Raw genomic sequence first — 134,398 nt, 5'->3', positions numbered from 1 at the left:
CACACTACCATACATCAAGAGCATTTCCGAACTGCCAGCCAGACAACTGCGACCACTGGGACTCATAACAGCACACAAACCAACAGCCACTCTCAGACAACAACTCACCAGAACGAAGGTCCTGATACCCAGCAGGAGCAAAACCATTGTAGTGTACAAAATCCCATGCAAGGACTGCACAAAACACTACATTGGACAAACAGGAAGACAGCTAACGATCCGCATCCATGAACAATAACTAGCCATGAAACGACACGACCCTCTATCCTTAGTAGCCACACACGCAGATGACAAGCAACATGAATTCGACTGGGACAACACTACTATTATAGGACAAGCCAAACAGAGAACAGCCAGGCAATTCCTAGAGGCATGGCATTCATCCACAGATTCAATCAATAAGCACATCGACCTGGACCCAATATACCAACCACTGCAACAGACAGCTGGAACTGACAACCGGAAGCGGCAGATTCAAACCACTACAAATGCCGGAGGAAAGATGACCGAAGCGCTTCACAGGATGCTCCCAAGCACTGAGGATGTGACCTGGGCAGGGGACGAAACGTCTGCAACACAAATTCCCAGCTCGGCGAACAGTACCACAACAAGCTGCAACCCTTAATGAAACCTATCTGGTTCTCCTTTGCAGTAGAGAGCAATACTTTCTCCAGCATCAACGGTAATGTTTTAGACAGAATTTTAAAATCCACATTGAGCAGCAAGATGGATCTGTACGAGGTGCAGTCCTCAGATCTTTCCCTCTCTTAAGAATAAGGGAAATAGTAACTTTCCTGAGAAAGGGTGGGAGGCAGTCCTGACTGTATGAACGGTTATACATGCCCAACATTGGCTCAGCCAACATGTTTATAAACCCCTTATAAGACTTGTTCGGGAATCCATCCCTTGCTGCCTCTTGTATCACATGTTGTCAGAGGGACATCCAAAAGGGAGGCCTGCTCCCAAATTTTACCTGGAAAACCCAAGTTCTCAAAAATGGACTCTATCCTTGCCAACCCATCCTCACAGCCCTCCGACCAGTATAACTCTGCATAAAATTTCCTAAATGCTGAGTTGATCTTTTTGGACTCACAAGTGGGAGTACCAGTACCCTCTCCAATAGGCACGATAGATTGAGTGCTCTTCTTCCTGGCCAGATATGCCAAGTATCTACCTGGCTATCACCATGCTCAAATAGTCTTTGCTTTGTGAAGGAGACCTCTCTCTTCACTGCCTGGGTGAGCACGGAGTTCAGAGCAGCCTGGAGAGCTATAATCTGCTGTAACTTAGTCACAGATGGCCTCTCAATATATGCCGTCTCAGCTGCCTTCAACCAGGCCTCAAGTATATGCTGGCGCTCTCGCCTCTGTCTCTTCCAGGTCGCTGAGTACGAGGTAATTATACGCCTTGAAAAAGCCTTGGCAGTCTCCCAGAGCACCAGTGTGTTACTGGCCATATCCGAATTAATATTCCAAAAAATCTTAAACTCACTTGTGAAATACTCAATGAACTTAACGACTTTCAAGAGAAAAGGATCCATGTACCAGTGCCACATATCTGTCCCATTATCCGTGATCTTAAAATCAAAATACACTGCCGCATGGTCCGAAATGGCGATGTTCCCAATCTGACAGATCAGTACCGAATCTAAAAAAGTCAGCGGGGCAAAAAATATATTGATCCTTGTGTGGCACTTGTGCGGGTTGGAGAAGAAAGTAAAATTCCTTCCGTTCGGGTGAAGACATATCCACCAACCCCAACTCCTCACAGAGGTCCACCTCTGTGGTTTGGGTTGTGGAGATATGCCTGAAAGATCCCTTGGCTTCCTATCTACCTTAGGATCCACAAGATGGTTGAAGTCTCCCCCTATAATTGTGTGGGACACTCCAAGGGCCATCAGTCCGGAAAGTGTATCAGTTAAAAATTTGAGGGGTTGTGCTGGGAGGCAGTAGACATTCAAAATGCTGTACTCCTCCCAATGTATTAGGGCTTTGAGGATTATAAATCACTCATTAATTTGGTCTATCAACTGGAATGGTAGATTCTTCTGTATTAGTATAGCCACTCCTCTGCTTTTGGAATTAAAAGATGAGAAGAACACCCAGCCAAACCCTCCCCGCTGTAACTTTGGATGCTTCTTATCATCTAAGTGAGTTTCTTGTAGCACAGCAACATTGATCGACTCCTTTCTGAGACTTGACAGCACTTTCTTTTAACCAGTGAGTGACTCCCCTTTATGATTTTTCCCATTTCTAAGTAGATGTCAAGGTTGTAGATGCTCTGAAACGGCATAACTAAGGAAACAGCTAAATCTGGAGCGCAATTCTTCAATCCCATTGCTGGGCCCAGAGTCTTTGTAATATTCAATATCTTAAGCTGTATCTTGATATCCCATGGGGTAAATTGATTTGGTTGAAGACAAGGATGTGAGATGCAGGGGACATTGGGGAAGAAGCTGAGAGTAATCATCAGTTTGGAACTTCTGGCTGAAGATAATCACAAATGCCTCTGCCTTGTTTTTTGGGGTCTCCCAACATTGAAAATGTGAATATTTGTAACAGCTCATCCTTCTGCTAGTTGTTTGTACACTGTCACTCACTACTGGATTTGGCAGGACTGCAGATTTTATCCATTGGTTGTGCAATTATTTAACTGCACACAACACTCATTGACACCATTCAGGGCAAAGCAAAGGCATCACAAATATTAACTCCCTCCACCAAATGGTGAAAGATTGCAGAAAGTTACAGCACAGGGACTTGGGCGGAGTTCTGTATAAATTGCAGAAAGCTGGCATAAAAGTTTAGCAGGTAATAAGGAAGACAAATTGAATGCTTGCTTTTACTTCAAAGGAAACAGAATATTAAAAAACAGGAAGGTCCTGCAAAAACTATACAAGGCACTGGTCAGACCTAGGCTAGGTTGCTGTTAACAGATTTGGTACCCTTATCTAAGGAAACATACGGGCATTGGAGGCAGACCAGAGAAGGTATGGAGGGACTTCCTTATGAGTAGGTTAGCCCTGTAGCCATTGCAGTTTAGAAGAATGAAGTGACCTTATTGAAACATAGTTTAGATGTGGAGAGGTTGGTTTGTCTTGAGGGAGCATCTAGGATCATGGGGCATAATCTCTAAATAAGAAGTCACCATTTAAGACTGAGATGATGAGAAACTTCTAGGATAGTGCATCTGTGGAATTCATTATTGCAGATGGCTGTAGAGGCTACCTCATTAGATATATTCAAGACAGAGATAGACATTTCTCATCGTAAGTAAATCAAGGACCATTGGAAAAAGGCAAGAAAGTAGTGTTGAGGATTATCAGATCAGCGGTGATCTCATTGAATAGCAGAACAGACTCTGGGCTGAGTGGCGGACGTTTTATGGCCTTATGGTCTAACTTTAGAACATAGAACATTGTAGTGCAGTATAGGCTCTTCGTCCCTCGATGTTACATCAACCTGTGTAACCAATCTGAAGTCTATCTATCCTATACTATTCTATTTTCATCCATATGTTTATCCAATGACCATTTAAATGCCCTTAAAATTGGCGAGTCTACCACTGTTGCAGGCAAGGTGTTCCATGGCCCTACTACTTTCTGAGTAAAGAAACTACCTCTAACACCTGAGTGGTTAGCACTGCTGCCTCACAGCGCCAGAGACCCAGGTTCAATTCCTGCCTCAGGTGACTGTGTGGAGTTTGCACATTCTCCCCGTGTCTGCGTGGGTTTCCTCCAGGTGCTCCGGTTTCCTCCCACAATCCAAAAATGTGCAGGTCAGGTGAATTGGCCATGCTAAATTGCCCGTAGAGTTAGGTGAAGGGGTAAATGTAGGGAAATAGGTCTGGGTGGGTTGTGCTTCGGTGGGTCAGTGGGCCGAAGGGCCTGTAATCTAATCTACCTGTCCTATATCTATCACCCCTCAATTTAAAGCGATGTCCCCTCATGCTAGCCATCACCATCTAAGGAAAAAGGCTGTCACTGTCCACCCTATCTAACCCTCTGATTATCTTGTATGTCTCAGTTAAATCACCTCTCAACCTTCTTATCTCTAACAAAAACAACCTCAAGTCCCTCAGCCTTTCCTCATAAGACCTTCCCTCCATACCAGGCAACATTCTAATAAATTTCTTCTGCACCCTTTCCAAAGCTTCCACATCCTTCTTATAATGCAGTAACCAGAACTATATGCAATACTCCAAGTGCGGCCACACCAGAATTTTGTGCAGCTGCAGCATGATCTTGTAGCTCCGAAACTCAATCCCTTTACCAATAAAAGCTAACACACTGTATGCTTCTGAACAACCCTTTCAACCTGGGTTGCAACTTTCAAAGATCTATGTACATGGACACCAGGATCTGTCTACTCATCCACACTACCAAGAATCTTATCATTAGCCCAGTATCCTTTACTCCTGTTGCTTCTTCCAAAGTGAATCACACTTTTCTGCATTAAACTCCATTTGTCACCTCTCAGCCTCACTCTGCAGCTTATCTATGTCCCTCTGTAACCTGCAACATCTTCAGCACTATTCACAACTCTACCGACCTTAGTGTCATCTGCAAATTTACTGACCCATCCTTTTACGCCCTCATCTAGGTCATGTATAAAAATAAACAGCAGAGGCTCCAAAACAGATCCATGTGATACACCGCTAGTAACTGAACTGCAGGATGAACGTTTCCCATCAGTCACCACCCTCTGTCTTTCAGCTAGCTAACGTCTGATCCAAACTGTTAAATCACCCTCAATCCCATGCCTCTGTATTTTGTACAATAGTGCCTTACTGAAATCCATATACACCACATCAACCACTTTACCCTAATCCACCTGTTCAGTCACCATCTCAAAGAACTCAATAAGGTTTGTGAGGCACAACCTACCCTTCTCAAAACTATGTTGACTATTGCTAATCAACTTATTCCTCTGTAGATGATCATAAATTCGTCTCCAATTCTAATTTCCAACACTTTACCCACAACCAAAGTAAGGTTCACTGGTCTATGATTACCAGGGTTGTCTTTACTCCTCTTCTTGAACAAGGGGACAACGTTTGCTATCCTCAAGTCTTCTAGCAGTATTCCTGTGGACAATGACAACATAAAGATCAAAGCCATAAGCTCTGCAATCTCCTCCCTGGCTTCACAGAGAATCCTAGGATAAATCCCATCCAGCCAAGGGGACTTACTTGTTTTCACACTTTCCAGAATTGCTAATACCTTCTCCTTGTGAACCTCAGTCCCATCTAGTCTAGTAGTCTGCAGCTCAGTATTCTCCTGGAGAACATTGTCTTTTTCCAGTGTGAATACTGATAAAAAATATTCATTTAGTGCTTCCCCTATCTCCTTGGACTCCACGCATAACTTTCCACTACGATCCTGATCGGCCCTAATCTTACTCTAGTCATTCTTTTATTCCTGATACACCTATAGAAAGCTTTAGGGTTTTCCTTCATCCTATCTACCAACAACTTCTCATGTCCCCTCCTGGCTCTTCTTAGCTCTCTCTTTAGGTCCTTCCTGGCTAACTTGTAACTCTCAAGTGCCCTAACTGAGCCTTCATGTCTCATCTTAACATTACCCTTCTTCTTCCTCTTGACAAGAGATTCAATTTCTTTAATAAACCACGGCTCCCTCACTCAACCACTTCCTCCCTGCCTGACAGGTACATACTTTTTAAGGACACACAGTAGCTGTTCCTTGAATAAGCTCCACATTTCAATTGTGCCCATCCCCTGCAGTTTCCTTCCCCATATTATGCATCCTAAATCTTGCCAATTGCATCATCATTATCTTTCTCCCAGCAATAACTCTTGCCCTGTGGTATCCTTTTTCATGGCTGAAGTAAACTTAACCAAATTGTGGTCACTATCACCCAAGTGCTCACCTACATCCAATCTAACACCTGGTCAGGTTCATTACCCAGTACCAAATCCAATGTGGCCTTGCCCCCTTGTTGGCTTGTCTACATATGGTGTCAAGAAACCATCCTGCACGCATTGGACAAAAACTAACCCATCTAAAGTAGTCGAACTATAGTATTTCTAGTCAATATTTGAGTTAAAGTCCCCCATAACAACTACCCTGTTATTCTTGCTCCTATTCAGAATTATCTTTGCTATCCTTTTCTGTACATCTCTGGAACTAATCCAAAACTATAGAAAACTCCCAACAGGGTGAGCACTCCTTTCCTGTTTCTAATTTCAGCCCATACTACCTCAGTAGATGAGTCCTCAAATGTCCTTTCTGCAGCCGTAATATTGTCCCTGAACAATGCCACACCTCTCCTGCTTTTAACATCTCTGTTCTTACTGAAGCATTTAAATCCTGGAACCTGCAACACCCACTCCTGTCCCTGCTTAATCCATGTCTCCAAAATGGCCACAATATCGAAGTCCTAACTTTAACAAGTCAGTCTGAAAATCCAGTGAAATATTTCCCAATTGACCTAAACAGAGTTCTGGCATTAAACTGCATTGAAAACCTGGCGTATATCAGTATACTCTGATTCCATTCTTCCCATTATAATATTTCTACAAAGGTAATGTTGTGAGTCACGTTCCCTCTAATTTTCTTTCCAGCTTTGTGGATCTCTATGGCAGCAGCGACTTCCAGAATTGGACGACAATGCTGCCAGTCGCCACGAACAGAGCCTTGGCATGGCTGTGCGCAGCTTAGAGGGAACATTGGTTGTGAGTCACAAATTGCAGTACGTAAAAACGATGCTACATTTTATTGCTGATATAGTTCCATAGACCTTCATTATTTCTAATTGTTTTTGCACTGAGCTATAATTTTGTGCAAGGTAGCATATCTTCAAAAATTGCTGAAATCTTATAACAATTATTTTGATTAATTTCCATTTAATCACAAACTAAAAGGTATTTTGATATGTGACCATGTACAAATTTTAATAAGCTGGTGACAGGACAAGGAGAAAGTGAGGATTGCAGATGCTGGAGATCAGAATCAAAAAGTGTGGTAGTGGAAAAGCACAGCATCCGAGGAGCAGGAGAGTCGAAGTTTCGGGCATAAGCCCTTCATCAGGAATGTTGGGGAGGAGTCCAAGGGGGCTGAGCCATATATAGGAGAGGGTTCGTGCTGGGGGGGGGAAGGTAGCTAGGAAGGTGATAGGTGGATGCAGGTGGGGGTGTGATGGTGATATGTCAGCGGAGGGCAGATCGGGTTGTGGGAAGGAGGATGGACAGGTGGGAGAAGTCCAAGAGGGCGTTGCCGAATTGGAGGGTTGGATGTGGGGAGAGGGGAGATGACGAAACTGGTGAAATCAACATTGATGTGTGGTTGGAGGGTCCCAAGGAGGAAGATGACGCATTCTTCTTCCAGGCGTCGGGTGGCTAGGATTTGGCAGCAGAGGAGGCCCAGGACTTGCATGTCTTAGTGGAATGGGAGGGGGAGTTGAAATGTTTGGCCACAGAATGATGGGGTTGTTTGGTGTATGTGTCCCGGAGATGTTCTCTGAAACGTTCCACAAGTGGCGTCCTGTCTCCCCAATGTAGAGGAGACCACATTGACAATAACAGACACAGGTTTTTGGATGTGCAGTAAAATCTCTGCCGGATGTGGGAGAATCCTTTGGGGCCTTGAATGGAGGTGAGGGGGGAAGTGTGGGCGCAGGTTTTACACCTCTTGTGGTAGCAAGGGAAAGTGTCGGGAGTGAAGATTGTGTTGGTGGTGGGTGTGGACCTAACTAGGGTGTCGCAGAAGAAATGCTGATAGGGATGGGGAGGGAAATATATCTCTGGTAGTGGGATCTGACTGTAGTTGTTGAAAATGGCGGAGGATGATGCGCTGTATCTGGATAACTTCATAACAATGTCCTGTTGCCAAGTTTGCAGATGACACAAAAATAGGTGGGAGAACAAATCAGAATGACACAGTTTACAAAGGGATATTAGCAGGTTAGGTAAGTGGGCAGATGTGAGAAATGTGAGGTTATGTGATTTGGCAGGAATTGAGGAGCTGAATATTAATTAAATAGGAAAGACTGCAGAAAGCATCCAAATTCAGTCAGTAGTCAGGAAGGGAAATGGAATGTAAAGCACTGGTTTGACCCCACGTGCAATACTGTGGACAGTTTTGGTCCCCTTATTTAAGGAAATATATACTTGCATCAGAGGTAATTCAGAGAAGGTTATCCAGGTTGCTACTGGGTATGGACGGATTTTCATATGAGTAGGCTGGACTTCTATTCATTGGAGTTTAGAAAAATGAGAGAAAACTTTTTAAAATTCATTTACATGATGTGGCTGTCGCTGCCCATCCGTGGTTGCCTGTGAGAAGGTGATGACGAATTGCCTTCTTGAATTGCTCCAGTCCACAATGCATCAGGAAAGGAATTCCAGGATTTCTATCCAGAGACTTTGAAAAATATGACGCCATTTCTCCAAGTCTGGATAGTTAGGGGCTTGGTGAAGAACTTGCAGATGGTGGTGTTGCCATGTGTCTGTTGCCCTCACCCATCTAGACAGTATATCAGTTTGAAAGGTGCTATTTAAGGAATCTCAGCAGTGCTTCTTGTAGATAGTATACCCTGCTGCTTCTGTGTATCGGTGATGGAGGGACTGAATGATTGGAGTGGTACCACTCAGCAGGCTGCTTTTCCTGGATGGTGTCAAGCTTCCTGAGTGTTGTTGAAGCTGCCCTCATTCAGAATTTGTTAGGGTAAATCCCTTTGAGTGAGAGTCTAGGATCAGACAGCATAATCTCAGAATAAAGGGTTGCCCATTTAAGGTAGATATTAGAAGAAGTTTTTTCTTTGTAGTTAATCTGTGGAATTCTTTACTGCAGAGAGCTGTCAAGGGAATCGGGGGATTTTTAGATTAAGCAGGAATGTGGAGTTGTGTATTATGTGATCAACCATGATGGGCCACAGTCTCCAAGATCTTACTGTCTTATCTCGAAATTTGTTTTTGAGTGCACATTCAATTTACATGTGAAATCTGTTTCCACCACCCTTTCACCTATTCCTCATCACTGAACATGCTATTGGTGCAAAACAATTTATTATTTCTCCTTTCACTCTTTTGTAATAACCTAAGGGAAGCTGGCTAAGGCTGGGTACAACGTTAATTTTTTTCCCCCCTCCAGAACATGGTAGTTTTTATAATGCATGTAATGTCTTTGAATGAAGCCACTTTTCCACAGCATCAGATGAGCATCAAGAATCCCATTCCAATATTCAAAAGAGAGCTCTGTCCGCAAACCCTCCTGTCACCTAATATCATCAAATAGATATAACCAGTCAAAAATTATTTTGCTATCTATAGGATCTAGCTATACAAAATGCTTATGAAACAGTATTCTGAAGCAATTCAAAACTTCATGCTTTTATGTAAATATGTATATGGTACAAACACTTAAATACATGTTTTCAAGGATTGATATTTGAAAATGGTAAATGCTGACTCAGAATATTAATTTTATTATTTGTAAACTTGGGTTCTGAAATAGTCAAAACCATGTTTGGCCTTAATTTTGATGTGCATTACATATGGTGTGTGTGTTAAGGGGAGATACGGGGCTTGAAATTTCTGAGGCGCGGTAACTTCAAATAGATTACTAGTCTGCTTTTTTGTGAAAGGAGAGAGCTCTAAGTTTCTATGATGAGATTCTGATCACAGCTCCTTCAGAAATGTGGAGCCATACTTCAATTTTGACAGTTCTTTTGTAACACAGAGGAATTATGAAAAGGCAATCCAAACCCCCTTTACAGTCAGGTATTATATTCTGAAATGCAAAGGCCCAAAGTCACAGTCACTTTGACAGCTGCTATTAAATGGGAAGTACATATGGTAAGTGTGGAGTTAAGGTGCGTGTGGAAGCAAGGGGGCCAGAAAAGTGATTACTTAGAGTAGGTCAGGATGTGTAAGAATAACAGGTCTGGTTGGAAAGGATGAATCTTGGGTCAGAGGTTGCAAGTGCAATGCAGGTGGAGGGGGTCAGGTCCCTAGGGTGGAGGGGGGAAGCAGGTTTGTCCAGAATGGGCAAGGGGCAAAGGCAGATTGTGTCCAGGATAGGGGAGAATGTATGGAGCAGGTGAAGGGGGTTGGGGTTGGATCCAAATTTCAGATTTGCAGAACTCACAGATGTTTGTTTTATTTTGATATTTTTGTAGTTCAGGTGTGTTCATAATGTTTTTTTTAATAAATGTACAAAGTTTGTTTCACACAAAAAGTACATTATTTTCCAGAATAGAACTATTTTACAAAGTCTTATTACAAATATCAGGTCAGGTGGGCCAATGGGCTGATGAGTGGCAAATGGTGTGCAATTTAGACAAATGTGCGGGGCTGCTGTTTGGAAAGGCAAATCAAGGCAAACTTAAACACTTAATTGTAGGGTCCTAAGGGAGTGTTGCTGAACAAAGAGACTTTGGAGTGTAGTTCATAGTGCCTTGAAATGGAGTGACAGGTGGACAGGATAATGAAGATGATTTTTGGTCTGTTTGCCTTTATTGGTCAGTGCATTAAGAATAGGAGTTGGGAGGTCATGTTGCAGCTGTACAGGACTTTTGGGATACTACATGCAATTTTGGTGTCCCTGCTATAGGATGTTGTGAAACTTGAAAAGGTTCAGAGAAGATTTACAAGGATGGTACCAGGGTTGGAGGGTTTGAGCTATAGGGAGAGGCTGAATAGGCTGGGGCTATTTTCCCTGGAGCTTCGGATGTTGAGGGGGAAACCTTATAAATATTTTTTAAATCATTGAGGGGTCATGGACAGAGTGAATAGACAAGGTGTTTTCCATGGGGTGGGGAGCTCAACACTAGAAGGCATAGATTTAAGGATGGTTTGGATCTGGAATGGAGTGGGTTTGGGAAGTGTAGCTGATCTACAGGTATTTTGAGTGGGGGGGTTAAGGATGGGGTCAGTTGAATAGTCACTCGGGAGTTAAGATGATGTAATTTAGTACTTTAACATTGAGTTATTATTTATTAAATTTCACCAGAGATCTCTGAATTTTAACATTTAAATAAAGACTTTCAGAGAGTTCCAAGTACTACGTAATTGCCCCTTGAAATCTTCAATTTTCTTGGCAATTCCTTTGACGTCTGCCAGGATCGGAATCCAGAGCCCATAGCACAACTCCCATCTATGCCGACATATCAACTTTCTGGTCATCAGAAAATCAAGGCCATTCTTTTACTTTTACTTTATATTTGTTCTGTGTGTTACTGGAGGGTCTGAAGTTTGTTGTTACATGATTTTTTAATGAGGGTTCACTATCTTGGAGTAAAGCTTGAAGTGAACAGCTCAGTCCATTAGGGAAAAGCAGTAGAAGAGATTTTTAAAAAAATTATTGCCTACCCACTAAGGTCCAGCAGCACAGAAAGACAGGAAGTCAAGGCAGGCAGTGGGCAGAAGTTCCCTATGAGTGAAAAGGTGCTGCTCGTTTGGCAGTCTTCAAAAAGTCAGAGCTGGAGAAAGAAATTCTGAGTGGCTCAAGAGAAAAAATATCCAGAAGCATGAAACTGTTCAAAGATTAGTGTATGGAAAACATGTGTTTGCTCTGAAACTATTTGCGAGTCACAAGAAAACTCCAGAAGCCAATTAAAACTGAGCCGACTGAAGAAGAAACCTAAGCGGAAACAAGGTGACCCTTCACTAAGTCTAGTTTAGAGTTGGAAAAGCATAGCAGGTCAGGCAGGATCCAAGGAGCAGGAAAATCGGGCAAAATCCCTTCATCAGAAATGAGGCAGGGAGCCTCCAGCGTGGAGAGATAAATGGGAGAGGGTTGGGGCTGGGGAGAAGGTATCCAAGAGTACAATAGGAGGATGGAGGTGGGGACAAGGTGAGAGGATGGAGAGGACGTGGAGCAGATGGGTGGGAAGGAAGATTTGCAGATAGGACAGGTCATGAGGATGGTGCTGAGCTAGCAGGTTGGAACTGGGGTAAAGGTGCAGAGAGGGGAAATGAGGAAACTGATGAAGTCCACATTGATGCCGTGGGGTTGAAGTGTTACAAGGCGGAAGATGAGGCGTTTTTCCTCCAGGTGTCAGGTGGTGAGGGAGTGGCGGTGGAGGAGGCCCAGGACCTGCATGTCCTCGGCAGAGTGGGAGGGGGAGTTGAAGTGTTCAGCTATAGGGTGGTGGGGTTGATTGGTACGGGTGTCCCGGAGATGTTCCCTAAAGTGCTCTGCGAGAAGGAGAAGGACCCTTCGCTAAGGTTGAGCATCTGTCAGTTTCTAGTTGAGGGTAAATATGATAGTGTCATAGTGCTGTACAGCATGGAAACTGACCCTTCACTCCAACCATGCTACCCAGATATCGTAAATAAATCTAGTCTCATTTGGCCCATATCCCTCTAAACCTTTTCTATTCATATACCCATCTAGATGCTTTTTAAAGGTTGTAATTGTATCTACGAGCCTGTACCACTTCCTCTGGCAGCTTTCCATACATGCACCACCCTCTGTGTGAAAAAGTTGCCCCTTAGGACTCTTCTGAATTTTTCACATCTCACCTTAGACCTTTGCCCTCTAGTTTTGAGCTCCCCACCCCATGGAAAACACCTTGTCTATTCACTCTATCCATGACCCCTCAATGATTTTAAAAATATCCATAAGGTTTCCCCCTCAACCTCTGAAGCTCCAGGGAAAACAGCCCCAGCCTATTCAGCCTCTCCCTATAGCTCAAACCCTCCAACCCTGGCACCATCCTTGTAAATCTCCTCTGAACCTTTTCAAGTTTCACAACATCTTATAGCAGGGTCACCAAAATTGCATGTAGTATTCCAAAAGTGCTGTACAGCTGCAACATGACCTCCCAACTCCTATTCTTAATGCATTGACCAATAAAGGCAAACAGACCAAACATCATCTTCATTATCCTGTCTATCTGTGAGTCCATTTTCAAGGCACTATGAACTACACTCCAAAGTCTCTTTGTTCAGCAACACCCCCTAGGACTTTACCATTAAGTGTACAAGTTTGCCTTTCCAAAAAGCAGCACCTCACATTTGTCTGAATTACACACTATCTGCCACTTGTCAGCCCATTGGCCCACCTGATCTGATATTTGTAATAAAACTGTGTTAAATAGTTCTATTGTGTAAATAGTGTACTTTTTGTGTGAAACAAACTTTGTGCATTTAGTAACTATGAACACACCTGAACTGCAAAAATATCAAAATAAAACAAACATCTGTGAGTTCTGCAAATCTTAAATTGCTAAGTAAAACTCAGCAGGTCTGGCAGCATCTGTGGGGACAATGCAATTGTGAATGTTTCAGGTTCAGGGTGTCATTGACTAGGCTGCAAAAATGTAAGTCTAGATTAGAGTGTTGCTGGAAAAGCACAGCAAATCAGGCAGCATCCGAGGAGCAGGAAAGTCGACATTTTGGGCAAAAGCATCAGGAAGATCTATTACTGATGAAGGGCTTTTACCCGAAACGTCGATTTTCCTGCTCCTCGGATGCTGCCTGACCTGCTGTGCTTTTCCAGCAACACTCTAATCTAGAATCTGGTTTCCAGCATCTGCAGTCCTTGTTTTTACCCTGCAAAAATGTAATGCTAAGTTTCACTCTGGGACCTGTCCACTGTCATAATATACATCAAAACCTGTTACTTTACGTCCGATTAACTTCGATAAGCCTTGTATTAACGTGATTTTTATACTGCAATAATTACTCAACAGTTTTCAGGAACGTGAGAAGCTGTCAATCATTATTTCTGGTGTAACCCTCATCCCCTTCTGACAGAATCCAGAAAATCACTGGTCTCGGAAACGTTAGCTCTGATTTATCTCCACAGACGCAGTTGGATCTGCTGAGGTTCTCCAGCAAGTTGAGTACAGGCCTGGAATAGAGGTGAATGGTGGGCCTACTCCAATCAATGACTGACAGATGCCTTAGAGCCGCACACTCTAGTAATTTACCCGCTTTATCTACCAACCACCCCCACCTCAACCACACTTGCTGGCTGCCTGGGCTCTGATTGACGGCTGACTGCACCAATCACCTTCCAGACCCCACCATCAATCAGCACCAAACCCCGCCCCCTTCTTCTTTCCTCCAATCCGTGAACCAGCAAGTTAGATTTTGCCGTTTTACTTTGTGCGTATGTTTTCATTTTAAAAAAAGACTTGTCCTTTTTCTTAATAAAACGCCCGATCTTGACACGCGCCGGCACTGCTTCTCCCTCACACTCAACTTGACGGACTGCTCGGCCGAAGCGAAAAAATATTTTCCTCCATCGCCAGTTTAACCGACGGCCGTAACCTTTCACCTTCGAAATCTCGAACCCGCGCTCGAAGCGCGCACCGGGTGGCGCTGATGGACAGCGGCGCACAGCCAATCGGAGGGCGGCGGCGCCGCGAAAGCGGCCAATGAGCGTGCCGGAGGGGCGGGTGCTTCCGGCAGGCCGTTCGGGGGTTGCGCGGTGGCGGGAGGTGTCGATCGGCCGCCGGTGGGGAGCCGAGCCGCGGAGCACTCCCGCCATTTTTGAACTCTGCCGCTGGAGCCGGGGCGCGAGGATCGCGCCTTCCCCTTCTCTTTGGGCGATCGGAGCGGCGGAGGAGCGCACAGTGCTGAAGGCGTCCATCAGCACCCGGCAGGAGCTCCCTCTTGAGAGCCGAGCCGAGCCGGCCGGCCGGCTGGCTGGCCAGCTGGACCATGGCGCCGCTGCTGGGCAGGAAGCCATTCCCGCTGGTGAAGCCGCTCACAGATCTGTCGGCAGAGGAGACCATCTATGTGATCGAGCACAGCGGAGAAGGGTTCCGGAGCAACGAGTATCCTTTAGAGCCGAGCCAGGGAGCTGAGGCGATCGGAGCCTGTCCTGGGCCCAGAGACAACGTCTCCCAGGGACAGGGGCCTAGGTTGGGGGCAGGAGCCGGCGATTTTCCTGCTGCCGGGAAGGAGATGTTGTGGGAAGAGAGCGCCCTGCTGTCACTATCTGTCAGCGCTGGCCTGATCTGCGGCAATATCCTCCTGAGTGAATTCACTGAACGTATCCAACTCCACAAGTTAGTCATTGTCAGGAGGCCCGATGCTGCCAGGCTGGGCCTACTCTCAGGCAGCTTTACGGTGCAGCCCTGGAGGCGAATGAATAAAGGGGCCGCACGGGAACAAGCTTCTACTCAGCTCACAAATTAAACATACGGCTGGCATGTGGTCCCATGTTTAACTACTTTCACGACAGGACTGATTGCAGCTGTCAAAAGACTGACCCAGCGCTTTCCCAGGTTAATGCTGATGCTTCCGCAGCATCGACCGTTTTCATGAGTGAATGACTTATCTTTACAACTTTGTGCAATTTGTTACTCAAATTGCTCATCGTCACTCTGGATCTGTATTAAATCGATTAGTTTCATGCAGAAATGAAAATTGATTATGTTGAAGACTTGAACAAATAGTTGAAAATGCTAGAAGCACAAAGCAGGCTAGTCAGCATCTGAAAACCCAGAGGGGTGTGATAACGGATTCTGATCTTGAGTGTTAGCGATCTGTACCCTTTGTAAAATGCTGTTCCCTGCGTGCTTTAGTTGTTATCTCGAGCTAAGCATTCTATATATTTCTGATATGGACAGGGCAGTCTTCAGTGGAGCTTTGGGAACATTTTTTTAAAAAAATTGAAGCCTTTTCATATATTAAAATGATTTGAGGAAAGCATGATTCAAGAATACAGTGGAATAATTAAAAAGATGTCAGAGCTTTTTTTTAGAAAAGTTTAGATTTTTTTCTTTGTGTTTGCGTAGTATCCTGAACTTATTTTTACTTCTGATCATTCTACAGGAGTGCTGCTTTTTTTAACGTAAGTTCACGTATTTTGTTTGCTGAAGGCATAGTTCATGCATTTCACTCTAAAGCACATTACAAAATCTTACAAGGTTTTGCATGCAAGTTTTGAGAAATGTAAATGAAAGGAAGTGGAATCCCTGTGAAAGCAGTATGTGTGTAAATTGCAGCAAAAAGCTTCACTGATTTATTTTGTTCCCTTAGCTGTAGCTACCAACTTAACCTTTCTAATAGCTTATATAGACTTGTGTGGAAGGTTTTTAAATTGCACGTAGGCTATCTATGTAGTCTACATGAGCAAAATAACTTGTGTCACTAGCTCAGCTGTTTAAATGTGTTGGTAAGAATTTTTTGAGAAAGGAAATCTTTATTTAAAATAAATGTTAAAACTTTTGAGTTATTGCAGTGTGTGTAAAGTTTCCAGTTTTCTTTTATCTTGGTTTGGGATCTATGAACTTGAGAACACAGTGTGCTTTGATCAATAACATCCTGCTTTCTTTGAGGTCTGTAAGGGCAGTACTGCAGTTCTACTGTCAACTGGATAAAGTTTGTAGCTGTGATTTGCTATGCCTTCCTGGTCATTGAGATGTTTTGGGTACAGCGTTTCATGTTGACAAGCCTTTTTTTTTAATGAAGAAAGAGACTGGTTGCTTTTTAAAAAAAGGTTTTAAAACTGCTACAGGATAGTTATTTTCTTTGGCCAATGCTTGTTTAGAAATGGTACAAGGATATCAGTGTCTTTGAATATATTCTTCAGACTAGGGGTTGGAGATGACTGGAGTGCAGAAACAAAATCAGTGTATGTTCTTGTGGAAGAGCATTTTATTGATGATTGACAAGAACTTAGAACACACCTGGAAGAAGAGCTTTGTTTGATTAGTTGTCATTGCCTGTCTGCAGATATTTACTTGCAGCTCTATAATGCTTCCTGAAGGACTTGAAAAGTGAGAAAAATTTAGTTTGTGTTCCTAAAACAGGGCTGAACTTAATGATTATGATTTCTTGCCATTGAAATTTGACACTGTGACTAAAGAAGTTATTTTTTCCTGAACCTGTGTACAGATGAGATGAGATTTATTATGCCTTTATACAAATATATTTTGTGACATTTTGGAATTAGCCAAATCACAAGAATAAATCCAAACTTTTGAAAGTATTGATCATCTCCCGATATCATTGATAGCTGTGATGCTAGATTAGGTTTTAGGTAGGATTCCCGATTTGTTGCGTATTACTAACTTTAGTATGGGCAGCAGTCTCTGATCGGCAGGGGCAAATAACTTTTCCAATACTAGGTGTGTAAAAAGTGATCTCCAGTGGAAAAGCAAGACTGCATCATGGTGTAACTGGTTGCAGAAATTGATGTTGATTCGCATTATTACTGACAAGTAATGAATGCAAAATTTCAGAATGATGCTTATGAGTGATGAAGTTACCTTGATCCTGTCTTTTCAATGATGGTAAAGGCTAAATGAAGGTAACTAGTGTTTTGAGGAGGTGATTTACTGAGCAGTTTCTGAACGGACACACCCTATGCAATGTTTGATCTTGATGGATAAGCTGCCAGATAGACGAAAGGGTTTCCATAGATCGCTTAGCTTCATCTGGAGGATGTGGCGGAATTGGTAATTGTTTTTTAACTATCCCCCATCCGAAAGTTGCAATATGTTTTCATTGTGACTTTCACTGCCATGTTGTTGACAAATGCAAATTGGTCTCTTGCTTGGACACCTTCTATCTAGGAATAATGCTCGAAGTTTACAAAGATTTCCTTTTTGATAATGATCATCTTGAGGACTGCCTCCTGGTCAAGATACAATGTTGCATTGTTGTCTCAATACCTACATAATACATTAGTACCAGTAGATTGTAGCAAGAATTATATGTAAACAAATGTCTTTGAGTTGTCACTACATGAAACTTTGTTTCATTCTCATCAAACTTTCTTTTCTCCCTTTCCTCATCATTTCTAAAGACAGCAATAATTTGAGCATCATTTGCACTGTTGCACGGCTGTGACCTGGGGGTAATGCAAGAGCATCTGAACATTGTCCAGATGTTTTCATTGGAGTAGCTGCAAAATAATCAGCAACTGGAAATTGATAATGATATCAAAAGAATTCTATTTGATGCAGTAATGTGAGATTGCCATCTTAAGAGTAATGATCTTAATTCATCACTTCTGGCTGGTTGCGTTGCTGAACAGTTTCTTGGTGTCATGCATGCTGTCCTATTAATGAAGTCACATGGGATAGTTTACTGTACCACATTAGGATATTGTATGTAGTCCTGACATCACTGCATAGAGCTATTGCACAATGTAGATCATCTCCATGTAAAAATAGTTCAGCAATATAAAAGGTTTAATTAATTGTTATTGCAGAGTATGCTAATAGAAATTGCAAGCTTTGAGCTACAAGTGGTCTGGCAAGGTACAACATACTAATGGAAACTTATAGGCAGAGTACATTATTATTTTTCTGTGAAATGTTGTGTTTAGCAGTGATAGGAATCCACAGGGAGTATAGTCACACAATAGTTACTGGGCTTAGACCAGTATTTTCAGTATCTGATTTACTACTGACTGTAAGTTGCACTGACATCGGTGCTAAAGAGATGTGTGTCTGTGCTTGCAAACTTTCACAAGCAGCTCTGACAGGCAATGCAAAGATCTGAGATAAGTTGCGCTCCTAAACTTCTTTTCCCAATATTTTTACAAATAGAAACTGCTTAATTTACCAGAGTACTGATTTGTTGTGATAGTTTGTATCCTTGGCTTGAATGGTTCCTCCTGTGAAGGGAGTTCCTTATCTTCTAATTCTGATGCAATGGTCACAGTAAAATCACTAATCTGTAACTTCAAATGGACCCACCTGTCAAAATGCCTGCTTTAAACTCTAGTTTTTTATATTTCTCTATGTCATTAGTTTGTGTGGGTGCCGGGTAAGAACATGATCTAGCACCATTAAATGTTCTGCAGAAGCATACTTGAATGAAAAGCTAGAAGTTGCTTGAGACTACTGCATTCCATAGCAGCTGGTTTCTTCAAACCAGCACGCATTGGGGAAGATTGAAGAAAAATATGAAACAATAGTTTTCATTTTGATTCAGGCATGAAGTGAATTGGAATGGGGGCAAATGGATTCAATGACTTGAGAATAGGGAACAGAAGGTCAAGGGTATGAAAGTGTTTGATGTGACCTTGTGATGTTTTATGTTTCAAACTTTTTTTGTGCAAATTTTGAATTTTATTCTTTATTTTCCTGAGCTGATATTCAGAGAATATGAATCCCGATTGTCTAGATATGCAGAGCGAATCTGGACATGTAAAAGCACAGGCAGCAACCAACTCACACACAAAGAGGCCTGGGAAGAGGAGCAAGAAGTAACTGAACTGTAAGTAAATGACATTGTAAATTGCAAAGTACATTTAATAAGTTGGGAGCAATTTATTGCTAGAGAGAATTCCATAAAACTCAAGAAGTAGAGAGTATCTGATGTAACGTCATCTCAAGAACTGTGTCTTCAAATTAGTGCTGGGAATGTGGCCCATATTGAGCCAAGCAGGTGCGCTGGTTTCAGCTTAGAATCTATATTTGAGGACTATATTCTATTTGTTGAATAATGACAGCATTTTCTGGACTATAAAAATGCATGGTTGTGTATGAAGTAAATTTTGTTCTATCTGTTGAGCAATTAAGCAAGCTTTAAGGCAGAAAGACTGGAGAACTTCAAATGCATCTCCTGATCTATACATTAGAACCTGCAGGATCTAATGAGTCTCATTTGGGGGAGTGATGACAGCGTGGTATATGGAAGCTCATTCTGAGATGCGGCATTAATTAACTTATCTGAGAATAATTGGTTGGAAGTGGTGTTAATTTAAGTTATACCCTGTGTAATACATTTTTAAATACTATTACTTAAGTGATTAAGGAAAGAGCGAAACAAAGGAAAGCTTGCACATGCATACTTTTTTTGTGGTTGGAAGTATATTCTCCACACTTTGCTTAGTATAATTTTTTATTAAAAGTTTGTATATCTTGGACATCTTTGAATGCAGATCATAGTTTATTGAAAACAAGGGATCATGTCCTGTTTCCTTCACCATTAATTCTTATTATAACATTTTCTAGCTTGATATTGAGAGTTGAGGGGAAGGAATGCTATGTAAAACATCGCAGTTATCATTTAAGTACATGGTTCACATGAACTATATCTGTAGGGAATAATATGCCTGTTATTATGAAATCAAAATGCCATTTATTAGTCAATCCTATTATGAAATCTGATCTCAAACTAAAAGGTCAGGAGGGAATAATACTTGTGTTGATAGCAGGCTTATTTAACACGCTGGTATCAATGCTCTAAAGCAATGCAGCTTAATTTGTCAGTCTAATATGTGTGGAATATTTTTTAATCCATCATTCAAACTTGCTTTTGTTGCTGGCATGCAGCTAGTAATCAGTACTTCATCCTATTGTATGACATAAAATACACTTCTCAGATGTATAACCAGTTTAGAAGGGTGATCCCTCTGTAGTTCCTTTTTTTCCTAGTTTGAGTCAACACATTAAGACTTTGAACCTCCTTTCACCATAGCATCCTCACTGCTATTGACTTGCTGAACTGTGCCCTCTCCTCTAGTTTGGTAATCCTAGTTCTCCATAAATCCATTATTTTCTCTCAATTTGGGCATTGCACCTGATATATTCTTCATCTCCACTAGTTTAACAGATCCGAATGGATATGTTATACTGTTGGTTCAGCCGTTCACTGGCAGATGTGACTGGACTACTTAGAATACTAGGGCATAAAAATGTGTTGCTGGAAAAGTGCAGCAGGTCAGGCGGCATCAAAGGAACAGGAGAATCGACGTTTTGGGCATAATCCCTTCTTCAGGAATGAGGAGGGTGTGCCAGGCAGGCTAAGATAAAAGGTAGGGAGGAGGGACTTGGGGGAGGGGTGTTGGGAATACGATAAGTGGAAGGAGGTTAAGGTGAGGGTGATAGGCCGGAGAGGGGGTGGGGGCAGACACCCACACCAAACAACCCAACCGCCCGTGGCTGAACACTTTAACCCTCCCTCCCACTCTGCCAAGGACATGCAGGTTCTTGGCCTCCTCCATCGCCAGACCATAGCAACACGATGCCTGGAGGAAGAGCGCCTCATCTTCTGCCTAGGAACCCTCCAACAACAAGGGATGAATGCAGATTTCTCCAGCCTTCTCATTCCCCCTCCCCCCACCTTTTCTCAGTCCCAACCCTCAGACTCAGCATCGCCTTCTTGACCTGCAATCTTGTTTCTGATCTCTCTGCCCCCACCCCTCCTCCGACCTATCACCCTCACCTTAACCTCCTTCCACCTATCGTATTCCCAACACCCCTCCCCTAAGTCCCTCCTCCCTACCTTTTATCTTAGCCTGCTTGGCACACCCTCCTCATTCCTGAAGAAGGGCTTATCCCCGAAACGTCGATTCTCCTGTTCTTTTGATGCTGCCTGACCTGCTGCGCTTTTCCAGCAACACATTTTTAAGCTCTGATCTCCAGCATCTGCAGTCCTCACTTTCTCCTACTTGGAATACTAGATTCTGTTCTTATCTGTTAAAACTATCTGTCAACCTGAACTACAGAGATATCCTCCAGCTTTTCTTGACTGAAAGCTGTTTTAGACTCCTCTATCCCTGACCCTTCAGTAGCTCACTGCCTGAACACATCCCAGCCTTGTGCAATGGCATAGTAGTAATGTCACTGTACCAGTAACCTTGGTCTCAGGGCTAATATTCTGGGATTCGATACAGGCCACGATAGAAAGTGAAATTTGAATTCACTAGAACCCTGGAATAAAAATCAAGCCTGATGGTGACTATGTAACTGTGGTCAATTGATGTAGAACCTATCTAATTCATTAATATCCTTTAGCGAAGGAAGTGTACCATTCTTACTGGTCTGGCCTATATGTGACTTCGATCACACACAATATAGTTGACTCTTAACTGTCCTCTGGGCATTTAGGAATGAATAATAAAAGCAGACTTATTTAGTGATGTTCACACCCCAGGAACAAATTTAAAAGGAGCCTGCCTAGCCAAATTTAATGCTCCTCTTTGTCCAATCCCTGAAGTTCCATTGTTATCTAATTTCTCTTGATTCATTCCATCTTTTTTTCATGGCATCTTATCTCTTGTTCTCCATACTCTATTTCCACTCTACTAGCTCAATTTTCCTTTCTGAACCCTATGCTAGTTTATATTATAAATGTATCTTTCCTCAAGTGTTATCCCTTACTCCTTTCACCCATTCCTTAAAAATAATCCCTTGAAGCCTTATGGTCTACTGTCCCATTTTTAACATCCTGCTCCTCCAAAACCCTTGAAATGTTTTCCTACTTTTCTTAGAATGTTTGAATTCCTCCCCCCCCCCCCCCCAATTAGTTTACCACCCATGCCAGTACAAAGGAACCTTGATTATCCAAACCACATCACAAAGTCCTGATGCTTGGCTAAACTGTGTTATCCTGCATTTGATTATCTGGCATTCGATTAACCAAATGAAAAATCCCCCTCCTGTGTCCTTCGGATAATCAAAGTTCCTCTGTATACCAAAACAGAGCTTTTATAAATAACATCTTGTGTGATTGACAAAGATAAACGTCCCCTCCTTGACATTGACTGCACCGTCGTCTTCCATTGCTGTTCATTATCATTCAGCAAGACAGATCTGTTTTCACCTGTTTCATCCTCATGTAATTATAGCTATAGAAGCATTTGCCATAGCTTTGCTTCCTATTCCAGCACAACTATTGTAGATGAGCCCAAAAATCAATTCCTGGACCCTTTCAATTTCTCATTTACCTGTTGCCCTTTTACCACATCATCCAAGTTATGCTAATTTTTGCACAGAAGCTAGAGACTACAGGCTCTGCCTTATAACTACTTGCAACTCAACTCCTCCACTGTTGCCCTCCTCCATCCCATCCAATATCGCCCCCCATCCCATCCAACACCGCCCCTGTGCCTGCCCCCAAACCCCATCCAACACTGCACCCACTGGCCCTCCAACACCGCTCCCCAACCCTGTCCAACACTACCCCCCTGCCCTCCATAAACTTGAGATCATCCAAAATCCTCTTGGCAATGTTGCAACAAGCAGCATGTGTCATTTTCCTCTTGTCATTCTACTGACTTGCCAATACTGGATCCTGGTCAAAAATTATAACAATTTTAAACTCGGGCTTGTTTTAAAACCGTCTATTGCCTTGTCCTTCTCTATTGCTGTAATTTCCTCTCGCCCTACCACCCTCTTCAGATATTTATATTCGACTCATTCAGGCCTATTGTATATCCCTAATCATTGCTCCACAGATGTTGGCTCATCTTTAGTTGCCCAGGTCACAAGCTCTGGCATTCACTTCTACGCTTATCTACCTCACTTGACTCCTTTAAGATAGTTTTTAAAACTTTCCTCTTTTACCAACGTTTGATCATCTGACATGATATCCCCTGATGTGGCTATATCTTTAGCTTAGTTTTGTAGTGCTCATTTGCAATATCTTAAGAACTTTCATTACTTTAAAGGTGCTGTATAAATACAAAGATGTCACTACATGTGTCTTCTTTTTCATCTAGCCCATAATTACAACACTGAGTTGGACTGTCACATATTACCATTGTTAATGGTAGTTAACCAGAATCAGGCAATATTTTGATGCTGTCAAATTGTGAAAGTGACTTGGTTAGTAAAAAATAAGAGGGTATGAGTTAAAACACTGCTTATACACTTGATTTCATAGCAGTTTGAAGTTTTGTTGCAGCTGAGAATAATGCAGGATTCAGATGAAATGTGCAATAATACGATAACTACCGAGGCACCAGGACCCTTGAGTTATGTGGAACGTTTCAGTCATGGCTATTGCTCATGATTCTTGCTCATGGTCCACATTTAGAGAGTGTGATTATATGATGGATCAGAATTGATGAGTAAGGATCAGATCAGGCTTTGTTTGGATACCTTTCTTTTATAATCGTATATTTGAGTGGAATTGCTTACAAGCAAATAGATTTCCAGGATGCCAGAGGCCTTGGTTGATTGTCAGTAGGCCTGTGTGCTTTAAAGAAAGGAGAGCGAGTGGGCAAGCAAGGGCTGGTTAATTTTATAAGCGAGACTTTTATGAAAGATATTTTCATTAAGAGTGTAAGATGATTTTACAGGTACTGGAATTTGACACCATCTACTGGTTGAGAATTGAATGGACTTCACAGTCACTGAGCAATCTTGCATAAATAACAAAATGTTAAAGTAGATGGGGGAATGTGAGGATGTTGCGTTTATAAGTTTAGGGAAGAGAGGAATTCTTGTTCTCAAATCTGTTTTGGGAAAAGGAGCTTTAACTTTCCTGTTGCAGCTAGATTAAATAGGGCTTTGCTTTGTGAATCCTTAATGTGTTGTCCATCAGTTGGCTGCTAAGTTTTTATTCAATATTTTTTTTTCCTCATCCTTCCTTCCTTATGAGATAGATCAACCAATATCATATTGAATGATAGGGCAGATTCAGTGGGCCAAATGGCCTAATCCTATTTTGTATTCTTTTATAATTATATAGTCTTTTTATTGTCTTGTTCTGCTTTGCTGTTCCTTGCAGGCTAAAGGAAGAATATCCAGTGTGGTTTGAAAAGCCTGTTTTAGAACTAGTCCATCACAATACATTGTCTTTAGACAAATTAGTTGACAAAACATGGATGGAGATCATGACCAAGTTTGCTATTGGAGAACACTGCGAACTCCAGGTCAGTGTTGGTAGACCATTTGTGTGAACTTAAAAAAATACTTCCGTGAAGGCTTCGTGTCTAACGAAGTTCCCAAATTTCAGCCATAAATTCCAAGTTTAACTATAAAGCTTTGATGGTTTGGCTGATTTCCCAGATGGTCCCTGGGCAAATGAAAGAAAAATTGAGCATAATTTAAGGTCCTGATTACTCTCTGCTTTCTCGTTGAAAATGCCACTTTATTGACACCAGAGGTTGTCACAATTTTGCTGGGCATGTCAGCATTGACTGGATATACCTGTGAAGAACAGACACATTGATATAGTGAAGATGCATCTTACCATGAGTCACTACCTCCTTTACTGTGTGCAGAAGAATACCAGAATTGAGCAAATCAAGCCATGAAATAATGCAAAAATCTTTGGGATAGTGACTAACTAATACTAAATATTTGACAATTTGATGAAAGAAATTATCTGGGTGACAAATGTGTTTTGCTCTTTCATCCCTGAAACTTGGGTTCAAATGCCATTAGATCATCCTATATCTAAAACAAATTAGTTATATTTGCGTTTGACAATGGTTCTGCTGCAATAAAGGAATGTTTCCCTTATAGATGTTTGTAAATATTGTAAATTCAAAAGTTATGCCAAATAAATAAAACATTTCTTTCCTATTAGGTTGGGGAAAATAAAATTCTTCCTGTAGTAGTGTTAAAAGTCCATCCTCTGGAGCCAAAGGAAGAATTACCTTCTCAGAAGAAAACTGATGGATCTTGCGATTCACCTTCCAGTGACAAGGAGAATTCCAGTCAGGTGGCACAAGAGAGCCTTGGTATTGAAGTCTGCAACAAAGTTGAGGACAGCAAGAGGGAAAACAATACAAGTATGTTCTCAGTAGTGTCATGTATATGTTAGAGTGAGACAGACATAGTAGGGGGAGATTTGACAACATATTTCCGTTAGCTTCCAGAATGCCAAGAAGTCTACTTAGCCCTCTTTCCCCAAGCACGCACACCTTTTTTTTTAATATAAATGATCTCTAGCAATTCATAAACTCTACCTTGTTTTGTAAATGTAAATTTTATCTTTGTGAATTTTTGTCAAACTGCAAAATCCACAATGTATAGTTTTCTGTTAATGCAATGGCTTAATCAGTACAACTCTAAGTTTTCCTCCCATTGTCAATTGGAAAAAAAATGTCCCATTGATCAAAATATGGTTACTTCAACTCTGTTGTGAGTCTAATCCTATTAACATTTAGCTACAGTCTCTGTTTAATTTTCAGCTACTTTCTTGGCCTTGCTGTCTCTTTTGATCTCTTGCTGAACTCCCACATTTCTATTCAGAAAGCAGCTGTGAAAAAGTTACTTCATGCCAAGCCTACCATTTTCCTCAACAACCCTGAAGCAATTTCCAGAACTTTGGAGGTGTCACAATCTGTGGAATAAGATGTATTTATAAGGAAAAAAATCTCATGTTTTATAACGATCGGTGTGAAGTATTAAAGCAGAGATAGTGCTGGCCTCTTGCAAATTGTTATTATGTAGTTAAACTGTTGTATCCAGTTTTGATTTCTTTTAGGAAGGATGAAGATGGTGCAAAAGAGATTTGCTGCAATCATTCTGAAAAAGAGGGGCCTTTGCTATGAGGACAGAGTAGAGAAACTACATCGTTTTAAGTTGAGCAAGGAATTTAATTCCAGTTCTAAAACAAACTGGCTTTAATAAAGTAAATTAGGAGAAGTATTATTACGAGCCAAGATTCTGTAACTTGGAAGGCTAAAGTTTGAGATCAAAAGGATTGAAAGAATACTTTATACAGATAGATATTAGGGCTTAAAATACCCTACCAGGTTATGTGGTAGTGAGAATAATCCACAATTGCTTTTAAAAAAGAAGTGGAATAAATGTTTGGACAAGAAATAAAAGAGTGTTGGGAAAGTGCAGAGGATTGGAAAATAGTTCGACAGATCGTTTTGAAACCTAGCAGCGATAGGATTTGCCTTTGGTATTGAAAAATGCAATAAAAGGCATAGGTACAGCATTTGGGGGTTGGGCTGGTTGTGGGATCAGTTGGGCAAATACTGAATTTTTTTGTTTTTCTAATAAAATTGTTACATTCAGATGTTTCAGTGTAGTAGTCCCTGATCTGAGAACCATCGCTATTTGAATACTGTTTTTCAATGTTGTCGGTTTAAGACCTGCAAATAAGACTGGCTGCCTTAGGGAGATGGAACATTTTCCAATTCTACCAAAGTGTGTGCTAAATTTAAACTTAAGACCCAGCTAACAATTGAAAATTGATCTTTTCCAGATTAAGCTAAAATATAAACCTTTTGAGTTGACTTTTAAAGCTTTAAAATTTTGCTGACCTATACTACTTCCTTGTGACACACTTGCTTTACAAAATCTGGAATGTTCACTTTGTAGGTTTAAGCAGCACGCAATAAATTGATAAAATGTATGTGTAAATGAAAATTACCATTCTTATTCCATTCTAGACACATGATGCTGTCATTTATAGGATTCTGTGTGATGCCTTAAGCTATTGGACCTGCTTCCCTTTTATTTCAGTTTGGTTTGGCTCGTTACATACAGTAATGCAAGTGGCTGTGTAATGTCTGGTATCTCAACTGGCAGTGTAACAACTGAATGGACAAGGTTGCACAATAAATAATAGTGGCTATGTTATACTTATTAGGTGACCGAGCTCGTCGATCACCACGGAAGCTGCCTACAAGCCTCAAGAAAGAAGAAAAGAAATGGGTTCATCCAAAATTTCTGCCCTACAAGTATGATGTGAAACTGCAGGAAGAGGACAAAGTGAGAAATGAAATAAACTTCAGTTTTATTTTCTTGATCACAGATCTTTGGTCAATCTATTAAAATTTTATCTATAAATAGGCTGCCTGATTCATAACCAACAGTGTCATTATGGGCAGTTTCAGGAGATAAAGTGGCATCTAGCAGGTAGAATGTTTCCTGACGTGATGCAAAGGGTTTTACAACTGTATGGGATAGGCTAGAAGGACCAGTGGATCTTTTCTTGTCATGATGTTTTCATATCTTATTAAAATCAGTTTATTTTGGTTAATAGCAACTTGTAATCAATATATAGTGACACTCACTTTGAAGGATATCGACATCAATTCTGTAGCTACTCCAAGTGGTTTACTGTTTATGTGTTGGTTTAAATTACAGGGCGTTCTAGTATAACACGATGGTTGCATTCCTCTGCACCCTCATGCTGTAGAAAATAGCGCTTATGGAAAATCACACTGTAGAAGGTTGTTATACCCGTTCAGTAGGAAGTTTGCGTTATCCAAACAGTGTCCACGATTTTTCAATTGATTTAGAGCTAATTTGTGTTGACAAAACGCATATTATTATACCAAAATGACATGTACCTATTTTAGAATGAGTGGTCAGAGAAAATGAGGGGTATGTTATGCTCATCAAGATCTAAGGGGTTTCTTCCACCTCCCCCCCCCCCCTCCCATTTATCTCTCCACTGTTGAGGCTCCTAGCCTCATTCCTGGTGAAGGGCTTTTACCCGAAATGTCGATTTTCGTGCTCCTTGGATGCTGCCTGACCTGCTATGCTTTTCTAGCACCACACTCTTGACTTCATTTACATTGCTGGTTACATTCTATAGGGAGTTGGCTGGACAGCCAGTTAGTGATTCAGATGTTTGCCAGCAGCATGAGTTTAGTTCCCACACTGGCTGAGATTACCGCAAAAAAACTCTGTTTCTCATCCTCTCCCCTCATCTGAGGCATGGTGACGCCCAGATTAAACCACCTGTTGTCTTTCATAAGAGAGCAGCCTGTGGTCCAGTAGGGTTATGGTGATTTTTTTACATTCGATGAGAATGTACCCAGTGACATTTTCTCTGGTCTTAATCTTTCTTTATTGCTGTATCATTAGTGAACCGGCTAAATGTGAAATGCAAAACAACCGTTTAGACAATGTTATAACTAAGTTGGAGGAGGGTATCATTACTTGAGTCCCACTATTCCACAGATGTCAACCTAAACTAAAAATACTGACCAGTTCGATAACCTTGTTTATTTCAGCTTTTCAACCAAAAGTACATATTGACCAAGTTTTTTAATAAACATAATAGTGGGTTTATTGTCCACAAAAAAAGTACAAAATGAAATGCCATATTTGCTTAACATATACAGCTAATAATATAGAAGCAAAAATGCTCCTCTCTAAAGATTCCCAAAGTACACACAAACACAAACTCTTCAGGGATAGAGACAAAAAATGCAGCGATTGATCTTTGAAAAAAAAATCATTGGTCAGTGGATTCTTGAATGTGCAGGATGTTCTGGAGCCCGTTGTTCAGATGTTCTCGCATCTGTAAAGTTACTAATCAGATATGGCTGTCTCTGAAGTATTGTAGACAAAATTTGCACAGGAAAAAGAAATCTTGAGATGTCTGTCTGTTTTCTCTTTTAAAGAAACAAATATGTTTCACCCTGAAGAGTTTTCTTTTCTTTTGAGAAACAGCTGAGCCTTTTTTTTATAACAGGGTTCCCACCAACTCAGATGGTTCTCAAATGGCTTCTCTCCAACTCCACTGGATAAAAGAATAGGTCCAAGCCAGTCACTATTCAATAAAAGCCCAGCCGATTCAACGATAGAGCAAGTCATTAACACTAGTAATGTGATCTCTCAAAAGACTTTATTCTAAAATCAATTTAATCGCCTCTTAAAGAAACCACTCCAGGTCTGTTTACAAAACTTGAAATAAACTGAGAAGAAAAATTTTAAAAGGACCTGAATGGCAACTTTTTCACATAGGGTGGTTCGTATGTGGAATGAACTGCCAGATAAAGTAGTTGATGCAGGTACAGTTAGAACACTTAAAAGAAATTTGAATAGCTACATGGACAGGAAAGGTTTGGAGGGATATGAGTGAAACACAGGCAAATGGGACTAGGTTTAGTTTGGGAAATTTGGTTAGCATGGACGAGTTGGAAGGAAGGGTCTGTTTCTGTGCTGTATGAGTATAAATCAATTTTTCGCAATCCTTCAAATCCCAAGTCCTCCCAGCAATGAGTCTTAGCAACACCGCTCATCAGATTGCTGAAATGAAGCAAAATTTAAATTAACATTATTTTCTCACTGAAAAGCTCAGTGTCATTGTGTGAATTTACACAACGGTCAACAGTCTTCCAAACCTTTTCTACATGACTACTCTGCCAGTGTGAACTAGAAATATTACCAGATCATATGCTAACCATGATCTTGATACCTAAACTAACTTGTTTTCCTTTAAATGAGGAGTCAGTGCATTGCTTTCAGCAGTTGGCCCTGGGGAACTGCTTCAAGCACCACCCCTACTCATTACTACCACTACCTATCAAGGGCTCTCGGTGGTGTTGTATTATTCACATTGCTGGATTAACAGAGATTAGTTTTGGCCTGGCACCAAACTTAATTCTTCTACTTTATAATGTAGTATTGATCATTGCACTGATGTTTTTGCCAGCATCTTATCTTTCACGCTACATCTTCCTTAACTGGAAAACATAAAAAAGTCTAACTTGCACAAAGTTCAGTTCAGCTCTTAACTCAGTGTCTGCTGCCCTACAATGGCTCCATGTCAGTAAAGATTCTGTTTTAAACACTCATCCTTATTTGTTAAAACTTTTCAGAATTATAACTGTCTCCATCTCTACTTCAGCCCTCTGGGATCTTTGGGGTTATCTAATTCTGACATATTGTGGATTCCTGATTTTAGTTGCTTCATCATTAACTGACAGGATCTTGAATTCTGGAATTCCTTAAACTATTTGGCTTCTCTGCTCCATTCTCCTTTTAAAACACTTCTCAGAGTCTTCCATTTTATGTTTTTTTCAGTGCTTTGCCTGGTATCTTCTTGTAAGGAATTATCAAATTTTGCTTGATAAACTCTTGTGAAGTGCCTTAGGTTAGTTTACAGCATTAAAGGTACACTGTAAGTGCACTATTGCACAGGGTAAAAACAATGACTGCAGATGCTGTAAACCAGATTCTGGATTAGTGGTGCTGGAAGAGCACAGCAGTTCAGGCAGCATCCAAGGAGCAGCAAAATCAATGTTTCGGTCAAAAGCCCTCCACCAGGAATAAAGGCAGAGAGCCTGAAGCGTGGAGAGATAAGCTAGAGAAGGGTGGGGGTGGTGAGAAAGTAGCATAGAGTACAATGGGTGAGTGGGGGAGGGGATGAAGGTGATAGGTCAGGGAGGAGAGGGTGGAGTGGATAGGTGGAAAAGGAGATAGGCAGGTATGACAAGACCGGACAAGTCATGGGGACAGTGCTGAGCTGGAAGTTTGGAACTAGGGTGAGGTGGGGGAAGGGGAAATGAGGAAACTGTTGAAGTCCACATTGATGCCCTGGGATTGAAGTGTTCTGAGGCGGAAGATGAGGCGTTCTTCCTCCAGGCGTCTGGTGGTGAGGGGGTGGTGAAGGAGGCCCAGGACCTCCATGTCCTCGGCAGAGTGGGATTGCACAGTTTGGCTGATTCGATTAAGTAACTTGATTTGATTGGTTAGTTCCTTTTAATGATTCCAGTATTGTTTTGATGTGTATACTCTGCAAGATCATCTTGGTGTGGGGTTTGAGGAAAATGTGGACCTTAATTAAATTTTTAATTTTAGTAAAGGGAGTCTTTTTTTCTTGTTACTATAGATAATTAGTAATGTACCAGTTGAAAGTCTCATCCGATCAGAAAGGCCACCAAACAAGGAAATCTTGCGCTATTTCATCAGACACAATTCCATGCGAATGGGGATGGGAGAAAACGCACCCTGGGTGGTGGAAGATGCACTCGTGCAGAAATATTCGCTACCCAGTAAATTCAGTGACTTCCTGCTGTCTCCGTATAAGGTAATTTTATTGTATTTCTTGAAACATTTTCTGCTTGAACGAATGTTATCTTTTGCCTGTGGTACTGAGACTCTGTGTAATGCCGTACCTTTCATTGTGACTAAAAGGAATTCTGCATAGCCTAGGAATCAAAGCAGAAAGATTCTGGTTTGTATGATTTTTATTTAATGCTGGTCAAACCATTTGAATAGCATTTAAGTACTAGCTGGGAGTGGACTGAGTGGACAGGCAGGATGAAAGTTTTTTTTTGTTTGGACTGATGTTTTATAATTTTGCAATCAATAATTTCTCAGACTGATCCCAGTACAGTAGTGGTTGGGATGTTAATGTGAATTTCTTGATAATTAATGCAGCTTCCTAAATGGACTGAAGATGATGAGGTAAGGTGCCTACGTCATCTTGATCTGCATGACTCATTGTGCTATTAGTGATGGCTGTGTGTCTGTTTGGAGTATGGCTGTCCCTTCAAATGTTTACTTGTATTATTTGCTGCTGTCCTGTCATGGGTTTGCAAGGATAAAGATTCTTTAAAGTTTTAATGAAATGTTTCATTGTGAGTTAACATCATTTTTGAACCAGTAGTTCTTGGGGGGCGGGGGGTGGGGGGGGGAAGATGAGGCATTTTAACAAGCTCGCCCACCAATGTTCTGGACTCAAAGAAAGACCATATGTGAGCTTAATGAATTGGTGCATTTGCTTATTCTCTATATTTTCCATCCAAGCATTTATCAATTGAGGTTTTTTTCTGAACTGTTGAGAATCTTTTTTTGTATTCTGCACTCTGTTATTTCCAATAATTGAAGAATGGATTCGTCTAAAAATGGAGTTTAATCCAACCTCCAAAAGCAAGTAAAACTGAAAGTTCTTTTCAAGGCTAACTAATTAATTTTTCCACAGTTTTATAGGGCCTATAGAGTCCAGAGACAGTATATTCCTGTTAGGGTGAAAGGAAAGGCTGGTAGGTATAGGGAATGCTGGATGACTAAAGAAATTGAGGGTTTGGTTAAGAAAAAGAAGGAAATATATGTAAGATATAGACAGGATAGATCGAGTGAATCCTTAGAAGAGTATAAAGGCAGTAGGAGTATACTTAAGAGGGAAATCAGGAGGGCAAAAAGGGGACATGAAATAGCTTTGGCAAATAGAGTTAAGGAGAATCCAAAGAGTTTTTACAAATACGTTAAGGACAAAAGGGTAACTAGGGAGAGAATAGGGCTCCTCAAAGATCGCAAGGTGTCCTTTGTGTGGAGCCGCAGGAGATGGGGGGGGATACTAAACGAGTATTTGCATCAGTGCTTACTGCGGCGAAGGACATGGAAGGTATGGAATGTAGGGAAATAGATGGTGACATCTTGAAAAATGTCCATATTACAGAGGAGGAAGTGCTGGTGTCTTGAAACACATAAAAGTGGGTAAATCCCTAGGATCTGATCAAGTGTACTCTAGAACTCTGTGGGAAGCTAGGGAAATGATTGTTGGGCCTCTTGCTGAGATATTTGTATAATCAATAGTCACAGGTGAGGTGCCAGAAGACTGGAGGATGGCTAACGTGGTGCTACTATTTAAGAAAGGCGGTAAGGACAAGCCAGGCAACTATAGACCAGTGAGCATGACTTCGGTGATGGGCATTTTGTTGGAGGGAGTCCTGAGGGACAGGATGTACATGTATTTGGAAAGGCAAGGAATGATTAGGGATAGTCAACATCTCACAAAATTGATTGAGCTTTTTTGAAGAAGTAACAAAGAAGATTGATGAGGGCAGAGTGGTATACGTGATCTATATGGATTTCAGTAAGGCGTTCCCCTTTGGGAGACAGATTAGCTAGGTTAGATCTCCTGGAATACAGGGAGAACTAGCCATTTGGATACAGAACTAGCTCAGAGGTAGAAGACAGAGGGTGGTGTTGGACGGTTCTTTTTCAGATTGGAAACCTGTGATCAGTGGAGTGCCACAAGGATCTGTGCTGGGTCCACTACTTTTCATCATTTATATAAATGATTTGTATGTGAGCTTAAGAGGTATAGTGAGTAAGTTTGCAGATGACACCAAAATTGGAGGTGTAGTGGACAGCGAAGAATGTTATCTCTGATTACAAAATGGGATCTTGATCAGATGGGTCAGTGGGCTGAGGAGTGGTAGATGGAATTTAATTTGGATAAATGTGAGGGGCTGCATTTTGGGAAAGCTAATCTTAGCAGGACTTATACTCTTAATGGTAAGGTCCTAGGGGGTGATGCTGAACAAAGAGACCATGGAGTGCAGGTTCATAGCTCCTTGAAAGTAGAGTCACAGGTAGATAGGATAGTGAAGGTGGCATTTGGTATGCTTTCTTTTATTGGTCAGAGTATCGAGTACAGGAGTTGGGAGGTCATGTTGCGGCTGTACAGGACATTGGTTAGGCCATTGATGGAATATTGCATGTAATTCTGGTCTCCTATCAGAAAGATGTTGTGAAAGTTGAAAAGGTTCAGAAAATATTTAAAAGGATATTGCCAGTGTTGGAGGATTTGAGCTTTACGGAGAGTTTGAATAGGGTAGGGCTGTTTCCCCTGGAGTGTCGGAGGCTGAGGGGTGACCTTGTGGAGAATTATAAAATCATGAGGGGCATGGATAGGGTAAATAGACAAGCTCTTTTCCCTGGGGTCGGGGAGTCCAGAACTAGAGGGCATAGGTTTAGGGTGAGAGGGGAAAGTTATAAAAGCAACCTAAGGGGCAACCTTTTAATGTAGAGAGTGGTGTGTGTGGAATGAGCTGCCAGAGGAAGTGGTGGAGGCTAGTACAATTGAGGCATCTGAATGGGTATGTGAATAGGAAGAGTTTAGGGGGATATGGGCCAGGTGCTGGCAGATGGGACTGGATTGGGTTGGGATATCTGGTCAACATGGACGAGTTGGACCGAAGGGTCTGTTTCTGTGCTCTACATCTCTGTGACTCTGGTCATGGGTAAATTTGGTTCCGTCAAATATGCTTTGGTCTGGCTATATTTATTTGTTTCTTTCATCCTTCTTCCCTCCTCATTCGTGCATCATCAAAATAAGGAAATAGACTGACATTGCTTTTTGTTGATGGTTTGAAATGTTGGAATTGCTGGCCTATTAGCATTGAAATGGTTCAAGGAGAAGGCCCATTGTCTCTTGAGAGACTTGCCAATTTTCATCTGCCCCATTCAACGACTGTAGGTTATAACTGGCACTTCTGGTCACCACATGATTGGGAGGATGTGCTTGCAGTGGAGGTGGTGTAGAGGAGATGCAGGATGTATTCTGGCTTGGTGCGCTTTACCAGTGAGGACAGGCTGGATAAACTCAGATGGATCTTCAGAGCAGAGAAGGTTGAGGGATGACCTGATAAATTATGAGAGGCATCGACAGGGCGCTGCTGTTCCCTAAGTTTAAGGATCAGTAATACATTTTAAATGTGGAATGTAGGGAGCTCAGAGGGGTTTTGAGGAAATGCACAGTTTGGGAGAGTAGTTGAACTGTGTACCTCACAACCTTTAAGAAGTACTGAGATGTAAACTTGAAATGTCATAACGTTCAAGGTTGTGGCCAACGTTCTGGAAAGTGGGACGACTGTAGAGGATCTCTTTGATACTATATGATTCTTTGCTTCTCTAAAGCTATTTTCATTCTGTACCAGTCGCTTGAATGTTATGCATACACTTCCTTTTTGATCTGGATGTCTAGATATTTTCAGGCCTTTTTAGTTACGTGCATTGTACTTCAACAATTACAAGCATCCTTTCAGAGTAGGTAGGATACAGACTATCTACCACAGAAACGTAGAGAATAAGAACTCCTTCTAGAAATCCTACAATGTTTTGGCCTCCACTACTTTCTGTGGGAGTGAATTCTACAGGAACACAACCTTGTGAAGTAATTTCTCCTCATCTCAGTCTTAAATGATTTACCCCTTATCCTTAAACCATGATCCATGGTTCTGGACTCACTCCATCACTGGAAACTTTCTTCCTTCATCTGCATTGTCTAGTCCTGTTAGAACTTTATAGGCTTCAGTACAATCACCCCTCAGCTGTAGGCCCAACTGATTCATCCTGTCCACATACATCAGTCCTTACATTGCAGGAATTAGTCTGGTAAATCTTCATTGCACTCTCTTTGTACAAAGAATGTCCTTCCTCAGATAAGAAGATCAAAACTGAATGCAATATTCTGGGTGTGGACTCACCAGGGCCCTGTATAATTGAAGCAAGGTGTCCCAACTCTGGTTCTCTAATCTCTTCACTCTGAAGGCCAACATAGCGTTGTTGCCTTGACTGCACTAGTGACTGTTTATGAGGACACCCCAGCCTTGTTACACATTCCCTTCTCTCAATTTATAGCCATTCAGATGATTTCCCTTCCCGTTTTTGCTTTGGGTGGGTAACCTCACATTTATCTATGTTATAATGCATCTGCCTTGCATTTGCCCACTCGCTCAGCATATCCAAATCACATTGAAGCATCCCTGTATCCTTCTCACAGCTCAACCTCCCATCCAGCTTTGTGTATTTGCAAATTTAAAGATATTATATTTCATTCTTTCATATGAATTATTAAAATATATTGTGAATATACTGCCAGTCAGGAAAAAAGTCCTTTATTCTTTATTTTTTATCTGCGAACCAATTTTCTATAGATTTGGTACATTACTCCCAATCCCATGTGCTTTAATTTTATACACTTTAATCTCAGCTTTTTGAAAGTCCAAATAAACCACAAGCATTAGATTCCCCTCATCAACTGTGAGTTATATCCTCAATGAGCACCAGTCAATTTGTCAAACAAGATCTTGTTTCGTAAATCCATGCTGATTCTGACTGCTGCCACTGATTTCCAAATGCTCAGCTTTTAAATCTTCCACAATGGACCCTAGTATTTTCCCCATTACTAAAGTCAGGCTGACTGGTCTATAATTCCCTCTTTTCTCTTTGTTTCCCTTTTAAATAGGGGGATCATTAGCAACCCTCCAATTTGTAGGAACTGTTCCACTATGGCTCTTAGAAGATGACTATTTCAGCAACCACTATATCTATAGCCACTTCCGTATCTACTTTTGTGATATAGATTATCAGGCCCTGGGAATTTATCGGCCTTCAATCCCACTAACTTAACTATTAATACTGATTTCTTTCAGTTTCTCCCTCTCACTAAACCCTGTATTACCCAACATTTCTGATATGTTCTTTATATCTTCATTTGTGTATACAGAATAACTTTGGTTATCCAAACATTAATTATACGAATTTCAGGTTATCTGAACAAGATCTCAAGGTCCTGAAGTTTGAGATCGGAAACCGGACTATGTCACTACCTACAGAAACTCTCTTTCCAAGACACAGTGTCCACCAATAAACTCAGCAAATTCTCTTCCACTCTGCCTCTGTCATTTATTTATTTTCGTTCATTTGTTCTTTCTCATCCAACAAGAATGGTAATGAACTATAAAATCATTTGTTGACATGCATTTATTTAACCAAAGTATTTGCTTTCGAAATTACCCACTACCGGAGCCGCTAAGAAATTGTCCTTGATCTGAAAATAATCTGCTGTACTAAGATTTATTGAAAAGATAACCAAATACTTTCCATTGCGCCGAATGTCATTTTGCAGTAACATTTTTACCGAGTGGTTTTCGTTTCGTAATGCATCAAAATGCTGATAAACTCTGCAGTGTAAATACCCTCTAGCAGGAAAGGATTTCACAAATGGATTGTAGCTCTGCACATTCAGAATTAGTTCTGCTGGTGAAATATTTTCACTTTTTCTTTTTGGGGACACCTAATTTCCGTCGTCGTTGAGCAGTAACACACTTGTTTGTGTTCAAAATGGGAAGCTAATTTCCAACGATGCAGGACAAATTCAATGGAGCATCTCTGTACTGCTTATAAAAAATGTAATTAAAACTCTTTCAGAAAGTTTACTATAACACACATAGAGAACGAATGCTCGTGTTGTAGTACCTCAGACTATGCCTTGGTGTTAAAGGGATGGAGCTGCGTTTGTAAATATTCAAAGTTATCTGGAAAGCTCCGATTCACTTTAACCTTACTTTAAAATGGTTCCATTTAATTCATGGAACAATTCGATCTATTTTAACCATTTTCAAAATTATCTGCCATCATAAATGCCCTTGCTTTGATTTGATCAAGCTGACCGGTGCAACACATGAGTTGGTGCTTCTGGCTGTGACTTTGTGTCACAGGATTCCATTTACACTTGAGAATGCTTCCTTTGTTTACGATCAGATCAGTTATCAGAACAAAATACTCGCCACCCATCTCATTCAGATAATCGCGTTGTTCTGTACAGAGCCAAAGTATGTATTTAATCAGTAAGCCATTTCTTTGTTTCCTCATTTCCCCACAAAATCAGCAACTTATGAAAACCCATAAACTGGTTCATAGAGATGTACAGCATGGAAACAGACCTTTTGGTCCAACCTGTCCATACCAACCCAATCTAGTCCCACCTGCCAGCACCTGGCCCATATCCCTCTAAACTCTTCCTAATCATATACCTATCCAAATGTCTCTTAAATGTTGCAATTGTACCAGCCTCCACCACTTCCTCTGGCAGCTCATTCTCTGCGTACCACCCTCTGTGTGAAAGGGTTGCCCCTTAGGTCTCTTTTATATCTTTCCCCTCTCGCCCTAAACCTATGCCCTTGGTTGAAACCATCCGTGCTGCAGCTTATCACTTCAAAAACAGAATGTAATCAACCTATATGATCATGCTGTGACTACTCCAGAAGAGGTAGGGCTTTAACCTAGATCTTCTGGCCCAGATGAAGGGACATGCCACTGGGTCATGAAACTTTTTACTTACCACTTCATAATCACACGTTCAGTCCACCTACTGTCCGCCCTTCATTTTGGCACCCCAAAGATGATTCAGAGCCATATTCCTCCAGTAGCTTCCATTACATACCTTGTAGCCACCTCTACCTCTGTCATCCCCTCCCCAGTCAGATTTAAAGTTCTCTTTGTGTGCCTTCCATATACTTTTAAGTTGGACTTGTGTTGTCTTTCTTTCTCCATGCGTTTCCTCATTTCTCCAGGCTCCTTCTTAAGCAAAATGAGCATGCTGTCACACCCTTTGCATCATGATATGAAAAGTCTGAGAAGTCTCTAATAAGTTATTTGTGACAAACTCAGAATGTTAAATGAAATCTTTGAACGTCAGGATAAAATATATCAACAAACATAAAACGAAAACAGTTTGGGAAGGATGAATTGCTGATGTTTTAGTGAAATTTATTACTGACAATAATTAACATCTGCTGAGGTTGTTTTCCACCTTCCATTAATTCTCTCTCCCATTCTTTCATTCTTTGCCCTTTGTTCTTTATGTTCAGACTCTTCTCTTTCTCTGTGTGCCTTCCATATACTTTTAAGTTGGACTTGTGTTGTCTTTCTTTCTCCATGCGTTTCCTCATTTCTCCAGGCTCCTTTCAAGATGATTCAGAGCCATATTCCTCCAGTAGCTTCCATTACATACCTTGTAGCCACCTCTACCTCTGTCATCCCCTCCCCAGTCAGATTTGAAGTTCTACCCTCAGGCATTGATACAATTCTGTAGTCCTTTTTGAAACAATTTGACCAACATTTGGTGACCCCCCCACCCAATTAGATCCCAAAATGGATCCCTTGACAGCTGTTAATCCATTTTTGGGTCATTCACTTCATGTATTATCTTGGTAACTTGGGCGATCATTCTCCGTTGTGGAGAGGAACCAAACTCCAGCATTGAAGATTCCTTGACTAAAAGTTCTGAAGAAACTTGGACCAAAGATTTAAAGTCTCAATATGCTAAAGGTAATATAATGCCTCATTTACTCACCACGGGATCTGTCGATGAGAGTGGTTGGAGGCCGGTGTCCAGTGGTGTACAAAATTGATCAGTACTGGGTCCCTTATTGATCATAATTGATATAGATGAGAAAATGGAGGAATGCTAAATAAATTTGTGAATAAAACAAACGTTGGCCAAGTGGTTAACAGTGAGGAGGAAGTTTTAGGTTACAGGAAAATATAAACAGATTGGTCAGACAGGCAGATCAGTAGTAGGACAGTTGGAAGCTCCAAGGAACAAAGGGAACTTGGTTTGTTTGTCTGAAGGCCTGATGCCTGAAGGCTGCAAGATAAATTAATAGGGAGTTAAAAAGGCAAAGGCAGCACTTGCCTTTATCAGTTATGGCACAGATTATAAGAGCAGGGAGGTTATATTGGAGCTGTTCAAAACTTTGGTTAGGCCAAGCTGGGGTACTGTGTGCAGTTCTGCTTAGCTTACCATAGGAAAGATGTGATTGCATTTGGGGGAATGCAGAGAAGATTAGAACACAAAACACAGAACATTACAGTGCAGTACAGGCCTTTCAGCCCTCGATGTTGCGCCGACCTGTGAACCTATTTTGAAGCCCATCTAACCTACACTATTCAGTTTTCTTTCATACGTTTATCCAATGACCATGTAAATGCCCTTTAAAGTTGGTGAGTCTACTACTGTTGCAGGCATTAATCAGAATGTTGCCTGAAATGAAGCATTTCAGCTATGAAGTGAAGCTGGATTGACTCGGGTTGTTTTCTTTAAAGCGGAGAAAACGAGGGAATACCTGATTGAGGTGGATAAGATAAGGTATATAAGAGGCATTGTCTGGACTTAATTTAGAACCAGCAATACAGAAAAGACTTATCCTGTGCAGTAAGCTGTGAAAATTCGAGAGGACAAGAACTTTATTTTTTAATTGAAAAGAAAGTGGCCACTGACATAGTTGATACATTGGTTTTAATTTTCAAATTCCCTTGATTCAGGGATGGTCCTACTAGATTGGAAGATGGCAAATATAATTCTTTTATTCAAAGCGGGAGACAGAAAGCAGGAAAATATGGATAGTTAACTTAACATCTATCAGGAAAAATGTTCAAAGTTTTATTATTAAAGAAGATATAGCTGAATATTTAGACAAGTAGAAGGTAATCAGGTTGAAGTAATGTGGTTTTGTGAAAGGGAAATTATGTTTGAACAATTTATTAGAGTTCTTTGAGGAGGTAGCGTGCTATGAATATTCTGCAGTTAGATTTCCAGAATACATTTGATCAGGTGCCAGGTCAAAGATTGTTGTGAAAAAGCCAAAGGTGTAGGGGTAACATATTGGCATGGATAGGAGATTGGCTGGTAATTAAGCAGCAGAGAATAAATTGATCTGTTCCAGGATGGCAAGATCTATAAAGAATGTGGTATCACAAGAATTGGTTTACAATTGTTAACTGTTTACAATTTGTAAATAACTCAGCTGAAACAATGAAAGGTGTGGTTACAGAATTTACTGATGATAGAAAAATTAGTAGAAAAATAAGTTGTGAAGAAGACAAGGAGACTACAAAAAGTTATAGATATGTTTTGTGAGTGAGCAACCATGTGGTAAGTGACATAAAAGAACATAATCTGTCTGTACAGGTTTCTTAAAATATTTAGGAAATGGTTTCAAGCATATTGTATGTTAATGATTGGTTCTAGATGATTGGAGCAGCTGTAACGTGTTTATTAGACCATAAGGCCATAAAACGGGTAGGTCGTACAGCCCGTTAAGCTCACTCTGCCATTCAGTAGGATCGTGGCTGGTCCAACATTCCCCACCTTTCCTGCCCTTTCCCTGTAATGCTTGATTCCTCAACTGATCAAGAATCTATCTATCTCAGCATTAAATATACACAAGGACTCTACCCCTCGACTCTCTGTGGAAAAGAGTTCCAAAGACACTTAACCCTCTGAGAAAAGAAATGTCTCCTCATTTCAGTCTTAAATTGGCATCCCTCTATTGTGAGACTGTCTTTTAGTCCTAGACTTTCCCAAGAGGGGAAATGTCCTCTCAGTATTAGTCCTGTTAAGCCCACTAAGAATCCTATGAGTTTTAATGCGATGGATCACCTTTCATTCCTTGAAGCACCAATTATGGACCAGACCAGAACCTTCCAAAAGTACATCAAGAAGATAGCTTAGACCCTAACTTTTATACTTATTTAAAGGCAAGTGTAAGGTGCTGTGTTCCAGATGTGATTCAATTTGTCCATCACTAAGCTTTAGGCAAAACACACTTTATTCTTATGTCACAGTTAAAATACAAAAAAAATTGACATAATTTAATTCTATTGAACTCAACAAAATAATGTATTACTTAACCAATTGTTTCAAAATAGGCAGCATCCCATAAACATATCCTTGCCAAGGCAAGTTAGTGAAACAGTTAAGGTTCTCATGTGCTGCCCTTCTCCAGTCCAGCAGAATGAAATACTGAAATAAATAGTCTGCTTCTTTTTCTTTCTAAAAAGAAGCCTCTTGTCCAAGGCTGTAGCATCAGCGAACACAGGCTGTTAGCTTAGCAGCAATGGAACGTTCTCACTAGCTGAAATCAAAGCTAAATTTTTTTTTGGGTCTGTATGAGCCCTAACCTTGGCCACCCATGCTTCTTTTGTCTAAATGAAAAAGCAATACCAGGGAGAATTCACAAGCTGTCTACCAATTAACTGCCCATCTGAAGCAGACTCCCAGTGTTACATTGGCAACACCTCTGTGCAAGAGAATCCGCACAGAACACATCTCGCTTAAAGGCACAATATTGTCACATCAGTGAGTAGAGTCCCAGCCTGTTTAACCTTCGGTCATAAGACAGTCTCCCCTTTCCCCCACGCCTCCCCAAACAATAACTGGGGATCACCTGAATGAACCGTTTCTGAACTGCCTCCAATGAAATACTTACTTTCCTTAGCTTTGAGCAATAGAGTGTGCTGAATAGGCTGGGGCTGTTTTCCCTGGAGTGTTGGAGGCTGAGGAGTGGCATTAAAGAAGTTTATAAAATCGTGAAGGGCGTGGATAGGGTAAATAGACATGGTCTTTTTCCTGGGGTGGGGGAGTCCAGAACTAGAGGGCATAGGTTTAGGATGAGAGGGAGAAAATTTAAAAGGGACCTAAGGGGAAACTTTTTAGCACAGAGGGTCTTGCATGTATGGCATGAGCTACCAGAGGAAGTGGTGGAGGCTGGTTAATTGCAACATTTGAAAGACATCTGAATGAGTAGGTGGATAGGAAGGGTTTAGAAAGATATGGTCCAGTGATTAAGAAAGCGAATGCAATGTTGTCTCTTATCTCAAGAGGGTTGGAATATAAAAGCAGAGATGTACTACTAAGACTTTATAAAGCTCTGGTTAGGCCCCATTTGGAGTACTGTGTCCAGTTTTGGTCCCCACACCTCAGGAAGGACATACTGGCACTGGAACGTGTCCAGCGGAGATTCACACGGATGATCCCTGGAATGACAGGTCTAGCATATGAGGAACGGCTGAGGATACTGGGATTGTATTCGTTGGAGTTTAGAAGATTAAGGGGAGACTTAATAGAGACGTACAAAATAATACATGGCTTGGAAAAAGTGAATGCTAGGAAATTGTTTCCGTTAGACGAGGAGACTAGGACCCGTGGACACAGCCTTAGAATTAGAGGGGGTCATTTCAGAACAGAAATGCGGAGACATTTCTTCAGCCAGAGAGTGGTGGGCCTGTGGAATTCATTGCCACGGAGTGCAGTGGAAGCCGGGATGCTAAATGTCTTCAAGGCCGAGATTGATAGATTCTTGTTGTCTAGAGGAATTAAGGGCTACGGGGAGAACGCTGGTAAGTGGAGCTGAAATGCGCATCAGCCATGATTGAATGGCGGAGTGGACTCGATGGGCCGAATGGCCTTACTTCCACTCCTATGTCTTATGGTCTTATGGTCTAAGTGCTAGCAAATGGGACAAGATTCATTTAGGATATCTGGTCAATATGGATGAGTTGTACCAAAGGGTCTGTTTCCATGCTGTATATCTCTATGACTCTAAATAAAAGGAGCAAAACTGCTCACAATACTCCAGACATGATCTTACCACCACCTTGTAAAATTGCAGTAAGACCTGCCTACTCTTATACTCCAACTCCCTTGAAGTAAGGGCCAGTATTTCATTGGCTTTCCTGAGTACTTGCTGCACCTGTGTGCGTACAATTTGACAGTAATAAAGTAAGTGTAGGCCATTTGGCCCTTTGAGACTACTCTACCATTCATTAAGATCATGGCTGATCTATCCATTGTCTCAGCTCCTACCTGCATTATCCCCATAACCCTTAATTCTCCTACTGTGCAAAATCCAAACCAACTGTGCCTTGAAAATATTTTATGAAGCTGCTTCTATTGCTTCCTCATGCAGAGAATTCCATTGATTCACTACTTTCTGTGAAAATCACTTCCTCCTCATCTCTGTCCTAAATCTATTCCCCCTAAACTTGAGACTATGTACCCTAGTCCTCGTTTCACCCACCAGCAGAAACTTGCCTGCATCTATCTTATCTATCACCTTCGTAATTTTATGTTTGTAGAAGATCTCCCCTCATTCTTCTAAATTGTAGCAAGTGAAACCCCAGGCGACTCAACCTCTCCTCATAGGGTAACCTTCTCATCTCTGTAATCAACCTGGTGAACCTCCTGTGCACTGTCTCCAAAGCCTGTATTATCATTCCTCAAGTAAAGAGGGCATAACTGAGCACGTTACTCCAGTGCAGCCTCACCAACGCCTTTTACAATTTCAGCAGAACCGCCCTGCTCCAAATTCAATCTCTAACAATGAAAGCCAATATTCCGTTTGCCTACTTGATACCTGTTGCACCCGCAAATTAATGTTTAGCGATTCATATATGAGGACTTCTAAATCCCTCTGCACAATAGTTATGCTGTAATCTTTCACCATTTAAATAATATTCTGACCCACTATTTTTACTTCCAAAGTGGATAACCTCACATTTACTAACATTGTACTCCATCTGCCAGACCCTTGCCCACTTAATCTAAATCTCTCTGCATATCCCACATCCTCTGCACTGTTTGCCTTTCCACTCAGTTTAGTGTCATCAACAAGCTTGTAAACGTTGCACTTGGTCTCCTCTTCCAAATCATTTATATAAATCATGAATAGCTATGGGCCCAACACCAACCCCTGCAGCATCCTGCTCACCAGTGATCTCAACCAGAGAAACACCCATTTATGCCAACTCCCTGCTTTCTATTGGTTAACCAGTCCTCTATCCATGCTAGTACATTCCCCATAACTGCATGCATTTTTATCTTCTGGATGAGTGTTTTATGCAGCACCTTATCAAATGCCTTCTGGAAATCCAAATATATAACATCCACCTGTTCCCTCCATCCGCCATGCTTGTTACCTCTTCAAAAAATGCCAGTAAGTTTGTCAAATACAACCTTCCCTTCCTGAGTCCATGCTGTGTTTGCCCAATGGAACTGTTTCCATCCAAATGTATCACTATTTCTTCTTTAATGATAGCCTCCAGCATTTTCTTGAATACAGATGTTAAGCTAACTAGCCTATGGTTAGCTGCCTTTTGCCTACACCCTTTTTTAAACAGTGGCGTGACACTTGCTGTCTTCCAGTCTGCCAGGACCTGCTCGGAGTCCAGTGAAGTTTGGTAAATTGCCACTAACACATCTACTATAACTTCTGCCATTTCTTTCAGCATGTTGGCATGCATTCCATCAGCACCAGGGACTTATCTACCTTTAGACCCTCAAGCTTGCTTTCTCTGCTTCATGTATAAGTGCTTCAAGGAGAAAGTGAGGACTGCAGATGCTGGAGATCAGAGCTGAAAATGTGTTGCTGGAAAAGCGCAGGTCAGGCAGCATCCAAGGAGCAGGAGAATCGACGTTTCGGGCATGAGCCCTTCTTCAGGAAGAAGGAAGAAAAGGACAACTAACTCCCATTCCTAGACGTGATGGTACAGAGAACACCTAACGGACATTTCACCACAAAGGTATACAGGAAAGCCACGCACACAGACCAAGTCCTAAACTACGAAAGCAACCACCCCAACACACACAAAAGAAAGTTGCATCAAGACACTGTTCAAAAGAGCCACAACACACTGCAGTACACCAGAACTGCAAAAAGAGGAAGAAGAACACCTATACAATGTATTCGCCAAAAACGGATACCCCCGCAATTTCATCAACAGATGCCTAAGGGAAAGACAATGGAATGAGGATATGCCACAATCCAAAGGACTAGCCACACTACCATACATCAAGAGCATTTCTGAACTGGTGTTCTTCTTCCTCTTTTTTGCAGTTCTGGTGTACTGCAGTTTGTTGTGGCCCTTTTGAACAGTGTCTTGATGCAACTTCTTTTGTGTGTGTTGGGGTGGTTGCTTTCGTAGTTTAGGACTTGGTCTGTGTGTGTGGCTTTCCTGTATACCTTTGTGGTGAAATCTCCATTAGGTGTTCTCTGTACCATCACTTCTAGGAATGGGAGTTGGTTGTCCTTTTCTTCCTTCTTCCTGAAGAAGGGCTCATGCCCAAGAAGTCGATTCTCCTGCTCCTTGGATGCTGCGCTTTTCCAGCAACACATTTTCAGCTCATATATAAGTACTCCCAAGTCTTTTTGTGTTGCAGCTTTCTGTAGTTTTTTTCTCCATTTTAAATAATAGTGTTCTTTTAGTTTTCCCTTCAAAAATGAACAATGATACTCCATTTGCCAACTATTTGCCCACTTACTGAACCTATCAGTATCCCTGTAAACTTCCTCTTGCAGCTTGCTTCTCCACCTATTTTAGTTTACCTGCAAATTTGGGAAAGGTATTTGCTTTCTTCCCCTAAGTCATTAATGTGTATTGTAAACAGTTGTGGTCCCAGCATCTGATCCCTGTAGAAACCCACTGGTCACAGGTTGTCAACCTGAAAAAGAACTGAAAGGTGAAATGTCCACTTTGATTAGAATTTTTTAAAATCGAAATGGTGAGAAATTGTGGTTCTTTGAGATACAGAGAAATCTGCATATCATTGTGCATGAATGTAAAGTTTGGGAGAAGATTTGTAGCTCGGGTGCTCGTTGTTGTGGTTCTGTTCGCCAAGCTGGAAATTTGTGTTGCAGACATTTCTTCCCCTGTCTAGGTGACATCCTCAGTGCTTGGGAGCCTCCTGTGAAACGCTTCTGTGATCTTTCCTCCGGCATTTGTAGTGGTTTGAATCTGCCGCTTCCGGTTGTCAGTTCCAGCTGTCCACTGCAGTGGCCGGTATATTGGGTCCAGGTCGATGTGCTTATTGATTGAATCTGTGGATGAGTGCCATGCCTCTAGGAATTCCCTGGCTGTTCTCTGTTTGGCTTGTCCTATAATAGTAGTGTTGCCCCAGTCGAACTCATGTTGCTTGTCATCTGAGTGTGTGGCTACTAAGGATAGCTGGTCATGTCGTTTCGTGGCTAGTTGGTGTTCATGGATGCGGATCGTTAGCTGTCTTCCTGTTTGTCCTATGTAGTGTTTTGTGCAGTCCTTACATGGGATTTTGTACACTACATTGGTTTTGCACATGCTAGATATCGGGTCCTTTGTCCTGGTGAGTTGTTGTCTGAGAGTGGCTGTTGGTTTGTGTGCTGTTATGAGTCCTAGTGGTTGCAGTAGTCTGGCTGTCAGTTCAGAAATGTTTTTGATGAATGGTAGTGCGGCTAGTCCTTTGGGTTGTGGCATGTCCTCATTCCGTTGACTTTCCCTTAGGCATCTGTTGATGAAATTGCGGGGGTATCCGTTTTTGGCGAATACATTGTATAGGTGTTCTTCTTCCTCTTTTTGCAGTTCTGGTGTGCTGCAGTGTGTTGTGGCCCTTTTGAACAGTGTCTTGATGCAACTTCTTTTGTGTGTGTTGGGGTGGTTGCTTTCGTAGTTTAGGACTTGGTCTGTGTGCGTGGCTTTCCTGTATACCTTTGTGGTGAATTCTCTGTTAGGTGTTCTCTGTACCATCATGTTTAGGAATGGGAGTTAGTTGTCCTTTTCTTCCTCTCCAGTGAATCGGATTCCTGAGAGTGTGACGTTGATGATCTGGTGTGTGTTTTCTATTTGTGTTTTTAATGATTACAAAGGTGTCATCCACATATCTGACCCAGAGTTTGGGTTGAATTTGCGGTAAGACTATTTGTTCTAACCTTTGCATTACCGCTTCTGCTATGAACCCAGAGATGGGTGAGCCCATGGGTGTGCCGTTGATTTGTTCATTTATTTGGTTGTTGAATGTGAAGTGTGTTGTGAGGCACACTTAGTATTTGCAGTACACCAGAACTGCAAAAAGAGGAAGAAGAACACCTATACAATGTATTTGCCAAAAACGGATACCCCTGCAATTTCATCAACAGATGCCTAAGGGAAAGTCAACGGAATGAGGACATGCCACAACCCAAAGGACTAGCCACACTACCATTCATCAAAAACATTTCTGAACTGACAGCCAGACTACTGCAACCACTAGGACTCATAACAGCACACAAACCAACAGCCACCCTCAGACAACAACTCACCAGGACAAAGGACCCGATACCCAGCATGAGCAAAACCAATGTAGTGTACAAAATCCCATGCAAGAACTGCACAAAACACTACATAGGACAAACAGGAAGACAGCTAACAATCCGCATCCATGAACACCAACTAGCCACGAAACGACATGACCAGCTATCCTTAGTAGCCACACACTCAGATGACAAGCAACATGAGTTCGACTGGGGCAACACTACTATTATAGGACAAGCCAAACAGAGAACAGCCAGGGAATTCCTAGAGGCATGGCACTCATCCACAGATTCAATCAATAAGCACATCGACCTGGACCCAATATACCGGCCACTGCAGTGGACAGCTGGAACTGACAACCGGGAGCGGCAGGTACAAATCACTATAAATGCCGGAGGAAACATCACAGAAGCGCTTCACAAGAGGCTCCCAAGCACTGAGGATGTCACCTAGACAGGGGACGAAATGTCTGCAGCACAAATTTCCAGCTCAGCGAACAGTACCACAACATTGTGCATGAATTGCAAAAGATTAGCATTTATGTACTACAGGTAATTGGGAAAGCGAACAGAATGTCATGATTTATTGCAAAGGGAAGGTAGCGAGGTTTGCTTCAGTTATACAGGGCACTGGTGAGACCACATCTGAATTATTGTGCACAGCAATGGTTACTTTATTTAAGGAAGGATGTCATAGAGTCATACAGCATGGAAACAGGCCCTTTGGCCCAACTCATCCATGCCGACGAGCTTTCTTAAACTGAACTAGTCCCATCTGCCTGCGTTTGGTCCAAATCCTTCTGAACCTTTCCTATTCATCTACCTGTCCAAGTGCCTTTTAAATGTTGTAACTGTACCTGCCTCTACCTCTTCCTCTGGCAGCTTTTCCATACACATAACCCCTCTTTGCATGAAATGTTACCCCTCAGGTCCCTTTTAATTTTTTTTTCCCTGTCATCTTAAACTTATGCTGTTTAGTTTTGGACTCCTCCACCCTGGGGAAGAGAGCTTGGCTATTCACCCTATGATTTTATAAACTTCTATGAGGTCACCCCACAGCCTCCTATGCTCAAGAGAAAAAAAGTCCCAGCCTAACCAGCCTCTCCTTCTAATTCAAACCTTCCAGTCTCAGTAAAAAAGCTTGTAAATCTTTTTGCAATCTTTCCTGTTTAATAACAACATTCCTATAACAGAGTAACCTGAATTGTATACAGTACTCCAAATGTGGCCTTACTAATGTCTTGTTTGGCTGTAACATAACATAACACCTGCACTCCGTGCTCTGACAAGCCAAGTGCCTTCTTCACCACCCTGTCTGCCTGTGACACCATTTTCAAGGAACTATGTACCTGCAGCCCCAGGTCTCTGTTCAATAGCACTCCCCAAGGCCTTACCATTAGCTATGTAAGTCCTGCCCTGGTTTGTCGTACCAAAATGCAACACCCTGCATTTATCTGCATTAAAGTCCATTTGCCATTCCTTGTCCTAAGCAGTTCAGAGGTTTGTTAAACTAATATATGGTAGGGCAAGATAGATATTATCTTATAAAAAAAAACTGGACAGATTAGGTTTTTACCCGCTTGAGAGAATCTAGAACTGGGATCGCAATTTTTAAAATCCGGGGCCATGTATTTAAATCCGAGATGAGGTAATTTTTTTCTCTGTCAGTCATTAGTCTTTGGAACTCTCTTCCTGAAAAGGTGGAGTAAGCAGTGCCCTTGAGTATTTGTAAGGCTGAGATAAATAGATTCTTGTTAGGTAAGAGTATGAAAAGGTCATCAGGAATAGGTGGGAATGTAGATTTAGGTTATGATCAGATCAACCATGATCTTGTTGAATGGTAGGGCAGACTCAAGGGGTTGAATTGTCTACTCTTAATCCTACTGTGTGTATTTGTATATATGGAAGGCATATAAAATTATATAATATGATAGAATATCAGTGTGAAGGGAAATTATGTACATTTATTTTTCTAAAAAGGCTTACCTTATACATTTGCATTTCTGAGAAAGATTCTGATATTCCAACATACCCGAAATAGTTCTCTGTGCAAGCAATGACGTTATCAGTCTGTGATGACATCATTATCATCTGATTGTGGCCGGGACTGTATAACGGACTCCCACACACACATCCTTCCTCCAGTTGCTATCCTGTCAACAAATTCATGGAGTATCCTAGCTTTTCTCCTGTAAACCAATTTCTGACTGTCATAAAGAGAGTGGGGGTAAGGATTTTAAACAAGAGATTTTAATGGAGGATGTCAAAATTATAAGAGATTGGAGTATATGTGCTTAGCTGAGAACAGTCAAGAGTTAATTGAGGCTGGAGATTCTGCTGCTGAAGAGATGTTTGAGAGTGCGTGTTTCTCTACTTAAATGAGGAGAATATTTTGGCCTTGGCTTTGTAGTAGCAATAAAATGTGGCGTCTTTGGTCTGTGGCAGAACTATGCTTTCTAGTGGCGTATGTTGTAGCTGCTTGTTTTTCATATAAATCCCAACATCTGAATTTAGATCACTTGATATTTTAATCTTGTAGAAGTGAGTCTTATAAGCAGGGGAGAATATCATGGTTCTGATTTTCTCTGCAGATCAAATGTTCTGTGTGAGAGGGCTGCATTCATTTATTGGTTACCTACATCCCACCCACACTTTCTTTTACTTATAGGTGGTTGTCATTTTAAGTGAAAATTTATAATTCTTGACTTTTGATTCAACTTCTATTCACGAAGCTTTTTTTGGCCAAGCTTTTGCTTGGCCCTCAACAAATTGTCGTCTAGATAGCTGTTCACATGTGACCAGAGGCAGTGGATTTCAGACAGTTACTGTAGCATAAACAACATTTTAGACAAACTTCACATAACTCTATATCAGATCTTGCATGATGTTATTAGGAGTGAGTGGAATTCATTTCGATGAGCAATTGTGAACAATGACCAAAACCATTACCAGCCTTATACATAATTACACAATATAATACATGCAACTTAATCTTGAAATATTTTTAATCAGCCTGTTCTGATATGTTATGACACTCCTCTGTGGCACATGGGACTTCAACCCAGACCTTCTGGCATTGGGGTAGGGACATTACCACTGCAGTACAAGACCTCTCCTCTTAATTTGGATGCTCACTGATCTACTGATAAAACTTCAAAATATGATTGGTGATCAAATATTCATGTGCATATGTTCTGACAGTGTGGATTAATATGTTTATTCATCAGGAGCGACTAATTCTGTGCTTGTGGACCATGTCTGATATTGCTAATGGAACTTTGTTAATCTGAATACAAATGTGTCTTTGGCTGGAAAATTGGCTTTTAAAAGTGACTGAGTCATTGTAAATCAGTTTTCAGGAAGAGGAATGCTCCTTGTATGAATTCTGTGCATGTTGAAGGGAACTCAGAAAGGCAGGAAGTAAACAGCTAAAGTATTTACAAAGCAACAAAATGCAGTTTAAAAGGAAACAAGTAATTAGGAAGGCAAATGGAATGTTGGCATTTGTTTCAAAGACAATGGAGTACAGAAATAGGGAGGTCTTGCTAAACTATACAAGGTACTTATCAGACCACATCCTAAAATGCTGTGAACCATTTTGGTTCCATTATCTAAGGAAAATTCTACTGGCCTTGGACACAGCGCAGAGAAGATTCACAAGGTAGATTCTGGATATGGAGAGACTGTCTTATAAGAGGAGGTTAAGTAGGTTGGGTTTGTATTCAGAACAATGAGAAGTAACTTTACTGAAACAAATTATTCGGGGGGGCTTGACAGAGCAGGTATAAAGAGATTGCTTTCCCATGTGGAGACTCTACTCCAGAGGGCATAATCTCGAAACAAGAGGTTCTCCATTTAAGATAGAGATGAGGAGGATTTTTCTTCCGGTGTAGTGAATCTGTGGAATTCTTTTCCGAAGAGGGTTATCAAGTCTGGATCACTAATTATGTTCAAGGCTGAAGTAGAGAGATTTCTAATCATTAAGGGAATTGAAGTTTATGGAGTTGGGGTTGATCAATGATTTAATAATCCTCAAATCCAGCAAATGGTATCACTGAATGACAGCAGAATTGATGGATTGACTGGGACTTCTGTTGCCGTGTCTTATGGTTTTATAGTGAAAAAATTAATGGGGTGGTACTGGATGGAGCAGAAAGCATGAAATTTATTTAGAATCATGTTTAAGCAAAATATTTTCACAGATCATCTGCCTAAATGGCTTTTCGTTGCACCCTTCTTTCTCATTAATAAGCCTCATCTTGATGTTGAACAGTTGTAATGCTAGTGATTTGAAAATGCCAAAAAGATGATTTCTCTTCTTGTACTTACTGGCAGTCTAATAGTTAAATTATCTGTTCGTATTGCTAGACAGTTCAGTCTCCATAGTGACTGCTTAGTCACTGCCAGCATTCTTGTTTACTGAGCCTTGGCCTTAAGTTTCTTTGTTTATTGCTATTTCTAAATAAATTTATTAAAAGTATTTAGCTTTTTTTGAATTGCAAAATTAAATTGGGGTCAGTGATTTGATTTTAAAGATTTCAACATTGTTCTATAAATCTACAAAAGTGTTCCTCTGCAAGCACCTGCCTGTCCCCCTAACATTGGGTAATAATAGCAAAAGATTACGTTTGAGATGCCTTTTAATACAAAATAAAATGCTTTAAGTGTTTGATAAAGAGGGGGAAAATAGTATTAAGACAAAGGGGCAACAGCAAGTTGATAGTTTTTAAAGAAGGGACTGCAAGTCTTTCAGGAGGAGAGGGAGAGATGATGGAGCTTGTAGAGCGAAGTATCTGCCATCGGGGAAAGGAATAAGGAAGTTCTATTGACAATGTAGACTTTGCAAAAGAGGAATGTGAATGTTGAAGTGTTTACTGTTAGGAAACCAATGTTCAAAGTTCATGTTTGAGGTCTTGGGGAACTAGGAGACTAATTTACTCTATAAAGATATGGACTGGGTCTATGATTTGCAGCAGAATATGATCTTCCATTTGAGATAATGATGAGGAGAAATTTCTTCTTAGAGGGTCTTTAATCTGTTATTCTATACCACAGACTTCTGTTAAAGTAAGGTCAATGAATTTTTAAGCCTTTGTTAAGTTCTTGAATGATCAGGGAATCAAAGAGTAGACAGGAAAGTGAAGTTGAGATCAGTTCAACCATAATCTAATCTAATGGCGCAATGGCAAGGGATGAAATGTTATGTATACTTCTATGAATTGGAGAGCTTTACATGAGTTGAAGTTTTGAAATTTCATTTATCTGTTATGACTTCAATTGGAGTGGTTCGGTTTAGCCAAATACAACCAATTAAAGGGAATCTTTGACAAGTCTTGTACATGTACTTTTTGTGCAAAGGTGACTACTAACTGAAGACAATTGTGAGTTATACAAAACTAGTTAGATAAAAGTTTGATTGCTGTTAACCAATCCACTATCTACATAATGGTGAAATGATAACAGTTGGAATGTAGTCACCTCACACTTGGTAAAACTGAGCCATATGTCTTTGCATCCTATGGCAACATCACCTATATAGTTCAGGAAGAAGTGGATGAGGCAAGTAGTTATTCACAAAGGTACAATGGCTGAAGAATAGGTGGCTAAGAATATGATCAGTAGATAGTCATTCAGTATGCTTGTAGACCAGACATATTTCACCATGATGGCGAAGTCAACTGTGTCACCGACTGCAGTCAGATCATGAAGGAATATCATTGTGCTCACAGCCTCAAAGGATGTCATTTGTGATTGGTTACTGTTATTTTCGATTTTCAAAGGAAAGACTGAAACAGTTGCGAGAAAAGTGGGCATTGACGTGGAGGTTTTTGAGAGTAATGCAACTTTCAAGATTAATGAATATACAATTTTATGATTTATATGTTAGGAAAAATTGAATTTAAGAATTAAAATTTTAAAATGCAAGTTTAATAAAAACTGCTGGTTTGAGAAGCTAGTAAATAAATCTACAGTAATTGTATTCCAAGGGTCTACTTAAGGTTGGAAGTGGGAAAACACTGACTAAAGGATGACTTCTCTCTGAAGTTCTTGGTAATGAAATGTCTGCACTTGCCTCGGAGGGAGTTAAATTAATAATATTGCTTTTCCAGACAAAAGCAGAGGTTTGAGAATTGCAGATATCCAACTTAAATATCTATCAGGGACATCCAGCTGTGCCATGATTTGTGGGGATAGGGTATCTGTAAATTTGTAAGGGTCTTCTTGTGGCATAATGGTAGTGTCCTTATCCCTGAACCGGGTAGGCCTGGGTTCAAGTCCCACCTGCTCCACAGGTTTGTAGTAACATCTCTGAAAAGGTTGATTAGGAAAATAGATTATTTATCGATTTTGCAGCCTGTTAATGGTGCAGTGGTTATGTCCCTATCTCTGGACTGGGAGGCCCATATTCAAGTGCACCTGCTTCAGGAATGTGTAATAATATTGAACAGGTTGGTTAGAAAAATATGTTAAATATAAAAACATATAGAGGAGGGCTGTTGTTTTTCAGTGGTTGTGTCCTAACCCCCAAATTCAGACACTTGGCTTCACATCCCACCTCCTCCAGAGCTGTGTAATAACATCTGAGCAGGTTGATCAGAAAAACATGTTATCTATAGATTCAGTGCCCTTGTGGCACATTGATGGTTCCTTACCATTAGGGAGACCTGGGTTCAAGTCCCATCTGCTGCAGCAATGTATAATAATGTCTCTGAGTAAGTTGATTTGAACGTATCATTATTTATACATGTCAGGTACTTGTGCAAAGTTGTTCTGACCCTACCACAAAACCAAGAGGCCCAGGTTCAGGTTCCACCTCTCCAGACGAATTAAGGGTTTTTCTGTTTGAACAGGATAGGGATGGCCCAAACAACACACAATGCTGAAGACACTTGCTAGGTCTGACTGCGTCTGTGGAGAGGAAACCCGCATTAACATTTTTAATCCAGTATTACTGCTTCATAACTGAAAGGGGTTGGGAAATGTATTTTTGTATACTTTGCCACAGGCGGAAGAGGGGCGAAGGCACTGCTGGTGTACAGGTTCACTGCAAAAAAAGTGGTGAAAGAGAAAAAAAGGTGTAAAGTGGGTCAGAATTAAAGCGTGAAAGGAAGAGAATACATCCTCTACTAAAAGCCAAGTAAAGAAGACAAGGCTATGTGTGTTGGGAGGGTGGGAAGGAGAGAGCGAATGTAAGAAAAATGGAAAACAGATATCATGGGGTCAGGCTGTAAAGATGTGGAATTCAATATTTAGTCCCCAAGGCTGTAAAATGTCTAAGCAAATGAGATGTGGTTCAAGCTTGTGTGTTGTGCATTATTGGAATATTACAGCAGGCCCACAACATTAATATTAGTATGAAAGCAAGGTGGTTTATTGAAATGGCAAGCAACTGAAGGTTGTGGTCAGTCTGATGGATATTGCAGGTGTGTTCTCAAAGTAGTTGTTCAGACTGCAATTGGTCTTGCCACTAAAGGAAGGTGCATTGTGAGCAGCAATGCAGTAGAGTAGGTTGAAGGAAGTACGAGAAAATATGCTGCTTCACGTTTGGCACCTTTAGACAGTGAGGAGGTGAATGGGCAAATGTTACACCTTCAGCAATTGCATGGCAACGAGCCATGGGGAGTGATGAAGCATAGTGTTTGATAGTGGATGGACCAGGGTGCCACAGAGGAATGGGCCATGAAGAACGCTGCTGGGAGGGGAAGATGCGTTTGATATGGTGATGGTGCTATTTTAAAAGGTGGGTAGACAGTAGACAAAGCCATTTTCAGTTGTAACTAGCCCTAGAACGTGGAAAAGAAGTTGGTGGCTAGCAGCTGAAAGGCATTGGATTTAAATGATTAGCATGGCATGGTCTCTTGGAGAAGAATGCTTTTGGAAATGGGTTTTGTGTAAGGGAAAATGGGAAAGGAATTAAGGTGGAAGGCCGGAGTGGCAAAAGTGCTTGAGAGAAGTTTGGCTAATTTGAAATGCAAGAAGTAACAGGCTTCAGTCTTTGTGACAAAGAAGCCCATGACTTCTCATCCTTATAATAAAAGCAGAGTACTTCAGATGCTAAAGGTCTGAAATGTAAAGAGAAATAATTAGACAAACTCAGCAGGTTTAGCAGCACGTTTGGTGAGGGTAACAGAGTTAATATTTCAAGCCCAATGCGATTTTCCAGTTTCACAGAAGTGTCACTCTGGGCTCGAAGTATTAAAGTTGTTTCTCATTCACAGATGCTGCTAAATCTCTTTCTCCAGCCTCTTGTCTTTATTTAGAACTATATCTGTTTATGGATAACTAAATCTGTTGACCACTGTTCTTTTTCTTTAAGCAAGCAGAGATGAGGGTCATAAAGGCAGTAATCAGGATGAAATAGAGTAAAGGTTATAAGACAAAATTGCCTTTTGGAGCTATTCCATTTCAGAGTTCATTTAAGTGATCATTGCAAATGTGTAATATTCATGATTTCAAGCATTTTTCAATATTTGTTTTAAATGAGCAATTCACGACTTATTGTTTATGCAGTGTACTGTGTAAGCTTGGCTATTGCTGAATAATAAAATATTTTTGCACTTGTTTCAGTACATGATTCATAACCCTGTTGTGAACTTGGGAAAAAGAAAAAGTGCTGTCTCACCAGAAGGTAAAGCCTCAAAAAAAGCAAAAGGTGATGGGGACCCAAATAAAGAGAAAAATAAGAAGCGGAAGAATGGAAACAAAGAGAAGGTTTCTCGGAACCCTCCTTTGAGCCCAACATTATGGGGTCATGTGCAGGTGAAAAAGGCTATGAATGGGAATGGAATGGCATACAATTCCAAAAGGTCTCCAGAACAAGAACTGGAAGAAGTAATGAAGATTGTAACACCAACCAAATTGAACACCAACTTCCACATCCCCAAAAAGGGCTCCAGTGCTGCTCGGAACTTTAAAAAGCTGCAAGCTAAGGATAAAGCGAACAACAAAAAAGAGAAGTCCAAGAACAAGGCTAAGTTGCTCAACGGGCAGAAGTTAGCAGGGAATAGCAAATCTCCAAAAAAGAGTCTGAAAACTCCAAAGTTGAAGATGAAACAGATGACGCTTTTTGAGATGGCAAAATCCAACACATCAAAGACTGGAAAATCCCCGAAGGGTGTCGGAGGAGCCTCAAGATCTATGTCTAAACCTCAGAAATATCTACCACCTTTAGCTTTACAGTTTCTTCGATATTACAAAGAAAATAAGGGGAAGGAGGAGAAAAAAGGTGCGGTGTCTGCATTCATCACCAGGGTGGCCAAGGTGCTTTCCGCTGAAGAACGTGCTCGTCTACCAGAGGAAGTTGGCGATCTTGTTCAGAAACGTTATGAGATTTTGGAGCACAAGAGGAAGTGGGCAATGATGACACTAGAAGAAAGAGCAGATTATCACAAAAAAAAGCGTGAAGAGCTAAAGAAAAAATTAAAGGAAAAGGCCAAAGAACGGCGGGAGAAGGAGATGCAGTTAAAACTGGAAAAACAGAAGAGATTTGAAGATCAAACTCTTACGGGAAAGAGCTTACCTGCACTAAAGCTGGTTGATACTCCTGAAGGGCTCCCAAACACACTTTTTGGTGATGTTGCTATGGTGGTAGAGTTTCTCAGTTGTTATGCTGGTCTGCTGATGCCAGATGACCAGTATCCAATCACTGCAATCTCCTTGATGGAAGCACTGACCTCTGAAAAGAGAGGTTTCCTCTATTTGAACAGAGTTCTGTTGATCCTCCTTCAAACTTTGCTGCAAGATGAAATTGCAGAAGACTACAGAGAATTGGGGATGAAACTTTCTGAAATTCCTCTTACCTTGCACTCTGCTTCAGAGCTTGTTCGGCTTTGCATGCGCAAGTCAGATGTGCAAAATGAAAGTGAAGCATCGGAAATGAATGAAGATGGTAAGGATTCTATGGGATTTGAAGACAATGAAGTTGCAGATGAATTCCTAGATAAGTTGGAAACTTCTGAGTTTTTTGAACTGACCCCAGAAGAGAAAGTAAAGATTCTAACAGCGCTCTGCCATCGGATTCTAATGACTTACTCAGTTCAGGATCACATGGAGGACTCGCAGCATAAATCTGCAGAGCTATGGAAGGAGAGACTGGCCATGCAAAAAGAAGAAAATGATCGGAAGAAGGCAGAAAAACAAAAGAAAAAAGAAATGGAGGCAAAAAAGAAAGAGCCAGAAAATAACAAAATGGGTGACAAGAAAAAGTCAGAGAAGAAGGAATTTGATAAGAAGCTAGAAGTGGACAAAGGTGGAAATGATTTGTTAACTGATGTCAATGGTAGTGAAGACCTCATTAGTGCAATTAAAAGCAGGCGATTGATGGCATTGCAGGCTAAAAAAGAAAAGGAAGAGAGAGAAAAGCAAGAAAAAGAAAGGATGGAGAAAGAGGTGGAAGTAGAAAAGATTCGTAAGCACAAAGCAGCAGCTGAGAAGGCCTTTCAGGAGGGAATTGCAAAAGCCAAACTTGTCTTGCATCGATCACCATTGGGCACAGATCGTAACCACAACAGGTATGTGTAGTTTGTCCTTTCAAAAAATACTTGTGTTTTGCCTTTTTCATTTTGGCATCTGTAAAGATCTCACCCAATTCTAAAGTGAAAAATAGTTGGCTTTTTAGGTTTCTTTATATATTAAGATAACCACAAGGAGGAAAACAACAGAAACCCTTTCTATTTAACTTTTCATTGAATTCATGAGCAGTCATGAACATAGATTCATACTCCTATTATATTGCCATCTAATGGAAAAAGAATAGCTATTGTACTACTCTACATTTGAAGTTTCTCAGTACTCAAGTTGACATGAATTGAACAGTTGGTTTACCAACCATGTGATCCAAAACATAAGAGGAAATTCAGTTCTTCAACCTCAAACATCCTTGTATTGAGCAACTTGTCTGAACTTGACAGTATGTTGATTTCGATCACTAGGTGGGAGCACAAACTCAAGTTGCAGTAAGCTGTTACTGGTGAATTGAAGGAATGGCCCCAGTTGATTTGGTAAATTGATGCAGTGGGTAGGAAGTCCGGTACAGGGTGGCACTCCTGGACATATAAATAAAAAAAATTTTGAACACTTTCTATATTCTGTTCTTTGTTTCTCTTGCTGCTGTATTGCCCTGAGCAAAATCGCAATACCTTCTCTGCTCATGCCGGTGATTAAAATTGCAGTTAGGCCTCGTCTAAAGAAAGGTGGCTGTGGTTGTTAATCATCTCAGTCCCGGGATGTGTTTGCAAGGGTTCCTCAAGGTAGTGCTCCAGGTCCAACCAGAATCAGCTGCTTCATCAATAAGGAGACAGGTCTGCAGATGCTGGAGATCAAAGTTGAGAGTATGTTGCTGGAAATTCACAGCAGATCAGGCATCAGGATGAAGGACTCCAGCCCAAAACGTTGATTTTCCTGCTCCTCGGATGTTGCCTGATCTGTGCTTTTCCAGCAACGCACACTCGATTACTTCATCAATACCCTTGCCGACACCGTAAGGTCAGAAGTGGGAATGCTTGTTGGTAATTTGCACCAGTTTTAATATCGTTTGTGGCTCCTCAGATATTGAAGTGGCTCACGTTCACACGTAGTGAGACTTGTGCTAAAAAGTGGCAAGTGACATTCATACCACAGCATTGCCAGTCAATAATCATCTCCATTCAGAGAAAATCTGAACATTTGCCCAGGGCATTCAATTGCATCACTATGGATGAATCCTACACCATCAGCATTCTGAGCATTACTATTGATCAGAAACTCAACTGAACCAGCTTTATAAATAAAACAAAGAGCTATGGAAACTGGAGATCTGAAACAGAAATTGTTGGATAAACTCAGCAAGTCTGGCAGCAACTGCAGCTATTTGTTAACTCTGCTTTCTTCCCACAGATCTGCCAGCTTTGCTGAGTTTCTCCAGCAATTTCTATTCTTGTTTCAGCTTTATAATTGCTGGAGTTACAAGAGTAGGTCGGAGACTAGGAAATCTGAGGTGAGTAGCTTGCCTCCTTTCTTGCCAAGCTTGTCCAATACCTGCAAGGCCCAAGTCCGGAATGTGATAGAATACTTTGCTTGCCTGGATTAGTGTAGGTTCAGCAATAATCTGGAATCTTGACATCATGCTGAGTAAAGCAGCATACTTATTTGGCACCAAATAACCACTTTCAAAATTTTACTACCTTTGCCACTAATACATGATGTTAGCAGTTTGTACTATCTTCAAATTGCATTGCGCTCCTTTGTCAGCACCTTTTACAATCAACAGCCTCTACCACATAGAGGGCAGGACAGAAAATGCCTGGGAAGGCCACCATGTACAGTTTCCCTCCATGATCGCCACAACCTTGACTTGGAACTATGTTGCTGTTCCTTCACTATTGCTAGGCTGTAACCTTGCAATTCCCTGAAGGCGCTATAGTGTACGTAGACCACATGGACTACCGTAATCAGGAAAACAGCTTTTTACCATCTTCTCAAGAGCAGTTTGGGATGAGCAATGTAAGCTGCCCCAGCCAGCGAAGCCCACATACTGGGAACGAAAAATAGACCCCGATGATCTGTTCAGAATCTTTAGTTTTAATTGGAAACGTACTGTGCAGGAGCTTGTTGTTGTTGCTTTGCACTTTGAAATTGGGAGTACCCTTTGTGGAAAGTAACTAAGTTTATCATGAGCTGGATGAAGTTGAGGAGTACAAGAATGTTAAATTTTTATTATTTAATTGCAAAAGCAAATTTATGTTGTGCAATGGCTTTTAGGATGTTGTGAACTTGCTTGAAAAATGTTAATTACTTCAGGCTGATGTTTTGCTATAATGGAAATGTGTTAAAACAAAATGTTGGATTTTGGTCCTGCATGGACTTGTCTTCATCTAAACAGACTTGTGCTTCACCTTTTCTGTAGATACTGGCTGTTTTCGGATCTGGTGCCTGGTCTGTACGTAGAGAAAGGTTGGGTGCATGACAGCATTGACTACAGCTTTACCATTCCTGAAGAATACACTCAACATGAAGAAGACCAGGATTCAAAAAGTAAAACTGCAAACTTTATTACTTTATTTTCTTCCTTTACCTCTGAACAGAGCTACCTGTATTCATTCTGTACACATAATAATAATAGAGAAAATTTATGGCAAAGGACAATGCCCTGTACCCTGAGTTTTCTGTAGTACATCAGTGACTGTGTTTTCAAACGTACTTCATTAGCTATGAAGTGCTTTGTTTTGTTTAAGTGCTGTATGAATGCCAGTCTTTCTTAACTCAAAATCAAGAAACCATTGTTCTTAAAATGATTTAGAATATCAGTCCTCCTGGTCTAAGTATTATACTCCGCTATACGGACTAAAAGACCATGCTAAAATTAGCCTCAGCATCAGGCAAGAAATAAAATTAGCTACGTTTATCCTGCTCCTGATTACTTTCTTGTGATCTGATTTTGAAAGTCTTGGTTTGGGTGTCAGTTGAACATAGGATTATACTTTTGCAAATGGAGTTTACAGGCAAGAAACTGGCGATATTGGTATTTGCGGTTTTTTGTCATCTGTCGTCTAGGGGATACAATCACTGGCTCGGTACTGGTAGGCGTTTATTTCTATCTAGGTATGTCTATGATTTTACATCAGCTAGGAGAAAGTGAGGACTGCACATGTTGGAGATCTTAATCGAAAAGTGTACCTTTGGAAAATCGCAGCAGGTCAGGTCTGGTCCTTGGATGCTGCCTGACCTGCCCTGCATTTACAGAGCCAAACGTTTCAATATGGTTTTACGTGGTGAAGCCAGTATCAATAAGAAAATAGACACATTCTGGTCTATCTCCTTCATGTCATAATTTGTTTCCTTGATTTTAAATAACTTCTAAAGAGATTTTTTTAAACTCTTAATTTTAAAGATTGATATTTGTGTTACTAGTATATTGCTAATAACTATCCCTGAAATAATTGGCCAGCCCAGTGACGCACACATCCATCAAATGAATGAAAAAAATGGATAAGAACTTCTTTAAATATGAAAAAGAGACAGACCAAAGTGAACACAGACCTCTTAGAGAATGATACTAGGGAAATAATGGGGAACCAGGAAATGGCAGCGATGTTGATTAAGTGTTTTATGTCTGTCTTTCATTGTTGATGCCATTAATACCATTCTGAAAACAATAAATAATCAGAGGGTTAAAGTGTAAGGTGGAAGAACGAATAAATACACTATCAAAAGACTTAAAAGTACTGTGGAAACTAATGGGTCTCAAAATATGTTGTATCTGATGGATTACAGCTTATGTTATTAGAAGAAGTGGCTACAGAGATATTGGATGCACTGATAGTAGTCTTCCAATAATCCTTCAGTTATGGAAAAGTCCCAGAGATAATTGGAAAATAAAGATGTAGTGCCTTTATTCAAAAAGGGAAGGAGACAAAAAATATGTAACTATAAGCCAGTTTAACATCTATTACTGGGAAAATGTTAAAGCTTATCATAAAAGATGTAATAGTAGAGCACTGAGAAATGCATAATCTAATCAAAGAGTCATCATGGCTTCGTGAAGGGGAAATCATGCCTGACAAATGTATTAGAATTCTTTGAGTCGATAATAAGCAGGATAACTAAAAGAGAATTGGTTGACACAATATATTTGGATTTCCAAAAGGTATTTAATAAGATACTTAATAAAATTGGAGCTCATGATTTTGAGACTAGTATATTAGCATGGATAGAGGATTGACTAACAAATAGAAGACAGAAATTTGGGATGGGGAATGCATTTTCAAAATCCAGCCTGAAGCTATTGAAATGTCATACAGATCAGTGTTGGGGGCCACAATTATTTAGATATATTAATGACTTGAATGAGTGACGTGACTACATAATGGCCAAGATTGAGGATGACACACAAGTAAATGAGAAGTAAAGTAGTAGGGATGACAGTGTCTGCTGAAGGATATGGACAGATTAGGTGAACGGACAAAACTTAACTGATGGAATATAATGTGCGAACATATGAGGTCATGTACTTTGGCAGAAAGAATAGAAAGGCTGAATATTATTTAAATGGAGAAAGACTGCAGAAGGCTACAACACAATCCAAAAAGCTAGCATATTCAGGTTTATTAGGTAATATGGAAGGCAAATTGACTGTTGGCCTTCAAAGGAAATAGAGGTCCTGCTAAAATTGTAAAGGCACTAATCAGACAATACCTGGAATACTGTGAATAATTTTGGGCCCCTCATCTAAAGAAAGATATACTTGCATTTGAAGCAGTCAGAGAAGGTTTGCTGGGACAATGTGTGCTGTGGGGAGATTTTCTTAAAAGGAGAGGTTGAATAGGTTGGATTTGTACTCACTGAAGTTTCGAAGATTTAAAACATTATTGAAGCATACAAGATTGAAATAGGTCTTGACAGAGTCGATGTGGAGAGGTTGTTTTCCTTTGTGGGAGAGTTTAGGACCAGAAGACATCACCTCAGAGTAAGGGGCTACCCATTTAGGACACAGATGAGAAATTTGTTTTTGAGGGTAATGAATGTTTGGAATTGTTTACAACAGAGTGTCATAGCTAATGATAAGTTTATTCAAGGCTGAAATAAACAGATTTTTATTCAGTAATTGAATCAAGGGGCATGGAGTTAAAAATCATCAGAGTGGAGTTGAGGATTATCAGATCAGTCATGATCTCTGAATAGCAGACCAGACTCAAAGAACAAAATTCCCTACTACTTTTCCAGCTCTTGTATGTCTTCCCTCCCTGAAATATGAAGATGCAAGGGTCTGACGAGAGTGTCAGTCTTTGTAATATTGCATTATTGGAGAAATTAATAGGACTGACAGTTCCCAAATACCTGGGGCACAATGGCTTTCACATTATGCATGAAAGAAATGGCTCTAAAGATTGTGGAAGCATTGGCGATCATCTTTTAAAAAAAAATGGTAACTCTATAGCAATGCCTCTAGATTGGAAAATTACAAATATAACCCAACTGTTAAAGAAAACAGCATTCATGTCTGGCAAATCTGATCAGAGTTTTTTTTTGTGAAGATGTTTCTGGTAGTTCAATGTGAGGGAACCTGGATATGGTACACTTGGTGATTCTGAAGGCTGTTGATAAAATCCCAAACAGAAGCTCAGTATACAAATTAAAGCAAATAGGATCAGGTATAATATACTTGTATTGTAGTTGGAGGATTGATTAACAGGTAGGAAGCAGAGTTGAGAACTAAATGGGTTATTCTCACATGGACGGACTGTGACCAATATAGCGCTGCATAGATCAATCTTGGGCCACATCTTTTCCCCATCAATATCAACGGTTTGGATTTGGGGGTCAGTTGTAACACCTGCAAGTTTGCAGATGATTTAAATCTTGGTTGGAATGTGAGTTGTGAAGTGGCTGCAGAAAGGTTTCAAGGAACTTAGACAGGCTGAGATGGAAAGAGCATGCCAGATGGAATATAATCTGGTTAAGTGTGAGGTTATCCACTTTGGTCAAAGGAATAAAAATGCAGAGTATTTATTAAATGGAGAGAGACTGGAAATTGGTATTGTTCAAAGAGACCTGAGTGTCTTTGTTCGTAATTTGCTGAGAGCCAGTATGCAAGTGCAGAAGACAATTCGTAATTTGTTCGTCTTCATTATGAGGATTTGTACATTGGAATAAATATGTCTTCCTTAACTTATACAGAACACTAGTGAGACTGCACCTGGTGTATTGTTTGCAATTTTCATCTCTATTCAAATCCCATATAATGGTTGGAATTAGAAACCCTCTGCTATTTGTATCATGTCAATCTAATTCCTGGTTTGATACTGATTGGTTATCTTGCTTTGAAAGGCCAAAGATGGCTATCTTGTGAAATTAAAATCAGTGTTGATGAAATTGGGAAAGCTTTTCTCTGCATCAGACATGACGCAACTGGAATGAGAAACTTCTGTTTTCCTGTGTTGTTGATCCTGATGAGTAACATCAAAATGGTCAAGGTTTTTGAAAGTTCCCTTGTGGAAAAGAAGCTGTGATTGCATCAGTTTATGATTGGCAGAAAGTGTATGTTTCTGTTTGCTTGTTTAATTGTATTTGGATAATTATGTTAAGAATGCTGATACTTGGTCTCTTCATAACTTGATTTAAACTGATTTTATTATATCCGGAAATTAATAGGTAATGATGATGACAGCATTGCTGAGAGCAGCTTAAATGACAGTGGCCACCAGGGGTCCTCCCATACTGCAGACATTTGCATTGAAACCACTGTACCAAAACAAGGGCAGAACCTATGGTATGTCCTGCTTTTACATATTATTATGTTTACTCCTAACTAATAGTAAAAGACTTTGCTGCAGTGAATAGTTTCAGAAATGAGTCAAAATCTATTGGTTTTAAATACAAATACAAGCATTTTTTTTTCCTAACGACTGGTGTGGTATTACTGCGCAAGTAATGCTCTTGCACCAAGTAGAGGGGAGTGTTCTGGGACTCTGAACAATGCAAGGGCAACAGTTGACCTAGTTACAATTGGCATAAAGATTCAGCTTGAATGTCTTCCTACTCCATATTCCAGTTACATACTCTCACCATGTCAGTTTTTATGTCCACAGAGCATTAAGTACCCTAAGTTACCAACTTAGAGCAGAGAAAATTGCAGCCGTAACATATTGGGGGAATGTTTTTACTGCACAAAATTTGAACCATGTTTCAGAACTGTTTCTGGAGTTTAAACCTTGAACTCTTGTTTCAGAATCCCATTTAAAGAAAAGGCCTAAGACATATTTGTGATCAGTAAAGCAAAATAATATTTCTTTACATTATATACCAGAAGGGTTTCAAGGAATATGGGTCAAATGCTGGCAAATAGCACGACGTCAGATTGAAATGTCTGGTCGGCGCATATAAATTGGATCATTGGTCTAATTTCATGCTGTATGACTCAATAAGTCAACTGTCCTATAATGAGTGAAAAGCGTTCATGAAAACATTTTGAATAAATTTGGCCTCACATTTAAGTTTAGAATGTCTTCATTGGCATTTTGTAATTTTTCATACGATTAACATCCTGCGCATTATTTGTTTAATTAAACTTGTATTCAAGGATTCTGCAACCCTAATTGGGATGATTTGTTTGACTTTTAGAGGCATGTTAGCTTTTTCCTAGAGATTTTGGTATTTTCTGTTGAGGCATTTGTTCACTGTGAGTCAGTACCTTGTACCTCTGGAAGTATTGATTGGCAGTGTTATTGATTTTATTTGCAGGTTTATTTGTGACACTCAGAAAGAACTAGATGAATTCCTGAACTGTCTTCACGTGCAAGGTGCCAGAGAGAGTGCGCTCAAAGAACGCCTTCAGAAAAAGTAAGTTTTCAAAGTTCCATAGCTTGCTTTACGTGTCTCGGAAGAGCAGAGTCTGCACATGTTCTTTGTAATTTCAGCATCATCATCAAACTTTGATTATCAAACTGAATTGTCAGTGTTAACTCACTATCAAAGTCGTTTTTTAATGGAAATATTCCTAGTGAGCAATACTGTCCACGTTATACTGGCTATATCAGCAGTACTTATTGCATCCTTGACTGTAGCTATTGAAAGTTTATCCCTCCATATCTTCTCTTGAAGGCACAAACCTCATGCAAGATCATGGTTCCATGATGCCACATACCATCCAGTGCATTATCAGCATAATTGATTTTTGGTTGGTATAGTCTGTTCGTTCACGGAAAGACATTCATACCAACTGTGCGTGTTTTTTATATATAAGTCTCTCTACTCTAGAGCAATTAAGGCCAATTTTAACATTCCAGTAGTCACTCAGGCTGATATTGGTAACTGGGTACAAACTCAGGATGGATTCTGGGACCTTCCTTTTCAGTATGTTACACTCACTTTACCTACTGATTTGCCTGCTTATCATTAACCTGCAAATTTAAGCTTTCAACTATCCTGGTATTGCATTACTGTAACTACTGAATACAAGTCTTTGATTCAATGCATATTTTGAGTGGATTTACAGGTTTTTGTCTCTGCAAAGCATGCAATTTTATTTGTTCTCAAGCGATCTTGTTTCCATAATTAGCTTACTTAGTTTTATTATAAGGCTGAAGTAAGATAATTATTCAAAGCAAAGCTGAACATGACATAACGTTGATGAAAATATTTCCTCCTCCGACAAAGTGACTCAGTATTTTAAGTGTGCAAACTTAATGACCAGAATCTTTAAAGGTGCAGTGCTAAATAGAGAGATTTTTTTTTCCATTGTCATTGTTTGCGTTTATTCTTTCTCTCCACTAGACTGGTATTTGCTTGTCAGCTGATGTACTCAATTCTTGATGTAGTAATCTTGGTTTAACCATCTAAGTTAAGGAAGATTTAGTTTGTGAAAAGAGAGGTTCTCTTGTGGTTTTCCAGGAACAAATTAGTTAACTCATTTGGAAAAAGAAACAACAGCCATTTACTTTCTTAGCTTGTTGTACAGTGTACTCAAGTTGACTTTCCCTGAAGCTCTTGCCTTTCCACTGGGACCTGGTTGTTGTGCAATGATTTGCAAAGTCATTAGTGACAAAAGACATTGACTTACTAAAATAATACTTTGTTTAAGAACATGAGACAACACTTTGCATCTATCTGCTAAAGGATGTAAAACAAGATCGCTAACTGGCTGGTTTTAAATATATTGTAGAGTAATTTTGAATTGTATGAAAGTCAGTCATTGGTGCTGAGTCACTTAATCTTGTTTGGGTAATAAGACTGATCTTGAACTCCTGAGGAGTTGAATGGATAAACAGTTTGGTTCCTGCATCTGATGGATAATCAATGCTCTCTGAAGGAAGTGTATACATACATGGAAATCAGGGGTGTATAGTAATTGGATCAACTGCACTCCCTCGACTATAGTCATGTGACTTTTTTGTGAGCTATCTGATTGCCTGTGTTTAAATCTGTTTTATTATTTTCTTCATTTCTAAGTTTAATAAATTGCCTGTAATTGGAGTGGAGAAAATGTTTAAGTATTCTATATTTCACATTTATCTCCCTTTCACTGTTGGGAATGCTAACTTGTTCTGGGAATAATGTTTCACAAGGCCAGATACTTTGTAGTACCTTCAGTAAATGATTACTCTTGAATCTGGTTATTTAATTACATTATAGTGATGTGAGTGAAGCTGGGTGCGAGGATGACCAGAACTGACCTGACCTATGTATGCACACTTTACGGAATAAGCCACTGTTGCAAATTGAGAAGGAGCACCACCTGATTTAATTTTGTTATCTTCCTAGTCAACAATGTTTTGAGTACACCGAAGTGTTCCCTGTAATTGAGCACTGACTGCAACTTACTATAGAAAATAAACTAATTTTTCATACTATAGATTAGTCTACTTGTAAATACCATCTGTATGGACCGGTTTTATCAGTCATCATCTTCAACTATCTTGACTGTCTTTTATACTGATATAAAAATTATTGAGCTTATTAACTGGAAAATCTATCTTTGTTGCATAATTGGCTTAATATAGGTTGATGTTTTAAAAATAGCTGCTTCTATTTTTAGGTATCAAGATATCCTTCACTCACTACACTTGGCACGGAAACCAAATCTTGGCCTCAAGTCCTGTGATGGCCATCAGGAGCTCCTCAATTACTTGCGAACTGACCTGATTGAAGTGGCAACTCGACTGCAAAAGGGAGGGCTAGGCTACATGGATAAATGTGATGAGTTTGAGGAGAGGGTGAGTAATCATACAAACATGCTACTGTTCTTAGCAAAGAGCTAGTTATATGGTGACCAGCTGTATTACACAGGGGATTTTAGCACAGTGTTTCTTTGTAATAGTTGTTCAGAATCCATGAACTGGTTCCCAGCAAAGGAGAGCTAAAAGAATCAGTGCTTCATTTTCCAGTTTCATGTCAGAATGAAAGTTTGGCTTAGTTCCAGTTGTTTACTTTGCTCCCTAATGTGGGACAGTAAAACTCTGGGGTCCTCGCCCAGCAAAGCATAGTTGTTCCAGACACCTATTCAGATAAATTTAGATTTGGGCATATTATCAGGATTTAAAATAACAATTTATTTTATTTATATGATATATATATATATATATATATCATAAATGTATTAAAAAAGTCTTTCTCAACTGAGTTTTTACATTCTTATAAATCAACCTCTCTATAGAAATGCTTTTTCTATCATTTCTTCAAGTATTACATCAAGAACAAAATTTTGTTAATAACCAGGAATAGTAAGGAAATAGAGGAGGGAATTGAAGAAGTTAGTCCAGAAGGCAAAGAGAAGTTAAAAGAAAAGGTCAGCAGAAAAAAAAATTGTATTAATCTCTAAAACATTTTATAAGCATTTAACTCAGCAAATGTTTGTGCACATTTCAAAATCTAAAGGGAAGTCGTGATGTAGAGGTATTACAAAAGTCTGAAGTCTTCACAAAGGAAGTGGAGGATGTGAAAATTGTACTGAAAGTGGAGATTAGTGTTGTGGACAGAATAATACTAAGTAAGAAAGACTAACCGTTCTGGAAGTTGGTAAGTCAGCCAGGTCTAGATGGAATGCATTCTAGGTTATTGAACCGAGGAAAGGTAGAAATGAGTAAAATTGATTATCACTCTTCAATTCTTACTGGACATAGCAATAGCACTAGAGGTTGGGTGTTAACTTAATAAGAGTGGTGTTAAATTATTGAAAACCATTAAACTTTCAATTGGAAAGAGTGGGTTAAGGATGATATGGGCAAAAACATGGCAATTGGAGTTCAGTATAGAGAAGTGTAAAATTATGCAATTTTGAAGGACTGCTGTTGAAAGCCAGTGTAATATAAACAGCATAATTTTGAAAAGGTAGATGATCACAGAGACCTTATGTCCATTTACATTAATCTTTGCAGATGGCACAGCAAGCTGCTAAATTGGTTAAAAAGATCAAACTTTAATGAAGATTCTCATTCCATAAGTAGACATGAGAGGAATAGAATGCAAAATAAAAATGATCATAGTAAACTTTACAAATCTCCAATTAGGTCTCTGTTGAAGTATTGTGGGCCATTTTGAAAATTGTCTTGACTCCTCAGTGAGAACTGTAAGATCTGGGATGGGAAGGTGGCTGTTGGCATCTACGAATCTGGAGTCCGAGCGATTCAGCTCTGACCCCACTTGGGGTCCTGGCCCCCAAACCCTGTTGTAGGCAATTTTGGACCCCATATTTTAGAAATGCCTGACAAACTTTACTGTAATGGAACCAGGAATGAAAAACTTCAATGACAAGGAGATGTTGGAAAAGTTAGGACTCAGAAATTTATGATGTGACTTAAGAATGATTTTTAGTTTGTAGGTTTTGGAGATTAAAGAGCAAAAAAAGTGGTAAATTGGTCAATAATTAGAAGTCATTGATTTTAAATGATTGACAAAATGTTTAGAGCGATGGGATTTTTTTGTCACTGAGTTCCAAGAACTGCAGTGCTCTTCTTAGAAAGGTGCTCTCTAATTACATTTAAGAGACAGTTCAATAGGCCCCTAATTTTGAAGAACATTCATCATCAAGGACCAAGCAGATATGTAGGACTAAGCATGAATCAGAGAACCATTCTCAGAGTGAGAAGTTGTCACTAGTTGGTACTGCAAGAATCAGTGTGAACTGCTGTGGCTGTAGTAATCTATGCGGTTGACATTGGATGAAGGTGCCAGATGTATGGTTAAGTTTGCTAATGATATAAAGACAGACAGGAAAGAAAGTTATGAAGAGAATGGAGAGTGCAAAGGGATAAAGTTAGGTTAAGTGGATGGACTGGAAGATGTGAACTTGTCTACATGGACAGAAAGCAATAGAAAAGTATCATACTACTTAAATAGAGAAGGATTGCAGAATACAGATGTATAGAGGGATTTGGGTGATCTGGTACATGAATCACAAAGTTAGGATGTAGTTGCGCCAATGGTTAGCAAGACAAATGGAATTTTTCTTATTGCAGGGAAGAAAACTTAAAGTCGGCATGTTTTACTACAGACTTGTATGGTATTGGTGATATCGCATCTTGGGTTAGGAATAATTCAGAGGAAGTTCAGTCAACTGGCTGGGAAGTGGATGGTATCTTTTGACGAAAGGTTGGACAGGCTTCTACTGTTGTTATTTGTGTTTAGAAGAATTAAAGTTACCTTATTGAACTTTGCAAGAATATGAGGGAGGAGCCAGACTAAAACAAAGTGAATGCAGTGTAAGAATAAGCAGTCTCCTGTTTAAGACTCAGATTAGGAGTCTCATTTTCTGAAGATTATGAGCCTTTGGAACTTTGTTCCCAGAGGATGATGGAGAAACAGGGGCTTTGAATACTTCTAAGGCAGTGAAACTTTTTTGACAAATAAGGGAGTCAAGCGTTATCCTGGGCCAAATGGCCGATTTCTGCTCATTTGTGTGAAGATACAGATGGGTGAGAACCATGTAGTGGCTAGTGCATGTATAAATAAATGCAGAAGTAAAATTTCAACATTTGAGGATAAGCGAAGAGGGAGATAAAAGAAAAGTAATTATCTTCCTAGTAATTCAGCATTTTTTTCTGGTAAGGGATGCAGAACCTCTGTTGATGCTTATGTTCATGTTTTCAGTGTCCCCGTGCAAATTGTTGCCAGTAAATTACTTCTGAGATTTAGCTATTGCTTTCTAGGAAATTGAGAGCAAGTGAGTAGTTCTTGTCAATTTATTTTTTGTAATGCTGATTGAGACTGGGGTCCAACCATTTTCTGCTCTTCTGCCATTGGTGCATAGGATCATATTGTTGAGTCAGACTGGGTAGACTTGGATTTTCCAAAGTCTCTACTTTCTCAGCCATAATTATTGGACCTGTGCCTGCTGTCAAGTGACTGCTTTCTAATCTTTTGCTTTTAATCTACCAGGTACGCTCGCTGGAGAGCCTGAAAGATTTGGGTGAGTGTGTGATCACACTGCAAGAGTGTATAATAAAGAAATTCCTGCAAGGTTTTATGGCACCCAAACAAAAGAAGAAAAAAGCAGGCGAGGAAACAAAAGTAGAGGAAATCGATGAGGAGAAGAAAATGGCTGAAGAAGCTAAGGTACATATTAGAATTTCAGCCTGATGACTTAACAGATTTGTTTCCCTAAAGGACATTGTGAACCAGATGGATTTTGTAACAAACACTGACAGGTTCATTGCAATTAGACTAGCATTTTATTCCAGATTGATATTGAATTCCAAAAGGAGAAAAGGAGGAGGAGGGGGGACCAAATTGGGGTGTACAAGATAATGAGAGACATAGATAGAGTCGATAGCCAGAGACTATTTCCCACGGCAGAAATGGCTAACACGAGGGGTCATAGTTTTAAGCTGGTTGGAGGAAAGTATAGAGGGGATGTCAGAGGCGGGTTCTTTACACAGAAAGTTGTGAGAGCATGGAATGTGTTGCCAGCAGCAGTTGTGAAAGCAAGGTCACTGGGGACATTTAAGAGACTGCTGGACATGCATGTGGTCACAGAAATTTGAGGGTGCATACATGAGGATCGGTGGTCGGCACAACATCGTGGGCTGAAGGGCCTGTTCTATGCTGTACTGTTCTATGTTCTAATTCAAATTTTGCCGTGTTGGTATTTGAATCATGTTGTCCACAACATTAGTCTGGGATTCTGGATTACTGGACTTGTCTCTCCCTTGTAACTATTTTCTTTAAAGCTGGTCCTTAAAACTCTTCTCTAGGCCCAAGCTTTTGGTCACAAGTCCTAATGTCTCCTTTGGCTCAGTGTTGATTTTTTTATCTAAATACAGTCCTATGAAGGACAAGAGACATTTTACTGCATTAAAAAACCCCATAAAATGCAAGTTCTGTTTTTAGTGTAACCCAACTTTCAATGGCAAAATGGAAGTGTGGTTGATTGGAGTGTTTCCACCAGCCTTAACTGTGCTAGTACATTAAAAGGAAAATCATGTTTAAATCAATTTGCTTTAACATTACATAATGAACTCCATTTGCATAAAATTCATTGCTTCTAATTTTTCATAGTACCACTATTTTATCCCACTTTGAAAGTGCTGCTTCCAGTTTTGGAAAAAGTGTTGTGCATTTGAAGTAAGTGCAATTCAAGTAAGCAAATATGAGCGCATTGCATTTCAGTAATTTTTGTGCAAAGTCAGTGTGAGTACTTGTGTTGTTGGTATTAAGTCCATCTGTGAAACAGAATAATGGTGCGGAACTCTATTATGGTCTTATTATGGCTTTTGGTCTTATGTAGCTGAATACAGTTGTATTACACTGCATGGGTGTGAACGAGAGGGGGCAGTATCAGCAAGTGTAACTGAATGAGATAGCTATTTATTTTATGTATTTCAGGAGAGGGATAACATCAGGAACAGGCAGTAATTGATTAGTCGTTTTCATGAAGTAGAGTACTGTGCTGCTATTTTTTACTTAAGACATTGCCTGCTTCTATTTAGGTGCTGGTGGTGTTCCACAGTAATCAGTTATTGCTGAATAAACATTTATTTAATCTAGCCATGTGTGGTGACCATTGACTATCCATTTGTCTAGCCAGTAATAGCAAGAACAGACTGTAAACTGAATCAAATTATCAGGAGAGACTCTAGTGTGCTTTGGAGAATAGCAGATGGCAAGGAGTGATTTCGATTTTAATTTGACTGCTGGCTTGTATTTTTTATTTTTATAGCATAGACATGGCATTGTCATACCATGCATCTCTGTTTTATGTAATTGGAAAACTCCCAAAGTTTGTGATTAATAAATTGTTCTGATTATCAGAGACCGAAATACAGGCCTATTTAAAGACAAAACAACTCGAGCAGTGAATGTTGTTGATGCTCATCAAACTTTGTATTTAAGAGCTGAGTTCTCAGTGGCTCTAATGATGCCACGGTAGTGTCCCAACTTCTTAACGAGGAGTTCAAGTCCCATCTGCTCCAAAGATACGTCATAATGTGCTGAATGAATTGATGTTTAAAAAGATCTATAAGATGAGTTGGACCAGTGTATGTCTTTATGGTTTATTTAAAAAGTGCTGCATTCTTTGCACTCTTGCTCATTGGTAATGTCTCTACCTCTGAACCAGAAAGCCTAGGTTCAAGTCCCATCTGCTCCGGAAGTGTGCCATAACATGTCAGAAAATGTTGATTGAAATAGCTAAAAGTAGAGGGAGCTTTATTTTTTTTAAAAGAAACTTTTAAAAGTTCGCAGTTGTTAGCACTGCGGCATCACAGTGCCAGGTTCCTGGTTTTGATTCTAGCCTTGGGTGACTGTCTGTGTGGAGTTTACACATCTTCCCTGTGTCTGTGTGGATTTTCTCCACGAGCACCAGTTTCCTCCAACAGTCCAGTGATGTACAGGTTGGGTAGATTGGCCATGGTAAATTACCCATAGTGTTCAGGGATGTGCAGGCTAGGTGGATTAACCATGGGAAATGAGGGTGACAGGGATATATTAGGGGAGTGGGTTTGGGTGGGATGCTTTTTGGAGGGGTGGTGTAGGCTCGTTGGACTAAATGGGCTGTTTCCATACTTTTGGGATTCTATGGTGATTGAGCTACTTTTGTGGTTCAATTGGTAAGCCATTGTCATTGAGCTTGCACATCAGAGGTGTGACTTCCAACTGACAATCTGTATACAGTGCAAAGAAACCTCAATTATCTGAACGAGATGGGCGGGCACCATTTCATTCGGATAATTGATTAGACGGTTAATTGATTCAATGCCTCTCCTCTGGGGCTCGTGAATTTTCTGAAGTTTTCTTTTTCCTCGCTCTGCCTTCCTTGCTCCCTCTCTGTCTCAGGGTCTGTTTATGAGCAGAGATACACTTGTGTGTAAGGGACCTGCAGCATTGTTGTAGCCTCCCGCCCCCATCAGTTCAATGGGATTGACACAGTGCTTGCTAAGTTCTCTCCCCGTTCAGGAGACAAGGCAGCAGCACACTGCGTGTGAGCCCCTGTCCACCCCCAACCCTGTCTGTGCTGCACGCCCCCCCCAACACACACCCTGTGCAGCTGGACTGAACACCAACAATAAGACTGCTGTTGCCTTTAGCAGATGAGTCTCAAAATAGCACACATGCGTGCAGCCATGCATGCAACTTTTTGACAGGTTCCACCTTTGCCTTGCGCAGGGCAATGTTGGAGAGATTATCTGGGGAAGGAGAATTTAAGGTACACCCCTGTGTAGAACACCAGGGAAAACGTGAGGAGAGAGATAGGGCGGGTGGTCAGTTATTTGGAGACAGTGCCTGGGCTCACATCGATGTCTAGGACAGTTCTCGGCAGCATTTCAGTAAGCCGAGTTTATTTTTAATTATTTTAAACAAAAGACACGAACAGTGTTGGAAACACCGCTTGGATGTAATGTTTCTGTCAGGACCTCAAGATCTCCTTCGGATAATTGATATTCAGATAATCAAGGTTCCTCTGTACTGTTAATTGACATCACTTAGTATGACTGGGTGGGTTCTGTGATCGTCCTTGGTGCACCTGAGCTAGAGAGGAAACTGTCATTGAGAATTCACATAGATGAGTTGATCTTTGTTAGGAACTGCTTGGTTGGAAGATTATGATTGGAGTTTGAGGCTACCAGGAAGGTTAAGCTCACTATTCAGGCTTGCAATTGAAAATTAGTCATTTGTGCTTCGCAGAATGAGTTGTAGCAATGAGACTGCTTTCTTTGGAGAAATCAGTGAAGGTAGTTTCTAAATAATTTTATTTGCATCAAGTTAAAAGTTAAGAAAATGTCTAAAGGGAATATTTCAATATAAAGTACTCCACTTATATTATTGTTAAATATATCAGATTTGTGAAGCATTTGCATTTCTTCTAGCTATATGATAGTATAAGTTACGAGTATGATGATCTTTGTAGTCAGAAACACTGTCCATGTTTTTCACATGTGCTTTAAGGAGTGAGAACATTTCCTAAAATGAGACTGAATATGAATCATTAAATTGCTTCATTTCATACTGAATCAATACATCAGTGTATCAGTCATTGAATCTGCAAACAGAACAGCCTGGTTGTCTGTAGTCATACTATATAATGAATATACTATTTCTCCTTATTAATGTGTTGTAATTTGAAGAAAACTTTGTATCTGCTCTTTATTCTTTTGTGTTTAGTCACAGCTTGCCTTTGCAACATTTTGCTTGAAGATTTTACTAACACTGTAACCGCTTCTGGACTTCCCTTCCTAGCTATGCTTCTGTTTATTTACAACCAGTAAGGATCAGAATTTTTCTGTTTCTAAACTTTCTTATTTTATAATTGTCTCTTCACTAACTTGCCACAGGTTGCTTCTGCCCTGGAGCTGTGGAAGTGTGCTATACGAGAGGCTCAGACCTTCTCTCGTATGCATGTACTGCTCGGAATGTTGGATGCCTGTATCAAATGGGATATGTCAACTGAAAATGCCCGATGTAAAGTGTGTCGTAAGAAAGGTAAGCTCATGATTCCACATGAACTGATTTTAAAAATTTGTTGTGTTAGAAACCTGTCAGTAGAAAACATTATTAGATCTGTTTCAATGGACATTTTCACAAATATAGATTAAAAAGAAAATACACATCTGGTTAACTATTACCTGAAGCAAAAGTCCTAGCTTAAAAATGTGGTTTAAGAGTATTGCGATTAAGATTTTCAACGAGAAATATTTACCTTGCTTCCTGTTGTCAGATGCCAGTATACCTCCTTTATGTTCTTGGCATTTTTGAGAGTTTTCAAAATGCCCAAAAACATTCTTTAGTCTTTCATGGGATGTGGACTTTGTTGACTGGACCACCATTTGTTGCCCATCCCTGAATGCCCTTGAGAAAGTAGTGGTAAGCTGCTTGTGACTACAGTTCATCAAATGAATATGCACCAACAGTGCTGTTGAGAAGGGTGTTCCAGGATTTTGATCCAGTGGCAGTGAGGGAATGTCAATGTAGTTCCAAAATAAGATGAAATATAGTTCATTGGGAACTTGCAATATTGATGTTCCATGCATTTGCTGTCTTTTCCAGGATGGTATAGGTTGCGTATTGGTTTCTCAAATGTTGTTAAATCGCCTTAGGTGAGTTGCTGGAGTGCATGCTGCTGCCACAGTACTTAGTGGTGAAGGAAGTGAATAGTTAAAGCGATGGATGATTTACCAATCAAACAGATGCATTGAACTGGTCTGTGTTCAGATTGTTGATGGTTGTTGGAGTTGCAATCATCCAAACGGATGGGAGAGCTTTTCATCACACTGTCACTTCTGTCTTGTAGATGGTGGACAGGCTTTGAGCAATTGGGAGATATTACTCTCTACAAGGTCCCAAGCCAATTACATCTAATTTTGTAGCCATTCTATTTATATGGCTGGTCTAGATCAGTTTCTTTTCAATGTTAAATTCAACCCCAGGATGTTTCTAAGTATCAAACTGGTAGTGACCATACCATTGAATATCAAGGTCTTGTTGGATGTGGTCTTTGCCTGCCATTCACTGTTAGAATTAGAATTAGGTAAATTGTCACATGTACTCACATGAGTGCTGTGAAATGTTTACACAGTCACCACTTATGGCACCATCTTAGGTATAAAGATACCTAGCTACAGGATCTTCGGGATAAATGAGAAAAATTTAAAAAATAAGAATTTCAGTATTACAGTTCTTCAAGCAGACTGCGTCGGACCTCGACACCAGTCTGCACCAAGCTTAACCCTACATTGCACAAAGAATGCGACCAAGTTCCACCACAGCTGACAGCCCAAATTCCCATGGCCAGGCTCCAGGCCTACCAAAGTCAGAAGTCTTCAATCCCCTCCAGCTTCCACATGACATCAGAAAGTGATGGAAAAGGGGAGAGAGAGACAAAGAAGCAGCCGGCTTGGAGCATATGGACCCAGGAACCCTAACACCCCCTATCATGCTGGCGCTGCCATCTCATCTGTTGAGAATGTTATTTGCTACTTATCAGCTAAACCAGGATTTGTTCGCATCTTGCTGCATGTGGACTATTTCAATATTTGATGAATCATCACCAAGCATCCCCACCTCTGAACATACGTTGGAGCAAAGATCATGGAAGAGGGGCTGATGGTGGTTGAGCTGAGGACATGGCTGAGGACATCTTGCAGTGAGGTCCAGTGACTAGATGATTGATCTCCAATAGCTGCAATCATGTTCCTTTGTGTATGACTCCAAACAATGCAAGGTTTTTCTCCACATTACATGCTTGCCACCAGTCTGTGCTGGGACCTCGCTTCCAGTCCGTGACAAACTCAACCACAAAGATTTACTAGGGTGCCTTAATGCCATTTCCTGGCAAATGCTGCCTTGATATCAAGGGCAGCCACTCACCTCACCTATGAAGTTCAGCTACTTTGTCCATTAATGGATCAATTCTATAATGATCTCAGGAACTAAATATCCCTGTTGGAACCCACCCTAAGCTTCAGTGAGCAGGCTACTAACATGCATGGGCCATTTGATAGCTTTGTTAACGACCACTTGCCTATATTAACGACTATATTGACGATCGAGAGTACCTTGTGGCAGTGCGATGTCCTGGACTACCTGTTCCAAGCAGTGGTATGGGTATGGAAGGGCAATATCTCAAACTAAGCTGAGAGATAGTTTGGAGGTCACCTATCCCATTGAAGGTATTCCCTTCCATACAGAAAGGATAGTACTCAGAATAAAAGCCTCAACCTCAAGAATTATATTGCTACTTTATTTTAAATTTCTGTGACAACTGTTTGATTAATGCTGAAACTTTTGAGATTAAGACTGAAATCACTGGTGTGTCAAGGTGCAGAAAGCAGAATAAATATTTTCATTTAATAAATCCTTGGTTTGTGAATTTGCTGAAATGCTGAATTGTTCTGCTCACCTTTTGAGTTATAGCTCTCTCAAACTGTAGTGCTAATGAACATGGGGATATTTCTGCTCCTCTCTCACTCTTGTGTACACTTTCACTCTCTTGCACATGTACACACTTATTCAACAATACAGTACGCTGTATTGAATGAAATGCAGGTATGTCACTGTTTCACCTGGAAAGTGTGTTGGAGCCTTGGATAATATGGATGGATGTGGTAAATTAGCAATGATTTTGAGATGCCGGTGTTGGACTGGGATGTACAAAGTTAAAAATCACACTACACCAGGTTATAGTCCAACAGGTTTAATTGGAAACACACTAGCTTTCGGAGCGCTTCTCCTTCATCAGGTGATGAAGGAGCGACACTCCGAAAGCTAGTGTGCTTTAGGTTTAGGTTTAAGGTGAGAGGGGAAATATATAAAATGGATTTAAGGAGCAACTTTTTCACACAGAGCGGTGTGTGTAGGGAATGAGCTGCCAGAGAGGTTGATACAATTACATTTAAAAGGTATTTGAATAGGAAGGGTTTAGAAGGATATGGGCCAAATGTTGGCAAATGAGATTAGATTAATTCTGGACATTTGGTCGACATGGACGAGTTGGACTGAAGGGTCTGTTTCCATGCTGTACATCTCTGATTCTAGTTTGCTAGGGTTCCTTCTTGTCATACTTAGTCAAATGCAGCCTTAAATCTTGCCTCATCTCTAAAGTTCAGCTCTATTGACCATGTTTAAATAAGACTGTAATGGGGTCAGAGTGTGATGGACCCAAACACAACATCATTCAGCAGGTTATTGATGAGAAAATACTGTTTGGTTGCAATGTCAACAACCTTTCCATCACTTTAATAATCGCAAGTAGACTGAAAGTGGGTCATTAGTCTCATTTGATCTAGCGTACCTTTGCCCTTGGGCAGGACATACCTGAGCAATTTTCCACACTGTTGGATAGATTCCAATGTAGCTGTACTGGAAGAGCTTGGCTAGGGGTGTGACTAGTTCTGACGCTCAAGTCTTCAATGTTACTGCTATAACGTTGTCAGGGCTCATAGTCTTTGCAGTATCCAGTGTCTTCAGCCATTTCTTTATGTGGCATGGAATGCCTATAATGCTGGGAACTATAGTAGGAGACCAAGATGTGTCATCCACTCAGCACTTCATGCCTTTATGCACTGATCTGTTAGAATTCCCACTTTTGAGGCTGGGATATTTGTGAAGCTGCTGCCTCTTGTTGTTTAAATCACGAATTGTGGGCAATAAATATGGCAGGACTGTGGAGCTGGACTTTAGTCCGTTACTTAGCTCTATCTGTCATATGCTGATTTTGCTGTTTGAATGGCAAGCAATCCTATTGGTGGGTTTACCAAGTTGATCCTGTCTTGAACAATTTCTGAAACTGCTGTAAGTGAAGTATCATCAATAAACTCAGTTTGGTTCAATAAAGTATGATTCAGAAAGCAATGCACCATTACTATTTACTTATTCATCGCATATTTGGAAATCTTGGTACGGTTGATGAAGTAGTAGTATTGCTCATGCACTCCCCGGTAAAATGAAAATACAAAATGTGACTTGATTTCATCAGCTTTTTCCGTAATGAGAGGCTCAACTCTGAAAGTTAGTTTGGAACTGAAGAAAATAATTTTGTTCCTAGTGATTTTCTTTGAATGTGGCATATACTGGCCTGGCCAAGATCAACGACTCATACTTTTATTTTTAATTCATATTGTGATGTGTGCCTATAGCTTACAGCAACAACATCTGTGCTGCAATGTTTTTAATCTTTAAAAATAAACTGACCTAACTCTTAAGACCTGTATACAGAGGAACCTCGATTATCCAAACCTGATGGGCGGGCACTATTTCGTTCAGATAATTGATTACTCAGTTAATTGATTCAATGCCTTTCCTCCGGGGCTTGGAGTTTTCTGTTAAGTCTGCTCCCTGTTCAACACACTGCATGGGAGCCCCCGCCCCCAAATCCCATCTGCCCCTCCCTGCCTGCCCTCCAATTCCCTCCAACCCCGCCTCCAACCCAGTTTAACACTGCCCACCCCCAACCCTATCCAACACAGCCCCCCCCCGCACACCCCCAATCCCGTCTAACACCACCCCTGCCCACCCCCAGTCCTGTCCAAACACACCCCTGCCCCCCCAACCCCATCCCAACACTGCCCCCCCCCACCGCCCCGTTGTCCCCCTCCCTCTCCGGGGCAGCCGGACTGGACACCAACATAAGACTGCTGCTGCCTTTGTGGGATGAGTCTCCAAATACACACACACACACACAACTTTTTACTACGCAAGTTCCACCTTTGCCCTGTACAGGATAATATTAGAGAGAATATCTGGGGAATGGGGCTTTAGGGTTCACTCCTATGTAGAACTCCAGGGAAAGTGTGGGGAGAGGGCGGGAGGTCAGTCATTTGGAGTTGGCACCTGGGCTCCCATCGATGTCCAGGACTGTTCTCAGCAGCATTTCGGTGAGCCAAGATTATTTTTAATTATTGTAAGCAAAAGACACAATCAGGGTTGAAACAGCTCTTTGATGTAATGTTTCTATCAAGATCTCATTCAGATAATCCGATATTTGGATAATCATGGTTCCTCTGTATACTTTTCGCCGCTTGCAAGCCAGATGTGTTTGGCTGACTTTGTTTTCTTGCTGTCCAGGTGAAGATGACAAGCTGATCCTGTGTGATGAATGTAATAAGGCGTTCCACTTGTTCTGTTTGAGACCAGCCCTCTATGTGATACCCGATGGAGAATGGCTCTGTCCAGCGTGTCAGCCAGCCACAGCCAGACGTGGCACACGTGATAGGTAATCCTTCAACCAGCTTACCACTTCAGTGCCTGTTGACTTCTGAACTGTTATAACTTTGTTGCAAAAAAAATGCTACTGCTGAAATGGATTCCAACCAACCAAACTGTCCAGAACTTTAAAAATAACTCTTACTTATGCATTCCGTTAATGTTTCAAGTTGTATTAGACTAGCTCCTCTTTTCTTTTGAGTTATTTTGTATACAACTTCCTAGACAGCACTCCTGACCAATAATTTACTTCATTTATAATCAGACCTATTTTAAAGCAGCTCAGTATTTGTAAATTAAGGTTGCTTGTTTGTTTATTTATTTACCTTATATCCTCAGTTTTAAGTCCACCTCTGAGAGGCCCAAAGGCCCATAATAGACTAAGAGTTATGGTTTGGGCCTTTTTGAGAACATAGTGATCGTTGGATAGTCTAGCCAGCGAGTCTGCTGTTCAGTCAGCATGGTAACTAGTGACAACATGCTAATAATGATTGTGTTAAATGATTCAGTATGTGGTTGGTGCTTACTCCTCACAGCACTTTAAAATTAGGTTTTATTGTTAACATCATTTCATGATTAGTGTGAAGACTTTTTTTTGTAATAATTCAGGACATGCTGTTTTATTTGGGAGCAGGGAATTGCATTTTTCTTTTGCAGAAATTGAGTTGTTGCTTTCCATTCTTCCTTAATGGGTAGGAACAGAGGGAAATTGGAGAGTTTTTCTAAGAATTGGCAGAACAGAATTATAAGATGCAGCATCATGAAGTTACATTTATGTAATGCCTTTCATGCAATTAATTGGCCCAATGTGATTCACACATATGTTTTAAAGCAAAATATGGCACCAAGGCAAGCCACAAAAAAAAATTGAGCCAGATAACCAAAAGCCTGGTCAAAGTAAGACATTTTGAAGGAGTGTCTGAATACAAAAGCTGGGAGGGTATTTCCAGAGTAATGGAAGGTGCAGTCACCAGTGGTGAAGCTGCTAGAAGCTGGAGTTGAGACCAGAATTAGAACAGCACAGATATCTGAGTTGCAAGACTCGAGAAAATTACAGCATTTGGGAGGGATGGGGACATAGAAAATTTTGAAAACAAAAGTAAGAATTTTAAAATCAAGATCAGTAAACACAGTGAGCGTAGGTGACTGGGACTTGGTATATAAATCTGTTTATCCATTCAAAACTACATTCACCAATTGAAATGTCTACTAGTTAGGAATGTTTGCATATATGTAAAATCATGCTTTGAAGTAAAACATCTTCACTGTTTTCACCACCTTCTTAGAAATTATGCTGAGGAGGAAGATGAAGGTAATGAAGATGAGGAGGATGAAGAAGAGGAAGTGGAGGAGGAGGACGAGGAAGAGGAGGACGAGGACTATGAGGAGCGTGGGGGTCCCAGACTCCGATGTAAGTTTTTGAACTTAACCATCTGCTGCTGGGAAATAACTTTAACCTAAGAATTTAAAATTTGGAGTGACCATCTATGTTTTATTTGGATCTACTTCCCTCTTTGAGAATTCTATCTCTTCACTGCCTCCCTTAAATTACTTCTGTTTAAGCTGCTTCATGGGTACTGTCTAAGTGAGTTGCAAAACATTGCCCTGCCCATGCCCTGTGCCAGGTTTAATTTTAAAATATTAATTTAGTTCTCTTGCTTGTGCTGCCATGTTGCCATAATGAATAGAATGATATAAGTAGTGTGGAGTTAACCGGAAAATGCTTAAAATTAAATTAATTTGGTATTGCATGTACAGCTCAAGAATGTTCCATACCTTATTCAGCTTTGCTAATCTGAAATGTCAACAATGGAGCTACAAATTGCCTGTGCTGCTTTGCCCTAAGGAAGTGAAAGATCAACCAAACTTCCAAGTCTTAATTATTGTCCAATGACTGTGGATTTTAATTCATATAGTCTCATGTAATGCTGTTTATTTGTTCAGGGATAGGTACTATGTGGTTGGGAAGAGTCTGTGCGATTATTTGAGCATGAATCTGCATCTTTGTAGGGAAAAAATTGTTGCAGAGTTTTATGAAAAAGCTTATACTTTCCACTTTCATAAAATGAATTTCATCGAATCCTGCAATCTAAATTTCAGCATTGTGATGAGAAATTTGGTGCTGTAAAAGAGTTGTTAGTATCCAGCTTTAACTTTGAACAAAAGTTTTGTCTTTGGATTGGAATGCCACTTGAGTCATAAAGCATGAAAGGGTATATATTGTCAGTAGAGTGACTGCATATAATTCTTGCTCTTTAAAGTGAGGCCCAGGAAAGCTGCCAAAGGAAAACCAGGCTCTCAGGGCCGTCCTCCGAGGCAGGCCAAACAGCCGGGGAGGAAAAAGGCCCTACACGGTCACAGCAGGAACACTCGACACAAGACATCACCTGTCAATGGTGTGGACATTGATGAGCTGGTAAGTACAGAGTGTCAAAATTTCAGGACTGGCAACAAGAGAGTTGTAAAATGAACAGGTGTTTGTCTGCAAGCTCCTCAATCTTGTATTGTGTACTGCAATCTGGACTCAAGGTAACAAATATTCAGCTCCATGGAGACAGTCTGAACTAGTTTACAGCTTCTTGACCAATGTCTCAAGGAAAACATCAGCTAATTTCTATTTTGAAAAAATATGTATTTTCTACTTTGTCAAACAAATGGAAGTTCAGTTGATGCTGTTATTCAGAATTGTGTTCTAGCTAAATCATGCTTATGTAAGTTTCAGTTACATGTTAGCCATGAAGTGGCATCATTTGAGGAGGAGAAAAGGATTGTAGATTCTGACAATGGACAAATGTTACTAGCCCTAAGATCTGATTGTTTAAGTCAGCACTTGCAGTAGAAGGGGTGATTATACACTAAAATACCCGATATTGGGAATATAATTTTTCAAGACTAATATTTTTAGGTCAGTGGAACAATACAAAACGTGTGCAGCATTTCATACTCAAGTATTTGTGCCCCTTCTCACCAACTGCTCTTTGCAATCCTACATGACTTGAGTTACTGATCTAAACAAGCTTGGTAAATCTCCAACTATGCTGATTTTGTTGGTATTGGTGGATATCACCTCAGTCAACCTGAATTAGGTAGGTGAGAATTGCCTTTGATTAACACCTTGGAGTAGCAATATCGTCCAGCATGTGTGTTCTCATAATCTGGGGACTAGGTAAATAACTATGAGTTCTGTGGGATGAGGTTTACATGTTCAAAAAGGCAACACAAATTGTGAACGAGTTCTTTCTGGAGTTCGTTCACAAGTTGTAGCACAATGCAGGACATTAGAAAGCAGCTGCTCACAAGTGCAGGAAATGTACATCTGTTGGATCTCCAGATTTTAAAACCATGTGTGCGATAGTGTTCGTGAGTCAGATGTTCGTAAATTGGGGACCCACAACTGTCAGGAAACCTTTACCAGACACAAATCAACCTCTTCGAAAGGGTTCAGGTAGGTAAAATGACTAAGGGAGAAAATGAATAAAGCCACGTGCGTGAATTTGAATTTCATCAGATAAATATTATTTACTATGGAGAATGCATTGATTTACTTCACCAGTTTTATACAGTAGAAATTAATCCAACTTAAGTTGTATGTGGATAGACTATGCTTCCAAATAGCAATGACACCCAAGGTGAGTCAATTTCAGTTTGTGTTATGATTTGTAGATTTTTGCAAAAACTGTGTTTCATTGGGTTTTGGATCTTTAGGATAGAGTAATCACGACCAATCTATATTTGCTAGGCCTAGGAGTACATTGCACATGCTTTAAGACAGCAAATTGGATGAAGGATAGTTGAGAGAACTATAGAACATATCCAAATCAGTAATGTCCAGCAAATTGTAGGAATTATGTTCACCTCAGTGGTGTATTATTGATAGGAGAAGGATGAAAAGTGGTGCAGGCTTCCAGATCCTAATTCAAATTCCATGGTGGAATCCTCATTGTCATCACAACCATAAAATTGTCTTCCAATTGCAGATAACACCAGCTTAAATTTTCATATGAAATATGTTTTTAACAAAAGTGATATATTTTCCAATCATTCAGAGACAGCATTGTTATTGCATTACCAGGAATTGGATGTGGGAATATGGCAATATATTCTCAGACACTGGTTTCTCTTACTCTCTTGAGGTGCTTTAAAATTGTTAACAACTTAAAGCTCCTAAAAATAGGAAGATCAGTCATTTCAAATGTTCTGATGTGATGAAGGCAGGTGTTCTAAAAGAAATCTAATGTGCTTGCCTTCGAGAGCAAAGAGAATACACACTGAAACCTGAAATGCAAGCTCTCATTTGGAGTGAAATCATGAAGTGACAAATTATTGTAGATTTCCTCCTCTTTCCCAAAAAGTAATAATCAAGCTGTGTTATTATGGGAAGTTTATTTTTATTTCAGTTATGCATGTTGATGCATTATTTCTCACTCTCTTCGATTTTGTTTTGTTAAAAAATATTTCCAAGAGTTCGTTGTTGGTGTTACACCCCTTAACAAGTGTAGCAATATTTTTTCTACACACTGGTGAGGGCTATAAAACTATGACAAGCTGAATATACTGCCTTCCTGGTCAGTGACATTTTAAAATAACAATATTTCCAGCATTAACAAGCTAGTAACCAGCCCAGTGTGTGTGTAGCATAAGCACCAGTTGTGCTCATGTCCAGCAAATAAAATCAGACAAATCGCTCTTTCCAAGTAATTGATTTAAAAAGAGAAAACTTTGCAGAAAATGCAGTTTAAAAAGTATCTGTATTGTATTCATGATCATACCAGGGAGTGTTTTACAGCCAGTATTTCTGTACTAAGTCACTGTAGAGATATGGTAGTCTATTTGTGCAGAGCTAACGCCTACAAACAGGAATATAATGACCAAAATATCTGTTGTTGTGATATCGATTGAAGGATAAATAATGACCTGGACTCTGGGAATGTTTGCTATTGGTGAAAATAGTGCCACAAAATCTTTTCTACAGCCAAAGAAGCAAGCAGAGCCCAGATTTAAGATCTCACCTGAAAGATGGTACTCCTGACAGTGCAGCATTTCTTCAGTACTGCACAGGATTGTCAGCTGTGATTTTGGTGCTGAAGAATTGCGGTGGCTAGCTGATAATACTACCTTTTGAGCTGGAACTGACTTTGTGGACAGACTTTTTTTTCATTCATGAGGTGTGAATTTTGCTGGCTCGCCCATCATTTTCTGCCCACCCCACTTGCTCTTGAGAAAGTGGTAATGAACTGTCTTCACAAATTTTGATAGACTTCATTTTGATGTATCCCAATGCCTTTTGGGAGAGAATTCCAGGCTATTGACCCATTAACACCAAAGGGACAATAATATAGCTCCAAGTTCGGGTAATGAATGGCTTGAAGAGAAACTTGCAGGTGGTGGTGTTCCCATTTGTCTGCTGCCCGTGACATTTGAGAGTGTGGTTGTAAGTTTGGAAGATGCTGTTGAAGGAGCCTTGCCGAACTCTACAGTAGAATGGATTCTGGATAATCTAAGATGAAGAACTGTAAAAAAAAAATTGTGGCTGTAAGAGCTACTCTTTTTTTAGGTGTTTCAGATGTTGGAGGTGATTTCCTCTAATTCTAGGAGCAGTAATTTCTGTTTTATATGCTCTTGCATTGTTTTGAAACTTTGGGCAAAAAAAGAACAAACAACAGCACTTTAGAAGTCAGGAAGAGAGACAGAGATCTCACAGTCAGAGAAAGAAACCTACACTGCTGTCTGTCACAGCAGTGAATCTGCACAGTTACTGCCTGTGCTGTTTGAGTTCAAATTTCTCTGGACATCGGAGTGCGTCTAAGAAAAATTAACAAACAGTGAAATTCATAGCTAACCTTGGAGCAACGTGTGTGGGAGAGCTCACAGCTCAGGAGGTCTTTCAGTGTAACCTTGCTATAAATTTACAATAGTGAGTAGAGTGGTTTCTTTTTTGATTATATGTTTTATTGAGATCTGTCTCTTGATAAACTTTAAAAATATAAAACATAGGTCAAAGTTATTTTTAGAGCAATAAGACTGCTATTTTCCAGGTCTGCCGCTTGTTAAGGAGCAAAGATGGCCTTTAGTACAAGTGATGTGCTCTTCCAGTCAGCTGTGTGAGATTAGGGAGAGTTTCCATGTACTGATGATAATATCTGCAGGAAGTGTCTTTGGTTGTGAATCCTAGCAGATCGCATGGATCGGTTGGAGCGGCAGTTAGAAGCAATGAGGGGTTTACAGGAACTAGGGGGTGTATTGGATGGAATTTATAGGAAGGGGAAAAACCACAGATACAGTCAGGTAGATTGGGTACCCCTAGGAAGGGGAGGCAGATAGTGTAAGAGTCTCCAGTTGCTATCTCCATCTCAAACAAGTGTGCTGTTTTGCAAAATGTAGACGGTGATGGACTCTCTAGTGAACGTAACACGAACAGCCAAGTTTCTGGTAGTGAGACTGGCTCTCATATTATGAGGGATATGTCCGGTTCCAGGCTCTCAATTGTGTTAGGGAAGTGTCTAGTCAGAGGCACAGACAGACGTTTCTGCTGCCAGCAGTGAGAATTCGGAATGGTGAATTGCCTCCTTGGTGCCAGGCTCAAGGTTATCTTGGAGAGAGTGCAGAATATTCTCAAAGGAGAGAGGGACCAGCAAGAGGTAGTTGTGCACATTGAAATTAATGACATAGGAAGGGGAAAGGATGAAATTCTGAAGGGAGAATATAGAAAGTTAGGCAGGAATTTAAAAAGGAGGTCCTTACGAATAGTAATATTTGGATTGCTCCCAGTATTATGAGCTAGTGAAAGTAGGAATAAAAGGATAGAGCAGATGAATGCATGGCTGAAGAGCTGGTGCAGGGGGAGGGGTTCACATTTTTAGATCATTGGAATCTCTCCTGGAGTACAAGAAGGATGGATTGCACCTGAATTGGAAAGGAATTAATATATTGGCAGGGAGATTTGCTGGAACTGCTTGGGAGGATTTAAACTAGTGGGATGGAGGGTGGAGGCATGGTGTGGGGCAGGGGAGGGGGCGTTGGGGGGCATGGGGAGTGAGACTCGGAAATAACAAGGAAAGAGATCAGGACAGTTGATAAAAGGAGCAAGTCAAGCAGGAACAAAGCAGAGAACGAGGTAGGACTGATAAATTAAACAGAATTTATTTCAATGCAAGAAGCTTAGCAGGGAAGGGAGGTGAACTCAGGGCATGGTTAGGAACATGGGACTGGGTTATCATAGCAGTTACAGAAACATGGCTCAGGGATGTACAGGACTGGCAGCTTAATGTTCCAGGATACACATGCTGTAGGAAGGATAGAAAAGGGGGCAAGAGAAGAGGGGGAGTGGCGTTTTTGGTAAGGGATAACATGATAGAAGGCATTTGGTGTTAGGGACAAATATTCCTGGAAATACATCCGGTGAAGTTATTTGGGTGGGAGATACAGAACTGGCTTGATGGTAGAAGACAGAGGGTGGTGGTGAAGGATTGCCTTTCAGACTGGAGGCCTGTGACCAGAAATGTGCCACATCGGTCGGTGCTAGGTTCACTGCTTTTCGTCATTTATATAAATGATTTGGATTTGACATAAGAGGTATAGTTAGTAAGTTTGCTGATGACACCAAATTTGGAGGTGTAGTGGACAGCAAAGAAGGTTACCTCAGAGTACAGCAGGATCTTGATCAGATGGGCCAACGGGCAGAGGGGTGGCAGATGGAGTTTAATTTAGATCAATGTGAGGTTCTGCATTTTGGAAAGGGAAATCTAGGGCAAGACTGACACATTTAATGGCAAGGTCCTGGGGAGTGCAGGTTCATAATTCCTTGAATGTAGAGTCGCAGGTAGATACGATAGTGAAGAAGGCATTTGGTGTGCTTTGCTTTATTGGTCAGAGTATTGAGGAAAAGGAGTTGGGAGGTCATGTTGTGGCTTTACAAGACATTGGATAGGCCAGTTTTGGTATACTGTGTGTAATTCTCACCTCCCTCCTATCGAAGGGTGTTGTGAAACATGAAAGGGTTCAGAAGCGATTTACAAGGATGTTGCCAGGGTTGGAAGATTTGAGCCAAAGGGAGAGGCTGAATAGGCTGGGGCTGTTTTCCCTGGAGCATCAGAGGCTGAGGGGTAACCTTGAAGAGGTTTATAAAATCATGAGGGGTATGGATAGGGTAAATAGACAAAGTATTTTCCCTGGGTTGGGGGAGTCAAGAACTAGAGAACGTAGATTTATGGTGAGAGGAGAAAAATTTAAGAGACCTATAGGGCAACTTTTTCACACAGGGTGGTGCGTGTATGGAATGAGCTGCCAGTGGAAGTGGTGGAAGCTGGAGCAATTCAACATTTAAAAGGCATCTGGATAGGTATATGAATAGGAAGGTTTTCGAGGGATATGGTCCAATTGCTGGCAAACGGGACCAGGTTAGTTTAGGGTATCTATTCGGCAATGACGAGTTGAACTGAAAGATCTGTTTCTGTACTGTACATCTCTATGACTCTATGTAAGTAATATGTATTGCTGGCACTGAGTATTGTTTTTGGAGGGAGTGGGTGTGGTGCCAATCAGGTGGGATACTTTTCCCTGAATGGTGTCAAGCTTCTTGAGTGTTGTTGGAGCTGCATTCATCCAAGCAAGTAGAGAGTATTCCATTACTGTCCTGCCTTGTGCTTTGTGGAGTCAGAAGGAGATTTACTCACTGCAGTTTTCTAGCCTCTGACCTGCTGTTGTAGCTACAGTATTTATCCAGTTCAATTTCTGGTCAACGGTAACCCCCAGGATGTTGATAGTGAGTGATTCAGTGATGAAATGCTGTTGAATATCAGAAGGTAATGATTGTGCCTGGTACTTTTTTGGAATGAATATTACTTGCTACTTATCAGCCCAAATCTGCTATTTTGGATGTGGATTGCTCCAGTGTTGAACGAGTCTGTCCCCAATAGGACAGGCATGGAATTTCCAGTTCCCTGGCTTCATCCCATCACTGGATCATCCTTCAAAGGCAGAATATGAAGGAGCAGTTTAAATAGTTAGTTGACCCCATTTATGGCATATCATGTGGAGCTGACTAGAATTTTCCGATTAGTTTCAGTGTTCCCAGAAACATGTAGAGTAAGAGCTATTGCTTGAAGGTGAGAATCTGGTTTGCTTTTCAAGGCAATCTTAAAAGCCACCCTGCCTTAAATCAGCTGTCACCATAAAATGTTACTTAATAGGAGCAAATTACTATAGATGTTGGGATCTGTATTGAAAATAACAAATGCTGGCTATCACAGGCAGCGTCTGTGCAGAGAAAGCAACCTAACTTTTTGAGTCTAGATGACTCTTCGTACTTCTTCCACAATGATGGTACAGTTGCAAAGGAGTTTGTTAACCTAAGTTTTAGAAGTAGAAAGTAACTCTGCCTTGCTTAATTTTGAAAAATCAGTTTTTGCTTCTCTAGCGCTGATGGACCTTCCACTGAACCTCCAGTTTGAGAATCCTCTTCGATCCTTAATTAGATGTCAAGTTCACCTCTTCCCATTGGCCAATTTGCAAAAAAATCACAGCTGGTTATCTATTCCCTGTACATTGTAGGAATTTGAGCCTGGTAGTGTGAAGCCTGTGGGGAAAATCCTGCAGTCTGTGTGGTCAATGTAAAGTGGCTCTGTTAGTTTCTGAAATCTTATCTACAGACTTAACCTGAGTACATCTATAGAGAAACTTTGTAGCTAGTTCTTTTAAGATTCTTATGAGGCAGCTGTATACTTTGGAGTTTTCTTCCTGTTTAGATAGGCTAATTGATCTCAATAGCTGCTTACATTTGTGTTTATCTGTATGTCTGTTCCTTTGCACAGGCCTTCTACAAGTTTTGCCTTTCCCACCTGCTCTTTATATATATTTCTTAATGCTTCACATTTTGTGTCTGTCTCTAGCCCTCCATACGGTCTTATGGAGGCCAAAAGTATGTTTCCAGGCCCTATGGTTCTTCACTTGGGTGAGAAAAAGTCTCCTGAACCCTTTCCTGAAAAGTATAGTAACCACTGCAATACGTATTAAGTTATCGGCATGCCAATCATCAGGAGTCCTCTTTTTTATTTTTGTTAAGTCGTGAGCTTTGCTACGAGTGGTGTGGGGTAATTCAACTGATATCCATTCTATCTCTGTTCTGCATCCCATACCTGTGCTGTATCCTCCTTAAACGAGCTTATACAACTAAATTATTCAAATGTGAACTGTAATTATGGAGTGTCAGTCACTGACTGCAGAATACACAGGCAAAAGAAAAACATGAGGGAATCTGGTCTTCCAGGGATTTGGAAATGGTCAGGCTTTAAAGCATGGGGAAAAGGAGCCAACAAGCAGAATACTAGGCATCTGGCAAGGTACATGTTGTACCTGAACCCTACCAGGCATGTGCTTGACAGCAACCAATAAAAAGTACCAGCGATCAGATTGGTAGATATCTAATATCCACAAGTCATTCAGATCCCAGAGAATGGATATTCAGTTGTGGATGATTTAACAGCATTGAGGATTATTGTTCTCTGTACTCTTCCCCTACCCGGCCTCCTAAAAATGTGCCTTCTGACCCAGGGTCATAAATTCTTGCCTTTGAGAAATTGACATTGGCATTTCAGCTATGCTGGTGGATCTTTTCTTCTTCTCCGACTTGGAGTTGATCAAGCAAGAGACGTCAGGAAATTATTCTGGGCTGGACAAACGGAGCAAGAAATCAGCAGATGATTTGTGACATATCTCAACAGAAATGTTCTTGAACCCTTACGCTTTGTGAATTATTGAGAAATGATTCATGGGTTATTAAAAGGGTTTAAAATAGGACTCAATGTATCTGTAGGCTGGGAGGTCCAATTAGTATCAGAATCCCAATAATGTAGCTGCAGGCTCAGACTGTTTGTACTGTTGACAGTTGTTGGTGGCCTGCTGGGGTTGGTGAGAGTCACAGTACTCAGACAGCTGTCCTGTTGTACTTCAGCCAAACAGAAGTGGGGTTGTCTTTCATGGGCAGCAATTATCAGGAGACCAAATAAACAGTATCTACAGCCCCAACCCGATAATCCAACCTCATTTATCACAGTCAGATTCTGGAGGATAAACCAGTGCAGAGTGCATTGGAGATGTATGTGTTTCTGTATTGACATCCCTCGTGCACTTGTGATTAAGGAGTCTGTGTAAGATAAAGCATGCTATTCCTGTTACTAGAATTGCAGTAAGATGTAATGGACCTGTCAGGTTCTATCTGTATTTAAACTGTGGAAGGTCAAGCTGTGTCTTCATATATACTTATAAGCATTTGAAGCTGGTCTGTTAATTTCAGTTCATCTCCGATCATAGTCCTGGTAAAGTACTGAAAGTAACATCACACAGGTTCGTTGCACCTTACTGGGCTGGTGAGCTGTAAATCAAGCACTGCTATTCCCAGAATCAGCATTTAAGTTAAAAGTTTTAAAAATAGCCAGAATTCCCCAATTTATCTATCTTTTAGATCCAGGTTGACCGAAAGCATGGATTAGTTTTCTGTACTTAACAAGAGTTACTATTTATTATAAATGAATAGATTCTAACTATAGATAATAAATATGAACATTCAACATACAACTCTACTAGTTAAAACTCTTAAGCACCTAAAAACTCCTCTACACACAGATATAGACCTAAAAAAATGGTGCTATGGATAAAAGGAAAGACTGGGAAGACAGTTCAGCAATCTCGTCCACAGGGATTCTCAGCCCCCTTGGCCCACAAGTCTCATTCCTGATAAATGGCTTATGCTCAAATCATTGATTCTGCTACTCCTCGGGATGCAGCCTAACTGTCTGTGCTTTTCCAGTACCACACTCTCGGCACTACCAATAAAGGCAAGCATACCAAGCATTATCTTGTCTACCTGTGACTCCACTTTTAAGGAATTATGAACCTGCACCCAAAGTCTCTTTGTTAGGCAGCACTCCCCAGGACTTTACCATTCAGTGTATAGGTCCTGCCCTGATTTGCCCTACTAAAATATAGTACCTCCCATTTGTTTAGATTAAACTCCATCTGCCCATCTGATCAAGATCCTGTTGTACTCTGAGGTAACCTTCTTCACTGTCCACTACACCACCAATTTTGGTGTCATCTGCAAACTTACTAACTATACCTCCTTTACTCACATTCAAATTCCAACTAAATAGTATATTTCCTTGACTCCAGGACAGCTTCATCCTCCAGCACTGTAATATTTTACTGAAACAAGACTGTTCTTTCCTTATTTTCCAGAACACTATGTATCAGGAATGTAAATAACTATTTCTGCCTTTCTCTTGAGCCACATTGATTTATCAAATGTCCAGATGTCTGTTTGCATCATGCTGACCTTATATATTAGGATTTGTGCCAAATTTATGCGCCTGCAAACCTGAATTGAATCTTACTGTATTCCCTTTTGCTCTGATCTTTTGCAGTGCTTTACTATTCCTTACCCTTATGCTATCTGTCTGCCCAAATGCATTCTAGTCCTTTATTTCTTCTTTCTAAAACCACATCCCTTTTGCAAATTAATTTAACCTCTCTTCTGCAATATCTGACCATTTCCTCTTGCGTATCTCATCTTTCTCTGAGGTTATTTACTGCCTTGAAGTTCTGTCTCTTTTCAAAAGCCAATTCATATCACTTTTTAGTCAAACATTTTAACCCCACCCAAGATTAACATAGGAGCTAGGAGCACGCCATCTGGCCCTTCGAGCCTGCTTCGTCATTCAGTAAGGTCATGGCTTATCTTTTCATGCACTCAGATCCACTTATGTGCCCCCTCACTAAAACCCTTAATTCCTTGACTGTTCAAAAAATTATCTATCTTAGCTATAAAAACATTTACTGAGGAAGTCTCGACTACTTAATGGGCGGCATGGTGGCACAGTGGTTATGGGTGGCATGGTGGCACAGTGGTTATGGGCGGCATGGTGGCACAGTGGTTAGCACTGCTGCCTCACAGTGCCAGAGACCCGGGTTATTCCCGCCTCAGGCGACTGACTGTGTGGAGTTTGCACATTCTCCCCGTGTCTGCGTGGGTTTCCTCCGGGTGCTCCGGTTTCCTCCCACAGTCCAAAGATGTGCAGGTCAGGTGAATTAGCCATGCTAAATTGCCCGTAGTGTTAGGTAAGGGGTAGATGTAGGGGTATGGGTGGGTTGCGCTTCGGCGGGGCGGTGTGGACTTGTTGGCCGAAGGGCCTGTTTCCACACTGTAAGTAATCTAATCTACTTCCCTGGGCAGGGAATTCCATAGATTCACAACTCTCTGGGTAAAGAAGTTTCTTCTCAATTCAGTCCTAAATCTGCTCCCCCTAATTTTGAGGCTATGCCCACTTGTCTTAGTTTCACCTGCCAGTGGAAACATCCTCTCTACTTCTATCTTACCTGTTCTCTTCATATTTTTGTGTTTCAAAACGATCTCACACACACACACATACACACACACACACACCACGCACACACCACGTCCCAATTCTTCTAAATTCCAATGAATATAATCCCAGTCTACTCAGTCTCTCCTCATAAGCCAACCCCCTCAACTCTGGAATCAACCTAGTGAACCTCCTCTGCACCCCCTCTAGTACCAGTACATCCTTTCTCAAGTAAGGGGACCATAACTGCATGCAGTACTCCAGGTGTGACCTCACCAGCACCCTGTACAGCTGCAACATAACCTCTCTGCTTTTAGGCTCAATCCCTTTAGCAATGAAGGACAAAATTCTATTTGCCTTCCTGATTACCTGCTGCACTTGCAGACCAACTCTCTGTGATTCATGCACAGGTACCTCCAAGTCCGTCTGCACAGCAGCATGCTGCAATGTTTAACCATTCAAGTAATAGTCCTGTTTACTGTTATTCCTACCAAAATGGATGAGTTCACATTTATTAACATTGTATTCAATCTGCTAGATCTTTGCTCACTCACTTAAACAATCTATGCCCCTTTGCAAAGTTTCAGTCCTCTGCACACTTTGTTGTACCACTCATCTTAGTGTCACCCGTAAACTTTGACACACTACACGTGATCCCCAACACCAAATCGTCAATGTAAATTGTGAATAATTGCGGTCCCAATACTGATATCTGAGGCACACCACGACTCACTGATTGCCAACCAGAAAAGCAGTCATTTATTCACACTATTTGCTTCCTGTTGGTTAACCAATCCTCTAAACATGTCAGTACATGCCTGTAGTGCCTTTCATCTTTATCTTATGCGGCACCCGTTTATGCAGAACCTTGTTGAATGCCGTTTTGGAAATCCAGTTACCTAACATCTACTGGGTCCCTATTGTCCAATGTGCTCATATTGTCTTCATAGAATTCCAGTAGATGAATTAAACATGACCTGTCCTTTATGAACCCATGCTGTGTCTGTCCAACGGGACAATTTCTATTTAGAAACTTTGCTATTTCTTCCTTGATAATAGGTTCAAGCATTTTGCCCACTACAGAAGTTAAGGCAACCGGTCTGTAATTCCCCATCTTTTGTCTACCTCCCTTTTTAAAGACTGGTGTCATAGGTGTTGTTTTCCAATCTGCTGGAACTGCCACAGAGTTCAGTGAATTTTGGAAAATTACTACAAGTGCATTTGCTATTTCTCCCGCCATCTGTTTTAGCACCCTGGGATGCATTCCATCAGTGCCAGGAGACTTCTCTACCTTGAGCTCCATTAGCTTGCCCAACGCTATCTCTTTCGTGATAATGGTTGTTTCCAGGCCCACACCTACTTTTGTCTCATTGTCGATTGCTGGTATGCTATTTGTGTCCTCCACTGTGAAGACCAACACAAAATACCTGTTCAGTGCCTCATCCATTTTCTCAATATCCCATTATTAAATCCTCCTCCTTATCCTCTAAAGGTCCATAGAGTCATAGAGATGTACAGCATGAAAACAGATCCTTCAATCCAACTCATCCATGCTGACCAGATATCCCAAATTAATCTAGGTCAATTTGCCAGCACTTGGCCCATATCCCTCTAAACCCTTCCTATTCAGTAATTATCCATCTGCCTTTTAAATATTATAATTGTACCAGCCTCAGCTGCTTCCTGTGGCAGTTCTTTCCATAATGTTTACTTGAGCCACTCTTTTTGTTTTTTATATATATATATGCAAACTTTTGCTATCTGTCCTTATATTCTGAGCTAGTTTATTCTCATAATCTATTTTACTTTTCTTTATCGCTTTTTTGTGGCTTTCTGTTGACCTTTGAAGCTTTCCCAATCTTCTAGTTTCCTGCTGATCTTGACCACTTGTATGCCTTCTTTTTCAATTTGATAGCCTCCCTTATTTCCTTAGACACATGGCAGATTACCTCCTTTCAGACTGTCCTTCCTTTTCACTGGTATATACTTTTGCTGAGCACTCCAAAAAAATTACTTTGAAAGTCCTCCACTTCATCAGCTATCCCACAATAAAGTTTTTGCTTCCAGTCTAGCCAACTCATTCCTCATCCTATTGTTGTCTCTGATAGTACACAGGTGTTAATCCACCAGCCTAATTTGGTAATGATTCCTGCTTTATTCACGCCACACAGTCATAGAGATATACAGCAAGGAAACAGACACTTTGGTCCAACTCGTGCCAATCAGATATCCTATCTCAATCTAGTCCCACCTGCCAGCACCCGGCCCATGTTGCTCCAAACCCTTCCTATTCATATACCCATCCAGATGCCTTTTAAATGTTGCAATTGTACCAGCCTCCACCACTTCCTCTGGCAGCTCATTCCATACACGCACCACCCTCTGCGTGAAAAAAGTTGCCTCTTTGGTCTCTTTTATATTTTTCCTCTCTCATCCTAACCCTATGCCCTCAAGTTCTGGACATAAAGTAGTGGACCCAGGCCTCCAGTCTAAAAAGCAACCCTCAACCATCAACCTCTGTCTTTTACCTTCGAGCTAGTTCTGTATCCAAAAGGCTAGTTCTCCCAGTATTCCATTAGATCTAACCTTGCTAACCAGTCTCCAATGGGGAACATTGTCAAACGTCTTACTGAAGTACATATAGATCAGATTTATCACTCTGCTCTTATCAATCCTCTTTGTTACTTCAGAAAACTCAATCCAGTTTGAGAGAAATGATTTACCACGCACAAAGTCATGTTGACTACCCCTAATCATTCCTTGCCTTTCCAAATACATGTACATCCTGTCCCTCCGGATTCCCTCCAACACGTCTGGCTCACTGGTCTTTAGTTCCCTGGCTTGACCTTACCACTTTTCCTAAATAGTGGCACCACGTTAGCCAACCTCCAGTCTTCCGGCACCTCACCTGTGACTATCGATGATACAAATATCTCAGCAAGGGGCCCAGCAATCACTTCTCAAGCTTCCCACAGAGTTTTAGGGTACATCTGATCAAGTCTTGGGGATTTATACACTTCATGCGTTTCAATACATCAAGCACTTGCTCCTCTGTAATTTGGACATTTTTGAAGATGTCACCATCTATTTCCCTATGTTCTATATCTTCCATGTCCTTTTCCACAGTAAACAATGATGCAACATACTTATTTAGTATCTCCCCATTGCCTGTGGCTCCACACAAAGGCCGCCTTGCTGATCTTTGATGGGCCCTATTCTCTCCCTAGTTACCCTTTGTCCTTAATGTATTTGCAAAAACCCTTTGCATTTTCCTTAACCCTATTTGCCAAAGCTATCTCATGTCCCCTTTTGCCCTCCTAAGCATACTCCTACTGCCGTTATACTCTGCTAAGGATTCACTCAATCTATACCTGACATATGTTTCCTTCTTTTCTTAATCAAACCCTCAATTTCTTTAGTCATCCAGCATTCCCGACACATACCAGCCTTTTCTTTCACACTAACAGGGATATACTGTCTCTGGACTCTCGTTATCTCATTTCTGAAGGCTTTTCATTTTCCAGCCATCCCTTTACCTGCGAACATCTGCCCCCAATCAGCTTTCGTTAGTTCTTGCCTAATACCGTCAAAATTGGCCTTTCTCCAATTTAGAACTTCAACTTTTAGATTGGGTCTATCTTTTTCCATCACTATTTTAAAAACTAATAGAATTATGGTCGCTGGCCCCAAAGTGCCCCCCACCATTGAAACCTCAGTCACCGGTCCTGCCTTATTTCCCAAGAGTAGGTCAAGTTTTGCACCTTTTCTTTAAGGTACACCCACATACTGAATCAGAAAGTTTTCTTGTACATACTGAACAAATACCACTCCATCTAAACTCAACAGTATGGCAGTCCCAGTCTATGTTTGGAAAGTTAAAATCCCCTACCATAACCACCCTATTATTCTTACAGATAACTGAGATCTCCTTACAAGTTTGTTTCTCAATTTATAGCTGACTATTAGGAAGACTATAATACAATCCCAATAAGGTGATCATCCCTTTATTATTTCTCAATTTCACCCAAATAACTTACCCGGATGTATTTCCGGGAATATCCTCCCTCAGTATGGCTGTAATGCTATCCCTTATCTAAAACACCACTCCCCCCTCCTTTCTTGCCTCCCTTTCTGTCCTTCCAATAGTATTTGTATCCTGGAACATTAAGCTGCTAATTCTGTCCATCCATCAGCCATGTTTCTGTAATTGTTATGATATCCCAGTCCCATGTTCCGAACCATACCCTGAGTTCATCTGCCTTCCCTGTTGGGTCTCTTGCATTGAAATAAATGCAGTTTAATTTATCAGTCCTACTTTGTTCTCTGCTTTGTACCTGCCTACCTTGACTGTTTGACTCGCCTTCGTTCTCAACAGTACTAGTCTGAGATTGATGTCTTTCCTTACTATCTCCCCCCCAAACTTAACTAATTTAAATCCTCCCAAACAGCTTTAGCAAATCTCCCTGCCAGTATATTAATCTCCTTCCAATTCAGATGCAATCTGTCCTCCTTGTTCAGGTCAGTCCTACCCCAGAAGAGATTCCAATGATCCAAAAATGTGAATCCTTCTTCCATACACCAGCTCCTCAGCCATTCATTAATCTATTCTATCCTCCTACTCCTACTCTCACTAGCTCGCGGCACTGGGAGTAATCCAACTCTCGAAGATATTACAACTCTCGAAGACCTCCTTTTTAAATTCCTGCCTAACTCTATATTCTCCCTTCAGAATCTCATTCTTTTCCCTTCCTATGTTGTTGGTTCCAATGTGTACAATGACCTCCTGCTGGGCCCTCTCCCCTTTGAGGACATTCTGCACCCTCTCTGAGGCATCCTTGATCCTGGCACCAGGAAGGCAACACACCATTCTGATTTTTAGCTACTAGCCGCAGAAACATCTATCTGTGCCTCAGACTAGAGAGTCCCCTAACACAATTGATCTCTTTGAACCCGACGTACCCCTCATTGCATTAGAGCCAGTGTCGATACCAGAAACTTTGTTGTTCGTGCTATGTTCCCCTGAGAACCCATCACCCCCTACATTTTCCAAAACAGCATACTTGTTTGAAACGAGGACAGCCGCAGAAGACTCATGCACAACCTACCTACCTCTCTTACCTTTCCTGGAGTCAACCCATCTGTGTGACTGTACTGCGACTTTTTCCCTTCCTATAACTACCATCCATCATATCCCTTTACTCTTGTAAATTTCTCATTGCATCTAACTGTCGCTCCAACCGATCCATTCAATCTGATAGGATTCTCAACCAGTGGCATTTATTGAAGATATTATCCTCAATATCACGTAAACTCTCCCTAAACTCTCTTATCTGACAAGAGGAGCATATCACTCTACTAAGGGCTATTTTGGCTTCTTCTAATCTGCAGACCCATAAAATAGAACTGTCTTATTCCTCTACATAACCCTGCTCCAAGCTAACTTAATACTTAAAAATATAAGCCATAAGTTTAATCAAGAGACATATCTCAGTAAAACATACAATCAAGAAAGAACCCACTCTATTCACTACTGCAGACTTATAGTAAAGCCACACTTATAACGAATCACTTATCTGTTTCAATAGAGTTGATATAGTAGTGAATGTGAACAACTACTAGGATATCAATGTTGTCCCCACATTGTTTCATGCACCATTTGAAGATTAATGAATATTAGTCTCGCTATTTTTTGGTTTTGATTCCTCGAGAGTAGATGTAGCTCAATATTGCCTTCATTGTCAGAAATTTTGCAGTCTGAGAACAGTAATGCAAATTTGTATTCCATGACAGTCAGTACATGGAGCATGGAGCAAAAAAAGTTAGTTATTTCTGCAGACTGTGTATAGTCTCACCTTTCATGGTCTCTGATTAATCCATTGATCTCTAGAGGAAGCATTTGAATAATCCCTGTATCCAAGGTTAATAGAGGTCTCAACTGTATTTACCTGTTTCCACATGCCACATTCCTTCATTTTGCCTGTAATGAATACATTTTGTACAAAATGTGGCTCTATCCTGGCTTCCAGCAACAAAGGTATCTTTATTTTAATTTGTCTTGGAGTGTGGCACCGCTTTTTAGAACAACATTCACAGTCCATCCTTAATTGCACCGATGGTAGTTAAGAATCAACCATATTGCTATCTAGTCTGGAGTCACATGTAAAGCAGATCATATAAAGATGGTGGATTCCCTTCCCTAAAGGACATTAGTCAGCCTGATGTGCTGTTAAGATGTCAACAGTTGGTTGTCATTGGGCCAGCTTTTAACTCAAGGTTTTTTTAAAAATTCAAACCTCACCATCCACACTGGTGTTTGAACCCTGTGTTTCTCAGACACTTGCCAGGAATTCTGGATTACTGGTCCAGTGACATCACTACCACCACCAACTTGCTTTAATGTGGATGGTTACAATCTCATTTTTATGCTTGCACTTTCAGGCATGTTATAAAGTGTACTTAAAACTTTCAGACTAATGTATAACGGCCCTAATTTATGGCCTCTGAATACAAGGCTTTATTGTCTGAAAATCTGAGTTTTACAGTATATTCCATAGTTGGGTAAATATTGTCACGTAAAAGTGTGAAATATACCCATTGCAAAGTATTCAGTTTAAAACCAATAATTAAACTTTAGTGAGTTGTCATATGATCTGTAATGTTAAAGATTGTGATCTCTATCTGTAACATCCGTCCTCTCATATTTTTTAGTGAGTTCCAATGGTGAGTAGCTAAATCAGTGATCGTGGTGCAATTCTCATTCTGTCCTGAGACAGATTCAGGCAGTGTATAGGCAGTGGAAGTGAATTTATCATTGGCCTTAATAATCTTGGGCTAATGAGAAAATGAAGCATTAGTTTCAGTCAGTGTAGTCTAGCTGTGACAACCTGCTGGAAGAGTGTTTACAGGCAGGAGTACAAACAGGATCTGATGTGATTGAAATGCTTGCTATCAAAGTTTATAAATAAATAATGAGTTTTTGTTTGAGGCATTTTGAAGAGTAATATAATGTTAAAATCAGCTATTTTGATTAATTTTACATTTTTTTTTAATAGTGAAATGCAGTTGAGTTCATAATCACTGGTTTCTTGTGCCTGTAGGTACAACAAAGAACAAAATATCGGTCACGGAGACTAAATCTGGAGCTTGCAAAGTGTGAAGAAATCCTGAACAAGTTAATCAGATCAAGATATAGTTGGCCCTTCAGGTAAGAACAATAAAAGTTGCCACTTTAAAAAATGATGCCTGGGTCTGTGTGGAGGCCATTCTTTTTTGTATAGAGCATTTAAGTAAAATTGTTTATAGTAATTCAGATATTAAGTTGAAGCAATGCCTTTATGGTTGCTTTTAGGGCACTATGTCAAAGAACCAACTAGAGAAAAGGCTGATTTAAATCTGATTTTGTGCAATAGTTAATAGTAACTAACATTACTATGTTAATGTTTATAGTGTTGCCAAAAATTAATAGTAAGTCTAAGGGTTGTAAGAAATTGAAAAAAATCAGAGGATGACCAAGAAAGCGATATGAGGGAGAAAATGGAATGATACTAAATAAGCAGGAAATATAAAATCAGATTGTTCACGTTTCAAACAAGAGTTAAATAGAATGAGAGTAGTGAAAGTAGCCATGGGCCCCCTAGAGCAATGATAACAGAAATTATAATGGAGTAAAAATGAAATTATTGTAGGATGGTTGTAAATATTCTTGAATAATAGCTAGGATTTTAAAAAATATATTTTTTTTTCACAGTAGAAGACTTAAAAAGAATGATATTTCAGATGGTAAGGCAGCAGTGCCTAATGACAGTGAGGAAGTCTAAAGGAAGGAAATAGCTGGGGGAATTAATAGGATATCATGCCTACATACTAGAGTTTAAAAGAAGAGTTAACTACAAGGTTAGTGAATGCATTTGTTTTGATCTTCGAGCATTCACTAAACTTTAGAACTGGCTAAGTGGATTCCAAGGTAGAAAATGTAACCCTGTTATTTAACAAAGGAGGGAGAGAGAAAGTTGGAAACTAATTGTAGCCACCCTTGCTACTAGTAGGAAAATTCTAGAATCTATTATTTGGAATGTAGTGAAAAGGCACTTTAAGATTCATATGGTTATACAAAATCAGCGCAGTTTTCTGAAAGGAAAATTCTCCCTGATAAATGTTGTCCTTTTTTTGATGGGGTAACTATCAAAACCATTGAATGTAACATCTCTGGATTCTTGAAACTGAAAAGGACAACCTGCTGCACTGGAGATTACATATAGGGTTACATATAGGAGTTGGTATAGATGTGGCTTGGACTAAGGATTAGTTCATGGACAGAGAGCCATCAAGACTTAACTGTTTTTGCGATGGTACAGTTAAGTTTCAGTTCAGTGGTACAGTTAGAAGGGACACAACAAAGGTTAGTTTGATTCCCTAATATGGGAGCATTGTCCTATGAAGGCAAATGAGTGATGATATCATTGAAATATAAAAGTTGGCCGGACAGGATAGATATGGAGAGGAGATTTCTTTGGTTGGAGAGTTTAAAATTGGAGAAACTAGTCCCAGGATAAGAGTTCCAGCATTGACCTGATATTTCATTGACACATTGCAAAGAGTGTATTGGAATTTGAGCCCCACTATTCCATGAGCAGTCACAAATGTATAATCTGACCAGTTTAGCCAATAGGAAAGTTAATTTCAGACTGTGACCACTATTTATGATATTAGAATTTTTTTCTTCACTAAAAGGACGTATGGGGTGGGGGGGAGCAGCCAAAGCAGGGGAGAGAGAGAGAGCGCTTGCTCACAGGCGTTTAGGGATCTCTATCCAACTTCTGTTTCTCCTCAAAATTTTCTGACAGACCGCTACTTGGAGGCAAACCAAGCTGTTGTTAGGCAGTTTCTTTTTTTTATCCATCCCAAAAGTACCTGGTCCCAGTTAGTGTCACAAAAATATCGCATGTAGGTTTGTAAAATAAAAATATGCCCTTGTGTAACTAATTAAGTTGACTGTACAGTTCCACTTTTTCCTCCACATTGTAACTGGTTCATTGTCTGCAAGACAGCAGTCCATACTTTCATTTTCCAGTCTATATTTCAAATAAGGTGAATGTGGTTCTTACATAAGACTCGCGTGAGAATTTTCCACTTAAAGAGTTGCAAATCTTAGTCCCAATGAAATATGGATGTTCAATTGTATATAAAACTGAGGATTGATAGCCTTTTGTCTGTTTGTTGGAGGAGTGGGGGGCAAATGGTTGGACGCTTAAAGGGTATGAGAGATGAGATGAAAAGTGGATTTGAACTAGAAGATTGGCCAGGATTGTCTTGATGACAGCAAGCTTTCGGAGACATGCGGTTTTCTCCTATTTGTTTTGGTTAAGAATACTCTTGGGCTGAACCATTGATATGATAGCTGGGTGTTACAGTTGGACTCTACACCTTTGTGCCAGGAGGTGTTAAGTTCCCTATTTTTGATTATAATTCTTGCCAATGAGTGATCAAGCAGGATAAGATCCATCTTGACAATGCTGTCATAAGTAATTAAGCAAGAGCTACTTGGAATGAGCACTAAAGGATTGTCTGTGCCTGTGGAATTGTGTTCAGGCAAGAGTCATAGAGCTGTATAGCATGAAAACAGACCCTTTGGTCCAACTCATCCATGCCGACCAGATATCCGAAACTAACCTAGTCCCATTTGCCAGCACTTGGCCCATATCCCTCTAAACCCTTCCTCTTCATATACCCATCCAGATGCCAGCCTCCATCGCTTCCTCTGGCAGCTCATTCCATACGCACCACCCTCTGGGTAGAAAGGTTGTCCCTTGGGTCCCTTAAAAGTTTTAGGAGCACTTTGTTACATTTACTCTCAAAACCAGCAAACTGCAATATTTGTTTTCTAGTCACACACTTGTCATTAATTAGGTGACCAAGATGCATTGTGCCAGATCCAGCAATTACAGTGATAGAAACATGATTGGAGCCAAGTGCAAGAGGAAGCAGAACAGAGATATCAATTCCAGAAGGCAGTAACCTGCTGTACATTCAGTACAATTTAAACTGGACCTAAATGAAGTTGGTATAACTTGTGGTTATCTTTTTTCTGTATAGACGTGTGTTTTACAAATTGCTTTTCCTCTTTTCTAGAGAGCCTGTGACAACGGATGAAGCAGAAGATTATTTTGAAATAATCTCTAAACCTATGGACTTGCAGACCATGCAAAGCAAGTGTTTATGCGGCACCTACAAGACTGTTGAAGAATTTCTTGAGGACGTTAAACTGGTGTTTAACAATGCAGAACAGTACAATCAGGAGGGTAGCCAGGTTCTTACTTGTGTGGAGAAAACAGAACGATGTTTCATTGACATGTTGGGAAAACATCTTCCCAACTACAACTACAAACGGGGCAAACCACGAAAAAGCATCCAGAAACGGAAAAGGCTGCTACAAGTAGAACTCGAGGAGGAGGATGAGGAAGATGAGGAGGAAGAAGAGGATGAGGAGGAAGAAGAAGAAGAAGAAGTAGACGATGAGTATGATGACAGTGACGCAGAATCAAGTGAACATTCCATCCCACCACGTAAGCGCCGGAAGTGAATCGAAAATATCTGAGCTTTCTGAATAATGGATGTAGTAATTATTTTGGAAACTGCAGACTTGTTTGTACTTTAAATGTTTACTTTGACTGATTTGACATACTGGATCAAATACAAAACTTCAACCAAACCTGGACATTTTCATAGGAATACAAAAATGTTGAAGTCTAAACCTCTTACAGATTTTTTAATACTCTTGTTGAGTTGGGAGATCCTGAGGGCTGAAAGTTCCTTGTTTTGTTGAAAGTAGTTGTGAAATTAAGATCACAGACAAGGAGCTCTGTTGTTCTGATTTTATGACCATAGAGGGGACCTTTCTCAAAAATTTGTGTCCCTTGGTATCAGCTTTCAGCAAAAGCTTTCTGATTTGTTCATCTTAACCGTGGAAGTGGTCAATTCAGGGAATTAGACAACCCCTCAATTGTTGGTCCTTGGTCCTTCTAAATAACACTGCCTCGCTGGAGAGAGTGTACAATTAATGGAAGTTCAGCTGATTGCGGGCCGAGGTGTTCCACAGTGCCAGATGACTTACATTGCATCACCAGCATCTGTTTTATCCAGCTGGGTTTTAGGTTTGACCATATGATTGGATATGTGCAAAATTGTCTCACATTGATTGCAACAGTATTGTAAATGTACAGCTGTTCTTTATAATAAGGAGAAGTATCCTGCCCTCGAATGTTTTGCCATCTGAAGCAGTAAAATGAGCTTTTCATATGAACCACCAGCCATCGTGTAACTTATGTCACCTGTTTAATTGACTGTAGTCTTGAAGGAATCAGTTACCTGATGAACGTGTGCAGGATGTTTAGTTCAGAGTCCGCTTGGTTTCAAAATTGAACTGTGGTCAGTTCTGCATGTAATGAGCAAAGGTAACTGGTTTACACACTTAGGTCGTCTACCCTGATTTAGCTGAGGGTCCAACCAAATGGATGTTAATGAGTAATATATTGGGTGTCTCTAGTTTCTTGAAAGATTCTAATTTGCCCTATACACTAATTGGTGTGGGGTAACAGCACTCTGACTTAGTAAAGATTTACTACCACGTCTCATGCTTGTTGGCTGACAGCAATTCTGTGTTTGATATGTAAGATTCCCTTTTGATCTGCCTAACCATTCTGGCTGACCAAATAGTTCTCATGCAACACCATCGGATTTTTAAACTGAAGAATTGTAAAATACTCCCTTTTGTGTGGAGATTTGTACAGTGCATACAGATATGTAGATCTAACCAGATTAAGATCCTTGTGTTTCAAGTTGTCAGAAAAATTGTGGCGCAACTTGAATTTGTTTTCACCTTTGTTACTGTAGTTTGTATAAATAATACATATTATTTTGAGTATTTGTGAGCAACAAATCCTTCAAAGCCCTATTCACATCTGCAGTTCTTTTCCTTGGAGTGAGGGGGAAGGAAAGCACTGATCTAAAATTTTCTGTTTCTTTTTATGAGAGTTTCCCCCTCTTTCCACTTGGCGTTTTATCACCGTTCCCAGTCACTCTCAGTTGTGTAGGCAAGTGATGTAGAATAAAACAGTGGAATTTTGACATTGTATATTTTCCCAAATGTCTGTGGTAGTTGTTTGGGGAGGGCTATGCTTGTATTAAAAACATTTTTGGACTTTTAAATAAAAGCAATTACATTTAAAACTTCGCAAAAAAAAAGTAAGGGTTATGTGTGCCCTGTAACTTAAGTGTTTTTAAAACATGTTCAGTGAGTTGCTGCTTGGAGACTAACTGTTTTCACTGGCTGGCAGGCTTGGATATTGTCTGGCTTTTCTAGTGTGATTCCATCTCTATTGAGTTTATCTCGTTTATCTGTGACTACATCTCTGTCTTTGAGTATTTCTTCTGGTGACTTCTCCATGTTTCCTTACTGACTATCCTGGGCTCACTTTTCTGTTGCATGCCCCATGCTGTCTTATCTGTGGCACGCTGTCTTATCTGTGGCACGCTCTCTACTGCTGTTCCCTCTCTTTCTTGCTTTCTCCTGTCCCCCTGTGTCATGTGCTTTTGTATATGTATGTGTGTAATCTTTTGATTTCCATGTTTTTTCTTTGAATTGGGATGTGATACGTTTCCCTGCCGTTGTGTGCATCTGTCCCCCTCTGTCAGTTGTGTGTATGAGTGTGCCTTTGTCGTTAAGGGACAATACATTTCACAATCCATTTGTCTACATATACCTACTCCTGTGTCAGCATTCAGACTCCCATACGCATTCAATCTGTAATATGAGATTGCTCCAAAGAGGACCACCTGCCCTCTTTCCTCTTTCTCCTTCTTCACCCTGTTGAATATGGCACCTGTGATTAGACTCTTATGTAGTTGACTTAGTCTACATAGCAACAGTGGGGACTCTTCAGAAGTATCTCACTAGTGTGAATGCTGATGTAACAGTACCCTTTTTAAAAAAAAAACTTTCTTCAAGTTAAAAAGCACTTTTAAGCTTAATTCTTTACAGGCACTGCTCAACAATGGAACATACAAATAAGAGGGTATCTCCAGCCTTAGATGTAAAAATCTAAATGTGCTATTTCATGAGTAATTATAGAATGTCATATGTTTTGGAGCAAGTCCAAAAGCCTAATCTACCTGGATTTTGTGTTCCCAATGCACTTTTGTACTGGGAGAGAATGTTGACGTGTAACTGAAATAGTCTTGCATATTGGCAGACACATGGAGGTCTGCTGAGCGTTGAAAATGCATGAATTTTAGCCTTCTCGTTATTTTGGAGATCAGGATGTCCAGGCATTACGCTTGTGCACTGCATTGGTTTATACAAAGCAATCTAAGAAAGTAAGAATAGGGAAACAATACAAAAGAAATTTAAGAAAGGGAGTATTAGTAACCTAATCAAACTTGAAATGAACCCTATTCTGGATTAATTACATCAGTGCATATTTAAGTCAAAGAAGAGGCACTTTCACGTGTACATGAAACTCACTATGAAAGGGAATAATTCCGGAAGACTATCAGCGTTTCATGTGATTCGTCCATTTATACATTGGTGGGAAAGATAAGAAAATCCTTATTTAAAAGATGCCATAAAAATGAACTTGAAGTTGGAACTCTGAGTAGTTAGAGTGAATTTTAAATCTGAAGGCAATGTTTGACCAACTTTTTTGCACTTAGAGCGTTATACAGCATGGAAATAGACCCTTTGGTCCATATCCCACACCTCTTCCTATTTATGTACCCATCCAGATGCCTTTTAAATGTTGTAAATATACCCCCACTTGCTTTGAAGAGGTAACAGTGGATATACAGATTTAATATTTTTAGGCTTTCAAAAGAAGCATAATGAGGTGTCACAATGATTCAGTTGTGGGACCAAACGACAGTAGCAAAGTAAGTAGCAAGCTATTTACAAAACAGACATGATAGAATAATCCTCCACTTTTGCTGCTGCCTCCAACATGAAGTCACTATCAAATATGTCTTCCCCTCTTTCAGCATTCTGAAGGGACTGCTTTCTCTACAGCACCTTGGTCCACTTCTCAAACAATACCCAGTTTGTTTTATTAGGCATATTGTGCCTTTTCATGCAATTACAAGATAATGTCAGTCCTTTTGCCTTCTCACTATCAAAATATCCAAACACATCTTCCAGATGAAACAAAACTTTTGTTTCTTTATGCTGTATTTGCTATTTTCAATGTAGTATGTTCAACTTTGGTGACAGCAAAGGCAGATTGGGTAGCTTCAAATAACTTTTCAGTTGAGAAAATAGACCCCAGGTTTTTGATCACCTGTCATTTAGTTTTCCAGTTTGGTCTCATGCTGACCCATCTTCTAAGCCTTCAGTGTTCCAGTGCAAGCGTAAGCAGCAGCATCTTTTGAGTTGGCACTTTCAGACTCTGTGGACGCGTTATTGAGTATAACATTTTCAGGCAGTAACTTCTCCAACGTTTTTCTTCTGTTTTGATGGGTTTATTCTTTTTCTCTTCAGGCAGCAACTTTTCATAATTCTGCATTCATCTACATTCCCATTTCCCTCAGTCCCTTTGGCCTCAGACCACCAGCTGGTATTTAATCTCTCCACCTATCGCAAACACTCCCTTTTGTCTCTTATCCCCAAGCCCCACTTTTTTCATCTTTTCATTTCAAATCAGTTATATCTGTTTGTTTCTTCACGGCTGTGCCCTGACCTCTTGAGTATTTCCAGCATTTTCTATCTTTATTTCAGATTTCCAGCATCTATAATATGTTGCTTAGATATTTCACTGAACTTGGTTCTGAGAAAGCTGGCTAATGTCAATTAATTCTTCGTTGATCGGACAGAGTCTTCAATAATTTTGATATTTTTGCTAAAAGAGTTGGTAGCCCACTGGTGTTGAGCAGATTGTTCTGTCATAAACTCTGGAAATAAAGTATTGAATTTAGCACTTTGTGCATCTTTGATTCGTCAGTTGTTGTCTGATTATGTCTATCATCTTTCTTGAGTGGAAACATCATAGGCCACAACCACTTCTGTCAGTCAAGACATTTCCAGACTCTCAATTTCTTTTGGAATATTGATTCTTTCATGTGACGTGAATGAGTATTTCCAATTTTGCATAACTTTATTACAAGGTATTCTTTCTTTCTCGAGATAGCAGTTTCATTAAAGTGCATCAGCATAGAATCATAATCATTTTCACAAAGTGCAGCAAACACCTGGAATTTGTCACACTTTATTTGATAACATAACAAGTGTTACTACTGTGGTGAGAGTGTTGAAGTCCTGGCTCAAAGTCATACACTACATGTGTTTTCTATATAATACAACAAGATGCAGTAGGATAGTTTTTCACAAAACCTGAAAGCTTTCTGATCATTCCAAATGTTTTCTAAGTAAAAATCGAAAGAACTGTAGATGCCAGGTCTGGCAGCATCTGTGGAGAGAAATCAGAGTTAACGTTTAGGTTAGAGTGACCTCTTCAGAGTTCTGAGGGAGAGTCACTCGACCGCAAAAGTAATTCTCGTTTCTCTCCACAGATGCTGCCAGACCTACTGAGATTCTCCAGCAATTTCTGTTTCGGTGCAGACTTTTTTCCTAGTTGATTTCTGCTACAGTCATAAGATCTTACAGTATGACTATTGTTTTTGAGCTCTTTGCAAGTTAATGTCTATTTCCTTATTCCCCACCAAATTGCACAAAGGTAAGAAAATTGAAGATTTTAGAAATGTCTGGATGCTGCAGGCTGAATATGGAGAGACTTGGTGATGAAATATGTGTTCTGTGCCTGCAGATGGCAGTAGTGGGAGCACCTCACAATTTTGCCAGAGATGTCTTCCTATTTTAGGCTTGTTGCCCATCTAAAGGCCGTGAGCTTCAAATGATGCCAACTTAATCATGGGGCTGGCAGCTCTACAACTGCGATAGCCAGTGCTGAGGCAGATTGAGCCTACAAGGGTGCCGCAATTTGAAAGGCATGTTTAATAAAAGATTAGAAGTCAAGAGACCAATCTGGTAAGCCCGTTTTGAATGGCTGATTAGGCTGCTGAGGTTTGTCTACCCACAATATGCCCTGGGACACTCCACCTCTTGCTTCCCTAATGCAGGGAGACCACTTCCATAAAGCTGGCAGCCTCCTTGTGTGCCAGTGGGGCTTTCTGCTGATAGGCCCGTGAAGAATTGACCCTAAATATGATCCTTAACTATTTGAGAGGGAGAAGTGAAGTAAGAACCCCTGAGCAAAGCAGTCAGCATCAGCAAAAAGAGCATTCAAGAAAAGGACAGCATGGCAGAGTTAGATTGATTGGAGCTGATTGGAATTGGTTCTTGCTGTACTCCAAAGAAAGGTTTGGTAATTCTGTGGTAAATTGTTAGTCTTTTGAGGGGTATATGACGTTCAAGGAAAAAAATAGGCTTGTTGGAGAGATAATACTTAATCAAGGAGTGTGTTTGTGCAACAGTCAAAGGTGACCTTGCATCAGGAGATCAGGATGCAGAGGCTGGAGGAACAAATTACTGCAGATGCTGGTCATGCTGGAGATACAGGTTCTCACATTCCGATCACTTTATCTGAACTAACAATATCTTTTTTTAAATCAGCACTCTAACCCCACGCACCCCAGACTGCAGTTGGTTCTGATATAATGCAATCGTCACCTTATCGCGCAATCTTGCGTTATAAGAAAGTTGCACAATAGTCCAGCCAGTTAAACTAATGGGGCTGGAATTGCATTATAATCAATACAGGTAAAGAAAGCTTTTGTGTTCTACAAACAACAGTCTAAATTCTTCAATCGTGTTAAAGCCAATTCACGGTGAAGAAACGTGCATTATAGCAGAACTGACTGTATAGCATAAATGCTGTCCCCTCCACCTTTCACTCAACTCTAATGAAGAGTCATCTAGATTCAAAACATTAACTTGCTCTCTCTCCATGGATGCTGCCTCACCCATTGTGATCTCCAGCATTTGTTGTTTTTAGGCTACAGTAGCTGTTTGGGTGAAGGTGAGGAATAGAAGTGGAACTAAATTACTTGTGGAAGTGGGCTACATGCTCGTAACAGTTACATATGATTTGCTACAATGTTTTTGATGAATTGGAGACACTTTTTCTAAAGCATGAATTTTTAAGCATGTTGGCTGTAATGACATTATGTCGCCAATACTTTAAATGCTGTTTCTAAAGTGTGATTTTTCTATAATGCAAGATTGCACAAGAACACTGCCATCACGTTATAGACCTGCCTGTTCTGTGGCATAGGACAAAGCATACAAGAAAACACATATATTAAACATGCATAGGGCAATTATGAGAGCATGAAAGTTGAGCAAACTGACATGATTTGCATACTAAGGGGATAGATCAATAGAAACATCATCGCAAACATGGTTCATAAACTTCAATAGCTATATTCCTACTACAAGAAAAAATCTAAAGTGAGGACTTGTGTGGTTAACTAAAGAAGTTTCAAAAAGCATCAAACTTAAAGCGTGCAATTGCAAATAAGTGAGTGGTAGGTAAAAGTATAAAGAATGTCAAAGAATGGCCAAACGATTCATCAGGAGGAAGAAATTAGAATTAGAATTAGAGGTAGCTAGCTAGGAACGTAAAAACAGCCAGTTTCGACAGCTACTTAAAAAGGAAAAGAGCAGGTAAAATGAGTATTAGCTTTTTGGACAATGGGAATGGGGATTTAATAGTAAATAATAAGAAAATGGTAAAGGAAACCCATGAAATTTTATTTCAGCCCTCACTTAGAGGATATGAAGAAAGCATTCCTGTAATACCTGTAAATAAGGAGTTGGAAGAAATAGGCGAAATTAATGAAATTACAATCACTGAGTAAGTGGTACTGAGCAAACTTAGAAAGCTGCAGGCCGACAGGTCTCCGGGCCCAGATGCAACATCTAGGGTCTTACAAGAGGTTGCAAAGGAGGTAGTGGTGGGTTGGGGTTAATTTTCTAAGATTTCCTTGATTCAGGGCAAGTTCCATTGGACTGGAGTGTAGGAAATGTATCGCCTCTATCCAGGAAGGGAGGGAAGCTGAAAACAGGAAACCGTATCCATTTAGTATACCATTGTCATAGTGTTCGAATCGATCATTAAAGAGCATATAGTTGCGCACTTAGAAAAATACAAGGTAATTGGGAAGTGTCATCATGGTTTTATCAAAGGGAAGTCATATTAGTTCTGTGTAAGAGTAACATACTTTGTAACTAATGGGGAGACTGCATACAAACAGTTTTGGATATCCAGAGGGCAATTAACAAGGTGTCATATCAGAGGTCATTGAAAATAAAAGCTTGTTGTAGAGGGGTATGATATTAGTTTGGAGATGAGCTTGGCTGGCAGAAAACAAAGTATGCAGAAATGGGTCTTTGATCGGCAGGATGTGATGAGTGGAGTCCAAGTGCAGCCTCAAGATTTTAGGATTTACATCAATGATGTAGATGAGGGGGGGGGTGGGTGGTGAAGGCATGGCAATTAAATTCACAGACGATACCCAGACAGGTAGCAGAGTATGGTGTGAAGAAGACAATAAAGTTGTAGATGGGTAGAAATAGGTTGAATACTGGATTAGTGGTGCTGGAAGAGCACAGCAGTTCAGGCAGCATCCAACGAGCAGCGAAATCAACGTTTCGGGCAAAAGCCCTTCATCAGGAATCAATGCAAGGATACGAAATTGGCAGATGGAGTGTAATGAGAGAAAATGAAGTTTTTCACTTTAGAACATAGAACAGTACAGCATAGAACAGGCCCTTCAGCCCACAATGTTGTGCCGACCACTGATCCTCATGTATGCACCCTCAAATTTCTGTGACCACATGCATGTCCAGTAGTCTCTTAAATATCCCCAATGACCTTGCTTCCACAACTGCTGCTGGCAACGCATTCCATGCTCTCACAACTCTGTGTAAAGAACCCACCTCTGACATCCCCCTATACTTTCTTCTAACCAGCTTAAAACTATGACCCCTCGTGTTAGTCATTTCTCTCCTGGGAAATAGTCTCTGGCTATCGGCTCTATCTATGCCTCATTATCTTGTATACCTCAATTAGGTCCCCTCTCCTCCTTTTCTCCAATGAAAAAAGTCTGAGCTCAGTCACCCTCTCTTCATAAGATAAGCCCTCCAGTCCGGGCAGCATCCTGGTAAACCTCCTCTGAACCCTCTCCAAAGCATCCATATCTTTCCTACAATAGGGCAACCAGAACTGGATGCAGTATTCCAAGTGCAGTCTAACCAAAGTTTTATAGAGCTGCAACAAGATCTCACGACTCTTAAAGTCAATCCCCCTGTTAATGAAAGCCAAAACACCATATGCTTTCTTAACAACCCTGTCCACTTGGGTGGCCATTTTAAGGGATCTATGTACCTGCACACCAAGATCCCTCTGTTCCTCCACATTGCCAAGAATCCTATTCTTAATCCTGTACTCAGCTTTCAAATTCGACCTTCCAAAATGCATCACCTCGCATTTATCCAGGTTGAACTCCATCTGCCACCTCTCAGCCCATCTCTGCATCTTGTCAATGTCCTGCTGCAGCCTACAACAGCCCTCTATACTGTCAACGACACCTCCAACCTTTGTGTTGTCTGCAAACTTGCTGACCCATCCTTCAATCCCCTCATCCAAGTCATTAATAAAAATTACAAACAGTAGAGGCCCAAGGACAGAGCCCTGTGGAACACTACTCACCACAGACTTCCAGGCAGAATATTTTCCTTGTACTACCACTCGCTGTCTTCTGTTGGCCAGGCAATTCTGTATCCAGACAGCTAAGTTCCCCTGTATCCCATTCCTCCTGATCTCCTGAATGAGTCTACCATGGGGAACCTTATCAAATGCCTTGCTGAAGTCCATATACACCACATCCACAGCTCGACCCTCATCAACTTTTTTAGTCAAATCCTCAAAGAACTCGATAAGGTTTGTGAGGCATGACCTGCCCCTCACAAAGCCGTGCTGACTGCATTTAATCAAGCCATGATCTTCCAGATGGTCATAAATCCTATCCCTCAGAAACCTTTGGCAGGATGAATTTTAAAAAGCAGTGTTAGCAAAAAACTGCAAAAGTTTGAAGTGCAGAGGGATTCGGATATTATGGCACAGGAGTTACAAAATGTTAGAATATAGGTACAGCATGTATTTTAAGAAGACTAACGAGATACTCTCCTTTATTATAAGAGGTATTGAGCATAAATATAAGGATTTATACTTTAGTCCCAGCAATGCCCTATAAAACTATGTCTTGAATACTGAGCAGTTTTGGCCTCCAAAGGATGTAAATGCACTGAAGATGGCTCAGAGGAGGTTTATCAGATTGGTACTTGGAATGAGCAGCTTGTCTTACAAGGATAGGTTTGGCAATCTCAGCATGTTTCCACTGGAGTTCAGAACAGTGAGGGGTGACTTGCTTGAAGTCTATCAGATTTTGAATGGTTCTGACAAAGTGGACATAAAAAGAATGTTTCCTTTTATGTGTGAGTCCTGAAGGAGGGAGACTGTTTTAATATTTGGGAGTCAGAGTTTAAGACAGAGACCAGAATATTTTTTTTCTCTGTCAATCTATTGTGCAACTTTGAAAATATGTCACAGAAAGTGGTGGATTGGGGGAGGGGACAGTGGACATTGAATATTTTTTAAAGCACGTGGATAGATTTTTGTTAGGCTGCGGGATTGAGAATTATTGGGAGAAGATGAGAATATAGAATTCTAAACACAAAAAAGATTCACAAAAAGATCACCCATGATCTTATAGTATGGCAAAGTAGGTTTAAGGAGCTGAATGGTCTATTTTTCTGATCTCATCACTTTGTATATGTATATATATTTATATTTGGCTCCCACCGCCGCATGCAAACCTGCTTCAAATAGAGTCCCACCATTGAAAATGCTTGTTATTTCATACCTATCCACGTATCTGCTAACTTTCTCAATCAGCATTAAACTGTCTGGTCTGATTCAGCTCCATGACTAATATGGATCAAATCAGTGCTAATAGCAGTGCTAATCCCATTCCAGCTGGGTAAGATTTTGAGACTAGCTCCTTCACTTCCCTGCGGTGGAAGTTGTGATGCTCTGGGTCAGAATGGCCTTTGGTCAGACACCTCAAGATGTAGAAGTATTTCATAAATGGTGAGCAACTAGGAATTTGAATGGAACACAACAGCTAGAATCTGCAATGTAAAGTGAAGGAAGTTATGCTTCAGTTGTGACACAGCTTTGATCAGACCACAGTTAGCATGCTGTGCTGTTGTTTGAGAATCAGACCTTGGAAAATTACATTAGATCAGAAGTGGCCAATTGTTTGGGGGCTGAAGACAGGTCACATATATATCTATTCCCTTGAGTTCAGAAGATTGAAGTGTGATTCTGATTTATAATAACTTATAATAATTTATAATAATTAACAAGTTATTGTGCAAATACAAAAAAAAGGGAAAATCACTAATGAAATTACGTAATCTTAACTTTATCGGTAGACATTTCAGTGGTGAATTTAGGAAACACACTTTCATGTAAGTGTAGTATAAGATTAAACTCTGGCCCAAATAGCATGCTGGCTCAATTGAAATTTTCACTGTTACGGTCAATACACTTTTGTCAGGGAAGGATATGAAAGGATTAGGAACAAAGATGAAAAAACGGAGCTGAGGTACAGGACAAACATGATCCAAAATGTCCATATTCCTGAACCATGACACTGAATTTTAAAACTGGTCAGATATAATATATTCTGATTTGGCACCTTAATGACATTCTATGCTTTGAAGGAATTCATGTTTAAAGTGAATCATTAGATTAATTTTTAAGGTATTGATTAAGATTCTACCTTTCTCTTGGCTGGTCTAGGATTTCTAAGCGTGGACTAATTCATTCCCAGCACCAAACATAAACCTGCTGCCAGTAATTATTAGCATAGTTCTAAAAATTGTGTCTTTTCCAAAAAAAAATGCAAAGCAAAACTTGAGAGTGTCTATTCTCTGATGCTAGCTTCTAAAGAGATTGTGCATAAAACAGCTCTTTAAACATGTGTTTCTGCTTACATTTATGCATCCAACTAACTGCTAAGTGTTCCTTTGATATCTGAGCCAAAGTGATGTTTGCCTGGAGCTGTCAGCTCTATAATGATAATGTTTTAGCAAGAAACCCTCCATTGTTCACTAATCGCGATGGCCACTGTACAATTGGAACAAGCATGCATTCTCCACAGTAGAACCTGTGTGGATGAAGTCTAATATCCTTTCATAACACATTAAGTTTCAGCATTGAGTGGTAAAACTGCATTTTACTGACTACCACGTAGGTAAAATCTTGGCACTAAGGCTTCATGAGAAATGGGCAAGTTTTAGCAGAAGCAATCCAGATACTAAACTCTACTGAGCAGTTCCATCACAAAGTTTCAAACATTTAATGCCTAAACAAGGGCACATGATGAGCACTACAGTTCTGAGCATCAGAGGTTCTTGTGGTCTGTGCCAATGTACTTATCTACCTGTGGGCTAAAAGTTAAACGCTCAAATTCCACCTCAGAGAGACTCAGAGAGAGAGAGAGAAAAAACATCTTACAAGACTGTTGAATATATGAACTTCAGGAAAACAGGCCTAAAATACAAGAGCAAAGATGTACTGCTGAGGTTGTATAAGGCTCTGGTCAGACTGCATTTGGAATATTGTGAGCAGTTTTGTGTCCTGTATCTGAGCAAGGATGTGCTGGCATCGGGAGGGAGTTCCAGAGGACCTTCACAAGAATGATCTGGGGATGAAGGGCTTGGCACATGAGGAGTGGTTGAGGACTTTGGGTCTGTACTCAGTGGAGTTTAGAAGGATGAGGGGAATCTTACTGAAAACTACAGAATACTCAGAGGCCTAGATAGAGTGGACGTGAAGTGTTTTCCACTAGAAAGAGAAAATAGGACCTGAGGGCACAGCCTCAGAATGAAGGGACAGTCCTTTAGAACTGAGATGAGGAGTTTCTTCAGCTAGAGGGTGGTGAATCTGTGGAACTCATTTCAAGGCAGAGATAGATAAGTTCTTATTTGATGAGGAGATCATGGGTTATGGGAGAAGGCAGGAGAATGGGGTTGAGTAACATATCAGCCACGATGGAATGGCAGAGCAGACCTGATGAGCCAAATGGCCTAATTCTGCTCCTATACCTTATGTAAAGACTTGTCAAGCAGCATCCGAGGTGCAGGAAAATCGACATTTCGGCCAAAGCCCAATCATCATTCCTCATGAAGGGTTTTTGCCCAAAACATCGATTTTCCTGCTCCTCGGATGCTGCCTGACCTACTGTGCTTTTCCAGCACCACTCTAATCTTGACTGATCTCCAGCATGTGCAGTACTCACTTTCACTCCTATACAGCTAGTTTAAGTGGTAAGAGAGCAATATTAGCTGGTTATTCAAGTGTCTCATGAAGGAATATTAACTAAAGAAGGTAGCATTGAGTGAATGCCAGAAATAAACCAAGTACTGTCATGCCTAAGAACAGGTATTTTATAATTGAAATATGGTGACCCTTCATTGAGGTCTGAGTTAGGTTATCATTGAGGGAAAAAGTCTTAAATCTTTATTTCTAATAAGATGATTTCAAATAGTTCTTATATAAAACAGATGATGTGCTTTTCTCTTTTTTCCACACAAGCTTTGATGTTTCAACTCTAGAATCTAGTTTGTCGAGTGTTACTATTAGGAGAAAGTGAGGACTGCAGATGCTGAAGATCAGAGCTGAAAAATGTGTTGCTGGAAAAGTGCAGCAAGTCAGGCAGCATCCAAGGAGCAGGAGAATCGATGTTTCGGGCATAAGCCCTTCTTCAGGAATTCAGGATTCCTGAAGAAGGGCTTATGCCCGAAACGTCGAGTGTTACTATTAGCTGGGATCATAAACTAAACATTTAAAAGAACAATGAAAAGTATTTAAACTGTGATTTTGGCTGGAAGATTTGTAGGGGCTGCAGCATGAAAGGTTTATTTTATTAAAAAAGAAAGAAAGTGCACAGTGTTTTAGATTGAAAGATGGAGAGAACATTTACTTTGCCCAGAGGTGGTGCAGGAAAACATTTGCTGCGTAGTCAGAAACCCCCAGAAAAGACAGGCAACTACCATTTTGATCATTAAGGACATTGGAAAGTCCTGAAAAAGACAGGAAAACACAGAGATATGAGATTACAAAGAAATTAAATTTTAAAAGTTGAAAGCTGTAAGTCACTACAAACTGGCTAGTTAGTAGAATTCAAAGCATTATTGAAGAAATTAACACAACATTTCTACAATGCAGAATTGCGTAAGACTGACAAAGAAAATACTGCACAAAGTATAGTAAATTTTGAGGAATTGAGTTCAAAACAGTGCTAGTGGATGGGAGAATAAAATTTAAGGAACAGCAGATAATAAACAAGATAGTGAGATGATAACATTTAAAATGGTTTCATATCAATAAGAATTCAGAAAGTGTTATGATGTTTATTTCAATTTAAGAATTTAATAAAAACTTCAAGAAGGTTTAACCGAAGTGTTCAGCTTCTAGGACGTTCTGTGGAACATTTCATTAATGACCTCCACAGATTGGTAGAAAACTGAATTTGCATCTTTAAAATCAAAGTTTGTGAGCGAATCAGTGCTGAGATTTTTGATGAAACTTTGTCAAATATATTTTTAGAAGATTTTAACTTTGGAGAAAGCTATTCAAATCAAAAAGATTACAGAAGCTAAAAAGGCTCACAAATAGATCCTGAGCCAAGTGGGCAGCAAAATCTATTCACTCCAAAGCTGCAGGACTCAACAGAGACACATGACAATGCAACACAGAGAGTAAGGCAAATAACAGGGTGAGCTCGTGTCAGTGCCGAAAAAACAAGGCCTCACAGTCATAGATAACATCACAAGGGAATTCAACATTTGTAAAACTGTAGGTCACTTCCAGACATGGTTTCAGAACAATAGAGATGCTGGTAGTCATACCCGCAAACAAGTCTACACAATAGAACACTCATTGCCATTAGAAAATATACTAGCATTGGATGAGATACCTCCACTTTGCGGAAAAGCCAGAAGACATAGAATTAGTTTATGTAAATGGATTTCCTGTTACATTCAAACTTGATAAAAGTGTCAAGGTCATTAACCTACCACACCTGTTGCTATTAGAAGTTAGAACCATTACCAGTTAGAAGAAACGAAGTCACAGCCCACAGAGATCAGATAACATGTGTGATTTATATATGTTAATATATTTGTTAGACCTTAGAATTTGAAGTAGCAATGGCTGTTGGCCTGTGTGTATGAGAGGAGAATAATTGACTTGTCCATTTTTCTGAAACCCCATGATTTTAAACCAGTATGTGTCAAAGGGTGGTGACTGGGGGCCCTCCTGAATGATATGGGATTTTTAATGTATTGGGAGAGTTTGACGATTGAAGACAGCAAATATTGAAAGATATTAACTTGCTTTTCATTGAGAAGAATCATGAGTCATATTTTAAATTTTGCTAGGGAATAATCTGCAAATTGAAAAGCATTTGACAGCAGTTCTCAAACTACCAGGCAGGGTTAAGACATAACAGTTTTTCCTGGAGAAAGGAGTTACTTCAGAAGTTAAGAACTAGGTTATCTCCATGTATGGGTTTGAAAATTCCATACCAGAAGTGTTTAGTTAGAAATGAGAAGGGGTCATCTGAAGTTAAGAAAGCTTAAGCTCGGTTATAATAATCAAAGAAGAAGCTATCCAGCTCTCAAGACAAGAGATTGGGGGGTGGGGGGGGGGGGGGAACAGTTAAGGCAAAGCTAGAGATATAAAAATGAAGGGGACTCTCTTCTTCACTCTCTGGAATTTGAGTAGTGATTTTATGGAGAATAGATGGGATTTTAATTTGCTGTGTGTTTTCAAATCTTTCAAACTGTGCTATAGGTAATGATTTTATTTAATAAACATCTGTTTAATTGTTTAACTAAATAAACAGCATTGTGTGCTTGTACTTCAGTGTCGAGACTACCATATTAAAATTAAAAATAATCAAGCTGGATTTCAGTCTGGAGACATATGGGATTGGTGTAGTCATCAGATGGGATCAAAATCCATAGTGCAGGTGTAATTACATAAACTGAGTGAGTGAACTGGAGGGGATGTAGTATAATGGACTAGCACTATATCAATAATGATGGTGCTAATGGTATTCTAACATCAGCCAAGTAGAGAACAACACCAGAGAGTCTAGAGAGAATATAATGGAGCACTCATCTAGAAAAAGGGGAATCTAGGGATGCCAGAGTCTAAAGATAATAGCAGCTGAGTAAACAGAGTCGCCTCAAGGAGTGTGCATGTAGACACTCAATGCTGGAGAATGTAGAATCCATGAAGCAACCAACAAGCCAAGGCATGTTAGAAACAGGGTTATCTGCATCTACCAGCAATATTCTCAACACAATTGCTAAGTGAGATTGAGTCTCTGCAGAAAGAAAAGCACTAATTTGCATGAACAGCATTGTTTTAAGGGATATGACTCTATTGTTGCCATTGGCTTTGTGATGTACTGCTGGGTTAATCTTGAGCGCTGGACCTTTACTAGAAGGTGGTGAAGGATTTGAGGTAGCATTCTGACAATAAGCTGGAAAGAGCATTCTCAAACTAAGTACCTGTTCAGGGAAGATCCATTGCTGACTTGATCATGAGGCAGAGAGTGAGTGGGCTTCTGGTCCATTATAAGTGTAACAGAACCACAACAGATTTATGCAGGGTACATCATATTGGACAATTTTAATTGAATTTTTGGATCTTCAAAACCTCTTGATAAGGTTCAATATACAAAATTATGAGACCACTAATAATTGGAGGAAACCTGGGATTGATCATTAATTGTTGGAACACCAAGAGTACAGGTGAAGCAAGTATATGCTGATTGGTGGGATCACTAAGTGGTGTTTCATTAGGATCTGTACTGGGGCGTTAGTTTATCACCTGAGAATATAAAGTTTGACATCAAAATCTGCTGTATACAAAGAGGCACAATACATCGTGTCATTAGGTTCACAAACTGAGAAAGGAACGTATACAATCTAATTGAATGGTCAAAACTGTGACAGACAAATTTGATGATGGGGAATCTGAGAATGACAAGCTAGAAACATTCCAAATGGTGAGAGTTGTGGAGAGAAAACAGAACTGGAGGCCCACTGAAGATGTTACCTAGTATGGTGATGAAGCATCTGGAAATGAACCTTCCAGCTCAGCGAGCAAACCTACATCCAGAACCTCAACCTGAGCTACCAATCTTCTCAAAACTCGCTAGAAAACAGAACAGTCCACGTACAGTTCGCAAATCATCAAAAGCAAATACACAGACACAAACAGCATTGCCTGAGGAAGTATGGCCTTTGGTAGCTGCTGACACTGAGTGTCTGGCTGAAGTCTAAGCTGAATTCCTGATGGACTGTGCAGCTTCTGCTGTGGGTCTGCAAGTCTGAGCCAAATCTACCTGGTACTCTCCACTGAACCTCAATTACTCACTGTTATGTTCCAACTCATCTATGAGCCTTCCCTACCAGAAAAAGATGTTGCGTTGTCCTTCAGATAGCTGATTATAGTTAGATCATCATGAAGAGACTTAGACTTAGGATGGTTTGTGTTTCTAGAATAGCTCACTCTACTTGTTGGTATTTAAATGGATATTGCATCTGACATTGGCTGGTGTTAGATCAAACCTGGGGAGATCCCACTCAGCTTTACTATTCAATCTGAAGTTGTGTCTTCATAAGTAGCTTGAGGTCTCTCTGAATGGATAATTGAGAGAAGCTGAACAAATTTCCAACAATTCCTCTTCATTGAAATAAACATGTCCCGCTTCACTACTAACAGTCATATTTCTGAGCTCAGTACAAGATAACCATTTGCATTTTAATAGCTTTAATTCACAAATAAAATACTCACTGCTTGGGCTTGACATTGGAATTTCCAAGATAAACAAGCCAGTGGAATTTCTGACTTAATTGAAATGTAGCCATCATTTCCCGTCCCCATTCCAAGTCTTCCAGTTTTTATATTCATTCACGTGATTGGCATCTCTGGGAAGTCCAGCGTTCATTGCTCATCCAAATGTCCTTTAAACGCTAGTGGTGAGCTAACGTATTGAGGATAATCAAGTGGCTTGCACGACCATTTCAAAGAGCAGTTAAGAATCAATCACATTACCATGTTTCTGGAGTCACACATAGGTAGAAAGTGACTGAGGATGGCAGATGTTTCTCTCTGAAGGATGTAAATGAAACAAATGAGCTCTTATGACAATCTGGTATGTTCATGGTCATGATTAATGACACCAGGTATTACTTTGGTTCCAGGCGTTATTAAAATTGAACTCCCCAGCTTTAGTGACCTGATGAGTTGCAGCTCATTGGTCTTGGACATTGAGTGACTTGGTTAGTAACATAACCATTATGCTGCTTTACCTTCACAATAAGCTGTCTTTGAAGAGCTGACCTGTGGAGAACACTATTCTGTGGCAATCACTCTGCGGTCCAGTGTAATCCCACATCTGCACTGCAGCCAACATATTGGAAAACCAAAACAAAATTCCACTTTGACAGATTTCAGTGCACTTGTTCCTATGGCCACCTTTGGCAGGTTTCCCAGTCTCCATGGTAACAAAAATATGTTTAAACTGGAAAGGGTTTCCTGACTGACATTTTCTAGGTTCTGCTGTTGTATAGTTCTGGGTTTTTTGCTTCTAGCTGAAACCTTTAGACTATGTTCCAGTCGATGTGGTACTGGACACCTGCAGGGTTTTTCACAGCCCTGAATAAATCTGATACCGCACAAAGACTATACCTCAGGGGAATAGGACAAAAACAAACAGAAGCTTCATTTTACTGGCATAACAAGTGTCCTGCTGTTGTGAGCAGTAGTTTGGATTCCGTTCAAAGACTATCAAAGTGACCTGACCTCATTCCAACTGTCATATAAACCAAGACAAATGGGATGGTATATTTTTGAAAGGCCCGTTAGGCTTATCCAGGCCCTAGGATTGAAATGCGGCCTTTAACAGTAGTAATTGTAAAGTTACCCGCTGAACAATATGTGCAGCCTTCTTGCATTGTTGAAAATCACCTAACACCAGGTTTATTTTGAAGTACAAACTTTCAGAGCACTGATCCTCCATCAGGTCGCTATAGTACCTGACAAAGAAGCAGAGCTCCTAAAGCTTGTACTTTGAAATAAACCTGTTGGACTATAACCTAGTTGTGTGTGATTTTTAACTTTGTCCACCCTCGTCCAACACCAGCACCTCCACATCATAGACCTCCTACAGTGACACCCACACAAAAGAGATTCCAAGGTGAAGAACTGACATTGTGACCAGGCCCCAGCAGGTGAGCACTTCTCTTTATGGCCTTACTTTCAAGGAGCTTGTTCCAGCTGCAGGTTCTACCTGTTCAAGCCTGTAGCTGCTTCCATTCAATGTTGACAGCTAATTGGAGCAGGCAGACAGCTTCCCAATGAAACAGGAGGATTCTATGCGGTTGTAATTAGCCCATAGCTGAAACACTACCGCCTCACATCGATAAGAAACAGCTTTGCCTGTAACTCCCAGGTGGATGAAAGTCATGTGAAAACTTAGGTAAGCTTCTTAAAGTGAGGTAAACTCACCAATCCATTAGTCTCAACATAGGGCTGTGCTTTATAAAGGGTTTATCTCTGGATTCGCTTGCTTTTGGGATCACAGAATCAGGAAACAAATTCCTCTCTGATCTCTGTGTGCAGACTGTCCAGTTGACAGCTTTTAAACTCCTGAACAATGTTGAGCCTGGAAGCCCGGCCAATCAGTATTGCATAGGAACACTGTACACATACACACAGGCTTCTTTGCTGCTCGGTTCAGTGATAGACACAGCTGCCATTGTGACTCAGCTGTGTATCACTCCAAGTGCTTGTGTCTACAGAATAATGCCATCCTCAAACTGACAATCTCACCAGAAAGACTTTAGCATGAATAACATGAAATTCAATTGGAGTCCTCAGGACATGTTCATCATGGCTCAATGATGCAGTTGTCCCTAAGTCAGACCTTATAGGATCATGTCCCACTTTGGATCAGCACAGGATTACAGAATTGTGACAGTGCAGAAAGAAGCCATTTGGCTCATCATGCCAGCACTGGCTCTTCAAACAAGCATCATTGCTTAGTGCCAATCTCCTGCCTTTTCCCCAAACCCTTGCACTCTATTTCTATCCAAATAACCACCCAATACCCAGGTGAGTGTCTCAGCTGAACCTGCTCTCACACATTTTCAGGGAGTGCATTCCAGACCCCAACTACTTGTTGTGTGAAAAAGCTTTTTCTCACACCACACTTGCCTCATTTGCATTTGTATTTCTACACCCTCTCATTCTTCTTCCATGTTGGTGCGGGAACAGCCTCTCCCTCCCTATGGTGTCCAGCCCGCTCATGAATTTCAAAACCTCTACCAAATTTCCTCGTAGCCTTCTTCTCTCCATGAAGAGCAGTCTTATTCCGAAATTCTATTGTCATAATGGAAGTTTCTCATTCCTGGAACCATCCTTGGAGACCAATTCTGCATCCTCTCTAATGCATTCACATCTTTCCTAAAATGTGGCACCCATGACTGTACCCAATACTCCAGCTGAGATTGAACAAGTGTCTTATAGTTCAATGTCACTTCTTTATTCTTCTACTCTATGCCCTTATTGATAAAACCAAGGACACTATATGCTTTATTAATTGCTTTATCCTTGTGTCATATATTTTCAATGATTTGTGCACGCATGCCCCAGCTCCCTGTGCTCCTGCACCCCCTTTAGAATTACACTCACTATTTAATTTTGTCTTATGTTATTTCAATCAAAGTACATTACTCACACTTTTTCACATTGAATCTCATCTGCCACCGACCCATCCATTCCACTAATGCGTCAATGCCCTTTTGGAGTTCCACACTGTCCTCCTCACTGTTTTCAATTCTTCCAAGCTCCATGTCATCTGTAAGCTCCATGTCATCTGTATGCTTTCACATTGTCCCAACACACTGAGATCCTAGTCATTCATATATACAAGGGTCTCACATCCGACTCCTGGGAAAACTCCATGATAAACCTTTTCCAATCCAAAAAATATCCATTGGCCAATACACTCTATTTCCTGTCACTCCGCCAATGTTGTATCGATGTTACTATTGTCCCTTTTATATAGTGGTCTGTAACTTTGTCACAATCTATTATGTGCTCTATATCAAACACCCTCTGGAAATCCATGTGCACCACATCAACAGTGTTACCCTCATCAAATGTTTTGAGAGCTCTTCAAAATATTCCAGCAGGTTAGTTAAATATGACTTCCCTTTAGAAATCCTTGTTGGATCTTCTTAATCAAGCTACAATTATCTGTGCTTCACCGTGGAAGAGAAATTGGCAGGTCTGTAGTTGCTGGCATTGTCCTTACAAGCTTTCTTGAACAAGGTTGTAATGATTGCAATTTTCCAATCTTCGGGCACCTCATGGAGTCCAGGGAAGATTGGAAATATTGTGGCCCAGTGTCTCCACAATTTCAACCCTCACTTCCCTCAAAATCCTTGAATGCATGTTATCCAGTCCAGGTGCTTTGTCAACGTTGAAGTGCCAACAATCTATCCATGATTTCTTCCTTATTCATTTCACACCTTCCGAGTGCCAGAGTTCCCTCCTCTGTCACCATGACCTGGGCAGCATCCTCCTCTTTGTAAAGCCAGGTGTAAAGTATTCATTTAGCACCTCAGCCATACTCCTGGCTCCATGTGTAAATCCCCTTTATGGTCTCTAATTAGCCCGACTCCTCCTTTAACTACTCTTTTACCAATGCCTTGTCTATCTATGCCATCTCCTTTTATGTTGGCCGTTTGTCTTTTCCCATTTGGTTAGCTCAGTTGGCAGTATGTCTGGTTTGCGATACAGTGTGATGCCAACAGCACAGGTTCAATTCCAATATTAACTGAGGTCAACATGAAGATCTCATCTTCTCAGTCTCGCCCCCCCCCATGTGACCCTCAGGTTAAACTCACCACCAGTCGTCTGTCTCTAAGAAGACAGCAGCCCTGTGGTCCTCTATGACTATGGTGACTTCACTTACCAGTCTTTTCTCATAACTCCTCTCTGCTTCTTTTATTTGCTTTGTCACCTCCCCTATAAACCTTTGGTTATCCTCTTGGATCTGAACTGTATTAAATACTTCACACCTGTCATAAGCACATATTTTCTTTCTAATGTTAATTTCTATCTCCTTTATCATCCAAGGGTACTCTGGATCTGTTTGTTCCAGTGAACTGTGAACAAGGTTACCTCAGAGTACAAGGAGAACTTCATTAGATGGGCACCTGGCCTGAGAAGAGGCAGACGGAGTTTAATTTAGATAAATGTGAGGTGTTGCATTTTGGTAAAGCAAACTAGGGCAGTATATATGAATGACTAGGATCTCAGTGTGTTGGGACAATGTGAAAGCATACAGATGACATGGAGCTTGGAAGAATTAAAAACAGTGAGGAGGACAGTGTGGAACTCCAAAAGGGCATTGACACATTAGTGGAATGGATGGATCGGTGGCAGATAAGATTCAATGTGAAAAAGTGTGAGTAATGTACTTTGATGTACTTTGAATGGTAGGACCCTAGGGACTGTTGTTGAACAGAAGGACCTATGGGTGTGCATGTTCATAGTTCTTCAAAAATGGTGTCACATGTAGACAGGTGAAGTAGGTGTTTGGTATGCCTACCTTCATTGGTCGGAACACTGAGTACAGGAGGTGGGACATCATGTTACAGAACTACAAGACATTGATGAGGCCAATTTTAGAATATTGCATTCAGTTCTGGTCTCCTTGCTATAGGAAGGATGTTGCTAACTAGAAAAGGTACAGAAAAATGTACAAAGACATTGCCAGGAATGGAGGGTTTGAGTTATAAGGAGAGATTGGATAGGCTGGGCCTTTTTCCCTTGGAACATTAGAGGTTGAGGGATGGCTTTATAGAAGTTTATAAAATCATGAGGGACATGGATAGGGTGAATAGTTAAGGTCTCTTCCGCAGGATAAATGGAGTCTAAAACTATAGGACATAGGTTTAAGGTGAGAGGGGAAAGATTTAAAAAGGACCTGAACAGCAACATTTTCATGCAGAGGGTGGTGCATGTACGGAATGAGGTGCCAGAGAAAGTGGTAGAAGTGGATACAATTCTAACATTTAAAAGGCATCTGGATGGATACATGAATAGGAAAGGTTTACAGGGATATAGGCTGTATGACTCTATCACTCGATCAGAGAATATACCTTGCCTGTACCTGAACCATCTAGTAGCCCATTATAAACTGTCTGTTCTTCCTGCCAACCTTTTGATTTAGTTAATCCTGTCTAGCTCTGTTCTTGTCCCATTGAAGACATCTCTCTGCCAATTGATATTTATTCTTCTGGATGGCTGCATGTTATTCTCTACCACTAACCTGGACCTTATGATGCAATGATCACTGTCCCCTAAGTGTTGCCCACACTGATCCATTGGTTCACTTTATCTCCGAGATCCAAGTGCAACAATGGAGCATGCAATCTAGACAGACAACCCAGTGCTATGCTGAGGGAGTGTTGCACTGTTGGAGGATCGATCTTTTGGATAAGTTGTTAAATTGACCTCCTACCTACCCAGGAGAAAGTGAGGACTGCAGATGCTGGCAACCAGAGTTGAAAAGTGTGGTGCTGGAAAAGCGCAGCAGGCTCATTTCCCCTCCCCCCACCTTATCTCAGTCCCAACCCCTGGATTCAGCACCGCCTTCTTGACCTGCAATCTTCTTCCCGATCTCTCCGCCCCCACCCCCTCTCCGGCCTATCACCCTCACCTTCACCTCCTCCCACCTATCGTATTCCCAGCGCCCCTCCCCCAAACTCCCCCCCCCTCCCCTCCACCACCACCTTTTATCTCAGCCTGCTTGGCACACCAGCCTCATTCCTGAGGAAGGGCTTGTGCCCGAAACGTCGATTCTCCTGCTCCTCGGATGCTGCCTGGCCTGCTGCGCTTTTCCAGCTCCACACTTTTCAACTCCTACCTGCCTATCAAGTAATTGTAAAATATCGCACAGAATTAATTTAAAAAAGACCAAGCCATGAGTTTTCCCCAATCTGCTGCTCCAAATTCATCCTCAGTCAACATCAACACCACAGATTATCTGGTCATTATCACACTACTGGGTATGGGATTGTGTTTTGCAGATTAACTGCTGTCATTCCTACATTACAACAGTGTTTGCAATTCTAAAGGATTGCTTTGTCTGTAAAGTGGTTTGGGATGTCCAGAAACCATGAGAGCCACTACGAAAGCATTACTTCATATGCAGGGTGTTATCTTGGAAAATAGAGAAATTAGAACAAAGATGTCCTTGATGATAATTAGATCCCATCATGCATTGTTCAGATTACCACATTATAGATTGGAAATGAAAGGTATGGAAATGATGGAACATCGATTCATTATAGAAATCATGACCAAAAATCTGGAGCTGTCCCCATTGGAACAGAGAAAGGTTAAGAGGATCGACTACAATATTTGAAGGTTTTCAAGGGTTTCAGAGTGTAATTGGTGAAATATTCCTGACAAATTGATTAACCAATAACAAAGGGGCCGCAAATTTGAGATTAACACTAGAATCTGTAAAAGGGGTTTAGGAGAAATTTTCCATGCAAATGGTTTACAAGATACAAGATAAATTACGGTGAGTAACAATTGAAGTCGGTCATGACGTTTAAAAGGGAATTAGGTAAACACTTGAAGGAAAAAATATATGAAATGATACAGGGAAATGGGATTAGCATGACAAGCTTTGATGATCAGCTCTCTAACTGGCCTCCTAGTGTGTTGAAATTTCAGTGATTCTGTGCCAGTTTCCATCTGAAGTAGTCCAGCATTATGTGAACTTTCTGTAAACTGATGGTGCTTTCGGGCATTTTACCAATTTGAATGCAGGTTTGTGCATTCTGAGCAATGCCCTTTGTTCCTTCAGTTGTTGGCATCAGGTGACTACCATTTTAGAGAGTCTGTGTTACCAGGATAGTGACTGCACCAGCCCTTGTATTCCTACAGCTGGACTCTTCCTGGTTCTCGATGAGAGGGTGGTCTGCAAGGGTTGTGTACTGCTGCTTAAAAACAGGGCCATCCTGAAATAATTGTTCAATTCTGTTTGATACCTCCTGGGCCACCTGCCAAACAGCTGTAAAGTTTTTGTCAAGCACCTTACACTGGTAATTCATTTTCATGATAGCTGTTTAAAATTCTAAGCCTTGTTTTTCAGATCCCTCCAGCCTCAGCCTTTCCTTTCTCTGTAACCTCCTCCAGCCTCACAACTCTTTGACAACCTGGGCCTTCCCTATGTTGCGCACATTCCCTATTTCCTTTGGCCTGTCATTAGCAGATGCCTTCACCTCTCCTCAGTGCTGTCCTGAAACCTCCCTGCATCACTGTATTTCTCTCCCACTTCACGCCATTCTTGAAACCGATCTCTACAGTCAACCTTTTCCTTACCTGCTCGAATGTCTCCTAATGCAGCTGAGTGTCAAACTCCGTCTGGGCGTCATTCCTGTGAAGTGGAACTTTTACTGCATTAACTCCCCACTTGCCTCGGTAGGTGCAGCTCCAACGATTCTAGTTATCAGGCTAAAGCAGCTCAATTAATTGGCACCCCACTCATTGCGTTCTGAGGAAAGGGTCATTCAACCCCAAAACACTAACTCTGATTTCTCTCCTCAGAGGCTGCCAGACCTGCTGAGCTTTTCCAGCAATTTCTGTTTTTTGTTTTTGATTCACAGCATCCACATTTCCTTGGATTTTACACCACTCGGCATTCTCAGCTCTCGTTTCCTTCACCACCCCCAGTGCGCGCTGGTACCAGCAACAACTCACCAAGGCTCCATAGAAAGCACCTTCCAAACCTACAACCTGTACCATCTAGAAGAACGAGGGCAGCAGAACACCACACCCTGCAGGTTCCCCTCCCAGCCACACACCATCCTGACTTGGAAATAATTCGCCATTGAGAATCAACCCCATTGCTGCAAGCCTGGAGTTACAAAAGGATGGCAGATCGCTTCCCCTCTTGGACACTGGTGATCCAGACGAGGCTTTTAAACAGATATCATGGCACCATGACGAGACTTGCTTATAATTCGAGACTTGCAAACCTTCACCTACAATTCCATGAATGTGCTCGTTTTGAACAATAACATATTGATTGTACAGCTTTACAGAAGTTGGACATGTTGGCCCTCTCTCTGAGTCTGTCTCTCATGTGACCTCTCACATCCTCACAGAAGTGTTACACAATGTCACAGGTTGTAGGTTTGGAAGGTGCTTTCTATGGAGCCTTGGTGAGTTGTTGTTGTGCATCTTGTAAATGGCACCCACTGGTACCAGCGTGCACTGGGTGGTGAAGGAAATGAGAGCTGAGAATGCCGAGTGGTGTGACAGAGCTACACTGCATACTCACTGCTCAAGTGGAACAAGTAAGGTCCGTGGCCTCTGGTAGCTTAGCTTGGAGGTCCCTCAGCTGTTCTAAGCCACAGTGATGTCTGTGCAGTTTCAGTGTGGAGGGAGTGAATGATGTAGCCAGTTAACCGCTGGGACCTGATTTCAAATCCAATCTCCCTTCCTGAATGAAATGCATTTGAACAATCTCAATGATTTCCCTCACTCAAAAAAAAAGCCTTTAGGATGCTGTTCTGGCACAGAGTTGCTAGGCTCAGCTGGAGAGAATATCGGAAGTAGAAAGGTACCTCCACTCAGGGGCTTTTATCAAAGTCTAGGGCAGGAGACCAGCGGTTTGACTCAGAAATGGCCTGTACTGGAAGTGGGGCGATTTTCTCTCCTGTCACTCCGATTCACACTTAATTTACATTTAAAAAGCAATAGATGCATTTACACAACTGTGTTGTGTAACTTAGCTATTGCATACTGTAATCAGACCGAGAATGACACAACTAATTTTGTTTGCTTTCATAAACTTGCCATTTTCAGCTGCTGTGTTTATATGTTACTGAAAAAAAAAGACTTGCAATTTTTTTTGTCAACTTTCATACTCCCAAACTACTTAATAGTCACTGAACAACTTCTGAAGCCTGTTCACTGTTGCTTTGGATGTGATGCAGCAGCCAACTCATGCACAGGAAGGCCCTACTTCAGCTTGTTCTTCTGCAAAGTAGTGTGCTCTTTTACAGTCACCTGAAGGATCCGACAGGGTCTTCACTTAATGTCCCAACCTGAAAGAACACACATCTGACAGTTTAATACACTCTCACTACTGCAATGGGGGGTAAGCCGAGATTTTCTATGATTAGGTCAATGGAGTGAAAACAGAACCAACCCAAAATGTTCCGGATTCTGTTTTTCTATCTGGGTCCGGAAGTCAGTTCAAATTGAAAAGTAGGGATTTCACCAGCCTCCAGCCCTGCAGATTAATATTTTCTCCATTGCAGTGAAAATTTACAGTATTGAGTCCAATAATCAAAAAGAGTTTAATAATTATATCATAAGCAAAAATCAAAATTGCTGGCGAAACTCTTTGTTTTGTTTTCTTAATAATTATATCCCTTTGCTTTTTAACCCTCACACCCGTGCCTGTCCGTGCATTTCTTTGAAGCCTGTTAAAGTTCTAACTTTTTCCAGATATGATGAAAGGTTTCTTTCTAGTTTTGCAAATACAGCTTCACCTGTGAGCCTTTGTTTTAGCTTTTTTTTTGGTTTACATTTCAGATTTCCAAATCTGCAATATTTTACTTCGGTATTTAATAACTCCAATTTGGACCTTCACGCTGGGGAGTGCTGTAGTCAGGATGTTTAGGTCCTAAGTTTGAGTGAAGGATTGTTACCTGGTTACTAGTCAGGATGTTCTACAACAGATTAAAGGCTGTTACCTCAGTTACTTTTCGTTATATATATTATGACAGAATGAAAAACTGTTAGCTGTGTTACAAGTCAATAACGATTAGGATGGGATGAGGTACTGTTATTGGTCTTAATAAGTTATTATGTGTGAAGACTGTGTCTTTTAATTTTTCTGTTAATTTTGATTGTGGACTAAATGAGAAAACCACAGTTTTAAGAAGCAAAGATTGCTGAAGCATTGCACATTTGTAAAAGTGAGTAACCCAACACTGATTGTAGCTGTTTAGACGGATTATTGTTTACACTGATTATAGATACTATTTACACCAATTGCAGGTACTGTTTGTACTGATTGTAGGTACAATTTACGCCAATTGTAAATGCTGTTTACACTGATTATAGGTCCTATTGACACTGATTGTAGGGAATATTTACCCCGATTGTAGGTACTGCATGTACTGATGTTTAAGAACTGTTGGTACAATTGTAAGTATTATTCATACTAAACGTAGGTACTATTTACACCAATTGCCGGTACTGTTTAGACTGACTGCCAGTACTGTTTGTACTGATTGTAGGAACTGTTTGTGCTGATTGTAAGATACTGTTTACGCTGATTGTTGGTATTGTTTGTACTGATTGTAGGTACTACTTACACTGATTGTAGATGCTGTTTACACCAATTTATGTACTGTTTGTACTGATTGTAGAAATTATTTACAACAATTGTAGATACTGTTCATACTGATTGTAGGCACTGTTTACACTGAGTGTAGGTACAGTTTGTACTGATTTTACGTTGTGTTTACACTGATTGTAGGTACTGTTTATACTGATTCAAAATACTGTGTACACCGATTGTAGGAACTGTTTACAGGTTGTAGACACTGATTGTAGGTACTGTTTACATTGATTGTCGGTTCTGATTACACTGATTGTAGGTAATGTTTACTGATTGTAGATACTGTTTACACTGACTTTAGGTACTGTTTACTGATTGTAGGTACCGTTTTACCAATTGAAGGTACTGTCTACACAGCAATGACTCAAGCAATAGTTGGAGATCTTGCAATAAAGCAGGAGCCAAGTGTGTGTCCAAATGGAGATTCAGGTGGTTGATTGGTCTGTGGATTAGTTATCAATGGCAAAAGCCTCCTACTTTCCATGAGCGATGTGATTGGCTCTCAGGAAGCTGAGCAGCTTGTGGCTATAACTAGGTTAGCGAGAAGCCTCTAGATCTCCACAGGCTCAGGAGATCTCTCTGTTCTCTACAGTAAAAGCTGTGTTAAGTCTGAAGAAAAGCAGTGTTTTTTTCTTATTTTAATTGACAAGTCACTGGGACCCAGTCACCCTGTGTATCCTTAAAACCAGTGGAAGCATCCAGAGAAGGAGGAACAAGAAGCAGTGCCTATCTTGCCATCTTGTGAACAAGAGACCCGTGAACTACTTTCCCAGTTTTCCCTCCATCCATAACAACCAATGTGTTTTCTTTTTCTACATGTATGTGTGCCTATGTGTATGCGTGTCTGTGTATGTGCGTGTATGTTTGTCTGTGTGTGTGTGTCTGTGTGTCTGTGTCTGTGCATAAATGTGTGCGTGTAAGGGAGAATTTACAAGAGATTGAGAATTTCATGCTGATGGTTTATAATTGTTTACCTGTAGCAAGAATCTATTTACATGTGACAAAAGGCAATTTTTGTTAAGTACAGACACTGTCAACCAGGGTCTGAAAATCAAATAAATTGGGGAATTTTAAA

The 134,398-nt window shown here is 40.5% G+C and overlaps 1 protein-coding gene across 2 annotated transcripts; it reads left to right on the top strand.

Annotated features, from left to right (window-relative positions):
• Positions 1–14,375: 14,375 nt before the first annotated feature.
• On the top strand, positions 14,376–109,682 carry baz1b (bromodomain adjacent to zinc finger domain, 1B). 2 transcript variants are annotated; one of them, XM_072589447.1, is made up of 19 exons: positions 14,376–14,747; positions 19,033–19,149; positions 24,394–24,538; positions 25,198–25,402; positions 27,220–27,341; positions 31,201–31,398; positions 31,752–31,778; positions 56,336–58,278; positions 60,651–60,778; positions 64,895–65,012; positions 65,984–66,082; positions 68,277–68,454; positions 71,615–71,791; positions 76,006–76,153; positions 81,233–81,380; positions 82,657–82,781; positions 83,632–83,786; positions 101,823–101,929; positions 104,854–109,682. In XM_072589447.1, the coding sequence occupies exons 1-19, from the start codon at positions 14,632–14,634 to the stop codon at positions 105,302–105,304; spliced, it is 4,707 nt and encodes a 1,568-aa protein (XP_072445548.1). In that variant the 5' UTR covers positions 14,376–14,631; the 3' UTR covers positions 105,305–109,682. The 2 variants fall into 2 exon arrangements, with proteins under 2 accessions (XP_072445548.1, XP_072445549.1); XM_072589448.1 differs by lacking the exon at positions 31,752–31,778 and having other exon boundaries at positions 14,377–14,747.
• The last annotated feature ends 24,716 nt before the right edge of the window (positions 109,683–134,398 follow it).

The sequence above is a fragment of the Chiloscyllium punctatum genome, chromosome 19 (genome assembly GCF_047496795.1).
Source record: "Chiloscyllium punctatum isolate Juve2018m chromosome 19, sChiPun1.3, whole genome shotgun sequence".
In the NCBI taxonomy this organism is placed as follows: Eukaryota; Metazoa; Chordata; class Chondrichthyes; order Orectolobiformes; family Hemiscylliidae; genus Chiloscyllium; species Chiloscyllium punctatum.
The sequence above is the reverse complement of the archived record's forward strand: the minus strand, read 5'-3'. Positions and strand labels throughout refer to the sequence as shown.

Bases quoted from the DNA above. Each gene is read 5' to 3' on its own strand.
- baz1b (XM_072589447.1), top strand. From the start codon at position 14,632: ATGGCGCCGCTGCTGGGCAGGAAGCCATTCCCGCTGGTGAAGCCGCTC. The intron at 60,779-64,894 runs GTAAAACTGCAA...GGAAATTAATAG, and splicing joins AGAAGACCAGGATTCAAAAA to GTAATGATGATGACAGCATT. The intron at 65,013-65,983 runs GTATGTCCTGCT...TTTTATTTGCAG, and splicing joins AAACAAGGGCAGAACCTATG to GTTTATTTGTGACACTCAGA.